At 41.7% G+C, this 121,367-nt stretch overlaps 1 protein-coding gene across 1 annotated transcript; it reads right to left on the bottom strand.

The window, feature by feature from the left end:
* Positions 1-58,867: 58,867 nt before the first annotated feature.
* Positions 58,868-121,149, bottom strand: kif26ab (kinesin family member 26Ab). The gene is made up of 16 exons (XM_063499607.1): positions 121,040-121,149; positions 120,575-120,793; positions 96,799-97,269; positions 91,939-92,138; positions 74,335-74,518; positions 71,521-71,733; positions 70,392-70,485; positions 69,490-69,752; positions 68,395-68,578; positions 67,504-67,663; positions 67,021-67,183; positions 62,942-66,194; positions 62,193-62,386; positions 61,314-61,337; positions 60,933-61,083; positions 58,868-60,846 (listed from the first exon to the last, which is right to left on the bottom strand). Exons 1-16 carry the CDS (start codon positions 121,100-121,102, stop codon positions 60,665-60,667), a joined length of 6,018 nt encoding a protein of 2,005 aa, XP_063355677.1. The 5' UTR covers positions 121,103-121,149; the 3' UTR covers positions 58,868-60,664.
* Positions 121,150-121,367: the final 218 nt, after the last annotated feature.

Raw genomic sequence — 121,367 nt, 5'->3', positions numbered from 1 at the left:
CGGTACAAAAATGCTCTGTGATCCCAATTCTGACAATTTGCAAAAAGGGAAATGGATAGTTATTCGAGCAAGCAAAAGTGGTGATTTTTAAAAAGATGAGAAGAAACGTCAAAAGCCTCACATGCTGCATAGTGAATTTTCACTCTGAGCTAAATGCTGCGCTCACAATTACAGCCAATTATATCCCTCCTTAGTGCTTGTTTGATTCAAGGAAGAGCATGTGCTGATCTTTAGGTAGCCACATGGAACATGACAAACTATTAAAGGAGCCGATGCTTAGTAGAACATTCCAAGGTCTTACTGAAATGAAGTACAGCAAGAGGTGTAAGTACTTTCTTGTCTCTTCTACTCTCTCAATTTTCCTGAGAAAGCCTAGAGGGCAGATCTTATCAGCCACTGGGGAACTCTTCCTTTATAGCTGATGTTTTATCACAGCAGAGCCCAGAGAGAGAGAGAGTAATCTCTACAGAGTACTATGGCACTCTCTTATTCAGCAGGGAAAGCAAAGTACAGCAGTGATCAGCATTCCCAGCTTAAGACAGCACTTTACTGTTGAGGGCAAGCAGCTCACTTCAAGGGCCAGCCTCAGTGTGGTTACTCAACAATGCCTTAACTAGGTGGTATCATCTTTGCACTTGTGTGCAAGATGTCTTGCAAGCATGGATAGAAAAGATGGTGGAAAGATGGAATGTCATTTTAAATCCAATTTTACAAAAAAGATTTCAAAAGCTACACAGTACACTAGTAAAGTACAACTGAGCTTATACATGACAAAAAATACACACTTTCATGTACAAATTTGATATGTTAAGCCATTAAAAGCCAATCGATATTTTGCCAAAGCGCAGCACAGAGTTAACGTCCATATATCTTGCCTGAGATAGTCAACCATAAGGGAAAAAAATGATTTGGCAATGAGTAAAATCATAAAGGTTACCAGACACTTGATTTGATCAGGGCAATTAGTTTACATTTGAGACATTTGAGATAGCTGACATACGTCAAAGAAACTGTCCCTTCTGGTGCGGTCGGTTGCTTTAAACCTGCGCGATGCCTTCTCCTGGGCCAAGTCATCACCTCCAGTAAAGGTCATGGGCGACCATGATGGATGGGCACTGCTGTGGATTTAATTTAAAATAAAGAGCAATAAACACAGGGCTCATGCTAAAGGCACAGGGCATGATGAAGGATCCATTAGTTAAGCAAAGGTCGCAGGCTCCTCCCCTGACAGTGGCTGTCACCAGGGCATCACAAGCAGTGGCAGGGGACGTGGGGCCAAAGAGGGTCACATGGCAACTCCACAGAGGCTCCTCTGTGTCAGAGCTCTCCCGTTTATCAGCCTCGTCAGAGAGATTTAAGCACAAGGCTATCAGCTGACAATGACCTCAAAGCATCTAAGGTTCCTTAGAATTGCACCCATTTTTGTTATGAATGAGTAACAGTGGGGTTCATTTTAAATGTCACTTCACACGCATGTGGTCATTGTATTGTTAACATTGTATTCAAAGTATACTTGAATCCTCTTGTCAGTTTCAAAATAACAAAAACACTTGCAGCAGGTGTCCCCTGTGATTTTAAGTATCTTGTGGTTACAGAAAGCAAAAAGCATTTTCAAGCTGCATAAATAAAATAATTCTCTGAATATTAATCAGAGATTTTTCTTTCATTTAAAAGTTCTGACCCTAAATTAGGACTTATTTCAACAGATCTACTACAGCGCACAAAATCACAGGAAGTACACAAAGTTTGAACATGCAAAACCGACATCAACTTTCGATACAAACTTAAAAAGGCAGCCTGTTTGACCAGGATGGACGCTGAAATGAGTTTTAGACTCACATGTTTTTGGCTGAAAACATTGCCAAACTGTAAACATCCATTATCCCACTCACTCAGTGAAGGTATGAAAAAAATCGAAAAGAATAACAAATTTCATCTGAACTGGAATGTTTTAAATTAGTTCTAGTGTAAAAAACCTGGATGACTCATACAACATACTGTGCTCATAGTTCACAATTTGTGTCAAAGAAAACATTTTGAAAATACTAATGCGGAAATCTGTGCAACTCATGCGTAATTTGCTGCCTTCAAATGCTCTTCACTAATGGCATTTAATAGGTTCTGTGGGCCAAAATTGTGACAGCATGATGTATTTGGCCAACGAGCCAAGCTAATGACTGCCATCAAATGTGATTTCAGTTTTCAGCCTTGGTTATCTCAGTGGAGCCCAATTTATTTAGTGCCACCTTTTAACTACAGCGTTTGGCATAGACACATGGCCAATGAAAACAGGAGTGAAGGCTATCTCCTAATAGTGGTGCTGACGGGGTACTGATGGAGACGTTTTAGGTGTGTTTCCAGTTTACAATATGAAGTCTAATTGTCCTTTTTAGCATCAGCGGAGGTGATAGATGGAGATGAGGGAGACTTGTCTGAATGTGACAAATTAAAAGGCGAGTTTTTTTGTGATTGAAAGTTGTTAAGATTAATGGGACCTGTAATGCTTTAGAATGTTTTCTGGAAAATTATCTATTTCACCATAATCATTTCACTGTAAAAAACAATTAAACAAACTGATAATTTATGAATAAAAAGTAAATGAGACATAAAAATAATCAACTTTTTAACCAAAAACAATTAGACCTCTGTATTCTCTCTTCATTGGACTGCATATGCCGTGGTTTATGAGCTATGACCAAAACGGCCACTTTTCTTCTCTTTAGTGAACGACATTTCAGAAAACGACTCTTTTATGGTGGCGGCACATTCATCCTGCTCTTTTCCATTTGACTTTCTCTTATCAGATGGCTTTTTAAAACTAGATCCTATTTTGAACACTCGCACGGCTTTATCAGCTTACCATTCATTTACATGTATAATTATTACAGCCGCTTCAGGAGCCGTTTGCTAAAAAGCTTTATGCAAATTGTAATTAACGGTAATTAAAACCCAGGCTGCCTTGAATGGGAGCCACGGTGCCCGTGCATCATTTACAAAACCAAATTGAATCTAATGACTTTACTGTGTGAAATCAGCAGGGGCTCGGAGATGGGGCTAAGAATGTCCTGTCTGACATTAAGACTAAAGTACAGAGCAGTGGAGTCATATTGTTACATATCTGAACACGAGCCAACTGTTGATGTTAATCTTTAAATACCATAATTATTCACTCAAACAATTAAAGAGCCATTTAAGCAATATGTAAAGATATGAAAGGTAATGCCTGGGAGCCAGTATTTAGAGACCTGCTGAGCGATCCATTTTTCATTTACTTGGGAAGTAAATTATATAAAGAGAGGTGTGTGTTTGTCTAGGATATGTGTGTAAGACTTCACAAGTACACAGATATATTATCCTACACAAATACCAAGGAAATGTGATTACAGATGACGAAAATTACCTTCCAAGTAATGAATATGTGAACAAAACTGCAATAAAGTGCAGCCACCTTTTCTCTAGGTGGATACAAAAAAGAAAGGCCTCATATACCAAACAGGTTGACTTCTATGGAGAAAATAATGGAAAATTTGATAAAATAAAGTAAATAAAGCCAGTGCATTTATAGTAGCCATGAGGGAAAGCTTGATAATATTCTAGTGCAATAAAGTTTACTGTTCTTTCATAAGCGATCAAAGGTTAAAGCGCTAATAAACTTCAAGAGGAATTTTAACACTGTGGATCCCCAGTTGTGCTTCTTGAAGACAACTCAGACAGGAAGCTGAACGCAAACCTCCAAGGCTTCATCAAATGGCACCGTTTCCATAATTCACAGGAATATGCACTCCTTATCTTGTGTTGTGCACATGCAGCATAACTGAGATTAGATGTTGGGCTAAAGCTGTCCATCAGCATATATTAGGGCAAAATGATATGCTGAGTGAGAATCTATGTAAATCCCTCTTAAACCAGATGTTTTGCCAGTTGCATAAAAATCACATCACATTTGGATCTCTGCTTTAATGGATAGTCGACACATGAGATTTAACAGAATCATTCAAGAACTGCAACACCATTTTTCTCCAGTTTCTCTCAGTTACACTGGCACAAGTAATACTGTTTTAAGAACTGAGTCCTGTTCTGACTATATGTTTGGAACCGCTGTGTCTCAAAACATAGACTGGGTTAAGGTTTGGACCCCAGCTGTCAAAGAGTCCTTAGGCAAGATACTGAACCTCAACATGTGTGATTGCATGTGATTATGGCAACACTGTATCTATTTTTCCCCACGTTTCAGTTCCAATGCTCTAAACCTATTCACTCTGAAGGCATCATGAGAAATGCACAATGATTAAGTTACTTTCACCTTATGACTGATCAAAACAGATCAAGATTGTAATGCATTTATCAGTCTTTGAGCAAGAATCATGTCAATGGGGATACAGAATGTGGGATAGTGTAGACTTCCTTCCTTAAGTGCTACATGGGCAGTTTGAATGTATAAAGGATTGTATTTCAGTAATTAGTAGTCAATACATGCATTGATCTGCAATAATTTAAACTACAGTGTATTTTATGTCGTTAAGTTATTGTATATATATTTTGGAAGTAACTTATTCAAGGAGAGAGAGCAATAGTGGCTATACTGGATGAAGAATGTTGAATATGGAGCTGCTAGGCAGGAAAATCACAGAGAAGATTCATGGATATAGGGAAGGAGGACATTCAGTGGCTGAGCAGTGTCATAGAGGAGGAGGCTAAGGATACAGTGAGATGGAGGCAGGTGATTCACTGTGGTGACCCATAAAGGGAGAACTCAAAAGAGAAGCAAGGTAATTATTTTCATTGTTGTGCTTTCAGTAAACCCATAACTCAGACTGTAAGCAATCTCATCACACTCATCTTAATGTCCTTTACTTTTTTCTGTTAAAGAATTTGTGCATAGTGGTGGATTAACTATTACAGAAATATCAAAAATGATTTTAGTAATTACCAGTACTGTTAATTTAATGCAGCTGTGGTATAAAACTTGCACTCAGACGGGAAGTTATAAATTTTTTAAGCACTGTACATAGTATAGTTATTCGGAGGCATCTACTCATGCATATTAGATAGCAGTATAGATGATTGGAAAGTACAAATGTCCTCAATATATCACTTTTTAACTCAGTGTCCTTATATCCCTGTCACAACAGTGGTGGCTGTTCTTTCACAAGCCACGAAGGATCTGCCATAGGAGTGTAGATTCAGAGCATTGCCTCATATTTGACAAGTTGTTGATGCTGATTTGCTATTAACCATTTCACTGACCACAGTTTAATTTTGCTTCCAAATTGAATTAATCATTCATTCTCGTGTTTCCACAAGATGACGTACATATGTTCAGCTGAACCACTTACAGAAGGTACAATATTTCAGTTTTCCTGCAGTCACATGTAATACATGGCATTTGGAGGGGAAATGGAGCAGTAGTTTTGGGAATTCATCTCGTTTGGTTTCTTAGAGTTAGAGTTGAAGTACCACAATACCGTGTTTGTATGGTAGATATACAGTTTAATCAGCAGTCAGCTAGCTTAGCTTAGCTTAGTGTAGCTAAGCTTAGCGTAAAGACTCCAGACATGGCAGAAAAGCTGCTTCTATCCAAAGGCATCAAAATCTTTGTATACCTTCTAAAGCTCTTTTTAACATTCAGCATATGGTATATGTTAGGCTATCTGCTGGTCTATAGGCTACCTTTGAAATTCTGCGTCTTTATGCTAAGTAGAAATCATCGTGTATTGTGTTACACATTTTAAATACAATAGAGTGGCATCACACTACTCTTCTAAAACTTAAAAAGAAACCAAATGTTCACATATTGTTGAACTAATCATTTAATAAGAGTGAAATTTCTGATAAACAGGTAGGGCACCCTTCATAAAACATCACAGTAAGCATGTCTGACACAGTGTGGGGGGAATTTCATTTTGTTCAGCTTTTCCGTGTTCTGCAGTGAATCCGGCCGCAAACTCACAGAAGAGACTGACACACTTCACACATTTCAGGCACATTATCCCCCATTCTTTTCACCTCTTTTCAATTGCTCATCTCTCGGTCAGCTGGGTATAGATTTCAGGCCTCTCTCTATAGACTCCATACTCACATGTCTTAGGGCCATTAAACTGTCATCCAGGATTTACTCAAGATGGGTGGAGAGAAAAGCCAAGAAATTATCTACTCTTGCACATGGAAGCGGACAAAGAGTGAAGAAAAGGAGCGAGGTGGGGACATGAGTGTGAAGAAAAATGGCGGTGAGTAAATAATGTGTATAGCAGCACGAAGCAAGTGCCTCTTCACAGCCAAGCTCACAGCAGGACATAATGATTACACAATGAAATTCAGCTACAAAGAGAACGAGCATTTTAAAAAGCAGAAAAGAAAGAGAGGATAGCTTATTATTGCGCATGCAAGCACATATATCTCAAAGCCATTTCTTTGCTTTAATTAAACCCAACAGTAAACAGACACTGAATATATTCTTGCACATTAACTTATTTTCATTAAAAAATACAAAATGTTAATTACACCTCTTATAAATAAGTTCAAGATTTAATTTATTGTTAAAAAAATATACTGGGCATCAATTTTATGAATCCTACTGGTGAAGAATGGATGTGTTTTAATGCAAGAAATTTAGGGCATTACAAGCATTTTTTAATTAGTTATAAATATTACAAGTATATGCTTTATATTAAAAATTAAGACCACAATACTGCAAGTCTGTTCTGATAAAGACAAGAAAGATATTATAGGATGGATATGTGGATTATGGATGATTCATAAACTTTCCTCTCCCATGTACACATACACGGTGGAAAAAGGTGAGATGGACTGAATGAGGCCAAGGATGTGGATATTGATGTCTCCATCAGGATACTCCTACTCATAAGGCATCATCTGCTCACTTATGTGTGTAATACTGACAGGCAGAATAATAATGCCTGTCACACATCAGTGAAGACACTGCTGGACCTTCACAGCCCATAATTTATTACTCTTATTTACCTTGCATACTTTCTTGCAAATGGTGGGTCAGCAAAATACGAGGGATACTCACACCTAAGCCTGCTCCAAGAAAGGTGCCTGTGATGTGATGGAAGCACAGGATTTCAGATTTGCACACATTAAACCTTCTGTTGAAATCAATCCTGACTTCCCCTGCTAGAAAAGAGAAAATAGTTAGCGTTATTGTCAACTAACATACCTAATGACATTAAGTTTTCATTAAAAAAGAAATGCCTTGTTACATATCTGCAATTTTATTCTAGAATTAAGAAAATGTTTGTTTTAAATTATAGCTTAAGATGACTGTCAAATGCAATGCCAGTGACTATCAAAAGAGATTTTTTTTTTTCACAAAGATTTTTTGTTATTGTTGTTGCTTAAAAGATGGGCAGCATTGTTGTCTAGCGATTAGCCGTGCCAAAACACTTGCAAATAAAAGATGGGCATAATGTCAACAGTAACAAGTGAGAGAAACACTGAGCTAAACATTTTTGCTATTTTGATCTTAGCATTATGAACCTGGATATGATGAGTGAGGGGTGGATTTGACTTAGGCACACCGGAAGCATATATGGTACATAGATAAAGGCTTTCAAATGTATAATCGGACTACTTTTGGTACCCACTAGATTCACTTCCTCATGATCATTAGAAAAAATTAAAGGTATAAAATACTTACATTGGCTTTATGTTTTAGACAGGTAAACTATGTTTAGTGCCTGAGTGAGTTTTTCTCACAGTCCAAACACATGCATGTTGGAATAACTGTATAATCTAGATTGGTCATCCGTAGGTGTGTAAGTATGAACTCCTGCCCATAGCTGTGCTAGCTCAACCTGTCCAGGATCCTTTCACCCAGCATCAGCTGGGATAAGCTCCACCCCCTGGTGAACCCAGTTAGATAAGCAGTTGTGAAATGATAGATGATTGGTAGGGGTGCAACGATACACAAACTTCACGGTTCGGTTCGGTTCGATACTTTGGTGTCACGGTTCGATATTTTTTCGATACAAAAAAAATGTTCATGCTTTTTTAATTTGTAATTTATTAAAATTATAAATATATATTTTAACTCAAAAGTACAGTTTTTAAATTTAATGTTGCTGAAACGACAAAGTAATAAAAAAATTAATATCTGATCGAGAAATCCCTCATCTTTGGAAAAGAGAGTTTATTACAGAGAAATGGCTCTTTCCAAAATAAAAGCTATACTATAGCTTCTTCTGGGGTATATTCTCAGCAGCATATTAAACATATCAGGTCCCCATAATGAGAATCATGTGCTAACGGCTGTCTAAATGGGTAAAGTTTGTAGCATGCGTGCTTGTTATTTTTCTCTGCTTCCACTTGTCTTTGCACTAGGATGATGTCGGAGTAAATGTGCAGTCATATTCATTGTCTTCCCACTAGTGCTGTCTACGTTAATCTGAAATGACGTTAACGCCACAACACGGCAAATCTCCGTTAACGAGCTACCGCGGATCGCCCCGTGAGTGGGGCTGGACGGCGTCAACACGTTAACGAGCTAACTGCGCTAACGCAGTAGTTCCCACCAATTGAGCATTGCGTGGCACATCCCACATACTGTTTTACTTTTGTCCATGACGCGCTTACCTTCAGGGTCATACTTCACATGAAGACCAAAATAATTCCAAAGGCCAGATCTGAATGAGGGTGGGGGAGGTTCAATTTGCCATGTTGCAACAAGTTTAGCTTCTGTCTTGCTAGCTTGCGCTGCGCTCAGTGGATCTGCGCTCGACAGTGCAGCCCAGGCGGAGTAGTCGAACGCAGATCCACTGAGCGCTCAACACAGACAGCATCGTCAGAAGAAAAGTTGATAAAATAAATTAAAAATTTTGTATTGTTCGATACACATGCGTACCGAACCGAAAGCACTGTATCGAACGGTTCAATATCGATACGAGTATCGTTGCACCCCTAATGATTGGATGTTATGATGGATGACTTTATGGCTGACAAAAACATATTATATTTAATATATAGAGAGAGACTAAAATTTATTTAGCAAAATGTATTTTCAAACTTCCATAAATGCTTTGAGTCAAAGTCAACAGCTACTACACTTGATATATATAATATGTAAATATTTGAGCATCATAAAATAATTCCCTAAAGTTTTATAGATGTTGATAATCCAGAAACCCTAGGCGGCAGTCTATATAGTAACTTTTGTTTAGATTAAGTAACGCATCTAGGGAGCAGTTAGGCAACAGACATTGCCTAAAACCATCACAGCATTATAGCATTTTGGATTTGCTTGATAATGTTGCTAACATGCCACTTTGCTCTAGCTAGTCTTTCCTCTTAATCCTCACACTCCAGTGCACAAAAACATACAGTTCTGACTTGCCTCTACGGAGCTTAAATAGGACAAACAGTCACACCTTTAGGCTCCTGATGTATTATGTGTTACAGTGAGTCGTCAGCTTGTTACTGGGGTAGGGTAGAACCAGGTAGCCAGATTTAAGAGGATAAAGCACTGATGCAGTACACTGTTGTAAGAAAGGAATTATGAAAATCTGCAATTATTATTCATTAAAAATACACTCTGACAAAGTAGGAATTTCCAATTCACAATAGGCTCTCCAAAAGATGGAGTGAAAGAACATGCACCGCTTTATTGACAGCCCTGGGGAACACGATTCCCTTCAATGAATATCATTTGGCATATCCCCTCCCACGCCTTCAATAATTTACAGTATTGATTTGAAACATAGTCATACACTGTGAAGTGGATAGCAGAGTACAGTGCTTTCATTTAATGCTTTAGTAATCTGGCTTCTGATTTGGTACACAACAACGAGCGACAATGAAACGTACATCTGAATTTGGCCTGTTGGGAACAGTGACAAAAGCATCTGTCAAGGTGAAATAGGGACTGAAAGAAGATGATATCCAGCGCTGATAGTTGACATGTGACATCCTGATACCTCCAACCAGCACAATAACATTCACTGAGTGCCAAATAAACACAAAACATATTTAAAGAAAACACTTGAACCACAATTCTGAAAAATCCTTCAAGATATTAATGATATTTCGCCTCTTCTTTGACACTTCCAATCAATTACGGATTATATCCAGGTGATTTAATTCGATTTTGTGTTGCAGTGGAGCGATTTTGGGATGCACAGCATTAATCAAAAAATTATGCAGAGTAAAACTCAGGGGAGGCAGCTTGTCACCGTTACAGCCAAATCAATCAGGCTCTGCTTCTGCTGAGCCCCCTTCAGAAAACAGCATTTTTATTTTGCTGATATCCTCGGTTGATAGCAGTATATGTCTGAGCTTCTGTTGCTTTTAGCACCACTTTCATTTTTCTTTTTTAAACAATATGTATATTAAGAAGAATTGATATGTATTCAAATTAAACTGGACAAAACATTTCTAGGTAAAATGTAAGCATATGTGGAGAGGACAGCTATCATGCCGTGTTTTCAAGCTGCCTACTCTCTCTGTCCTCTCCTTGCACTTCATAACACAAGGCTTAGAGCACTTTTTTCCTAATATATGGAATATCAACATGTCATATCCCTTTCCACCGGCCCACCAGTGAATTAAAGTCAGCTCTCTCATCTTGATGGCACCCATTCTTCCCTTTTCAGAGAGATTCATGATGCTTCTCGCCAGGTGAAAGTCATATCATACCACCCACTTTGTGTGTATAGATATGAATGTGTGTGCGTTTGTGTGTCTCTGTTTAAAAAGAAGCAGGGGTCTGTTTATCCAAAATATAAAGCAGTTATCGCCCAAGTCTGGCCTCCATGTGTTCAGCGATGTCTCAGTGTTCTGGTAGTTAAATCTGAGCATGCTAATAATTCACATTTCTGGAACTTTTCCAAGATGCTTATCTAAGCGCAGAGCAATTAGCACGGTGCTCCCACACTGTTTTCACTGCTAATCTAACCTAACAAATTTCAATAGAAGCAAAACAAAAGGTCACCAATGGGCAATTTCTTTCAGATACTGCATGTTATTATCCAATATAGAGGAACATAGGCATCCACTTGACTACCACACAGTAGGATTATTCGGTACACTTGACTCCAAGGATTTCTCTGTCCTGCCTGAATCTGCATCACAGTAAATCATGTGGAAATTCTTTTTTTTGTCCTGGTCTACCAGGAGATAACCACTTGCAAACCCCTGAGATCTGATTTCATTCACACCTCTGAATACACTCACTTCACCCACACATGGATGAGGAATATAAATGATTCAACCCGAGCACCGTCTATCGTCCCCTCTTCATGAAATGCTACATTTGCTTCACAAGGAAACCCAAGTGACAGCCAGAGGCATTGAACACCTTTGAATAAGTATCATATTGAGAGCGATAACATTCTGACAAACAGTTGGCTAATAACCCAAAGTGATCCCTTTTTTAATTTAACCAAATTGTATGGAGTCCCCTTATCAACAATGTCATATGTTCTGTGTGAAACCTCTTCCACAACAGGCTCCCAGCAGGAGAGCAGAGGATTAGAAAAGGATTCCTCTGACATCTCTAAAAAGCACGCTACGCAGCCAGCTGTCTTCAGTCAGTCGGCAAAGGCTGCAGCCCATTCACACCGAAAGGAGCCTCTGACTCAGGCAGTCCGTCAAGCTAGCTGCCCAGTAATTAGGCTATTAAAATAGAGATCCAGGTACAAGTACAGAAGCAATATAAAGATCAACCACCTTCATATCTTAAGACCCAAGTAATACAGAAACGGGCTTATCTTTTAACTTTCAGCATGAGACTGGAATCACATTATCTGGTCTTTGTTCAGATATAAATAAAACCACTTTGACACAGACTAAAGCAACAGAAGTTTAGGATACACTAAAGTTTTACTTTGTGAATTCAGTCTATAATCCCCAAATAAAGATATTAATATAAAAGCAAAACCTAGAACCAAAACACAGGCACTATTTAGTCTACAAGAAAGGGAACAGCAGAAATAAATGACTTAAATGATGGCTTGATTAATGACTTATTAGTGGAAGTATACTACTGAATCCATCCATTCATCCTCTTAACCTCTTCTCCAATTAAGAATTGCAGGAGCGGGGTCTGGGGCCCATCCCAGCTGTCTTGGGGCAGGGTTCACAGCACATTAAGAATCTCCAGGTAACCTAATATGCATATCTTTGGATTGTGGGAGAAAGCTGAAGTACCTGGAGAAAACCATGAAGGCAGAGGGAAAACATGCAAACTCCACCCAGAAAAAGCCCAAGGTGGCTTCTCGCTTTGACAAAACAGTGCTAACCATTGCAGCATTGTGCTGAAATCATTTATACTGAAGATTTAGAGGTTAATCAACAAATGCTTCACTACTAGTATTGTCATATACCTTCGCAAGTAGAAAAAGAAAGAAAGAAAATCCCCAGCCACCATCAGCATGACATCATTAACTCCAACATGAAAGACCATTCCTCTCCTTGAGAAATTGCTGCCCGTCTGCGCATCAGTTATAAAAGACACATCAGTCTCTGGTATAACAATGTTGAATCACTGACTGTTTCAACCGCCTGGAACGACAAAATTAAGCTCCTAAATTTCCCTAACAGTGTCTGATGAGTGATGAATCTCTCTGTCTTTTGGGCACTCTCATCCTTTACCAAAGACATACTGATTGTCTTTAGATGGTTCTCTGTCTGCCACACAGACTGATGGACAATACTGTATACATTACAGAGACAGCAAGAGAAAGTGCCAAACAGGAAAACTGAAGTATGCTATCTTTATGTGTGTTCCTTTGATTTAAAAAGGTTTTAAAGGCAGTCAGAGTGGTGTGTGATCGGAATTAATTGAATGACTTGTAATGCTGCTGCCGTTCCCCTTTCTGTGAATTAAAGCAGGTAGCTCCCTTTAATGAAGAGTGCATTAGACTGTGAATTGGAAAGTGAAAATGAAGAGAAAGGATACATTAAGTATTGATTTACACAGACATGCATACTAAAAAGAGCACTTGAAATGTATGTCTCCCTTACTGCACAAAGGAAGAAAGGCACAACTAAAAACAAATCAATTTTTTTTTCGAGTTTTCTAAAATGCAAATTGTGCTTTTCTAAAATGCAAAACCAAATGAAAGCACAAAGCCAGAATACAGATCATTTTAATGAGCATCACACAAATCTGCGGTAACAGTTGTGGAACTAAATGATTACAGAGAAGATTGTTCAGGTTAATTTTCTTCAGCCCTAATCTCCACATGCTTCAGTTGGCAGTTGAGTGAGGAGCTGAAACTAGAACACTAATGATGTACATTTAACACATGACCTGCACAGACATCCCCGCTATTCTGACTTGAGATCAGTGGATGAAAAATTTGCATTCTAGATCACCTCAATCAATACTCCCATTAAGTCCTAATCAATTGACCATTAACAAGCTGTTTCTCAGCAAATCACAAGCCAAAGAACTGCGCCTGGTTACGTAGAGCAAACCACACACACACACACACACACCATAAAACCATGAATTCAATTAGATGCAATCCAAAGCCAAGCTGAGCATACGTTTTCAAAACCAGACAGATTGAACACATATATTTTCAGTTCGATCATCAAAGATCACGGCATCATTTTCTCTCGGACAAACACGTCAGTCTTAAGATGAATAGTTAATGAACCACAATAGGACTTGAAGCAGGCTGACAATAAGGATGTCTTGTTATTGCAACTCGAACTTTCTAAGAGTGACATATTAAAGTAGCTTTACAAGGACAAGGGAAGCGCAAAACACCTACAATAAAAGATTAGCTATCTAACTTTGAATGAATGAGCAGTTTAACTGAAACTGGAATGAAAGACAGAAATTGGATTTTCACACCTTTGCTTCGCTCTGTCGCTAACCTAAAAACATTTTGTGGGTATAAAATGTGCAGAAACCAGTTTTCTCCTACTTATTTATATTTTTAATGCACATAAATATATCTTATTCTATATATAACTACTTTAAAGTTGCTGTTGTGCACACAAATGCACACATGTGGCCACAACAGATGTTCCATCAAGAAGCTAATAAACAAAGATTACCCATCACATCATCAGCCCCTCTTTTTTTTATAAAGCCTAACAGCACTGCAGAGCAGATCCTACTAAACTCTCCTAGTATAGTGTATAGGAATAAGAAGTCATGCTCTATACACACTGCACCTCTGATCTCCGTTTTGAAGTACACAAAATGAACAGAGAGATAGTTTTATCCACAGATGCACTCTTCCACTCTCGTGCTCTAGAGGTGTGGGTGCAGAGATAAACGAGGTGGAAGAGGGATTAAAATGTCCCAAACATTCAGGCTGTTTAATTGAAACCTCCCCTGGGACACTGCACAGGGGACAAGAGGGCAGGAAAGGTGTCTAGGGAGCTACCGCTGGAGACCCCTGTAGGTGAATTCATTCCCTCATCGACCCTCAATAGGAGATGATGAATAGTGTGACATCAGTATCTTGCAGGGGATGGGGGCGTGCCACTGTCTGCTTCAGAGCTGAACAGTGTGTGGGCTTTGTGCGAGAGCTGCAGCAGTGGGGGGTGGGATTCTAGTGTGATCAATAATTAATCAAAACATTAAAAAGCATTTTCTCTTTTTTCTTTCCATTTTTTGACAGATTTTTGAATCGTCCATCTTGCACACAGAGTAAGATTTCACTTCTCTCACTCTGACTCGGGTGGAAATTGCTGGCACACATCGTTGCTATTTATTGTAAGCCATTACTTTCTATAGCTGAACAATTTTCCACATGAATAGGTTATTTGTTTTTTGTTTTTTTTTTGTTTGTTGTTTTTATCATAAAACCCTATTCAGTAGCACTTCTATAGTCATACGTGGCTTTGTTTGCAAAACTAGCGCTGTTTGTCAGTATTAATGTATCATGTCAAATTATATTTAAAGATCTATTTCAAAATCTATGAAATATATTTTATGTATTATCTTTAAAGTACACTCATACAGCAAAAATTGTTTTATAACAACCTTTTCAAAAACTGTGATTTTTATCTTTATATTTGCATTCAAAATGCAAAATCTCTCCTGTTTCCAGTTCCTATTTCCTTTAAGCACTTCTTTTTGGTGAACTAGTGTCCTCTAACAATGCACTTACAATGCACACACAGTGGTGGCCAGTAGACCATGTTTGCAGACATTTGTTTATACACAGCTCTCTTGAGGTGTGGTCACAGCATTTCCAGTGGGTTGAGGTCTTTGCTTTGGCTGGGCCATTGGAATACATCGATTTTTTTTTTTTCAGTCATTATGTGGAAAATTTGCTGGTGTATTTGGGATCATTGCCATGTTGTTGTCCTGTGTTTGTTTTTTACAAAACATGGTGCTGTTCATTGTAGCCAAACACCTCCGCTTTGGTCTTGTCTGTCCAACGGACATTGCTCCAGAAATCTTGTGGGAGGGGTTTAAAGATGCAAACCTAAGCTGTAGGGATGGGAATTGATAAGAATTTAGTGATTTCCGATATACCATAATGATATAACTTATGAATTCAATTTTCTTATCGATTCTCATTGGATTCTCTTTGGCTCTGATTTGAGGATCACCACCGTTGCTAAGCAGCATGTCATATCAAACATTACATTAGTGCAAATTAATAACATGCTGTGTTGTCAAATGCTTGTGCATGTTGGAGGTATTTCCCCTCCTTTTTATGTGTATTACACATATTACACTAAATACCTTTTGTAATGCAGTACATTACTTAAAAGTAATTCATTACACTACTCATTACATAACTTCTGTGTTTCTCTGTGAAATGTAAAATGACTTTAAACACAGTCTCATAATTATCATTTAACACTACAAACCTGAGGCTACAGCCCCACACAGCAACACAAATCCGTATGCTAATGAGGACACACATATGATCTTTCTCTTAGTATTTAGGTATGAACACACAGCAAAGTCAGTATTTATTCAGTTTTATCATCACTCTGGGTTCTTGGGTAGCTTACCATTAACATGCTGTCTGTGCAGGTGCTTGCAAAGAGCCAAAGTTTTGTTAGCCGCATAATGCAGCTGTTTCTGTCCTGGATGCAGTTACCTTTGCCATCACGCTGGTCCTTTTGTGCAATAAAAGTAAAAGTAGTTTTCATATCCACAGTGCAGACTGCGTCACTATTTTCCTCTTCCAATGAAATGAAAAAAGCTGATTGAAGTGGAACCGATAAGCAGGATCGATAGGCAGGCAGACTAACAATTTCAAGGAATTGAGCTAGTGAGAACCGGTTCTCTACACGAACTGGTTCTCCATTCCCATTCCTACTAAGCTCCTCTCTTTTTAGAGAGAAGAGGCTGTTTCTTGGAAACTCTTCCAAAAACGTCATACTTATTCAGTCTTTTTCTAATTGTTCTGTCATTAACGTCAACATTTCACATGCTAACTGAGGTCTGCAGAGATGAAGCAACTGGGGTTTTTGGGTTTTCTCTGAACATTGTACTTCAACTCCTCAAAAGAAAGGAGTAGGTGCACACTTGTGAAGCATCCTGCTAGCATACACATAAATGAGCCATAGCAGGAGAAGGCGGAAACTTCTGCTGTTATAGAGATGCCTTTTCAGATGACTGTGTACATATTTTCAACTTGGCAAAACAGTTCTCAGGATGCATTAGCGGATTCAAAATTATTTATACAAAAAAACATACAAAGGTTGAGGCATGTAGTGAATATCAGACTATTTTACACTTTATCTCTGGCATACAAACAATAACAATAGCAACAAGATTGGCACAATAGTAGATATAATGTAACAAATATTCATGTATAATATATTTCCAAAGCAAAACAAAAACATGTATCTGACAACTGTAGAGTTATTTTCCTGTGTGCAGCATTTGTACCAACTTGTACATCGTTATCGGCAAATAATACTTTTGCATTTCGGACTGACAGAAATGGTTTTAAATTATAATGACAGAGACCACTGCAATATATGATATTTTGTGCTTACCCATCCTTTCTATAACACAACACTGGCCCATGTAACTGACACTGCTGAATGATGGCTTTTGTCAAATCAATGAGATGTGAACAAGTGCTGTGATAATGTTGTTAGCCAGCATCATTTTCTCTTGTTCTTGGTTGAGCTGGTGATTGATAGAGGCGGTGGTCATTCTGTCCAAGGTCAACAGACCTAAGCGTATTAGATGTAAACTTGCTTTCCCATACGTGTCCTTGAAAGTGCACCAGAATAATACGGAAAAAAATGGGATGACTATTACAGCAGTTAGGATCGCTGACACATCAGTTTGAGCAGGACCGCTGGATCTCATCATTTTACAAAGATATTATGGGCATGAGTGGGTAGATATACCTTTCGGTCAGAGTACAAGGTGGTGAAAATCAAAGATGCAGAGGCACAGTGAGATATTCCTGTGAGACTGACACGCAAGTACTTCTAAATGCATCTAACTATGACCTGTAAAAAGCCAGGAGACGAATAAAGAAAGCCGTTAATGGTTCCATGGACTGATGTGCGTTTAATTCAGAGAAAATGGCACTTAGCAATGATTCACCGTAGATACGAGGCCCATCAGGGCAGGAGTCACAAAGAATCCATTTGATGAACAGAAGCCTATCCTAACACTTTAGTTGGTATAATGTTCTTTCAGGGTGATATAATGTAGTCACAAAGATTTCAGATACTGATGGTAGAATCACACAGATTCAACGGCACAGCAGCTGAATGGCTTAAATGCATCTTTGTTATTTACTATGTTTTATGTGCGACTTTTGTTGAAATCTTTGCGAGATTATTCCTTTGCATTAAAGAAAACATTCTTGTAGCAAGCAAGCTTTAAGTAACTTGAGCTTAAACATATAGATCCCAGCAGTTGTTTGGGTGCTGTGGGTGGTGTGATTATGTGAGTGTTAAACTCCTGTCAGTCTTCGTTTACACTGAAATCACTTGTGTATACCCCTTGTTGGATTTTTAATTAGCCAAACTGTGAATATTAATTAGCTGAGAAAATACTATTTATTTACTTTTTAGGTTAAACAGATTAGAGATGCTTACTCGGTTCTCAATTAGCTGCTTAAATAAAGCTGTATGCGTTTGTTTGTGTGAAGCCCAGTTTGTTCCAAAGCTAATACACAGTATGCAAATTTTGCTGTAGCAGCAGCGTGGGCTAATTCAACAAGAGAGAGACAGAAAACAAATGAATCAGTCTGGGTTTAGTTCCTTTGATCAACAGAGAAGCAAAGCATGGCGGTCATTTTCAATGAGAAAGTTTGACAAGTCGTTACTGTAGCATCAGGAAATAAAGACATGTTTTCCACAGAGATATATTTATTAAGCTATTATAACAACAGATTTAAGGCAATTCTAGGGGGACTTGATGAGAGACATGCTGTTAACACACTACAACAAATCATGCTTTAAAAAGAAAATTAAACTTCCTAAAACCCATTTGTTTAATTCAGGAAAAATAACTGTCAGTGTGCATTTTCAATACAGCATTAAATAGCAGCAGCCAATTTAATTTGATTAATATGTACTACAGGTTTTTTTTCTTCCATTGCTGAGGTATATTATTTATTTAAAAAAAGGTCTAAAATGGCTTCACTTCTGCTCTTCACCATCTGGTGGCACTCTTCCAGCTTTTCAAGGCCCAAGAGTGAGCTGCATGCACAGTCCCATGGTGGGACCAAAGCTGCTGCGCCCACTGAACAAAGGCTTTTGTCAGCAAGATCACAATCACTTTATCCTTACTGTTACACACCTATGTACTGTTTCTCTTTAAACTGATACCACTTCTGTAAAAGTCTCCTGGGTTTTTATTTGGAGTTTCAAATCCAATTTAACCAAGTCCAAAAATGCATCATCTGCAACAACCACACACCAAGATGAATGAGAGGCATCATTCAATTATTATATCACTGATCAAGATCTATTCAGTAAATGGCCCATGATTAGTGTCATTTTAATGGTTTAAGATATTACAATCATTCTTATTTTCAATCAAAAACCATTAATTATTCATTTTTTCATTGCATTGTTTATGCTAATAATCTGGAAGCTCACAAGTTTTAAATACACATCAGTTGTGAGAAAACAATCAAGTTATATTAATGCACATTTAAGAGATTTAATGATGACGAAAGCACAGCAATGGATCACCGTACCTACAAAACAGCCCGACTAATAAGGCACTAGAGGTAATGCAGCCCTTATGGCAGCTGTCCTTTGTGTGATATGATGATTTAAGGGCAGCTAGTCGCACCATGAGCTAACGTCTTCTAGAGAATCAGAATGGCCCTTGATGTAAAAGGACTTTAGCCTAGGCCTCTTCTCCCTGAGTGGCAGCGACCCCCTCTCTCCACGCCCACTGTTTTGACTGTCAGCAGCCCCTCCTCTCCTCCCATCTCAGCCCTAATGAGCCATCTCCTGGGGCAGGGCCTTACCCCCACCAGGGGTAAAGAGGCCATCATGTTGCTCATCTAAAGACGACACATAGCCATGACTTCCCCCTAATTGTGTGCCTGTGTTGCCTCATTTGTTTTCATCGTTAAATATTCACCCTCATATTTTCCCCTCCCCACTGATAGACCGGCTGTAAGCAATTTGGGGGTGCGGATCGTTTCTAGCGGTATGGGAGGGCTCTGAGGCCCCTCTCTCTGTGATGTATGGAAACACCCACAGACATGCAAACAAAAAAGAGACTCTCTGAAGTAAAATAACAATACTGAACACAAACACTCTTCATTATGCTCACACCCAAGCAAACACATACACACACAAGTACAGGCACACACCCACACACACACACACCAGTAAACCCCTTAGGACTGTTTGCATCTGTGGCGAATTTCAAAGTAGTAAACATCAAACTGGGACCGAGTGCGACCTGTAGGAGAGGAGACCTTTAGCTGCGCCATTAAATATTGATGTGCTAAAGTTATGCATATTGTTTATTGACTGGTTTCACTGAAGAAAACGTAGAGGGGGGAAAAATGGCATCTGACCAGCTAAATCCACGTCTAGTGTGATTTCTGAATACTGTTAAAGCATACTTCATCTTCATAACAGTTCGGTTGTGATTCAGGAAATAAACAAAAGGTTGAGAAATATCTGAAAAATATGCTGCCTTGCTTAAGTGCTTCCCCAGAGCAATGCTTCAATTTTCACAGAACAAATCCTGAGTGTAGAGACAATTAGTCTGTAATACATCAATCTCCCACAATTACGGCTGATTCAATGTAAACAGCACGTCCGTCCCCTCTGTTAGTTGGCTCGGCTGTGACATTTGCCAGGTGGTGTTTGCTTTTTCCATGCTTAGGCCATTATTAGTCTAATGCTCTATAAGCATCCTGTTTATCTGGATAGAGGAAACACAAGTATACAGCATTTTTATAATCCTGCAGTTTGCACAGTTTGCTGAAATTTTAACTGGACGAATATGTGCATCCGAGATGGGCTGTTTATCTGATCAGCAGTCAAAAGCCAAATTATATTTAGATTACAGTCATAACAGACCGATAAAACCAGAACCTTAGTTCTCAGAATTAGATTTAAATAGTTTTCTTCAACACAGTAGAATTCCTCTATGTTGCTCTATTAGTCACATTTCAGACATTCAGTAGAAGACTGTTATATATTTTCTTTACATCTTATATCTCCTAAAGCATAAAATGACAAATTTTGAATTCAATATTAAGTCTCTAAAAAATCCATATGCTGTCTTTGAGGGCTGTTTACACAGTCTTAAGTATGATTTGATTATTTATGGATTATCATGTCCACTTTGAAAGGGTTTTTGATTACATCATTGACTTCATTTACTTATGGCATTACCTGATTTATGAAGAGCTTTCCTTTGTTTGTGTAATTGCCGGCACTTTATCTTGAATGAATGGGTAATTTTCAGCTTGTATATATTAGATTACCTAACATCCATAAAGCCCCAAGAAAACCACAAGGCAAAGCAAATAAAGGTTAGTTTTGTAAAAATGAGAACATGTTTGGGCTCCTTAAACCCTGATCACCTAATAAATGGATGAATTTATGCGCTGAGATCATTATTGGGGCAAACAGGGAGAAAAAGGCTGAATTACTCAGTGCTTTTCATTCTGTTTATGTGAAAGAATATGACTACCAGTTGATGCAGTAATAGTTAAAATGTGCAGACTGCATAATTCAGCATATTATTTTTGGTGTTCTCTATCATGTTCATAAACGGTTCGCTTAAATTACATTTGGAGTACTCTAGCAGGAGTCTACTGGAGTGATAATGCCGTCTTCCTGTGAAAGACTCATTCCTCCGCCGAACACCACTGAGATGTAAATTAATCTGAGTGTTTCATTAAGGGCACAGGGTTCTATTGTCTCACAGTCTATCTGCCCGCTTCATCGAGCAGGGATGTGGAGGAGGGAAGAGGGTTTAGTGAGGTAAAAGGGCAAGCAGAAACACAACACGTTGACTCATGCAGTGTAAAACGTATAACAGATGAAGACTTTCTGTCGCAGTTTTCTTCAGAAATATCCATGACTGTTTCTTTATCATCACAGTTTTTCCAGTTAATGCCACATTTCACAATACCATTTCCAATCATTGGAAAACCTCAGCTCTACTCTTACAGATCAAATTTGATCAGTCTGATACTGATCATACCCAAGTGATTCACCTGTATCAGAAACTGTTCGGACAGCGGTGCCTGATATGGTCTTCAGTTCCTGGCATTGCCTGGGTGCTATTGCTAGCCCAACATTATACAATGTTACGGCATGTCCTGACCTTCTGTTCGTCCAACCAGTCCAGCACAGGTGTATCACTGGGAACTAGTCCAAGCCAGACAGTGCCATGTGGTTAATCCCTTGATGAAACTGCACTGCCAAGCACAGCTACAAGGTTGGCAGTGTTGCGCGCGTCAGACATGTAGCCCTAGTACCGAATGCACTGTGATGTTGCCATTTTATTCCAGAGAGCTGCAACAATAGACAAATACAGTTAGATAAAGAGGAAGACAGTGATACACTGTTTTTGCCTTAGGTGAGACACTTGTTACAGTCTTGACATGACAGAGAAAATAAAGATCAGAGTAGATGCTCAGGAGAATCTGCTTGCGGTTTGTGTGTGCATAACTGAGCACATATTGCTGACACACATGCTCAAAACCCTTTTCTGAGGCTTCTGTTACTTCACATACGCACAACAACAGTCACGTAGATGTACACGAACGTGCTTGTGTGATCACACGCACCAGCACAGATGATCATAAGCTCGAGGAAAGGTCCTTTTCACGTCTCTGCTTGGGGAAATCGATAACTTTAAAAACAAAAGACAGAATATTTCTTGTTTTCCCTCCTTTGCCTTTCAGAGATTTCTATGGAAGTCAGCTACTGTAAATAAAAGAAAAACCAAATCCAGCCAGACACACTCATACACACCACACTTCCAAAGCGGGCAAATAAATGCTGGCAGCCATGCTGCAATGAGCAGACATTAAATAGCATCAGTGTCAGTTTATCTCCCATGTTTAGGTAAAATGATCCGTCTGACAAAACAGGCTGATATGTGCTGGGCTGAGTGCAAAGTACACACTGATAAAATCTAATTAGCTCCTATTTTCAAGCCTTGCGACAGCGTGAATGGCTGTTGTGATGGGCACATGTGTACACGTACCTACGGGAGGTAGGATGTGATAGAAACACCAGAGCAGAGACAGAAAGCGAGAGCATGCAAGTGTGTGACTGCATGTAGGTGGAGGGGATTAGCCTCAAAGCCTGATTGGCATGCAGGTGGAGTACAGCTTTCAGGAAATGCAGCAATATTTTTGCTGCAACCCTCTGACAAGCAGGTGCCGCTCAATCATGTGAGTAGCATTCAAGCCTTTTCTTCAAATGATGCAGGGCTGTAACATTAACTTAACTGGTAAAGGAGAGCTCTCATAAAGGCTAGCCTAAACAGCAAGCTGCTTCTGAATATTAGCTTTAAATAGAAAAAATCTATATGAAAATGATTTTCAATCCTCGCTAACATGACAGCTTACTCTGCAATACACTATGCAGTAGCAGCTGATTTCTCCTGCTCTTGGATTATGCCTCCGGGCGAGGCTTTTGCCAGGTAGTTTCCATTTCCACCCAGAGCTCACACTCAATACGGTGAAGGAGAAGGTGTCAAAGTCAGGTTGTGCTATCAAGCCCTAGATAATTGTGTGGCGTCACGGAGACCCAGCAAATGGGGTTTAAACTTGCCGTCAGCAACCCCTAGCATAATCAAAACCTAAGTGAGAGAAAATCTGAAAAAAAGTGAAGACACCAAATTTTGCTACAGCGAGGAAATGATATAACCTTCCTTATCAGATCACTTGGTGGTTACAGCAACTCTGCTATGACAATTGAGGCTTTATTTAGGTGACGAGGTCTGCAGTGCATTCACACAAAAGACAATTTAACCGTTCTCCAGAGCTGCACTTCATCTTCAGCTGAGAAGACGCAGATGCAGCGGAAGTATAGCAAATATTTTTTAAAAACAAACTGTGACCACCAGTCTAGTTTTCAATTTGACACCTCTCCAGCCACTCTGACAGAATTGGACACCTGAAGATGGCCTCGACCTAATTCCATTTCACCCTTATCACTCCTCGCTACTTCCGCTTCACTTGTTTCTTTATTGGTTCCTAGAGCGGCAACATCCGTCTCTGAAGTTAACAAAGCCTAATGACTTGGAAAAGTGGCAATACAGCTCATGTCAATAAAGCATAGCGAGGGTGAGGCAGTCAAAATTTTAAAACCTAAACAGGAATCGATACTAAGGGAAAACAATCAAACACAGGATTTGGAGCACGTATACAATGGGCAAGGGTTACTTATCAATAATTGTTGATAATCTTGCATTTTACTAAAGAACCAAGTATAACAGAAGAAGTATTCAACGTCAACACAGAATCAGATTTCTACTTAGCTCATAATAATAAAGCCTTTATAAAATTTGCATTCATTGTTTGTCACTGTAGCTGACATACCAGATATACCAGGTCTTAATGTTGCATAATAGTTAAAGTCGTCAGTATTGATTGACTACTAATGTGGTTAATCTTGACTGTGTGATAACAATGGTTAGCATTAAAATCTAGTCTGGTGTTTCAAAATCAGCAGCCGTCGCTTTTAAAAATATCAAATCGTCATGTAAAAGTGAACTGGTCAAAAATATAAATAAAACATGTTTGTGTTCCCAGCTCTACTTTATTCCCTGATATATATTTTTTATCAATATCTACTCCATTTTAAAAGAAAATCTTTCTTGATAGGAAAGGATTCAATGACTTGTCATGAAGTAACTGCCTTAGTTTATAGCCTTGCCAGTGTTTCAGTTCCTGAGGGGCTCGCAGTAACATGCTGACACCATTTTATCCATTTAGTTGAAAATGAGAGGAGAGTACCATGCAGTTTTATGATCTTATCCCACTTGGCGAGATTTCTGGCACTCCTGGTATGTCTTACGCCCAGGGCATGGAAAATAGAAAATATGCTCTTGTGCTCTCCCCGTCTCCTTGTATCTCTCTGTCTGTATGTGTGTAACAGTTACAAACACCTACACAAAAATATTTGTCTGCACACTAAAATATATTTGTGTGTGGGTGGGTGTTGTAGCCCCTAAGTGCTTGCTCTTTGCTTTTAAAAAAACAGCCAAACTGCTGTAGCTGTCATCTCCAAACCTATCAGCAACACTGTTTACTGTTCCTGGTCTCTCTCTCCTGGACTGAAAGGTCTGCTATGAGCACAGTGAGTCAGCAGACCAGAGGGGAAGGAAGGCTTCAGGTTCAGTTAGGCTCTATGATGAGTGGCCTGTAAAGGGGTGGTGACAAAGCCACATACCCGCCTACAACAGTGGGGTATAAACTGATACAGAACAAAAGTCTTTTCCCAAGTCACTCCAAACATTCGTGTTTTTGTGCTAGTCAAGGCACAACAAGAGTTGCATAGCAAGTAAAATGATCAAAGAAACAATACAAATATTTTTTTTAATAAAAGAAGAGCCATATTGGCCTATCACAGGTATATTGCAGTTAGCATATTCCTTCTGTGATATGCACAGCTGCAGTGAGAACATTTTATTTTGAGAATCAAGTCCCTACTTAAAGTAAAGAAACCCAGTGAAACACAGTATGCTTGGAGCTTAGATAGTGTTTAACTGACATGTAGATTCTGTGCAATTGTCCATGTTTTTCCATCCACCCCTCACACGTCATATGCAGCTTGAAAAAACACAGGATGGTAAAGGCAGAAATGACAGAGTCTAAAAATCAGTTGGTTACATGATATTGTTTATGTCCGTCTTTTATAGACAATGTACAATTCTTTAGAGGCAGGGGGCAAAAACATCTGGATCTGAATTTTTGGTGCAGATGTCCATGTGTTTTGGTTGTTGGTACTTCAGCATCTAGCTAGCACTGCAGAATGGGAGTGAGCATAAAGGAAGTAAAGCTTTTTATGTGGCAGGTATTTCAAATGCAACATTTATTGCTGCATTTTTCAGGGAGAGAAAAGAATGAGAGATACATTCACTCAGAGATGGAGAAAGATGTTGGAAAAACAGGAGAGGAATAAGAGAGGTTATATTTAAAGGTAGTTGCTGCTCAATGACGTTTGTTCAAGTAAAAGGTTAAAGATTGGATGTAAGTCCTCATTTTTAAAATCAGATATTGGATACATATATGTTGTGAAGTTGTGGTTTTTAGGTTGTGAGCTAACTGATGTATAATAAATTTGTGTTATTAAAAAGGTTGCATGAAAACACAAAGCCATACAACATAAACAGGTTCGCTTGCCATATGGTGATGAATTTACAGTTGAACACTGGGTTAGGCTGATGCACAGTGGTTGTGGTGCTCATGGTCAGGGTTAGGTTGCATAAAGCGTAGCAGAAATAAATTTGAATTTAAGCTGATGATGCTTAGATTTATTCACTGAATTCAACATTTATGCTAACTGCATACTGTCCACTACAAAGACAGTATAAACTGTATACTGTCAGTATAGGGGATTGAAATCAGCGAAGATAGCTTGTCTACTTTGGTGTAGAGCCAAAGCCAAAAAATAGTTTCTTTTCCCATGTATTAATATTATTTTAGTGGTATATTAAAATAGCACAAGGTTCATTTAGCTTTATATAGGTCTAGCTGGTTGAAAGAGCTAGTTTGAGTACATTTCAGAGCCTGTACTTTTTCACTTTTACTTGAGTAAACATAGTTATGTGACCTAAGAGCATCAGCTGATATATAGTTTTTTTCCTGCCAAAAATTGGGATTGGTCCAAAAATCAGTCAGGCTTCTTACACATGTTAAAGTTAAAAACAGTCAAGAGTCTATGGAAACCCCTCTTAAGACACCTCTGTGACACTTAATACTGCAAATGAATGGATTTTCTCCACGTTAAGTGCTGTAAAGTATTTGTAAAATATAAGTTGTCTTATACTTGTACTAGTGTGATTATAGAGACATTTAAACTATAGTCGCACTAGGCATAAGAGTAGTTTGCAATAATAACGGTTGCACACGGTTGCAATAGTAAAATTATTGCAACCATGTGCAATCAGCTTGCAATCCCTCTGTCTTCAAAATCTTAACGTCAAAGACGTGGACCAGGTCTGCAGTAAGTTGTCATCTTCAAAATGACTTTGGTGCGTCAGGACACTAGTAAAACAAGGATAAAGAAGTAATAAGATAAAGTCAGCCTGCTATCAGTTTGTGATTTAATGGTCAAGTTACATGCAATTTATTTGGGGTAATATGGCTATTAACTGTGATAAAACAGAAATCCGTTGCAGTTGGAGGTGTAGTGCTATACTGGAGCCAAGGGTGGACTGGCCACTCTGACCATGACATTTCCCAGTGGCCTAAGCGTCGTTTTGTCCTGGCATGAATACTCAAGTTGATGAGCAAACAGTTTACCAGCTACACAAATTCCATACAACTTCCTCAGCCTCCAACTGGGCCCAGTTTATTAAATTGGGTAAGTTCAAAATGTATATTTTCAACAATGAGTAGCTGAGGTAACAAGTAATGTACTAACAAAAGAAATACAGTGAGGCTAAAGACAGCCAGTATGGTTTTGAAAGGTTGAAATCTTCTGTTTAAACCTGACTGGGATTGTGTGTGGTCTGAGACTCGGGTGGATTGCAGGATTTATCCAAAGATCCGCTTACAAACTGCTCCACACTAAACCTGATGTCTGTTTGTAAATGCTGACATGTAAATTGTGTTAAAGAACACAAAACAGTATTTGCCATCAGATCCTGAGCTGTGCACATGTTAATGATAATGCTGTTACAGTGCCGGGTGACATAGATACACACATATCTCTGGGGTTTTATGCAGGGTCTGTGAATTTGCAGGTACTCCTTAAAATCAATGTTACCTACTGTAACATTCACATTTTAATCTAATGTTACAGCTGCATAGCCCTCTCGTTCCAAATAAATGAACACTTCTAGCAGCAACTATCACGCACATATCAGGCGCAAAATGAGACATGCTTTTCAGGGTTAAATTTATCAAACCTTGCAGCAAATTGCTTGCCACAAACTTTATTAACTCACATCAGTCTGATTCATTATATTGTATCCTCACTTAGACTGAGACTCTGACTGATTATGGCATGTTGGTAATCTGTCTGGGTTTATAAAATAAACAGCAATTTGACAATCTGTCTGAGAGCGATTGCAGTCAATCTGCACAGACTGCGGCTTGCTCAAATTCTTAGTGAGCAGTTGGTCACCACATCTACATGCAATTAGTTGCCAACAGCAAAAATATTCTACGTAGTCACCCGACAGCCACTAGTTTGTCCCGGTTGCAAGTCTTGTTATTTCTATTCTTATGGCCCAATTAATAAGGAGTTGTCTGAGCCATGCTATTTCCAATAAAGAAGACTTGTTACATACTGAACACCACTAACTAATCCAGACATTTAAATCCAGCTGTTAAGTTCCATTTATCAAATGAGTTCAGTATAAAAGAGTGGCTAGGCTTACTAGTTGTTCAAATCCTTCTAGCACATTCATATGCAAGTAATTACCATTTATATTGTTTCAGGAAATTGTAGCCATAGCACCAAACCAAACACCTCGAAGATCCTTGCATAAACTAGATATTGATGGAAAAGGCAAGAAAAAAAAGGGCTTTCTGTGCTTTAAAAATGCAGAAAGACCAAGAGAGTAGCAACACTAAAAGTCTGTGTGTGATTACATGTCATGACACTCTCAGCTGAAAACAGTGGGTGTCCTGCCAGACTGTAAATCACTGCCTGTGCTCCCTCGGGTTCTCTTGATAGGTGACAGCTCCAGCCCTCATCTCACCTACTCCACACGTCTTTCTCTATACACAGAAGTGGACGAAATATAAACACTCATGCATAATAAATGCAGAGGCAGGATGACAGTTACTGTAATGTCATGTCTGTCCAGGCAACCAATTAAAACTCCCTGCATGCAATCAAGTGAAGGAAGGGAAGGTGCTTAAGGTGAAACTATTAACTATTCGTAATTTGGATCTGTAGGGATACATTTAAAGTTAGACGATGAACTATATTGGTATACAGAGACAACACAACAACAAGGCTCTAAAAAAGAAACTCAAGAAAGTCTGTCTACCTGTACCAATTACTCCTAATAAACAGTTTAACAGATAATTATGAAGTTTTAGAAAGAAAATATTTAGCTAAATGGATTCTAAATTGGGAGCACCCCTGATTTGATCCAAATATGCAGAGCACTTAGCAAGGAGAAATCAACTGGCAGCGAACCAAATCAAAGGTTGTGGTGAAGATTTGCTATTTTTACAGAAGTAAAAAACAGATGCAACGAAACCCACGAGACAACTCAGAGTTTCTACTTCACCACAAATGTAATAATCATTTACTGCTGCAAGTGACAGGTCGGCTTTGTCACAGAAATGTATGTGTCTGTTTATTCTCCATCTGTGGTGGCATCTGTTTCATATTGTTCTCGCTGTCTGTTTGCCAGCGTTTGGCACCAGCGCGTTCAAATGTTATTTTTATCTGAATACACAGGAGCAAGCACATTGCTTGTATGAGGTTTACATGGTCATATTCAAGATGACATTTTGTTTATATGCTTTTCTTTTCTGTTTTTTTACATATATGTGAGGATCTTACTCTAATTGTTGCGCTTCTCCCTAAAGAAAAGGACGGTCTTCATCTGTCAGTGTCGGGAGCATGTGCATATATAAAACACTTTGGCTAAAAGCCAGAGCCATCACAACCCTCATCTCTTCCTTATTCCATCTTCCACGAGGTCAGGACTCTGTCAAGTTCAGTGACACTGGTCAAGAGTCAAGATTACGGTCACTGGACACAGTGTGTTTTGAAAGAATCTCCATCTGTGAGCTGGCTGTGAGGGTCATGGACAAGACACTTTGAAATGTATTTAATACAAGTAGTTGTATTACAACCACTTGCCTTGCATTGCAATGTGGTATTTCATGCAGTCATAAATTTCAGACCGAGATATAAAACCGTCCAACCAAGACCACACAGTTACAATGTAGGGGACCCCCCTTTTAAATGCACCATAATTATATTTTCAATGGAGATTTTGATGAAAGAAAAACTTGTTATTTTTTATGATTTACATGTTTTGTTTTGTTTTTGGCTAAACTTCTACAACACCTCATACGCTGGCACTCTGTACTCATAATGCTGGCAGCCACCACATAGATTTTGTCCTTTAGTATGGTCCAGACTGAAGAGTAATGGAGCCTATGAAATCTAAAGGGGTGCTAGCCACACTAAAAGAATCAGAAGTGGGATTCACCACACACCATTTCACACATGGCCTCAGAGCAGTCAGAATGAATGTCAAGGTATGTGCTGTTCAAGAAACCTATGCATTTATACGGGCTTAACCCTCACTCAATAAATAGCGGGATGGCGCACTGTGCCAACCATGAAATTAACTACCTCAGAGACATGTCAGCTCAACGAGTGCAGTTCAACACAACTGGAAGGCTACACATTCCAGCTGCGCTAAACCCCAATGAAAACATACAGTACTTGGCAATAAAAATCAATCAATAGATTTTATACCATAGCTGCAGCACACTCTAATTTAACTGTTTGTTTGTTTGTTTTTATCCATTTTTCACCCAGAAAAAAAGGTTTTCTACCAATACAGGAGGATTGTTTGAACATCTTTTTCTCCTTGAACAATTTAGGATGTGCAATATAATGTCTAGACTTATTTGAATTATAGAAGTTAAAAATGTCTACTGTAGGTTGGAAGAAAGAAGCCTTTTACTCATGTTTCCTTCCTTTAGTTTTCATAAACAGCCCTTGATGTCCCTCAAAGCATTTTAACTTATATAATAAGTCAAAGTGCTGAATTGTGTAATACAATTCAGGGAAAACAATTGTCTTTTGATTAAATCTATGCTCTGGGTCAAAGAAAGGCCACATTACTGCAAACTCAATAAAGAGTACAGAGTTAAAGAGCCACAGAACCAATTAGCTAGAAAGTTTTCCTGTAAAATAGAGGATGTGATGGGAAAGAGCCATGCTTAGTCATTCCAGCCAGGCAGGGCTGTTCACTCTCTCGTCTGTTCTCATGTAGGTGTGTGTTAGCATTGCAGCATTTAGTGTCATTATGCTGCAGAGTAAAGAGATGTGAAAGGGGCAGTTTTACTATGCAAAGCTGTAAACCCACTTTATGGTTACTTTCATAAGGCTCCTTCTATTATGTCACTTTATCCTCTTAACAGACCACAGCTTGACCACGACCTCTGATCTCACTCATTTGCTGTTTGCGAGCTCTGTCTTTGAAATCGAGTCCAGCTGGAGTCCATGAAGTTGAAAGCTCAGCCTTTGAAGCAGAGTGTGATTCACACATAATAACACATTTCTACATTTCTTTTAACTAAACCGACCCAGTTCTTCAACAGCTTAACAACTGTTGTATGGTCATATTCACACTGGCGGAGCTGATTCCATTTGACAGCTTTTTTTTTTTTTTTTAAAGCTACTCATTTATGTAGTCGTGTCCCTATGAATTTATAAAACCCTGCTGCAGTGGTGTTAGTACTTTAAAAAGGTGACTAATGAGCATGAGGTGAGAAGTGAAACTTCTCATTAGAGTGAAGAATATGAGGAACAAGCTGAGAGGGTCAAGCCATATGTGAAAGGAGCTGGGAGGGTGATTGAAACTGTGGGGTAAAACTTGAGCTGTGGGGTTGTGATTATACTGAAAGGACAGACATTATGACCTTCCTATCATTTAACACCTTGATTGCATGTCTGTCACGTCTCTGTCAGGCTGACTGCTTCATCAGAAGGCCTTTGTCTGGTATGGGTACTCCATTAAGTCTGTGCCCAGATCACAAAAAGACAGAAAATTGACAAAGTAATTGTCCAAAACGTACAATATTTTTATGAAACCATACAGATTTATTTAAAAAACACAGCTAAATTTACAAGAGTATATCGTTAATAGATACTTTGATTATTATTGATTACATCTCTGGCTCTTCCTGTTAAAAGGGAGTTCTTCCTTCTCACTGTCGCCAAATGCTTGCTCACAGGGGGGGTTGCAGGGTCTTTACTTTAAAATAAAAAGCACCTTGAGGGAACTATTGTTGTGATTTGGCACTATATAAATAAAACTGGAATGTATTGAACACAACTAGCATCTTAATCACTGCCTACACCCGATATTACGACAAAGCGTGTAACAGACACGCCTGTCCACTGTGTCCATTTCACGCTTTGCCTCTCCAAAACGTAAAATGCACACGCATGCAGAAGTTGCAGTAATCTGCACTAACAACAAGGGGAAGTATTTTATTTCCAGCCAACATGAAAATAATCATGGGAAAGCATTTAAACCGACATTATTAACACATTTACATGTATATACATATTAGCCACCTAGCTTAATCGATTCTGACAATTAAGGACCCTGGAATAGTCTGCGTGCCTTTAAATATATCATCGCCCCCTGCTGGTAATGTAGTTTCTGCATGCAGTAATACAACTTCTGCATGGGTATCCATTTCGTGTTTTAGAGAGGCAAAGTGTGAAATGGACACTGTAATAGACACCAGCATGTCTATTACATTTTTTGATACTGGGTTGACTTACAGTACTACCAGTCTGCTGCCATGTTTGCCTGTGTTTTGATTTTTGCTGACTATGAGGACTACGTAAATGGCAACATAATTGTGTGTGAGTATTTGCATTGTTTCTTAACAAGCAGAAAGTTAAATTTGTTGTGAAGGTCCAGAGCATCAATTGGTGCAAGAATTAGGAATATAGAGAAAATGTAGGTTTGTAGGTCTCTTGTTGTACACACCCATTTTTAAAATATTGTTTTGCTGTTATTAAATGGTTTCCTAGCAACCTTTTTAGATTTTTAACCACTCTAAGTTAATACCACCACAAGTATCAACTTATCTTCAACAAGCAGGTGCAACTGTGGTTTTCTACCAGCATTATGTGCTAAAAGAGTGCTGAAGTGAACATATAAAAAATGTTTTTGGTGAACTCTTCCTATAAAATACAGATTAAATGCCGTTTAGAAATTAGCTGGGGGTCAAACTATGTCCAAATTGCATCTCCTCTTGGTTCTTGTAGTAATTGTTGCAAATTGTTAAGGGGCTCTAGGGCCAGAATACTTAGGATAAGGGCTACTTCACTGGTATGAAAAAAGAATCTGATTAGCAGTCACAGGAGGAAATACTCAGTTGCTATATTTTACACTGCAGTCTCCCCAAATAACAGCTTGCTTGAGCACAAAAAAGACAATTTATTCTGCACACTTAGTCGGCATCTGTATTCTTGTTAAACTCAGTGTTGATAAAGCATAGACACCCTATTCTATTCCACACCCGGGAGGTCAGCACTCCCAGTGACCCCAGTGTACTCCATTGGACTAAACAATGATGCTCGGTCACCTCCTCATGGCCCAAGACAGATGGCTGGCTCCTCTCTGTGGTAGCCACCATGGCCAAGGTCACCTCCCCTGTGCATGGTGCAGCTGCACCCCAACACTCCCATTATCACCATCTTTATTCCCGCTGCACCTAGCACACAGCACGATGCAGACACATGTTAGCAGAGGGGAAAATAGCCATTTAGATTCTGCTGGTGTATGTCACACCACACAAAATAACAGTGCAAAAACAAAACTCCTGTAGATGATCAGCTTATAGATGTGTTTCTCCAGTCTTGGCTAAAAAGTTGCTCCAGTTTCAATAATGAAGTTATGATGCAAGCTAAGCAAAAGAAAAAAGAATGGAAATTGAATGAATAAACAGCAGAATAATGAGGGAAATTATAACAGATGCCTCCCCAGCAATACCCAGAATCAATTGGCACCTGTGTCATTCTAAGAAATGCTTCACACCAGACCACTGAAGAGGAGAAGAAGTATTGACGACGGCCTGTGATCCATGAGACAGGCTACCTGTCACAGTCACAGGGGTACCTCCCTCACCCATTCAATACAGCAAACCATCAGATCAATGTCCACAGACGCAGTCTCCCCCCCCCCCCCGCAAAACTAATTATCTGAGCATTTTATACTGCCAAGTCCTCCACGCTTTGTTTATGCAGGCTACAATTAGCGAAACAGTCAATAAAAAGGATGGGGGAGTTACCCTTGATGGAAGGGAATTGCCAGGAAGTGAGAGGTGGAGTCTTATGAAACTTGACTACATAAGAAGCTAAAACAAGCCGGAGGCACAATGGTGGGGCAGAATTTGTGACAGCCCAAGCAGCAAATTGGGAATTTTTCAAGGCACCACGATTTGAGACGTGTTGTTCCTGTGAGTTTCTCAAGTCAAGTTTGTGCGAGGTGCCAAAGTACTTTGTTCTATGGCATCAATTTCCCAGAAGTGCAACAGTGGTTGGTCTTTATATCACTTCTGCACGCACAATTAAGTTGCTGTGAATATTTATGACAGGTTTAAAAGACATCTTTCTCTGTCCCCCAGGTGTCACAAAGTGGCTGTAATCAGGATTCAGGAGAGTCTCCTGTTTTCTGTCGATAGCCGGCTTTTCACCTGAGAGCTGTAAAACCCAGAGCATCACTCTGCTTCTACTTAAGCAGCAGAAAGCTGCAGTTATAGCAGCAACTGAAGATTCCCTTCTGCTATTACCATCATTAATTCAGCATATACATGTAAGATGTGTCTTTCCGGCTATTAAACAGATGGCGAGGATATAAAAAATGTTGATACAAAGGTATCATTGGAATTTTGATATTTCAATCAGCAAGGCTCTAAATTATACCGCTAAATAACAGACATCAGTGGGTGTGAAACAATCAATACAAACACTAACATGGGTTTTTGCTTTGTGTGTGCGCTTTTGCGAATGTGTGTTTAATGCATTTCTGCCTGAGTGCAGCACAGCAGGAGGGAGAGTGCAAAAAGATTGAATTTAGACTTTTTTTCTCCACTGGGATATAACGATTGTTTCTGTTCAGTGCAGGTCTAAGGCCTACCATCTGTCAATGGAGCTATTTTGAGTCGGTATTCTAGAGGCAGATTTAACAAAGGGGATATAGTTCTGCATAAATCTCACTCCAAATCCTCTATGTGATCATTTAAAGACAGTTAGTCATTGAACACTGTAATGCTGGTGAATGGTGACGCTATAACTATGTGGCACAGTCCATAGCTCTCCATGTTAACAGTAGAGCAGTCAGTGTTTAATTTTCCTCTAGAGAGCTGCCAAGCCTGAGCCACCAGCTTGTAAAGTCCTAAAGACCTACACATTGCAATCTGTGTGCAGTCATAGCTTAATTAAATTAAAACCTTGATTTCCCTCAACTGAGAGTTGATTTCCTCCTGGTATAATTATGCTGGTCTAAAGTGTGCACTTGATGTGTTTGGTCACTGGACGACAATCTATCCTGAAAGCAGTGATCCTTGACCGTCATAGCCCAGAATAATCATTACCTTGGTTTAGATCAGCACGAGGCATCTAAGACCCTGTAATGCATAGTCACTGTGAGCTTAATATCCTAATGATGAGAAGGTAATCTATGTCTATTATTCATTTTAGAGAGTTTACAATTTACACTTTTAGGCGTTAGATTTAGTACTTGACACTAAACCGAACTAATGGCTGGTTCCTGCTGGTCTCTGTGTGAAAATATTTAACCTGGACTTGGACAGGATGACATTTAATTGATCATACTGCAAATGATCTGGATTAAATTACTTATTCTTTGAAGAAACTTGGACTTGGCATTCCTTATTTAAACCTGACATTGGTGAGTTCTGTAATAGTTCATTGTAATACGCAATTGCCCCAACTGAACCATGTTTTTCTCCTTTTAAAGTTGCTGGCAGTAATTGTTATTGTTACACTTTGGTTTGGTTTAATTCACTTTTTTTTTAAAATAAACATTTTAAATAATTTACCTGTAGATGAATTGTATTATAATAGGTCAAGGCAGCAAACAATATATAAGTAATTAAAAAACTGCATAATTTAAGAGATATGCACATTAAAAAATAAATAATTATGACCCAGTGAAAAGTATCATTATATTTAATGACTTACAAGTATTTAAATTATATCTTGATTATGTAACATGTGCACTGTTAAGTAGGATTAAAACTTTTACTTTTAAGAAAAAGCCTAAATATTTTTTTCCACTTTGCAAAGGAATTAACCAAAACAAGATTGTGATTAAATTCTTTTGCATTATCATTTTTCACATACAAATGATAATGCAAAAGAATTTAATTGCGAGTCTAAGTCCTGGTCCCCCTCTGTGCCGCCATTTAAATAATCCTGGAAGTGCCCCTGTTCAGAACCCCCCATTACAAATCCAGGCATGACTCTGATTGGCAAGGTGAACATAAATCTGGGAAGCTGAACTAATGCATACACCAAAATCATATAGACTTTAAAATAGACTTGAAATCCCCCCCCCCCCTCCAAACATTAACTAAGACCTTTATAAAAGCTTCCCACCACTTGTAGAGGGCACAGTAGGCTGCATGCCAATCTTTAATGCTGAGATCTATTTAACAGATTTTTGCCTATTTTAATTGTTTTCTTTCATGCATAGTAAACAGTGCATGGCAAGCTGAGTAAGTTCCACTGCCCTACAGGTATGCAAACAATTAGAAAAGGCACTCTGTTTGGTATTATTCCCTGCAGTCATTCTGCTGAAGGCAGGAGAGTGGTGGTGCCTTTTAATCAGCATCAATGTAGGAGGTTCCCATGTGTGACCAAAACCCCTCGAGACAATCAAATGAGTGAAGAAAAAAAATGTTACTCCCTTGCTTTTTCCCATACTCCTGTGCAATCACGTTGCTTTCCTTCGCCTGTTTTCCTCCCATTACTCTGTAGCATTTGGTTGGTGACTCTTCCCTTAGTGTTATCTACAGACAGCAGCCTTGGCAGTGACAGCCAAAGTGTGGAAAACACAAGATCCCGTCTCAAATGCAGCCGAAGAGTGGAGCCTTATCAAATGCCAGGTATGTCTCTGATGTCTCAAACAGGTTCAGAAACATCAACATCTTGCCATACAAGTGCTTTAGAGATCTGTGGGCAACTGCCTTTTCATCCATCTTTTTATCATCCATTTACAGCTTATTCCATTCAGTATCAGTGGGGCTAGAGCCTTGACTAGCATAAACTGGGAAACAGGAAGGTAGACAAGCCACACAGTTGACTAGTTTATTGGAGAGAGCAAACACTAGAAAAAAATAGCATTAATAGTCAGGGGGGTTTTGTGTGTGTGTATGTAATTTGTTTCAGAATCAAAACAAAGGGTTTCCTAACTCACACAGTTTCCTGACATCTTTGGCATAACAGAGGGAGGCATACTCCTCCCCTTATCTTAGAGGAAGGCTGCCTTTGTTCAGAACGCAGTGGTGAGAATCTTTGACAACATCAAAGAGTTGCAGAGCATCTCTCCAACTGCATTGCTAATGAGAGACGACATTTCTGTATAAGTGTGATTACAGCTGCTTCATTAAGGGGTGAACTGATATTGTACACCGAGCGCTGGAACTAACGCCTTTGGGAGCGTCTCTCCTACACACAACTCAAAACTCATTGAAGATCAGGTCCGTCAGTGATGAGTGACTGGGTTAAAACAGTTCTCTGAAATGCTTTTGATCTCCGAAAAACAGTAATGAGTAGTTTTTATTGTAAAATCTTTAGAAAATATGGCAAGCGTGTTGAAAGAGGGTGACATGTAAAATCAGTATCCCTCTGAGGCTGACACATTTTTTTTCTTTCCTCAGGGTGAAAGCATCCACTATTTTCAGCTTACTTCTATTGCCGTTATTGCCTCGAGCACTTGAAAGCGGCGACAGAAGGGAAAACAAAAAGGAAGAACTTCACATGACGTGTCACAAAAGAGGCTAGCAAAGCCAACAAATCAGCTGCAACCAAGTGAAAGCAAAAAAGAGATGATGAAATGAGAACTTGACCCTGAGAAACTGAATTTAAGCCCTTCACTAAGAGACACCAGTAAGAGATTATTTCCACCACAGTCTTCAGCAGCCATGCATCACAACATCTAGTCTCTGTATTTACAGCCTGGCTCCCTTGCAGTGGTATTAATATGGATTATTCTGTAAAACTGGTCTTTGTAATTTATTATGGTTTACGGTTAGATTAATTCCTTGACCTTTTTGGCCATGTGACAGGTTCTGTGTGTGTGTAGAAGATGAAAAACTCAGTGTACCAATTTTTCAAATTGCAGTTTCGTCACAAAAGACAATAAATTTTTTAATTAAATAAATTCGAGATAATCATCACATGGCTGATTGCTCACTAACTTATTTCACCTGCTAAGCATCTAAACATCATTTCAGCAGAATCAATTCGTCACAACAGACCTGACCCTAACATTTTATATATAAACCGTTATATAAACCATCTCCTCCCCTCTTCATCCTCTAAATCAGGGTGAATGATTCAAGATTCCCCCTGCTTCTCTCTCCTCTCTTCCTATAATTATTTGAGTTGCATTAGGTCTCTAATTAAAATTAGCAATGTTATATGGTAATTCTTTTTTTAGAAAAAAAAAACCCTGTTGCTGAGGGAGATAATTATCTCAATTATTCAGGATCTCATACCCAAGATGCAAAGGACACGGCCTCCAGTTTGCTCAGGGCCGTTCCTACCCACAAGTGGAAATAATTGAAATGTGGCGGCGAAATGTTTAATTACTGCCATTTTAAACACTGCAGAACGTAATGTAGAGTATATCATTCAAACATTAACAAACAAGATAATCACACATTTCATTCAGGCTAAGAGTAATTGTTTCCTTAACAATTTCCATGTTGAACTAGTGAAATGTTTCTCAAGATCGTGCTTCGTCGCACTGAGAGAACCCCTAAATTAATTCTTGCTTTGGGGTAAATGTAGTTCCTGCTCTCCCCTTCTTAAAGGCAAATTCAGGAGTGAGCAGCAACAAAAAGTATGGAAAACGTGTTAAAAAAATACACACCATCATACATGATGATGTATGTTATGTGCAATACCAAGGCAGCATGATGTATCAGTGGTCAGTTTCAAAAAGGACTTTCCAGAAGGACATCAAAGTAAACGTGCCGGCCTGATATGATCTGGAATTCTCTTAATAATGAGTGCAGGCACAAGGGCACTGGTCTCAAAGGACATCATCTATTATTCATCTGAAGATCTCATGAATTAGAAATAAGGTAATAGAAACATATATGTTTTACATTAAAACTGGGAAAAACACGATTATCACCATTATTGTCCTATTTCCTCACAAGAAGAGTATTCTGAATGGAAAAGGACACCCCATGCATAATATCTGACCAAAATGAAAATAAGTAGGGGGGTTAAGCCAAATCGTTTAAGACTCGTTAAGCCTTTCTTCTAAAATCAAAGTTATTTGTACGAGTTGTTAAAATTGAAAGATGGAAGCCTTCCAAATTCCTGTGAGGTGCAGCCATCACCATGTTTTAATCCGATACCATAAAACTCTATTCCTCTGAGGCAGATTAGGCTCAAGGTAACCAACAAGAATCACTTAACCCTGGAAAGCCTGAACCATCAAATAACTGCCAGAAAATTCACATTTTTGACCCTTATGACAATTTCAAGAATGACAAGAAAAGAAGATATCAAATTGCATTTTTGCAAAATCTGGAATTTTTGTGTAATTTATTGCTTAAAAGTTTATTGTGCATTTATATGAACTGGGCATATAATACTTTCATACTTTGGTCACAACTAAAACATTCTCATCTTCATATTCATTAGCATTAAAGGACCCCATGAAGGTGTCCATCTGTCTTTGTGCGTGTGAGGGCAGATGTCTCTCACCTTATGGTCCACCTCTTACTCCTTGAGCCTCCCTCCTCTGAAGCAGGTCATTTAATTAAAACATTGTACTTGTACTGTATCTTTGTGCGTAACGCTTCCCTTTCAATTAAAGAGGCAGGTTGAGCCCAGCATCAACCTGCAAGTATCCTAAGGGCCTGCCGCGAGAGAGATTTGATAAGAGTGGACATGATACAAGCAGTTCGCTGCAGGGAAAGTGAGGACATGGAGATAAGACTCGTGGTCCAGCTGTCTCAGCAAAAACAACTCGGCACAGAAAAACAAACAAGAAATTTGCAGGCAACAGAGCGATTAAAGATAAATCATGGGATTTATTTTGAAAATATAAGTCAGCTTTATTTTTTTAACAAAGTTTTGCAGACTTTAGATGTAATCACCTGCCATCCTGTGGGCAAATAAAGGAAACAACTAATCATGCTTTATGTACATTTGATACGGACTGATGACTACATGTGGAGTCACAGCATGCCCTGCGGCTCTCTGCTCCTCCTGTAGACTAGCAACATGCTTTGATCATGTATATGTGTGTTGTTATAAAGGTCATATATAGATATAAATACAATATGTCAGGGATGGTCAACATGCTGTCCCGGGGTTTCTGCCATCAGTATAACACAGTGGAGGCTCAGCCAGTGGTGTTAGGGATCTTATAACAACTGATGGAACTATCAGCGCAGAAAAGTACGGTCAGATTTTGATTCACCATGCAGTATCAACTGGACAGCGCCTCACAATCAAACGTGACAATGACCCCAAACACACTGCCAATGCAATAAAAGCATACCTGGATAGAAGAACACACAATGAAACTATCAGTCATGGATTGGCCTCCCCAGAGTTTGGAACTCAACGTTACTGAAGCAGTGTGGGATCATCTTGACAGGATGGAACAAAAGGCTGCCAACATCCAAAGAAGAGCTTTGAATGTCTTTAAAGAAGGAGAACTACTCCTGAAGACTACTTCAAGAAATTACAAGACAGCTTGCATTAGAAAATTCAAGCAGTCTATGTATAGAAACAACATGGGAACCTCCCTGAAATCAAACTGCTATTTCTGTGGTCGGTGGGAAAGTCTATTAGGGGAAGAAATCACGTTCAGTCAACACAACCTCCATAATATCTGAGCAAAGTATTTTAAAGATTTAATTTTGTTCCTTAGAATTAAACTAACCTTAAGAGGAGAGAAAGATTAACAGACATTTGCATGAATTTGCTCAAATGCAAACAACTTGCACATATTTGTAGGTGTTACACTGCAAATGCATATGGGACAAGATGTGCGTGCAGGTTTTTCTCTGGGAAATGCAATTACGCACCAATTTACACCCCCTCATGTTCCGATGCTGCATTTATCTTTAGCAAAGTGCACTTGGGTTGAAATGAGGCATGGTGATGGTCCCCGTTTATGAACACTATCAAAACACGGCTGAATTGTCTGCCATATGCTCCATCATGCTCAGGTTTCCCATCAAAATGGCTTCAAATTAGAGCGAATTCATCCCTTGTGTTCCTATTTGATTTGGGCTTTCACTCCAAGCCCACTTAGTCTCAACATATTACTGCTAATTGGTGTTTTTTTTCTTTCCAGGACAGTTGCCACAAAGCTTGAGCATCTATGAAGTTGTCTTGTTTGTCGTCTTGCAGGCGTTAACTGCACACACACTATGGTTAGCCTGAACAGTTCTAAAAGCCATAACCTGCACTTAAACACTGCAGTTTATACAATTGCTTTCTGCTAATGCTTCTTTGGAAGAATGACTAAAGAGCAAGGGTAAATCTCCTGAAGTGGTAATAAGTCTACAAACGACATTTAACAATTCCTGATGAATATTCAGAGCTCTCTTGCCCAGACAGGGAATCCCTATCAGCCATTTTACAAAGTATGGCACCTAATTATGCCACCTCTAAAATGGAGTTCCAACACCCAGTCATGTCTGATGCCCCCCAGCTTTTAATTAACAAAATTACTGCATACTTCTCCCTCCATTGATTACTGCTATGGGGATTGATTATTTACACACACACGGGCACGCTCCGCTGTTGGTGTAAAACTAGTTCTATGACAAATTTTTAAAATTGTAGGAAAGTAAAATCTTTACTATGACAAAATGAAAGCAAAATATAGACATTATGTTGTGTGTGAGTCTAATTAAAACGACTGACCTTATTTGACACACTCTCCTAGTGGGGGTATAAATGTGTGCGCTGAGACGTGTGTGCTATCACTACAGTTTTAGCCCCAGATCACAGCAGGTGAAAGCAAACTGCAGCACAACTACAGCGACAGAATATCTGTTTATAACTGCATTTACTCCACCTATGCAACTCTTTCGTGCCTCATATATGAGGAGACAAGTTGGAGTGGGTAAAACTGCACACCCAGCCCTGTATAAAGATGAGCTTTTCAAACTAGAAACTGCAAAGTTAAAGTGGAAATGCGCAGGCATGCTCTGCCTCTCGGTGCTGAGGTAATGCATTTTGTATGTTTGATTCAGCAACACTTCCCGAATGTGGAATTACTGAGAAAAAAAAGAAAACTTACTGGTTTCAGCCTCACCTTAAGGTTTTATGCAGTCTGAACCGGCAGTATTAAGAGCTGAATAGCATACGTTGGAATGACGCCCCACCCTAACGGAAAGGCGATTTTATTTAATAGCAGTTAATCAGATATTGAAACTCTGCTTCCTGTTTCAGACTCAAACATAGAGAAGAAACAAACAAATACCACCTCAAGGGAAACTGTTTTTTCAGGGCAGTGCATAGGTACAAAAAGTATCTGCTGTGGATTATTGTTGCAAGCAGGGATTTACTGTACTTCCATTTACTGCATGGTTTACAAGCACTCATATCCTTATACAATATGAGACTGTGCCTCAGGGTTCCTTTGAGCATGCTGCGGGGCTTGTGCTCTCTGAATTATTGTAAGCATATAAGCACAGGGAACGTGCGTGTTTAAGAGAATCGCAAATAAGTACAAACCTATAGGCTAATTTTAATACATACTGACGTGTAGGTACATAAACAGTTTTGCCCTGTAAAACTCACATGGACTGAGCTATTGGCTTTGCTTTCCTCTGACATCAGAGAAGTAAACACCTGGTGACAAGCATGTGTAGAAGCTTGCCGGCCATTATTTTTATCCAAGTGAGCAAATGTTGCAGCTGTATGCATATGGCACACTTCGTGACATTCAGAATAAAAAGGAGATTGCAGTCTCCTCAACCAAATTGACATTCAACAACATTGGTTTCACTGATGATAGAATCCCCCTCTCTTTCTCCCTCTGCCCCACTACTACAGGCTCTGGCTGCCACAACCTTGCTGCTAGACAGCCACAACAGCATCTCTGTCTCTCGCTCTCTCTCCCTCCCTCTCTCTTTCTCTACCCATGGGGTAGCGCTGACAACACATGATCCTCAGAGCCAGAGAGCCAGCTTGAGTGCTTCAAGAGAGCCTTCAGCTAGTGCTGACATATTCCAGAGCCCATTTCAACAGATGGAGTTTTACAGGTAGCGTTTGGGGTAAAATACTTCGCTTGAGGGTACAGCATCTGGTCCACCACAAATTGGATAGTGTATTCTACCTCCCTCCCCCTGCCTCAAATCTTCAACCCCTATCACCTCACTCTTTCTTGCCTTTCTCCTCCTCCATTATGTAGTAGATAGATGCTGTCCATCAGAAAACACACACAACATCCTTGTGAATTAAAAAGAAAAAACAGAGAAAAGCCCAGTGGTAGGAAATAGAGCGCTGGTGAAGCATCACTGTGTCGATTAATTTCAGATAAAGTTTCAGTCCATTTCAACAGTATAATGCACTAAACATCTCCAGCATTACACCAACAAATAAAATTCAGTTCTACTCTGATTTTTCCCCTCCTCTGCTTAGCTAAGGTCTATGAGATGACACAGTGTTAAATCTCATTTCCGCAGCAACTTGAGCCTTGTGAACCACTCCAAGCCTCCATCACTCACGCAGCGCCCAATAACCTTGGACTCATATTTCTCTGGCAGTGATTTAACGACTTGCAAAATTACACTGCGGTTGGTTGAGCCTGTGTTGATGTTGATATCTCTACTCTTTACTGTCCGGTCGCCTGTCAGCCATCTCACGTTATTTATCACGACTTACGCCATGACGCACGAGCAACACCCGATCGGCCATTCATCTCCCTGTTAAATAATACGTGCCAGTCTGGGTACAGATCACAGGAGCAAGGTGAGCTATGAGGATTTGAAAACTGCAGCAGATGAGTTACTGCCATCATAGAGTTCTGCTAAAGTTGTGCCAGTGTCTGCGTTTGGCTCTGGGCTGTCAAAAGAAAATTTACATTAAAAGGCATTCACTGTGATTAGATTAGAGAGCCACTAAATCCCTTTCTTCCATTTAATTTTTTTATGTTACAGAGATAGCTACAAAATTACAGTTTTATGTACACATTCGAATCCAGAACTCATGCATGGAAAGAAACTGGAGGAAAGCTAGACAGCAAACAGACTTACAGCCTGACTCCTTTGTTTCGCATGTCACAGGAAAGGCTAAATCACAGGTTCTCTGCATAAAAACACTATTGGAGTGAGAGAGAAAATCAATATTTGAAGAGACCCAGTCTGTGCATCTTAAGCAGTCTGCGAGAGAATAGGCATGCATATTCCGCTAAGTCTGAATTATTAACAATTCTATGGTTTGTCTCACTATTGGAGCATAAAGTCAGGACTATGAGAGGACAAAGGCAACACTGGCTGCTGGCAGTAATGTGAATTTAAATTCTCAACAAGAGGTATTTGGAGGTATTCGAATATATTTGGTTTGAAAATATAAATACATTTTAGAAACAACTTGTTTATGGACAACAATTTTATATCAGCTTATATGCTAAAAAAAAAAAAAAAACACCATAAAATATTCAGTATTCTTGCTGATCTCAGGCCAACACCCATTATACTGTAAATGTCAGCTACTGGAGGAGCATTCCTTCCAGCTGACACAATTGGTGACTATTTATTTACACACACTAATCACAATTCAGAACACACACACTCTTTCAGCATAGTAATTACTACATACTGCACACTGGTGGCAATTAATTCACTGAAAGTGTGGTGCAGCAGCTAGAACACATGAACATATCTCTTACATATATACTGAAGATGTAAAGTGATACAAATATATACATATATATACACTGCAGCATGCATACTGCCGAGCCCACCTTGCTGCAGAGCTGCAAGACCTCTTCAGCAGTGAGGCGAGTATAGTGTAAATCAGCACATTTGCCTATCATTATGATGAAGTCTTTACAAGGACATGCACCTGCGTCTTGATGCCACCATTGTTACAGAAGTCTAACTTTACAGTTAATGCATTTTGAATAAGATCCTGCAGAAAAATGAAAACCTAACTTGTCTCTAGTGAGCATTGCTTTTAATTATTAAATTATATGGTCTGAGTAACCCTCATCACCCAGGCCACTCACACAGACTCTACTCAGACCAACAAAGGGCTATTCTATTCTATAAATATGTTATTTTGAGGTTTGTGGGTGTCCTTTTTTTCTTATTTCTGCTAAACGAAAACTCAAATGTTTACAGAGTAGACAGATATTCAAGTTTCTCAAGTAATTTGTTCAAGTAATGAAGATACCGAGGAACTTAAATAGGTTTAACAGTAATATGTGGCATCCATATGACTAAGAAAAACCCAATGTGTTCATCTCTGCTTTGTCAAATCCCATGAAGCTACAATAGACCACACCTACTACAAGATTAACAATGATATGACAGAAAGACAATCATGGCAGACAAATGGCCACTAATTCAATCAGTGGTGCAGGACATGTCATGTCAGTCAGTCTATTGACTCTGACAGGCTGCACTGGATGCTGGGAGACTTCTATTGACCCGGCGCAGACAAAGTGCTGATGCATCATTGTGTAAATGAGGATGAGTCTGGTCTCCTTCACCTTTGACCAGCATCTTATGAGAAACGAGGCAAAACAAATTCAGAGGAACAGAGCATTCTGATTCTTAATTGCAGTATTATTATATCCAAAATGCCTCACCACTGACACCCAACAGCTTACATTTGTCACTGGTACAAGGAAAAAAATGGCATACATTAACAACAATTCAGCATTTTCTGAGCAACCACTGTTGGCTGTGGAATTTATCCAAAATACAACTAATATCACAGATAACAAAGCTGATATATCCTTGTTAGAGAGGAAGACATATTACTTAGAAATACTAAGGAGAGGGAGGAACTAAAAAAGACTATACCAGTTTAGCTTTCTTTCCCGTTTGAGCTCAGATGCATACACTGCCACACCAGGTCCAGATGCCATTCATTAAATAATTAATGTCTGGCTGAGATGAACTTTGATTTAATTGATATGGGCAAGCCTGGCGGAGAAAAATTGATGGACCATGATGCTTGCATTTGCTTTAAACTGAGAGAGAGTCACTGTATCTGAAGGATTTATTTGAGACATAACAACACAAAGCAGAATCAGGGATCTGCCTAAAGCCACTATAAACAGTACAACAATAGCTCGTGTTTAAGTAATTACTGTTTACACTGAGAAAGTATTATGTTCATCTGCCATGTGGACAAGACATGCAGATTTTTTTTACTGTATAAACGTCGTCTTGGTAACTAAAAGGTGTGTTGTCCACTTTTCATCTTTCTTGAGTTACTGATATGCACAGGCATCCAAAAGGGATGATCATTTGACACCAGAGTGAGGCTGAGCAAAATGGTGGGCAGGTGGGAGGGTGGAGCTCAATCATGGAGGACTCTTAATCTGTTTTCTTTGTTCAGAGGCACATTCAAAGACATAATGGAAACCTACGCTACATGTGTACCAGAGACAGACTGCACAATAACTGGGGGCACACGAGTGAAGGTGGCAATACCTTAGCTGGTATGAAGCAGGTGTTGCCAGCCCCAGGGCTTGGACCGTCTTTCATGACATTATTCCACCACTGCATGCATAGCAACAACTGTGCACACACAAACACTGTAAACAAGTGTATACACAAAGAAGGGGGGTGGGGAGAGGTGTATGGAGGTAGAGACACAGGCAAGGCTACTGAAAGACGGCGCAGCACAAGAAAAGCTGCTGCTAGTGTAAATTGGCTGATGCTGGCTCCTCTTTGTCAGATTAGCTCCACAGGGCAAGGAAAAGAAGGAGGGAGGAAAGGAGTGCAAGTGGGGGGCTGGGTTCTGTCCTTTCATCAAAGGGCCTTTCTTTCCCGCTTTTTTTCTCTCAGTGTGTGAGGGAGTGCCAACCCCAGAGTGGGCAATCCATTCTGCGACTGCATGTCAGGCAGCAAAAGCTAAATTATCTGCACAGGAAATAACACCTGATGCAAATAATGTCCTTTGCAAGAATTCTTGCTAAACATTAGGTATCAATCACACACTTGCACAATTTATCTTAAATTTTGTGCGCACAAACTCAAGCTCAGGAATTTGTATGCAAGTCAGTCCTTTGGATGAGCTTGAAGGCAGAGCACTGAGATAACAATGGGTTGTATGCACTGCACTCATGTCCCATTATTCAAATTTCAGGTCCTGCGCTGTGCGTTTGTGTGTGCCGTTTCCAGGCCCTAAGGCCAGGATATTTTAATCACTTGTGTGTGGCCTAAGGCCACAAGGCCGACCCTCACCCTGGAAGACAAGTCTGCTGACACTCCTTTGCTCTCTATTGTGAGGCTGTCACATCACTCTCCCAAATCCGCAGCCCACTTCTGTCTCCTCCTCTCCCCTGAGTAGGTGTAATTACATTAAGGAGTCAATCCGTGCTCAACCTTGCTCCATGTACATCTTCACCCCACTGCATATCTTGTTGTTAGCTTTTCTATAATCCTGACCTAAGGCAATAATAATGACCTGTGTCCAAGGAGCTAGCCCACCCCACCCCTACCCCTTAACACAGAAAACAAGCCTAGTCACCTCTTCTTGTAGGTAAGGTTATGATTTAGGGGAAGTAAATTGCAAACATTAAACAGTTCATTTGGTTTCCCTGCTATGCCTTTTCCCTATATTTGGCTCTTCTTAGCAATGAGTCAAATATTTTCCAAATCTGCTCCATGCAGCTGTGTTGGAACTATCTTAAAAATCAAAATAACTTATTAGATTAATTGCAACTTAAGAGGAAGGTGACATTTAAAGAAAAAAAAGTATCAGGCGTCCTATGAAAGACAAGCCAAAGACGAATGGAGGTGCAGCACTGCTCTTTATAGATAAATTATGTCTTATTCAGTCTGAAGGGGGTTGAAGTTCACCATCGTAATCGGATCTGGGAATATTCACTCAGCTTGAAATTGCGTTAGCACCCAACCTGTAGTTGTAATTACATCACTTGGTTAAAATCAGCATTTGCCTACTGTTAATCCAATTTGCTATGAAGTAGGTGGGCACTGCTGTAAAGTTGTCTTAATTCACTTACGGGGTATCATTTTCAGCAAATTTGTTGCGATTTCCACATCTCTAAAAGGATGATTCGCTTGTGTGGATCATCCCCGAGGAAATCACAGCTTAATCAGACGTAAAACATAAGTGACAAAAGAACCAATGCATCAAAATAAAACATTAATCACTGTTGTTTTACAGCTGCTTTACTGTACAACACATTGCATGAATAATGAGGAATGCATACTTTATTAAAGTGAAGAAAGTTTGAAGGATCAATTCTATTTTACACGACTATGTCGAGTAAGCCTGCGCAACACAAGGAAAATCCACAGTGTGTGATTTTTCATCATTGCAATAAAATAAGTCCTGGTTAATTATATGATAAAAAGTGATTTAAAGATTTCCTATTTCTATTTTAAAAAGATGACATAAACCCCCAAATGTGAAAATGTCTACACCCACAGAATAAATATGCTTCAGCACAAAGTTAGGCATCACTCCTTCTCTTCTTCTTATACATATGCTTCAAAAATATTTATCCACCGTTTGTCTTTGGAGGGTGAAAACAATGAATTTTGCATGGCTTCTCTCCAAAGACAAAAGTGCCAGGTTTCTGAAGAAGGCTGGCACTGGCACCTCCCTTCCCCCACCATCCAGTCCAGACCCCCCGCAAGGAACCTCCTCTGAAGTTTCACAGAGAAGAGAGAAGATGCCTGCCTGCCTCATCCAGGCCATGCTACTTCATATTCATGTGTGGATTTCAAATGGGGAAGGCTCAGTGAAAGAGAGCAAAAAGTTAAAGTCCAAGCACTCTTTTTTGGAAATGGGGGCTTATCAGATGTTTGCAGGGGGGTGGGTGGCACTGTCATGGAATAAAAGGAAAAGAAAAAAAATGTCAGCATATTGCTGTGTTCTCTTTTGTGGTGCAGAGAATCAGTCCATATAGCTGAAACTGAAATATAAACCAGAAAAGGTTTCATTCAAAAGCTGAAAGAAAAGCTCCACAGAAGGACTTTAAAATCCAACAGTTGTGAAATAAACATAAGACAGGTCAAGTGGATTTTTTCCCCCTCCACTTATAACCTAAACCCATAAATGGATGATATTACACTGCAGTGTGGCAAAAGTGTGTGGCAGCCACTTTTGATGGAAACACCTTCAGTTATTTATTTAGTTATTTTAAATCATCCCCTTGTCATTTTGAAAGTAAGCAGCTTTGTACAGAAAATGTCTGTAAAATACATATAAAACACACATAGACCAAAGTCAAAATGATCCCATTCAAGAACACTACAGATTCAGGTTAGTAGGTCTTAACAAGCGACTATATACACCTGTACTTGTTTTGCCATGAATAGCTATTAACCTCTCTCTCTTCTAGTGGTGGGCGTGGTCTTCTAGGAATCCCAGGCAGGCACACGCCGTCCACCTGCAATCAACACGGCATTTAAACTCGGTCTTCACCACTACTCCTCACCAGATTGTTAAGCGGCTCATATGATAGCTTTCCCAGACCTTTAGTTCCTGATCGGTTTGCTCGAGTTAAATCTCACCTGTGTTCTCCTCTGCTCGAAAGCCTGCCTGAGACTCACCTGCTTACTTAACCTGCCCTCTCTCGTTCCACTTGCTGGAAATATAACCTGCTTCATCTAGCCAAGTACTGCATTTCCACTCTCCCCCCCCCCCCCCCCCCCCCCCCATATTAGTATTATAGGACTCCCATAGAGTCCCATATTAATAATCACATATTACTGCAAAATCTGACCATCATATGAAAAAAAAAGTAGTACAGGATTGTCACAGAAGTGGTACCGAGAGCTGAAGATGTGCGCTCATTTTTCAAAGTGAAATGGAGACTTTTTTTCCTTCTAATGGTTCAAATCAGCTGCAGCAGTGCAGGAGTGCCCCTCAACATTTCAGCCATGATATACTGTCTGTGTGTTACTGCATTCATCCATGTCACATGATGTCTGAGGCCGTGCACACTACTTCACAACTGTAAAGTAATGTTGAGACAACACAAAACAAGGATGAGAAATAAAAGCAGACTGGGGGTTTTTTCTCTTCGAGAATTATTTGTCTTCTTGTTACCTTCTCTAACAGAGCATTTGGAGGTTTTATGGTGATGTGATTTATATGGGCTTGTGGCACATTAATGATGCCAGGGAGCCTTGCTTGCATCCATATTCATGAACAACTGTGTTTGAGGAGCTGCGGCGATGGAAGGAGGGACCACCATACGAGCGCCAAAAGTCTCCCAAGCAAAAAGACTGGATGGTGGAGCTTCAGAGGCTTCGAGTTCGTATGCCAGAAGGCATAGACACACCTGTCCAAGCAGGCAAGTCACATTCCCATAGAGAAGATCAATGATTACAAATGAGCAAAAAAAAAGCAAGATGTAGAAAACTGGAGACGTTCAGTGTCCAAATGATCTGAAATAGTAATACTTAGACAACCAACAATAAGGGTGGCTAGATAAAAGGCTGGAAAACAGTTCTTAAAAAACAGTAGAACACTGTAGTCCTATTTTAAGGCAGTCAAAAAGCCTAGAATAAACTTTTCAAATCCTCAGATGGACTCATATAAACAAAGACTAACATCTATAAATGGTGCTCTAACTTGTCTGTGGCAGGATGTTCAGCCAATGTCTGTTTAATATTTAATGTACTGTCTATCGGGCAGTCAGTGGCACGTGCCTCCAGCTCCCGCAGTAGCTCCACCTAATCAAAGCTGAATATGAAAACTCATGTTAACAGAGAAATGGCTCAGAGTGTTTGTTATGTCAGTTTAAATTAAGGATAAATAATTTATTTTGCAGCTTTTTATATCTATTTATAATTAATTCAGGCTAAAAAAAAAATCTGGCAGGTAGACTCACAGCTTTGGTTGATTTTATTAATCTGGATATGATGTGCATACAGCAGATAATCAGGGGTAATAATTCAGACATGGTGATGAAAAATGAGCTACCTATGTGGTCATATAACACATTTTGCTATTTCGTTGCTATTGCTTTATTTTATACGCTTATGTGTGGGGTCGTGTTGATTTAAAACCTCCATTCATTGTCTTTTATATCAATAGGGAAGATTTCACCTTCTATTAGCGATCATGATGTAATCAATGCACTGTGCCTTAAAACAGCTGACAGCTAATCATGAGGGCAGATTTTGCCATTCAAGTAACCAGAGGTAATTAAAGAGAAGGAAGAAATATCTGCTGAAGGTTGCTCATACCACAACAGAGGCAAAGCAGAGTGAACTGCATGGTTACTCCCACATGAGGCCTAATTTGCTCCCGAGAAAAATCAATAAAACCATTTCATCTCGGTTGCTATGGAACAACATATAGTAAAACACAATGAACACTACCTTGTGGAAATTGGCACCAAAAATAATCTCGCGACTGCTGTTTTGAACAATGTTCTTCGTCTGGAAGAGAAAGAGGCTGAGCACTTTCAAGGACATTATGTTTTGTTTTATCCTCAGCGGATTTTCATCTAGTTTATTTATTTTTTTCTTAGAGAACTAAAGTCAAATTACTTTCTTGTACCACATTTTGAAATAAACCTTGTTGTAAAAACAATTCGTACTATATTACAGCTAACCAAACAGAATTAGTATGTATGATACCAACCGCAAAAACAATCGTAAAAATGCTTTCTACTCTGATTTTAATTCCTCTGGGGATCTGCGTAACTGTACTATCTTCTATCTGGGGCTCTATATAGCAACACAATCATATAAAAAATAATTAGCAAGTCTTCCTGAAGAATAAAGGGCGTCAATAGATCTTCTGATTTCGAGAGCTCATTATAAGCTATTCATCACTTCATAACAATTTATTTCGCTATAACAGTCACCCACGTATATCCTTCTACAATTTCACAAATTTATGTTTTCTCCAGGGTTTCTCACAAACTATCACTGTCATTCAAAGCCTGCACCCTGTGTCTGAACACTTCTGTTTACTGCTGCAATAGTGACGGTGTACTGATAGTGTGACAAGAGTGGGCTGTATGTGTGAAACTGATAGGTCAAGGAGGTCATTTAAAAGGAAACTATATCAATATATGTATCAGTTCAGGCAGCAGTGACAGTGTTGCTGGCATGTATTTTCCATATTTGAAGCTTTGGATGAGAGTCGATGTCTGCATATACGGAGGGCTCAGCTTAAAGATGGTCTGTAGAAAGCAGAAGAAAACTAGGAAACAACTTATAGGGTCAAAACGTAGCACTGTGAACCTTTTATAAGCTATGTGCTTAGTATTTAATAGAGTTGTATTGCATTTAAATCAGCTGCTTCTGCCAACTCTAAAAGGTCTCAGTCACAAGCAAAGCACACCAAATTTTCTGTCACTTTTCTGAAGGGTCAGCCTAAGTATTCTTGCACGCAACACCCAATGAATTGCCTTTTTTTTATTGCCATACTACAATAGGAAATTACAGTTAGCACTGACCCCATGCTAACAGAGCCACATTCAAAATGTAATGTGGGGAGACAATCGGCAACTGTGGAAAGTTTCAGATAGATGTGAAACCAACAAGTACGAATAGTACACTGGAAAAATAAGCATCACACTGGAAGTTTTTGGAAATAATAATGTACTTGCACGAAAACAATGCATGTGCATGTGAACTGTTTTAGTAGACCTTTACATGAGTGTGTATATATATATATATATATATATATATATATATATATATATATATATATATATATATACATATATATATATACATATACACACACACACACTGAGGTGCTGTAACTGAAATCTGTCGACTCCTTTAATCTTTATTAAACATTGGACAAAATTATTTCTATTTTTACACAAACCAGACACTAGTAGGAATGATTCAGTGTGTCAGTAATTCAGAGAACACATTATTTGCCCGCCTTCTTTTGGCTGTGAATGAATATGAGCTAAAGAAAAGAGGGACCACACCGGTCTGCCAAACAACTCCAACAGGCAAACAGCAGGACATACGCACCCTGCCAGACAAGCCGCCATCAGAGCAACTGTTGCCGTGGCGCAGAGCTGCCAGTCTATGTTTGATTAGTGTGCGCCTGGGATGTGATTGGCTACAGTATGAACGGTGTGGCAAAGAAAGGTCTTGCATTTTGTTTAATTAACCCTTTACTTGCACGTATTCCACTTTAGACACTCCAATGACTGACAGCCTCCTGTCGTCAACCTGCACCATTCACACTTTAATGTGGGAGACAAAGAGGGAACACAAAGACATGTTTGGGTTGTCACCAGTATGGTGCCTCTGGAACCGTCTGACAAGACAATGCGCTCCATCTCCATGATTACAATGAATGGGCCCTCACTGCAATGGAAACACCTGAAGAAAAAAAAGCCTCAGAGATATAATCATCATCTACATGTGTAAATGAAAACAGCCCACGTTAAAGGAGTGAGTGACTGCCAGGTGAAAGCATGATAGATAGAACATGGCTATGAGTGATTGAAATGAACCTGAATATTGGACCGTGTCTTTTGATTACATTCTTTTAGTCAAGGCAGAATTGCAAAATGTGAATGTGATACAAAAACTATCACACAGAGGAACACTAAAGCAAATGCCAAAAAATGACAAAGGGAGTGGGAGTATATTATACCAACATTTCTTCCTCTGAAACAAACAAAGTCCTCAGTATTTTTGTTTTTAAACTATGTTTTACTCGACATCATAAGGGTGTCGATACTGGATCCATTGCTTGTAACCTCCAAATATCATGAAATTAGATTGTTTTTGATCTTACGGACACAACTGAGGTTGCATTTGTACCTTTTGACCTGCAAAAGTGTACTGTTTTTAAGGCTGGCACACAAAACTATAACTTGGTATTTGCACTTACAGCTAAGTGCACAAATCAAAGAGTATACACTGATAAGATTTTTAATTCACAATTGAAGGTTTGTAGCCAGAGAGCTTGAGTCAATGCAAGAAGAAGGCAGAAGGCATTCAGAGCTTAAAAAAAGAGGTCTTATTAAACAGCATATATAATAACTTTATCTTTTTAGTAAAAAGAACCTTGTTGTGCCAGGCAAGGGCAGGAAATCCAATTTATCTTATCAGTACACTTCACAAATGCCTGAAGCATGTTTGCTTTTGCATTTTGTGAGTTACAGTTAATCTAGAACTAGATGGAGCATTTAATGCACTTACAACTGAAATGTGCTGAGCTACGTAGCAAAAAGAAACAGTTGATCATACTGAACAAAATGTTTTTCGCAGAATGATGATGAGTATTACCTTCTGAATGTGTCTTGCTATTTCAGAAAGGTGTAACTGAAAAACAATTTAGATGATCTCTGAAGAATTATAAATGTAAGCCCATTTATCTATCTATTTCGTGCTAATCTTTGATTTATTAGCATGAAATAGATAAATAGATAAATAGATACTTAACACAGAACACTTGCAAAGATGACATTATGCCTGATCCATCTCTGCAGGACTACACATCTTGGTGCGTAGATTGATGGCTTGACCCCTGATCACCACACAGAGCAGCGAGGTACTGGATTAAACGGACTAAAGACCTTACAGGATGAGCCTTTGCTTGCGTCCTTGGGTGATGTGGTGGCTCAGTGGAGTGAGGATCCACCCTGTAGCCCCGGTTCTGCTGTACACCAGATGGTTGCTTCTGGGAGCCAGCTAAGAGCCTTCCTGGTGGCCACTCAGACTTAACACAGAGGGGGCTGTCTGTTATGAAGAAATGTCTTCAGACAGACTAATTAAAAAAGGTCTTTTTCGTCACGCCTTCCCATCTGTTAAGAGCACAACCTGATGGAATGGCTGTTTCTCTATGCAATTAACAACAATATCTCAGTGAGCTTTTTTTTTTTTAATCAAATACTTTCACCTCTTCTGTAGGAATAATGAAATGTTTTATGATCACTAATCTCCTGAGTGCAATTTGCAGGCTTATATGAGTCCTGAAACCTTAAAAAGAAAAACAGCAAACACTTTGATAGGCATGTAAGTGATTAACCTCGCTGTAGCGTGCTGCAACATGTCCAAAAAACATTGTAATCAATGACTTTTTACGTTTATTTTTTCTGCTTAACTGTGTAGAACCTATTTTCCCCAAATAATGAATATTCATTACACACTGACTCCTCACATCAGTATTCTGAAAGCATTTTAAAACAGTGTTTCCAAACAAAGCCTTTATGTAAATCACTGGTTATCTACAAGCAATCTGGACCATGGGACTACAAGACCACAGATAAAACAAGGTGAGTGCACGTGGTGGGGAGGAGTAGTTCTCCTTATCATGCTTTGACAAGGTCAGTGCATCATGTACTGCATGTACTGACCAACCATGATAAGGGATAGACTGCTGGATGAATAACAAGCATGTTAAAAAAGATATAATAAAAATATCTTATGCACTGTAGTCACATTTATTCACTCGCTGCACAAAGACAGAGAAAATTACCTGAGCAGGAACACATGTTTTTGCCAAAAAATATGAATTTTTCCACCCTGCTATCCCTATTTATTCCTCTCTACTTACTTTTTCAGACCACATAATGAATAGGAAAAAAGCTGCCAGCTCACAGTCAGACCGCATCAGGTTATGTAGGTGTGACTGTGTATGCATCATCGCCGAAACACTCATTACCATTTCAGCTCACAGCCCGTTTGAACTCCGGTTCCTCATTATTATCTAAACCAGCCAATTCGAATGCAGACTCAGGAAGTCCAGTGATAGTGACACAAGTACCTTATTCACATTTCAATTTGTACCAATATGTTAAATTATTAGCCACACACTACACAACTTATAATGATGATGGCCTTTCTAGCCAGCCTAGCCCCGATGTTTGGCAAAATCACAGAGCAAATGTGCTTAACTCTGACTATAAAGTGAGAATTCATTTTCACACAACTGATTGCTTTTGTTAGATTTTCTCCCTTTAGCATCAACTAAGCTCAGTGCCAAATTACTGGATTTGTATGGGCACCCATCCTGAAAAAATCTAGAGCATGGGGCGAAGCTTTCAGGATTCTTAAGGTTTCTGTCTCGGTGCAAAACTGCTCACACATGCAATCCATTTTAGGGATGGAGATGTCAATAGTTACGACTTCCCTGAAGCATGACCAGTGACTGTGTGTGAGGCTTACATCTTGCCTAGGCTCTGGTAATTTAAGGACTTTTCTCCACGCCAGCTTGTTTTAATTACTGTGAATAAGTGGCAGCATGTGGTCAGGTTTATGGGTCTTCTTCAAAGAGCAGGCTTGGTTTAGGCAGACCAATCTGTGGAACTGCAGGGCTGTAAATCCAAAACTGAGCAACTATCCACACTAACAATGCCCTGGGCACATTCAGACAGCCTAACAGGGGTGCAGGGGGAGTGAGGGTTCAATAAGCAAACGTGAGGCCACCTAAAATGAAAAATACAGTTAGATTGACAAAATACAATTAGAGTTTTTCCTTAATCTAAATGGAAGTGTCTTTTAAGGATTTAGGCTGACATTTGGGGGATTTAAACTTCTAAGTGTTGAAATAGCGAGAAAAAAAACCCAATTACAAAATAGTTTCTGAAACAGTTTGACAGCAGAAACCGCTCTGAGTACTGAAGTCAAGATAACAGAACAAAGAAGACAGAAAGGAATATAAAATGGACTCAAATTTGAGTAGACTGGAATTGTGCTTGATGAAAAAATATCAAATAAAAATGTCAGTATATATTCTTCACAGGGTCAGTGCCAGGTTGGGGTGAAGGAGAGGGGGACTCTTGACTTCTCAGTGAACTCATTTTTATTCTCACACAACACCCAGCTCCCCTACTTATGATCAGAGCCCCGAGGCAAGTAGGCTGGGATATACGGGGCTGACTGTGCTCAGGGGCCATCAGACGTCTGCAGCAGCCTTGGCCAAATGTTTCCACTCAGACACACGCTTCCCAAGAGCAACAAGGTACAGAGCTGACAGGCTTTTGAGTGATTTGTCAGAAGGCTTTTACTTTCTGCCAAATCACTGCTGGCTAAAGAATAACTTGAGATTTTTTTAAAGGATACAATTTCCTACATTTTATATGCCTCCATTGTGTGTGGCGCATTTGATGTGGTTCTTCCATACAGTGACCTTTACAAGATGTGGAAATGTGTCAAAACCTCACACATGGGTCATTCGCAGAATTTGATTATAAACACAGTGACCAGCTGCTCTTTGCCAGTCAGTTAAACCAACTCCTCGTGTGTTTGATCAAAACAGAATTAACAAGGGGGAGACAAGATGTTACTGCACAGCAGGGTCCGGTTTGGCTCTCCATCCACACAGCAACAGCATATTACTCAACAGGACTTCACACTGAGCCGAGGGTTCTCCCGATAGTAATTAATCGCTGTAGTCCTCCACATTCTCTTTTTACCCCGCTCCATAATATTCAACATTTTGACAGTTGTATCATGTAGCTGCTATTAATGTAGCTGCATTGAATCAGCAAGTCCATTTATGTCAATGTCTCTCATTTCACTCTTAGTTTTTTTTGCTCCAAACACATAAGCAAAGTGCAAACATGGAGATAAACGAGAGGAAAACTGAGCCAAATTACAAATTCATAATTTGTTTGGGAGGTAACAATAATGTCCTTCTAGGAAAAAAGAACACTGAGTTGGCTGCTGTGAGAACACACTTTGATCTGACATTAAGCATCTTGCTTCCTATTTAATTGAACCGGTTTTATGATCTGCTCAGGTATTCTCATCTCCAGGCTAATTAGACCTTTGCTGAAAATGATTTCAGTGCAGAGTCGGCTAAGTTACCTGTCAACCAAAAGGGGGGAAATAACAGCGGACTGTAATCTTCAGGGAACAGTACAATGGACTTTTGCTTAATTTATAAGGATTTCATGAGAAAGAAGATGTTGAATATTATCAGGGTTGCTACTAATAGATGTTTCTATAAAGTCAGTCTAGATTCACTGGAGCCACTTTATTGGTTACACCCCCTCCTGTCTTCAGATCTGCTTCAGTCCTTTGTGCTACAAATTCTGTGCTTTGGTGATGTTACAATAATATCAATGCTTTCATTAGACAAGGACAATACAGTCTGTTGTGTGATTTTTTTATTTTTTTATAATCACAGCCCCGTTTTTATTTTGTGGAAGAAAATCAACTTAATATGTAACTGTTATACCTGTATGTCTACTGCATACAGTACCATACAGCCTAAAGTTAAGAATGATTTTACAAAGCTCTTAAAAACAGAAAACAGACATTTGCAATGTGAACGTAAAAGTATATGGATCCATACTGGTAAATGGACTGGTTCTTATATAGTGCTTTTATACTCTGAATACATCTGAGTAATATGGAAGCCCATTTCCGCCACTAAAATTTAAAAAAAAATAAATAAATCCATAACTCAAAATTGAGCGAAGTTATCAACCCGAAATTTTGAGAAAAGTAACTCGAAATTTCGAGTTAGCGCTGCCAATCAGTAATCTATGTGAATGGTGTTGTTTTCTTGTTATCCGGAAGGATATGGCGCAGAGGAATGTGCAACAAATTAGCACTTTCGAGAGTACGTTTGCTGATAGTAACGCCGTGTGATTCAGCTAATAACACAAGCATTTCATCATTTGTGAAGCCAGGCTGAAAATACTCAGCAATTTGTGCATTCATGACTGGCTGTAATACCAGTAGTTTAGCTGTAGCATTTGTAGCTGAGGGCTTCAACTTTCGGGTAACAAGGAAATGACGTCATTCAGGTAGATTACTGTTCGAAATTCTGAGTTACTTTTCTCAAAATTTCGAGTTATGGATACTTTTTTTTTTTAGTGGCGGAAACGGGCTTCCATAGAGTAACAACTTGCTCATTCACACAAGCACTTTTTTCTACACGCATTCATTTTAAAAGAGAAGATGCTGAATAAACAAACATAAAACAAAAGGGCAAGTGTGCCATGTCTAGTTTTGTAATCCTGTGGCAAAGGTTTCTCCTAGTTGGTTGCTGTTTTAAGCTACCACTGTAGTAAAAGTATTTATTTGGAATTTTGTGAAAATAATTGTAGAATAAATAGTATTAAAAACATGAAAGGGTGAAAAAAGTCAACTCTGAATCATCGGTAAGAAGGAACATTTTATTCACAAGTACTGTAAAAGTAAAACACAAGCTGCCATATTGTACATTTATACACAGGGTCTGAAAATCCTATACAAAACAAAGGTATTAGAAAATATGGGTTTTGATATGAAATATGACCTTACATATAATAATTTCTTGGAAAAAAGGTCTTGGTTTGGTAATAGTTCTTTAATTCATGAGCATAACCCCACATTAGTGAACACACAGAAATTATTGTAAAAAATTTGAATGGTAAAAAAATGGAGTAGAAATCATTCTTAAAAGTGATTAAAAAATCTCATGCAGCATCTTCAGAGAGGGCCTGAGATAGTCCATCTTTGTAAAACAAAGAAAACAAAGTCGTATTTGTCATAGATATAGAAGTCAAACACAGCAAGATACGTCAAAGCCAGTCTGTTTTTCTGAACAATCATTTTCACCAATCATCTTTTTTGTCTCCGTGTCAGCTGTTTGATTCATAAGCACATTCTGGCAGCCATGAAGAGCTGATGCCATGATTGATTTTGCTAAATAATGCCGCAATCTTTTGCTTTTCACTGTATCGTTTCATGGACAAATTCTGGAGTCTTCGTTTGAGACATTAGATCAACGTCAATAATTAGTAGATTAGTAGAGTAGATTTGGGACAAAAGAGAACAAACTATGGGGTTGCCCTTACTCGGTAATGAGGTTCTTATTGTAGTTGCAGTAAATGTACTGGAATGCATAGAGCTGAGGCTTGGTAGCACTTACAAAAAAAGTAGTGTCTAACAGACTGGCTGACTTGTGCTCATCAGTGCTCCTTTTTATTTTACAGTATATAAAAAGCCCCCAGTCAAAGCCCATTTAGAGAAATAGTGGGCTCACTGATGGGCAACGGTAGAAGTGTAACCAGTCATCATATGATCATCGTAGGTGAGTGGAGGGAAGGTTACGTTGCATGACCACATACTGAGGCACCAGAAAGAATGGCTGAATCAAGAACAATCACTTATCGTCCATCACAGTGCCCCTCTGATTGATATGTTTTGGCTTAAACTTTTATTTTAGTGAGATAAACATGGGCAAGCACAGTTTGAATAAACTCTCCTTCCCACAACAAAACTGCTGCTCTACCTAAGTGCATCCACTGAGACCCATTTTGAACAAGGCAACTGGAGGAAAAAAAAAAACATTCACTCTGCCCTGCAAGCAGCTTTCACAGGCCAGCTGGCAGGAGATGAGTGATGACAGCAAATACAGTCCTTGATGAAATAACATAGTCCAGTTTGAAAATTTAGAAAACTACAGAACCAGAGAGTTAACATAAGGCGCAGGAGGCTGAATGATCATGGATAAAATGCTGACTGAGGTTTGAAACAAGAGAAAAGGCAGTCTGGGAGAGCAATAACATTAGCTTATTGCTTTTTTCTTTTTACTTTATTTTTCCCCATAAAAAGGACATTTGTACACATCACATATTCATTTAATACACTATACAATGGAATATAAAATATTTTTCTTAAAAGTTCAGGGAGTAGGTATGCTTAAGATACCTGCGCCATAGGAAAAATAACGACTCGAAACAAAACAATAAAAAAGGCACTTCCAGGTGTTGTTCATTGACTCTTGAGTAGGTGATGGCCACTGCTTTGCCATAGAGGCAACAGCGTTTGTGCTCACGTGTCATTCCTCTGCCGTGTCCTGGTAACGAGGCACTGTAGCTAGGTGGTCAAGATTTCCTCTGTTTACATGTTAAGATCCACTCTCATCTCACTTCTGTCTTTTGCTCTTCTTCACACTGACTGCTACATTTCATCTTTCTTTTTCTTCTCACTTCCTTTTCCTTTCCCGCTCCTACTTACTTTTGTCCTCAGACTTCGACTTCACGCAGCCCCTCCTGAGTGCCAGGTGTTGACATGCTGATGTCAAAGCACGTCACCATCATGACACGGGCCTTGCACAGGTTGACGCAGAACTCCAGCTCCTCTGTGGCCTGTGTCAAGGCCTCCAGGTACTCTGGAGATTCTTTATCCAAATTCTGGTCCACCTCAACTGTTGGAATGAGGAAAGCAGGATTTAGTTACATTGTCTGCTACCAAAGTTTATTTGTCATCTTACTCTCAAAGGAAGTGACTTACACTCTCCTATCCACTTGCTGGGGTCCATCATCAGTCGGGCCTTCGTGTCTTCCAGCTCCTCCAATAACACTTGATGCTTTGCCCTCACTTCCTTCACTTGCTGTTGCCTTCTCTCAAGCATCTTCAGCTTACTGTTAAAATACAGCAGGCCCTGAGGGGAAAAAGACAGATTATACTGATTTAAGTAACTATCAAAAATGCAGTTAAAAAGTTCAAAAAGTTGCATTACATAAAAAAGAGACACTATCTGTAAACTTCATCGATAAACGTGAAATAAAGTCAAACAGATAATATACTGCTTGTATGTCACATTTGGCTCGCTGGTAATACAGTCTGTGCTGCTTTTAATTAAACATCAGTTTCTCTGAAAAATGAGCTCACCTTGTCAACGTCTTGGAATGGTTGCTGAACACGGGATTGGAAAAAATAAAACAAATAAAACAAGTTAGTGTGTTGGACAAGACAGAGTGTTATATATTAAAACATATTCTGTTTGCAATGGATTTTAACTGGAATTTTGTAATAGGTGCAAAAAACAGTAAAAGAACTAAATTGACATTGATGATGAGGAGAAAAGTAAATCAGACTTCCACCTGCCGTTGATTTCATATGTATAAGTTTAAAAAAATCCCCCTCCAGCTGCACTTCATGGAAACAGTTAATGACCCAGGAGGAGTCAGCTATGCAGACTGCTCAGTGATGACTGCTGTCATTGAGCTGATTTGGGTCGGTGTCAGGTGTCCTCGCAATCATCGCACATTCTCTGACCAATCTTTTCACCGCAGTCTTCTTTTTCATTTTTACACCCCACCGTATCACCATCACATTCAGCAGTGAGGCGAGTCATCAGTCATACTCAGACCAATTAACCCTCATTGGTAATTGCCTCCTGAACTCTTGACATTCCCCAGGAGTGCTGCCAAAATACCAAGCACTGGGAATCTGGAGACGCAGACATTTTAACTCCAGGATTTGCCACCGAGCTGGCTGAAGGTCAGACGTCTGGGACATATTATTCCTGTCCTGTTCTTTAAAAAGAAGCCGGGGAGAAGGGAGCTAGGAAATTCCCACACTGCAAGTCAGTGTGATTGTATCTTAAAGGATGTATGGCATCGATGTTGCAGATGCAAAATGCTGCTAAGGCTTAGCAAGTGGGATTTACACGGCATCAACCCAGACTTCACATCACCCAAAACAGGGTTCAGAAAGATGAACCACTAAACCAGCAAAACAAGCCAGCTGTGACCTGTGTCTGCTCACCTCTGCGGTTTCCTCCTGACGCCGCCTTTGGAGCCGTTCCACATCGTCGATCTCATACACCTTGATCTCAAAGGGTTCCTTCAGTGGTCCAGACATAGGAGGCAAGTCCACCCACTGACCTGCTGTGCCCACCTTCTTCCCCAGAGATGCTGTGTCTGGCAGGGGTGCTGGGATTAGCCGTCTTCTTTGGAAGCCTAAAGCACCAGGCAGACAGGCACCAATTAGATTGCATACAACAGCAGCATTTGCTAGGATCTATAGAAAAATATATATAAATCCCACTCTGAGATATAAAGTGATGCAAGGCTTTACAGTGGTTGGCTGAGCTGTGGCGACTGCATACTTATAAGATTTTCATGAGATATGTGGATTCAAAAGGTTGGTTTATCCCACATGAATTGAAACAGTTATACACGAGACAATGGCCTACATAAAAATCCCCATGTTCAACTCTTATTTGATCAATACACAGATCAAAGATGCCTCGTCTGAAACATTCATTAACGTTTTTCACATTTACTCTACGTATGAATTATGCATGCTGCTGATTCAGAAGGAAACAAAATCCAATGAAATGCCCATTTGTGGTTGTAATAACAATGGATCCACAAATTTATGGTTGATTTCCTCTGAGACAGCACATATTTATTACTCGGGTGTGTGCCACGAAATGTATATCACAATATTTGTAAATATTACCCATTTCTAGATTACTTGTAAAACCCCCAAAACCCAAATTAGTTTCTCACCGTTTGCTCTCTTCTTGGGATACTTGGAGCTCTTTGCTCTCCCTGAAGATGAGAAGCCGCTCTCGCTCATAGAGTCGTGGGCAGAGGAAGCGCTGCCTGTGGCTTCACTGTCACGGATCATGCTTTCATATCCGCTGCTGCCACCGCTGTGGTAGAACAGAGCTGTGCGTCCCATCGCCGGAGGCAGCTCCCCACTCAACACGCTGCTGTTGTCACTGCCGTGGCCACTGCTGTAGCGCTGAGGCCGCCTGGGTGCTGTGATTTTACTGTATGGAGAAGGCAGCATGGCTACTGGGGATTTGTCATCACTCACATTCACCCCGCTGTCATTCCCACTGTCTGAGTCTGCTGAAGCTTTCACGTGTTTTCCTGATATGTTGCCCGTTGCCAGTTCACTCACACGGCTATTTGCAGCTCTAATGGCCTGCTTTGTGCCCATGATAGTGCCTCTTCCAGGCTTGCTGGTGACTGCAGCGGTGGTCCGAGGAGCCGATGTCCGTCCAGAAGGAGGGAGGTTGGCATTAGTGTTTCTGGTAGATGGGGCGGCCAAAGACTTTGTGGAGGAGCTTAAGCCCTTGGAGCTGTTGGCTGATAGTGAACGTGCCTTAGAACCATTAACAGCTCCCAATGACCTAGGATTTACAGAAGCTTTTACCTGTCCAGGTTTGCTGACATTTCCTCCACTTGGGGAGGATGGACAGGAAGCAATAGGAGCGCTGGATGAATTGGGAATACCGAATCGCGAAATGGACTTGCTTGATTTGCTACTACTGCTGCCAAGACTTGCCCCACTGTTCTCTCTACTAAGCGCAGCTCTGGAACCTGATAAGGACAGACTTTCACACCTTTCCAGTGATATCTGACTGCCATAGTGCTGCCCAGCCTCTCCTCTAGGCCCTTTGGCCTTCAAACTGGAGGTAACTTTGGCCGTGTTGAGGCTGGAGGTTTTGAAACTGTCTACTCTGTGGCATACCTCAAGCTCATCTTCTGATACAGCCGCCCTCGCTCCATAGGTCCTTACTGCCTCCCCATATGCTGTCTTTAAGGCACTTTGGGGCAGCAGTGTCTTCGTTTTATGGTCAAGACTGGATTTTCTCACTGGAGGGGGAGGAGGCATGGTGCAGTCGGGTTTAGTGGAATTGCTCGCTTTCTGTGAGTTGGCCTTGTTTTTCCCCAGAGAGGAAAATTTAAGGCTTGTGGCAGATGCAACAATATCTTGGCTTCCCTTGTAGTCCGTGGTGGAATGAATGACGGGCACTGTTCCCAGGGTGGTGGCACCTCGTCTCAGCTGAGGCATTTTGCTGGGTGGATTCCTGCTGGCTGATTTCTCACAGCCATCAACCACCCTTTGGGATGAGGTAGACCCCTGCACATTGGGAGAGCGAGGTACACTGTTGGTGTTGCTGGACGTTTTGCTGGAAGGGATGCCACTGGGGGGATTTCTGAGAAATTTGCTGGTGTTGCTGGAGTCAGAAAACTGAGGTTCAGAGTGGTTGTCAATGCACTTCCAAGGATCTTCCTGTTTAACCTCTTGCCTTAGTGGCTCTCTACTGCTGCTGCTGCTACTGCTGCTGCTATGAGAGATAGATGAGGTAGGTTTAATCTTCCTGGGAAGACTGGAGTGGACTATAGTTGGGCCCTGTGGGGAGGAGCTAAGCGAGTGAGCTTTAGTTATTTTAGATGTAAATTTTAGGGAGCCTTTTGCTGATTCCGGTGATGGGGGGCACTTTGTCAGTGACAGCTTGCTTGAGGCGGCGCTATCACTGTCTAGTTCAGAAAAACTAAATCCGCTGTCATTTAGGGAGTTCTTGGCATTTCTAGGTGAGGAGACACAATTAAACATATCCAGGGAGTCAAAGTAAACGGTGGCCTCTGGGCCCATGTGTTTGGCCTGTGGAAGGAAGACGTCTGTGGAATGAGCCCCTTCGCTTTCCAAGGTGCAGACACTAACCTCACTCAGCCAAGAACTGATAGATGAACCTCTGCTGTCTATACACGCCATTCCTCCCTCCTGAGGGGCTGTGACCACTGAAATGTTCACCTCTGACCCTCCAGCGGCTGATGTGTAGGCATCGAATTCATCATTGATGCTACTGATGATGCTGACAGGTCGAGAACCAGAGGCCAGGGCCTGAAGAGAGCAGTCACTGTTAAAGCTAATAATGCTCGATGGCCGGCCTTGATCTACTATACTGCCTATAGATAGCTCCTCCACCACAGTGAACACCAGCTCATCCTCTCCATTCAGCTCCACAGGCTGCTGCAGGGTGACGGTCGCTCTAAGGATGTCCCGGTCCAGACATCTTTCCCTCAACGTCGAGCGTACCTGGCACACCTCCACCGGAGCTCTAAGGAAAGGCGAAGTGCACGGATCCCTTCTTTTCGCAGCTTGGTGGCTCATTCCCACAGGTGGCATTCTGGTGCTTGATCTTTCCTCATTGTCAGTATTTTCTCTCTGCTGTGAAGGAGGCGGGGCTGGCTTTGGCAAGGATTTCTTGCTGGAGTAAATCTTCTCTCTCACCACAGGTTCAGTAGGTGGGGTAGCGGCAGGTGCCAGTTTGTTTGCACTAACCTTGTTTTCTGAAACCAAGGCCTTCTCACCATCAGCCCTGGTCCTGCAAACATTTTGAACACTCTCTGATGGTACCCTTTCCACAGGCATGCATTGCCTCTTGGTACTGTCAACTTTAGATTTGGCACTGGGACTGCAAGATGGCTGCGGGGGGACCGATTTAGGAGATTGTTTGGGTGAGATACCCTCTTGGTTGTAAGAAATATTTGCTACAGTCTTTGGTGAAACAGAGCTTTGGCTCTCTTTAGATTTGTCCATCTTGGGGCTAGCCTGGGATCGTTTTCCCTCTCCAACAAAAGCAGTAGGTTCTTCACTGCCGTCTATGCACTCAAGCCTCTCTTGCAGTTCAGCAAATGTGTTGCATTTAAAGAAATGGTCTCTGTCCAGAGGGCCCTCTTTTGCAGACTTCTTCTTGTTCAGAGAAGGGATAATTGGAACAAAGGCAGGTGGGCCTTCATTGTCACTAAGCTCCCTGTCTGAGATTGCAGTTCCCCCAGGGCCCACATAAATAACAGTATCACAAGACTGCTCACTACTAGAGGAGTATTCTGGGTCACTGAGCAAACAGGGCAGGTCTGGGTCCAGGGCTACTGTCCGAGGGTGAAAAGGCCTAAGGTGGGGGGGCCTCCGGATCCTCCCTTCCTCACACGAGCTTTCACCTCCAGATGAACTAGATGCGTACTGCAAAACCAAGTTAGAACAGAGTAGAGATCTGTAAATGATCTCACAAAATGATGGAAGGAAAATTAACATAACAGACTTTGCAATTTACAAAATCACTTTAATTCTTATAATTTAGAGCAGATTCATATCTTACTAGTTTGCAGCAAAATCCATTTCAGAGCATATTTTAATTCCTATAATATTACCGGTCAATATTTATCTAGAGGTTAAAAGTGCACATCAATAGCCCCACAGAAACTTATGTCAATAATGCAAATTGTTGTCTGCGGCCTGCATTATAACCATAATGGGGACTAAATAAATACATGCTGTCATTTCACCTAATTATCTGGAGCATATATTTCCCTAATCTAAGGGAATACATTACACACTTCCTTAGGCAGTGGTATTGATTACATGATTATGTGCTGAGGAGCTGAGAGAAACTAGCTCTGACTTACTGCACTAATAATATTTCATTTGTGGGAACATTAACACATTCATTTGCGTAATAGCTCCAAAATTACACGAGGAAGACAAATTTAAGGACTTAATAATAATAATGCTGTGATTTATGATGAAGGTAATTAAAGTTACGCATCCACATTAGGAATGTAATTGCTACAATAGCAACACTTAATGATGAAATAATGTTTAATAACGATTACTCTTCATTTATCATTTATAAACAATGAGCAACATTAAATGGAGCTTTATTAAGATTTATAAGGATTATAATAAGTTCCTAAATTATACAAATGCATCGTTAGTGGTGTCACTGGAATTTCATATTGCTTGTTCATCGGTTTATCAGTGTGTTACTGCACATGTTTACACGCGGTACCTTAGATTTCTTCTTTCTCATTCGGTGGATCCGGGATGCCAGCTGGATAGTGGTGAGCGAATCAGCATAGTTGGCTGGGGAATCTGAGATGTGGGCAATCATAGTTGTTCTGCAGTTGATGTTGCCAAGGGACTCCCTCAGCAGCATTGTCAGTTTGCTGTCTCTACAGGGAGCATTTACATTGTTATTAGCAAACAGCCCAGTAATATTTTACTGGGGCAGGCACGTTAAATCCTCCGAGCTGAAAAACACTCCCAAATGACAAGTCATTAATCTTTTCATACTTGAGTAACTACAATATAATCTTGTGCAACCCCAGTGAAAGCTGTTGTGCAGCTAACTAAACAAACTGAACAGTCGCACAGAAAAACCTACAAGGTTGACAACACATGCGGTGACTTGCCTGAAACAATTAACATATAGATACAGTTTCTTGGAAGCTAAAACGCAGCCGACTCTAAAACCTCATGTTGGTGTTCTCACCTGTAGGGTACATGCTTCGCTCCATTTGTTAAAGCCATTATGACGTTTCCCAGTGCATTCAGGGAAAGACACAAGCCTCCTCCTCCATCTCTGCTTTTACTTAGGACCTTTTCGCAGCTCCCCAAGTCGATAAGGTGCAGCCTGCTTCGTCCACCCGACACTGCCAACGGCAGAAGAAGAACCAGGTGAGCAAAACAGACACTCCCTATGTGGAGTAAGTTGCCTGTACAAAGTGCCCTGATGACAGGAGTGGCATAGCTGTGTTTGAGCAGTCTGGATTATTTATGAGTAGACTGCAGCCAGACTGCTAAACCTCCACCAGATGTGTAACTCATGGCAACAAGGAGTCTCCTTTGGTGAGACACGTAAAACGAGAGAATCTACTGACAATTAGAAACACAGTCCCCCATCGAATAATTTAAAAATGCAGACAGGGCGAATGCCAGCGTCTGTCCTTGTAAATCACAGAGCTACACATTTTCCTGTTAGTGATTGATGTTGTTCATACACCAGCAGGCTTTACTTACTCTTAACCACAATGTATTACAAGCATGCAAATACATTTCTGTTTTGCAGAGACCAGAATGAATTCATCAAACGCAAAAAAGAGCCTGTGATTTTCCATTAAAAGCTAAAGTGCGATCAAATCCACTTAGCCATCTAAAGAGCTTATGTTTTTAAAAAAAACCCAACAACAATTAGCAATAACTAAATGGAGGAACCTGTTAATCTAGATTAGCTTGTATTTTAGTACTTTTTAGCGCAAGTGTGGACTTCATTCACTAATCTGGCTGCTTGCGCCTGGTTCACTCTATAATTTTCTACTATAAATTTGTAGGGACAACTTTCTGGTCCTATGCTGCAGGGCAGTAGTAATGCAATAATACTAACTTCCCCCTTTTCCAGTCTTCTCCATGCGGTACTGGTAAATGTGCAGTGTGAACAGCATGTGGGAGTTCCGTCGCTCGTCCTCATCAACATTCGGTCTGCTGGTGCTCCGGGCAGCAATGGCTGCATCTAAGAAGAAGGCGGCTTTCTCAGCAGTTGGGGCACGAAGCTCACTCTGGTTTTGAAGCTGAAGGGCGGAAAGGAAAACCAGAGAATAAGGTCAGGGTATCCGAAAAAGGACTGATGTTTAAAAGAAAGAGTGAGAGATAGAAATGAGAAAGAGAAGGTAACCAGCTAATTGGACTCTGCCACACATTTCTTGCCCATTAGATTGGGTCTCAGGGGCTATTAAAACAGCAGATATGCACACAGTGGGAGGAGGATTAGGAGAGGTAATAGTGGAGCAGGAGGCAGGGGCTCTTCACCTCAACATGATGTGATGATGGCAGTGGTGGGATACAGAAGGAAAGGAAGGAGGAGGCAGAAGAGAGAAGGCGCACATAGCTGCTGAAGGAAGCGCAAGAGGGAGATTCATAGTACTGCACACCCTTTGAAGTTAGAGTCCATGCATATCACCCAAAAACAACATCTGACAGCAACACCTGTGAGAGCCTTCAAACATACAGTCACAACCCCCCTCTGCTATTCCCACTCCCACCACACACACACACACACACACACACACACACACACACACACACACACACACACACACACACACACACACACAGTAATACTTCTATGGCGTTATAGAGGGCTGACACTAATACATCAGTAATAGATGCTGACGGATGCTGACAGAAGAGTCAATACAAAGCTAAGAAGAAAGCCATCAATACCACAGAAGGGTTGGGTAGAAAATATAAAGCAAGGGTTTTAAGAGCAGGTAGGGTAGGAAGTCACGGGAGATAAAAACACACACACATATATATACACACATTGCACTCGAAGAACTTTAAACATCTTTGAGGGGAAAAAAAGAGCTAGAGCCTAGACAGTAAAAGATCAATACTCAGTCAGACTAATATTTTATAACCCACAGAGAGAATGAAAGGATCAGTGAACAAAGAAAAAGTGGAGAGATGGAACACTTCTCACCTGAGTGCCACAGATGGGATCCTCTCTCAGGTGGATTCCCGGGGATTGGCCTTCCTGCAGGCTGCCTGCCGACACCTCAGACAGCAAGTCCTTTAGCTCCTCATCTTTTCCAAAGATTTCCACCGCAGACACGCGGACTGAGAAGCGCGTGCCCGTCTTCTCCTTGCGCTCGTTGATGAGCTTGAAGAGCCAAGAAATGGCACAGGGCACAATGCCTAGGCTTTGAGTGGAGCTGTCTTTGCCAATCATGGTGTATGTCTTGCCTGAGGATGTAAGAAAGGAGGGGGGCGGGTGGAAATGAAAATATTGCCTTGTGTGTGGAAGCCAGCTGCACTCACTATATGTTCAAAATAAAATTGCTTCTTTTATCAACCTGTCTGAAATAGGCCTGAAGTTCACAAAGAAATAGGCGCTGGCATTGGATATTTTCTGAAGGGTTATTCTGCTAAACAAATGGTGCTGAAAAAAATTAATAATAGCAGATGTGGAGGATTTGAGGTAATAACCGGAAAGGCAAAAATAAAATAATAATAACTTTTTTTCCTTTAAATCAAATGCTAATCCAAGGACCTGTTCCAGACACAGCCATTCTGCACAGAATTACAGAAACTGGAAACAGCTGCATGAGGAAAGCAGGCCCTTCAGCCTAAGAACACTGGCCAGGCCAATTACTAAGATTTTAATTACAGACTGAGCCCTGAAGCCTGAATGCAGCACTTTACCCCTCACCCCCACGCCAGACTCACTATCCATTCCTTTTCCTTCAATCACCCATTCCTTGACTCACCCCAGTGCACCGCTAAGCCAATTGTGGACATCAAGTGTAGCTAACAAAGAGCAATGAGAGTTTTCTTTGGCTAACAAAGGCACTTCTCTAATCTGTTGCCAGTGGAGAAGCTTACCGAGCTTTACTTGGCCAAAGCAGAAGATGCAGCCGTCTGCACCATTCACCACAGATTGGATGACCTCAGCTACTGTCCCTGAGCACACCTCAGCCTGTGGAAAAACACAAAGAGACAGGCCCTTCACAGTCAGTTTGCAATTCGAGGAACACTGTAAAACAGGCACAGTGAGCATTTGGCATTGCTTACACCAATTCATGTTATTAGTTTCAGTATTTTTCATCACTCAAGTGCGTGTGTGTGTGTTTGTTTGTTAATGTCTGTTTCCATGTCTTGCATGTCGAGGCTTATTTTTGCAATCTGTTTCAGCAGAGGTCCTCTGGGGCAAGGCTTCAGCAGCAAAGGCCCCTTCCCATACATCACATGGCAAACAAGACCTCTAACAGCAGAACAGCTTGTTGCTACTGTTAGCCACCAGCAGTGCTGTCCCAGCAGCACAATCTAGCAGCTTGGCCTCAACTATGTAGCAGAAACATTTAGTCTTTAGCCATCAGCAGCTTACTTAATTTAAAAAAAAAATTGCTCAAAGTAGGCAGCGTGCCACAAAATCTGAGGTTTTTCTGGATATCCTACACAGGTGATGACATCCTACACTCTGCTGTCATAGTTATTTAGAGTTCGCTGCACCATGGCGACATGCAAACAATACTTCAGATTACCTTAGATTTTCTGTTAATTTTGTCTTTGAGCAAAAACAGATTGAGTCATTCTCTTAAAAGATTATGGTGTTTGTCTTAATATGAGAAGAGAGCATATCTGATCCGCTCCTAAGTCACATGTACTAAACATACTGTATATCTGACCTTTGACTTTGATCTCAGCGCTTATGCCTGCTGTGTCTTCCAAATGGCTGAGGTTAGATATAGCTGTCCTATGAAAGGAGTGGTTAGATATAAGTGGAGTGGATTCAAATCATTCCTTAGAGGGCTTAAAAGCCCAGCTGTTAGGCCCATGTTGCTAAGAATGCCCCTTGACCCAAGAAAGGCATTTTTTTCTCTAAGCCTCTGGTCACACCCTGCAAGTATAAAGACGTCCCTTTGCCCTTGAGAGGCTGAATTCCCTGATAACAAATAGAAAAATAGTTCTCTTGCTCTAATACACACACACATACACAAACACTAGCCCTTACTTGTGAAGCATCCTGGGTAAAAACAGCATCGAAGGCAAATATCTTTGGGACGGCCACAGTGGCGGATCTCCTGTGCCCTGAACTAGAGTGTGGGCTGGACGCGGGATCGTAGAGGGTCAGCTGCTTCTTCCTACTGTCTACTTTCAAGAAAGACTGAGACTCTGAGGAGTCTGCAGCCTCCAGAGACGGACAGATACGCATCATCACTTTCACCTGAAGCAACATCAAATAAGCAAAAAGAGAGAACAGCGGTGTATTAGAAATTGAGATGGCACAAAAACACGACAAAAAGATAGACATTTTGATTATAGTGCACTACGTGAAGCGACAGGAAAAACATATGGCAGGCATTCAGTATAAAAGTTGCAAACTGAAGGTCCTTCAGCGTTTATGCATTAAGATCACGTTCACTTTGTCAGAGCTGATGGACACTGAAAGTTACCATGGAAACTCTCCCTGGGTCAACACATTGGCTAATGGTGTTAGTAAAAGGCAGCAAGGTGAGTATTGAAAGTCACAGCTGAAAATGTTGGAAATTGGTGTGTGTGCAGCTCCCTGCTGGGGGATTATCCCACTAGAGATTGTTTTTTCTGGACCAGGAACAGCTCACCAGCGTGGGAGTGCAGGAGCATATGCCCTCCCTGCCTGTTGTTCCACCTCCTAACTATCCTTTTTCTTTCCTTTCCCTCTATTGCCTTCAAAACGACTGGCCGTCAAGTGACCCACCCTGCTATATTCTGAGACATATTATATTTATAAAATGAGCGTAGATTCTTAACACCTTCCACAGGTCAACATGTAGCTCTTGATGCCAACATGGGACGCTAAACATGATCGCATCTTGCATCTAAAGATGTTGATTCACTAACATGCCCATTCATGCCTTGTGGTAGGACCTCTTACAGACAGTCTATGTCTCTAATGCATAGATGCACAGTTTGTGGTTTGTGTGGGTGTGCTTATGTGTGTCTCCTCTTTAGAAATTCTGACATCTCTATATTCCTTTACAATCTGATGGTCAGATAGCACCACTTCTATTTCTCCAAAGGCTCTCTGGAAATATATCTGTGACTGACAGGGAACAGAAATGGCTCTTTGGATATGTTTAGCAGTCTTTAGAGTCCCTGTCAACTCCCAGAGTATTTAGTGCTGCGCCTAACATTACATCAGCTGAATCGCTTCTGTCCTATAGTATACATGACAGGGAACTCAATCCAGAGTCATTTTAAAGCTTGTTGAAAAAGTACCTATGGTGCCTCTCAGGCACTGAAATAAAACCCTTAAAATACAACCAACTCTCTTCCCTTTTTGACATAAGGCTGCTTTGCTCAGCTCAGGACTCTCCACCATCTTCACGCCTACACAAAAGGACCATTCTTCCCTGACTCGTATATTAATATTGCTACAGATCTAGACTCCAGCACTCACAAACAATGTGGCTGGAAAACCCTTTCTTTCAGTGAGTGAATTCATCTTGGATACCACAGGCCAAGTGCAAGCACTCTTTATACTCCACAGGGGGCTCTTGTTGTGACTGACAAGTGCATATGTTGAGTGAATTACATTTGCTATGTCATTTAAACAGGGCTTCCATATATGACAACCACATGTCTGTCCACCAGACAGAGGCTACCAAGTGAGCTAATGTCTCTGTTTTATTTACGTTGGCAGAGATCAGATAGTGGAGGCCACAGAGGATTGGCTGTAGTATTTTCACACCTCGGACTCCGTGCTAATGGCCCCTGGTTCCCTGTCCCTTGATCCCCCACAAAATCCATTAGTGAGGCTTGGCATGACTCCATCCACTCAGCTCCTTACACCTGAAAGAACTGTGTCTAGGTCAAAAGTGGAGAAGTGGAAGTGACCCACCTACACCTGATTGGAAACATTGATTGAATTCAAATCAAACAGATCCGGAGAAGCCGTGAAAGCGACTGAAAGTGTTATTTCACGTGCGATTCCACAGGTGAAAGAGAGGCAGACACAAAGGAACCAGGAAAGCACACGGATCTGTTTACTTTACTATAAGGAAACCTGAAAATCTGTGCAAGCAGACTTGGAACAATATCATAAAATATCATAAATTCTGATCTCCCGTTGAAAACCAGCTGCTTAAACAGCACAGATGGATCATATACATCAGGTGTGAGCTTGAGGAGGCTTGTTAATAGCACAGGTTTTTTATGAAGTCCGCGTGTCAATGGGAGATTTACAATATGTGGCAAAATTTCAACCGTCTGGATACCTGGCAACAGAAGCGAGCACTTCCTGTCCAGGTGGGATCTAATCTTGTTAGGGGACTTCTTCTGCTTTATAAATACAGGACGCCAGCTCAGACAAACAATACCCAATAAACCACAAAGGAAGAGAGATGTGTTTATACAGCTTTGTTTAATGACTGCTCTATCGCTGGCAACCTGACTTTCAACACTGCACACTGCACCTAAAATGGAATTAGGAGTCTTGATGCTAACGTGACCACAGATTGGTGAATTACAGTTTTTACTGTCTTTTCTGTGTTCACAGAGAGGAATGCTGGTCACACAAACTGAGTGAATTCATGACATTCCAGCAGGCTTATCTGGCTGCATCTGCATGGACTGGACCAGACAGCATGCTGCCTGCAGACCAGTCTGTCGCCACTCTGCATTCAACCCTCCAAATAGGGGTTTGTGTGTATCCATAAATGTTGGCGCACGCAGTTCTGCAGGGCAAGGGAGTAAGGGAACGGTGGCTTATGAGAGCACGTGTTGTATAGCTGTTGTGCATTAAAAGCATTCTGTCTTTGGCGCCTCTGTGTGTGTCTTTTCTCACCTTTCCCATCCCTGGATTTTCCTTCACTTTGGAAACAGCACGGAGCAGACATGGTGGGGCAGGGGGTGGCGAGACCTGCAGGATACCGCTGAAGTTGGTTGGGTAGATGGAGGGTTCTTGCGGGTGAAGCAGGGAAGGCAGGTTTTTCTTCCGCTTGGAGGAAAGATTCAGCTTCTGAGCTGCCCTGGAGGTGGGAAGAAAAAAAAACCTTGAAAGTAAAGCTATACTTAGAAAACTACCAAGCTGTAAAGTTAAGCAAATCCTTTTTCTTTCTCTCTCTCAGGTAATGTTTTCTTGAGGAGGTACCCTACCAAGAGGTTATTGATTTTAAATGTCTACCTTGACAAAAACCACACACTAACACTTTAACATAAAGGTCAACAATCTGCTCTTAGTCTGCCAAAGTAAACAAAGTCAGGAGGTGAGTTACACTATGCCACCACTCCCAACCCTTCTCCACTCTAAAAATGCTTTTCCCTCAACTCCCAACTCATACTCCCATACCAAGAAAGATAATGTTTCAGCTCTTGACTTTAACTAAAGGTGGAATTCTCTTTCACCTTTATGTTTTTATACAGAACAGCTCTCTAAGACAAATGGTCACCAGGTTCTCTGCTCAAAGGGACCAGACACAGACTGTAAAGACATAGCACAAAGCCACAGGAAATACATGCACTTATTTTGATCAAACAGAGCAAAAAAACTGTAGTGGATGCGACAGCTGAGGACTGTTGAAACACTTCCCTCTAGCACATACTCGTGTCCTTCTCTGCCAATCATTGCAGCTAAGCAATGATGACAGTATCATTTGGGTGGCTGTGACTCAGAAGGTAGAGCAAATGATCTACTAATAAGAAGTTGTGGTTCAATCGCTGGCTGTATCCCAAAGTATCCTTGGGCAAGATACTGAGCACTGAGTTTCTCCTGATGTGTAATTGTTAGCTAGAAAAGCATTAGAAAAGACCCAGTTGTTTTAGTATTTGAGACAAACCTGAAACATGTATGTATTTTGGGAGTTGTAAACTACCTCGATAATCAGATGTTAGTTTAGTGATATCTAGATAGTCACATGGCAGTTCTGCTGATACCAAACAGAGCCCAGTTCTGTAAGTGAATTGACCTTTTTCACAGCTTAAACTCCACTGTCATTCTGGTCTCTTTTCAAAGTCAAGAAGATCTCCATAGAACAATCAGAAGGAGTCATTCTTTTTTGTGCAAACTTCTTCAACTTTATAGGCAACACCAAAATCTCTGCCTGGCCTGCAGGGACCCCGGTCCAGGTGGTTCTAGTTTTTGCTTTGCCCTAGATCAGTTAACACACACCTCAGGCAGTAATTCAAGGTCAGCAAGGAAAGTAATACCCAAAGGTAATTCAAATGCACTCAAATGGGTTTCATTTAAGCAGTCAGATTTCAGAGAAGTACGGGGAAGACAAAGGGGCGGTTGTCAACATGAAGGGAAGTGTGGCGCGGAGAATTAAGGAAGACCTGAAGTTGAGAATAGAATGTGAAAAATCTGCAGAGCAAGGCTTTTGAGGAGACATGAAAAGGAGAAAGAGGAAATCTGGAATACAAAAAGGAACAGATCCATGTCCTGGTGAGTAGCATTTTTCTAAAAGGCCAGCCTGAGCTCATTAGCTGTGTTCTGGGCTCCTCTGGACAGGACTGGGTGGGCTGCTGCCAAAAACAGAACCCCCCTCTCGTCCCTATCTCCTTGTGTCCTGGAGTGACAACCCACCCCGCTTCCTCTTCTCCACCCCCTCCCCTCTCCACTGTACACCCCCTGCAGTGACAGCCCAAGAGCACAATCAGTGAACACACTGCTTGCTGATGGAATAATTATTGCATCCAAGAAGACTACAGGAGAAGCCGCTCCCCGGGGAGCTGCCTATGTGTGATAGCATGCGAGACGGATCGTGTGACACGGAGTGAGATGGAATAGATGAATGCGAGATGGAGAGAAAGAAAGGGGAAACTATAGCAGAGTACACGTGGCTGCGCGAGTCTGCGAGTGTGCACGCGCATTTATGAGAGGTATCCGCAGCACATTCATTCAAGATAAATCTACCCTGTCCCTCTGTCTCTCTCTCTGCCTCTCTCCCTCTCTCACCCCTCACCTCATTCTCTCTTCTCTTTGAGTTTAGACAGAAATCAAGCAGCACCCATGGAGTTGCATAGAAAAAAAGCCACTCCACTTCATTTATAATTGTTTTGACCAGCGAGTAGCATTCACAGCCCAAAGCTGTGATTGTAACCTTGAGCTTTAATTCATGCAACACAATGACAATCAGTGCACATGTTCATGAATGGAAGGTGAGGGATGATTATGCTAGGGCTTTGTTGTTGTTGTTTTTTTCAACACAGTCGCACGTACACAGGTAAATTAACTGCTTGTCTCTCCCCACCTCTCCCTCCCACGTTCTCTCCTACACTCTTTCTCTCTCCTCTCCTTACACAACTATATGATCAGTCATTGGAAAAAAAGAGAGAGAGGCAGTGAAGAGAGGCTCAGATTTCTTTGCCCACAACAGCTTGTCCACCTGTTCACTCAATCTCTATGCTAATGAAGCTGTTTTCTTTCACAACTTTCTCTAAAATGCTCAAAGGAGACTCTATATGTATGAGGAAGCGAAGCCCGAAAACACTTGAACATACACTCATGCTTTATGAATTCTGTTGAATGTTAGAAAAGTGAGCCAAAGCTTCACCCCCCGACATGCACACATTGTGAGATACTTACAGCTCTTTCCAATCCATTATCTAGTTTATGCTCATAGTCAAAAAACAGGCAACTGATAGAGTTCAACTTTGCTGTCCTTGTCCGTGTTGTCACTTTTCTCCATTATTTGCACATTTGCTACGCCGGCACACTCAGCAATTACACAGCGAGGTGGGGTTGCTCGCTACTCCAGGCACAGAGGTCCTTTTCGCTACGATCACAGTCATCAACGTTCCACTTAATTTCACAGAGGCTTGCGAGAAGCTCAGGGGGCAGAGGGAGAGCGACGAGTGGGAGGCGTGGGCGTCATAGTAACTGAATGGAACAAGCGGCAGGTGGGGCTGGGTGGAGGTGGGCAGGCAGGATAAGTGCCCTTCAGGAAAACCAGTAGGTGCGCAGTGAAGGTGTAATCCAGAGAGTTTCTTAAGAGAAGGTGAGGACGAGGTTAGGATGAGGATGTGCACCTCCTGTGTTCATGCACTACGAAAGCATCTCTAACTCCTTGCATGTCTCCTTCACCTGCAAAAGTTCAGAGGCAGTTCAGAAACCGCAGAAACTTGGCTTGTCCTCCGACTCAGTTTTACTTTTTCTTCGCATCCAATTCTTCAGTCATCCCATAGGCTGCTTTTTTTTCCTCATCCAGTTAATCCACCGTACTTGTCTGCTGTGAGTGGTTACAGATCCTTATGCCTCGGTCCTTCCCAGACGCTCTACTGCTTACAGGCAGAAGGCAGGGAAAATAATCAGCGCTCCTGGCTGGGCTGCAAGATTTCCTTGAGTAGCTGAGAATGAGAAGAATTCCTGCTCCTGTTCCACCTCTTAGTCCTTCTCCTGCAATCGGAGAAATTCTGGCAGCTGTCCTGCCGTGTCTCTCTCTATTTCTCTTTCCCTGGCTCTCTCTCTCACACACACACATCCACACACACACACTCCCTCCTCTCTCCCTGCCTCCCACCTCTCCCTCTCTCTCTCCCTTTCTTTCCTCAGCCCAGCCCCTTTTCCCTCCGACTGCCAGACGAGGTGTCAGCGCTCGATTGCTGGCTGCTTGCGGCGCAATTTGCGAGTACTCTCTTTCTCTCTCTCTCTTTCTCTACCCACACACACACACTCACTGTCTCATTCAGCCTTCTGCACAAACACACATGCATGCACCCCACCACACGTCACATGAATAGTTAATGCATGCAGGAGCCCTCTCTTCTTTTAGGGTCCCACACTTCAAACAGATTTGGTTAGTATGCCTACAGTGTATGCATCCATGAGCCAGAGTGTACATGTGTGTTCCTGTGTTTTTGGGGTAGCATGTGTACACTACATATTTGTATTATTTTTATTTATTTTTTTGTCATTGCTAACAGATTACCCGGAAGAATGAGAGCGGTATTAATCATAAGGAGCGAGACAGGATAAGGAAGGATGTACTTAAGAGGAGAAAAACGGATTTCTTCAATGAATGATGCTCTGACTAAACTGGAAAGCTGAGGGAGAATAAAAAAAACAAAAAACAAAAAAAGAGGACAGACAATGAACAAATGACATCTTAGAAAGGCAGATTTATGCTGGCCACTAAGAGAGAATGCAGTCAGTCAATGGTCAAGGGTAAAAAGGGGAATGAAAGCATGTGAGTGGGTGAGCGCTGGGGTGAGAGTACCCTGTATTCCCCGGGCTGCCAATTTACCAGTAAGCCCTCTCAGCCCCCCCAACCAGCCAGTCTTGTTTGAAAGGCTGCTACTTTGGCTGCAGAGTGCCTACTACAACATATCGGCAAACAGAGTGGGTGTGAGACTTGCCAGATGAAAGTAGATGCAGCACAAAGCTCTATCGGCTCCTCTCCTTCTGACACAGTGCCCCTTATATGAACTCTGCTGGATTAAATTTGAAGGCAAACAATAAAACCAACACCACCTACATTTTTCGTACAGTAATAAAGCTGTTTGATATATCACATAACCTTTTCCTTCTTCCCTTTCTGCCCTTCCATAGCATGGCTACCTTTGCTTTTCTGCAGTGTTTGCTTTTCTGAGGTGGGCTTATTTTAAAGTGCTAGGACTGTCTCCTAACAGAGTTCTACATGCTACACCACCATCGAATCCCTTTGAGCAATGATTGGCAACAGATGATGAGTAAAAGACAATACTAATGTCGGCATTGGTCACTCTGACAGTACAACCGGTAATTATTCTCATCCCTACTGCTGCTACCACCAGTGTGCTTTTCACTGTTATACATCAAACTGACATAAAAATAGGGGACAGCCACAGTTGGAACTATCCTGATAGTCTTTCAGCTCCATCACTGTCTTCTTATGAACAGACCTTAGAGACAGATAATCAGAGTAACATATATAAATGAGCTGAAGCAAGACAGATGTAAAATCAAGAACCCTTTAAATGAAAAGGTCTCCTGGTGCCTTTGTTCGAGAAAGGACATGTAGATTTCATCCTTTACCTAAGGAGGGAGTGAGAGCGAGGGAGGAGCGGAGGTGGTCAATGGTGGTACGACAGAGAAAGAATGGTTAGGCTGTATTTTCTGACTAGATTCAAAGCTTCACTGTAGCCTGTCAATAATGTTCCCAGCCTTTTTTCTTTGCTTTGTCAAATTAACAAGAGAAATTCCTCTGACCCAGAGAGACATTAGTTGGTGCGCCCATTAGCTTGTTTGTACAAATTTGTCTCTGTTCTCCACGCCAGCTATACAGCTCTTTAGGTACCTCTTTTCTGTGGTTAATTACCATGTTGGCCGCATTTACTATCCTTGACACTTCCTTTCTGTGAATCTCCTTTTTTTCCCCTCTGCAGACAAGATAAGGCTGCTCTGGCCATTCATGCGCGGATCAGATCACTCAGTCTGATATGAGAGTGCTTTACCCGCGCCACCCCACCCACAGCGAGTCTCCCACTGCTGCTGATTAGCAGGCTGGCATAGCTCTTCACGAATGGGAGATGGGAGTACTGGGGCTACAGCCAGCTTCAACACCATGCAGCGATAATGACTACGGCACAATGAGTTCACTCGCTCACTGGTTGCTAGAGACACTGAGAATTTACCCCATACCAGTGACGGCATTCGTGAGACTTTCTCTTTAGTTGAAGCCGGTATAGCCATGTTGCTGTTGTATATACTGAGTATTTTGCCCTCACCATAAATGCCAAATCAGCAGATGGTCATGATTGACTGGGCTGGATGTCTGTTGATCTATATCAGAGCAGGTACTGTGTTTTTGAGTCAAAAGATAATCATTAGGAAACCTCCCCAGAGCTAAAATCAGTACAGGCTGTCTTATTGATGGGCTGCCCTTGACATGATCAAACAGCTCTCTGCCCCAAAGGTGTGGGGGTATAACATAAATCTACTGTCTGTAGGAGAAATACAGACTTAGTTGTGTTAAAGCAAGAGCACCAGACCGAAGTTTTGTGTGCAGGCAGACATCGCTGTGTGGTTTTCTCTTTGCCAAATTTTAGGTAGGATTAAAGCAAATCTGCATCTCTGCACTGGCCTTATTGGTCATGGTCCCAGGTCACCCACAGCCTGACCCAGCCTTCGTTAAGCTTTGGCAATGATTAAGTGACCATGACATCAGCCTGTGAACACACACACATGCATACACACACATTCATACGGTGTGCAGACGAGAGGAGGTGATGTCATACTCTGCCAACCAGCGCTGGCAGTGAGAATGCCCACCCAGACAAGATTTACTAACAAGGTCAGGATGCCGATCATTAAATGAGACAAATGCTTCCATGCCATAAAAGCTTCCTGAGAGTTCATCCATTGTAGCTGTATTTCAGAGGATTAGAAAAGACCCTTTGACTGCCCTGTGAAGCTGTAAGTGTCACCATCTTTCAGATGTGGAGTATAAACATATGCATTAACCTAACACTAAAAGCTCCGGTGGTCACATAAGGTAGGTTCTTAAACTAACCAGAGAAATGGTCAATGGACTTTATTTATATACCCCTAGCCTTGCTGAATACTTAAAGAATTACAAGCATCATTCATACATATAGCACTTGTGCTTTACATAAATATGTTACTAAGGGACCATTTTGGGGAATCAGTATCTTGTGCAAAGACACACCAAAGGACGCGGGCGGAAAAGCCAATAAATGAGCACAAGCCTCTGATTAGTGGATAACCTGCTCCACTCCCTGAGTCACAGCTGCCCCACAGAGACATTTGGGTTACCTGAGACGCAGCACTGAACATATGGGGAGAACGCTTTAGAGCTGGCTGTTGAATAGATGACAGAGCCTCCTGTGTGGCACAGACGTTTAGTCTGATAATGAGCCCATTTTCTTTCTAAAGTCTCCCTGCAATTAAAAGACCTCTGGTATAAACATTCATTTAGTTTTTCTCACTTCCTCCCTCTTATCCTAAATCACTCAAAACAACTGCCTGAGGCTACACAGCATGGACACTGAAATTAATGCCGAATATGGTTTTAAAAAAATGTAACTGTAGCACAAAAATATGCAATTTTATTTTACAGACGCTGCTAAAAAAAGAAAAAAAGCTCCCACCTGGAGCTACGGAAACAGACATTCTCCTCTGTTCAGCATGGTTATCTTATCGTTCAGATTCAGATTCAGATGAGCATCATTCCAAACCAAGATCTTTCCAGTAGTTTTGAAAAATGTGTTTCCTCTCTCCTTTGGCAGCCCCAGATACATTAAAATGGAAGAGAGAACTATCAGGCTTATCGGGCTGTCAGTTAAATCTTATCAATCCAAAGCTCTGAAGCTTTCAACTGACTGCGAGGCTGCTTTCTCCTGCTTGGCTGTTTTAATAGTATACTGAAGGTAGAGCTCCTCTGTGCTGTATTGGCTTACACAGCAGCAGTTTGCTGGAAGTGGCCAAACACCTCCAGGCTAAGATTTATAGACTTTCTATAAATCCTCAGAAATAGATAAACGAATCCCAGCAAAACCAGACGGCAATGAATGCAATGTCCAGTTAGCTGAGCGATACCCTGCACGGCACACTCCAAACGCATCGGACCGAGGTTTTTCAGGAAAGCTCTTTGTTCCAACAAGGTGTTCAACAAGCCTTTTGTTCCTGCTTAGCGTCTGGCCTTGGACACAGAATATCAAATGGATCATTATTTGTGAGCTGACTGCTGACGGCCCAAGGCTGCGCATCTTCACTGCACCAATCCGCAGCCAATTAAGTAAGGCCAAATGCATTCATGTAACATCTGTGGATACAATGCGTCATCACAGAAAAGAAAGGATTCCGCACAAAAACTGATGTCGCCTTTTTGCAATTGACTTGTCGCATTTGTATCATAATGTGGATTCAGGGAGGTTTCCTGTCAGAAGAAGAAAAAGAAGTGCAGCTTTCCGTAAATAAAATCCCAAATTCTTCCCGGAGGTTGTAAACCTGTTTTGTTGCAATCTCCTTAGAACTCTTTTCAACCGGTCTGTGGACTGAGCTGGAAAACAAGGGATTAGGGTATCCTCTGGAGAATTGCTTGAATAACAGGGGATCATTTGGAACATGGGGGAAGAAAGGGATTCTGAGTGGTAAATGGAGGGAAAAGCACTGTAGAGGTGAGGAAGGCGTTACAAAATGAATTGGGGGGGATAGTAAGTAAGAGAAAGCTGCAGAGGAAGCGTAAGGAAGGAAGAAAGAAAGACGGAGAGCGAGGGAGGGAGCAGCAGGCTGCAGAGCCAAGTCCTCTCTTCGATCAGTGGGCCTGGCTCTGTGCCAGTGAAGCGCTGTCCATGAGGAGGTAAATCATTTTCTGCCTGAGAAAGAAACAGGGGAAAAAATGATTGGTGGGGGTATGCCACAGCCATCTTGGAATTACTTTATTCCCAAAGATGGGAATTCCCAGTCGGCCAAGAATAAATGGAACAGTTGGCCCAGAAAGTGAAAAAAACTCATCAATATTCAAGAAAACCTGGTTTGGTGATTCAGTACATGAGGGTAAACAACACAAATTTAAGAAGTGGCTTGTATCAGCGCAGATGTAAAAAGAACTTCATTTTACTCTGATTTTGTTGAGAAAAATCAAAGAAACTATGTAAGGCTGATTTGTCTCCTGTGCTTTTGGATGTCAGATCAAGAAGAACTGGCTCATGCCAGTAGACCCTCACTATCCCACTGCGGTACAGAGAAGGCGCTCTGTGCCATTGCCAATAAGGTTAAAGAGAGGTGGGAATATTTTTGGCAGACAAACACACAGGGTTTTTGTGTTTAACACGCTGAATATTAAGCATTGTGTCTCCAGACACCCTGCACAGTCACACACCCACTAATTCACCTCAACCCCGGAGTGAAAGGCTGCAAAACTCTGTTGCCAAGCTAGGGTCTTAAGGAAGGCTTAAGATGAGCAAAGGAAGGAAAATGGTAGGGTATTGTTGCATTTACTTTCACTTTATTGTTCCTTGTAACATTGAGGATCAAGTCTTGCAAATATGGCCTTAACTAGCTTGAACACTGGGCCATGACGAGGTGAAGAAAGCACGGGGCTTTAGCTCTGCAGGACATGTTTGTTAGTCATTTAGATAAATGGGCCAATTAAACTCCTTTGTGGAAATAACTGGAAATAACTGCACTGAGATTCAAAGGTTATCCAACAATAATCTCTAACAATTGACTCTAAATTGTTTACAAGAGGTTTCAAAAATGCAGCGTCAGTAAAATGCTCCGCTAATGTGTCAAAACTGGTTCATGCAGCAAAACTAAAAGTCTTTGGAAGAACATTCGCTTTTCAGCTGATGGGTGACAGATGATAATGAAGACATGTTCTTCCCTGCTCCGCAGACTGCAGTCTCCCCTCCTCTGGCACTGCTGACAAAGATTAACAGCTGCTTTCATCTCTTCCAGAGCATTTTCTCTCTGCTCCTCAGACACCGCTCCAGGTATTTTGCTATGCTCCTCTCCCAGGCTGCAGAGAATCTGGAATAACTCCACATTTTCACATGTTGAACTGCGATTCACCCGTCATCCCACCCACGTCTTGCCTTCAAAACATCAGGTAGGCTGTTGCACTCAGGGCACACAAACACAACTTTTGGAACACACATGAAGTTATCACTGACTGAGTGACGTTTCCTGTCTCGGAAATCGCTTCGGTGCTTTTTTAGAAGCAGGATATTTGATAGACAAGCAACCAATGAGGCCTGTTATCAGACAATTATGAGACAATTCCTCAATCAAATATTATGCCCCTGTAGCGTAACATGTAACGCTGTCAGAGGGGAAACTAACGTGAGAGCGTGATAACTTTGGGAGAGACGGGCAACGGGGGAAAAAGTCAGAATACTTCTGGATCACTTCTCCACTTCATTAATCATTTGCTGCCAGAGTAAGACACCTAGCTATTATTTATTTGCACTTTCCCACACAGAGGCTATCACAACAAGCAGGCCCACAGGCTGATGAGAACATTTGGGAGTGATTAATCAGTGGGCGGCCTGGTGAGACAGAAAGCAGGGGGAGGGGAGGTCTTACATGTGTTTCCTAATCTTCCATCTATATTCTGGTCAACTGGTAACCCAACTAAAACCAGAAAAGGTCCAAATCAGGTGAAATGGGCTGTACTGTCATGAAAGACCATGTAAATCAAATGAAAAGTGGAGACCAATCTGAAAATAAAAGCAGAGAAAGCAAAGAAACCGCGTGGCTGAGAAAAGTCATCAAGATGCCAGCGACTGTAGCCACATTATTCAAATTAAGCAGTTTATCCTGTATCACATACTGATAAACTGAGTCACCGAAACACACACAGCTACACTCGCTGGTTCTCATAGAGCGTATGGGGAAAAGGGGATTTTAGCACACCACAGCTGGCTCTCATGCGCTGGGTCGTGAACTGATTATAGGCTATAATCCTCTCCATTCAAGACGACGTGCATGTAGAAAACAGTGACAGAAACACAGGGGAGATCAACCGTCCTCGCAGCTTTTAATTTGATACGGTGGTTTTGCACGTCCAAGCCGCTCGCTTGTCTCATACATAAGTGGACATGAAAAGGTGGGGCACAATATCCTATACAATTACTCTTAATCTTCATAATTCTCCACTAAGAAGTAGACTGTGGAGCAAATAAGACATGGGCGATGTACTAGAAGGACCATTAGGCATCCATCCTGTTTTAATGTAGCTTATTTTGCATTAACTGCTGCAGACTATAGTGGAGCCAGAAGTTAATACTGAAAATGTTCTGATAATAAACTGTCAGCAATAGTTTTTATGTTTAATTTTTCTTACAAGCCCCGTGATTACTTGTTTTAAATTCCCCACAGCTACCATCAACCCGTGTGAACCCTTTCAACTTCCTGGAGCCAAGCTACATATAGATGGAGATTAAAATAAAAAAGACAGTGTTATCTGAATAAAATGATTCAGCTACTAGGGCTGTGGGTAATGAGGGAAACCTGTCCTAACAATGCCCTTATCCTCAGTGGTAATCCGAGCTACATCCATGGAAAGCTAGCGCCTCACAATTGACTTATCGAAGGACGGCGGGTGCAAGGTGGTGCTGTGCATATGTATATTTATGTGTTTCACAACAAAATAAAGCTCTAGCACATGGGGAAATCAACCTACAACCAGTGTTTAGGCAGATATTAGTTATTCATGTTGAATAGAAGTCTGTGGCGTGGCTGAGCATTGAGGAGCAGTGATGCCTGAGAAGCCCCACTAGGAGCCTTCCTTGTTTCCTTGGATTCTGAGGCAAAAAAAAGGCACTCGTGGGAGCTCATGAGGCCACGGGCGTCACTCTACAACTGCACACAATAGGTCATAAAATTCCTCAACACATATTCCCTGCCACCAGCTATTGCAGTTTACTCTTTCTTATTCCTCCATACTCTCACACAGTGTCTCACACCCACAATGTTAAAGAGAAAGTGGTTGTAATGACAGAGATAATAGACTCCATTTGCATGACACTTTTCACTGAGGTGCACTAAAGAGGTTTAGATGGCATCCCTCAGCCCCTACAGGCATGATGCATAATATCCATTCAACAGGCTGAGGGTGAGAGAATTTAGTCTAACGCGATAACTCTAAACGCTAATGCGCTGATCACGGAGCCCAGTGGGCAGTTATCAGAAACATGCCGTTAAATGGGGAATGCTGGACGTGGGCAGGCAAACAGAGACGGAAATGGATTGATGCTGGGAGCGTGACCTCACCCTGCCCATGTGAAGCAATCGCACACAATTAAACCTTATTTATTGTCTCTGTCACCATCCTGAGTGACAAAAGCAGCCCTGTGTTAAGTGAGAAGCCTGCAGGACAGAGGTCTATGCTCCACATTTATTCATGTATGTTATCAATCTGTCAGGCGAGGATGGCGGCGCTTTCCCCTCTCCCCCAGGGCTTAGGACACGTGGACCCAGAGTGAGCACACAGACTTGAGTCAGCACTTCAGCTCTTTGTTTGTCACCCCCCTCCCACTTTAACTGCCCCCCTGCAGGCTATGTGAGTGGGCCAGACAGACTTCCTGACTCAGGGATTTATTTGGCGTATCGGGGGGGGGGGGGGGGGGGGGGGGGGAGGCATCAGGCTATCACGAAGGCTGGGACAAACCCTTTGCTTTTCTTTTAGTGGAGCTGTTTGCCATTCATAATGACAGGCACAAGTGACTCTGTGTTGCCCATCACACCACACCACATCAGTCTGCTGCTGCAGGGGGCACAGCACTATCACACCATGTTATCATATCCCAGGGAAGACAGATGCTCAGAGAGTGAGGGGGAATCTGCAAATGCAAGAGCAGTTCTGCAAATGCAAATCAGTACTTCTATTTATTTCTAATATCCACCCAGGCTGAACACGGTCTTTTCTATGTCCGTCTTTATATCAAAAGACAAATTTTCTGTTACCTGAGAACGATGGAGGATTATGAGTCAGAGTGGAGCGGCATTCTGCTTTTTGCGGGTGGATGAGAAGGTGGATGTGGGTAGTGAGATGTATCTACCCGACACAGATGCCCGAGGCTCCGAGGCCAGGCAGGATCTCCATCAACACCTCAGCCTTGACGGTGCCCGACAGGCCTTGGTTCACAGGTTCACACCTGGGTTTATCTACTGAGCCCCAGCCCTTTTGTGGCCTCAGCTGCCACTGGGTCTGCCTCTGCACAGAGGCAGCCATTAGTCCCATCAGCCAGATTATGGCAGGAAAATACCAGCTGGTGTTTTATCCAACAGTAAACAAAGACAAATACCAGAGAGCAGCTCAACCATCCCAGCTACCACCCACTCAATACTTCTGATGAGCCATTCGCTGCCCTGGGCATGTGTTGCTCAGATTCAACAGATTGATATGAATCAATTCTCATTTGTCAGGCTCCGGAGACAGAGGTAGTATTAACATTTCAGCTCCATTGTGGCTACTTTCTCAAAATGGAGCCAAGGTTTCTACAGTATGTTACACATGCTATACATTCCACTCACACTCTTGCTCTCGTGGTGGAATCCATCTCGCTCTGGCTTGACAACAAAACCATTAGCCTCTCACCTCCAGGGATCAGACAGTCCTACTCCAACTGCACAAAACTGCACATTCCACAGAGCGGAAAAGAGCGTGTGCCACACAAAGAAAGATAAATTGAGAGGGAGAGCGAGAGAAAGAGAAAGAGAGAGAAAGGGGTGAGAGGGGAGGGGAAGAGAGAAAGAAAACAGGGCACCTCTCACACACAAACACACACGAATATCACATATCCAAGTGCGCTCAATGATGTCTGTGCACAAAATAGCTTACTTCACTCTCATGGTAGTGAATCCAATATTCTTCTCCACAGGTACAGGTCTCCTGCTCTTGGTGCTGTCAGAAAGGAGCATCAGCCCGAGCACACCGACTGAATGACAACACTTATAAGGACATTCTTCCTGAGCTGCTACTGCCCCACTCTTTATCCTAACTGCCATGTGGGCCAGATCAGCTGTGCTCGGTGCTCCCCTCTGGTTCACATAATCTATCCTGCCTATTTGTCATTCACTGAGATCCCTGCTGTCGATCACAGCACAGCCAACCAAAGCCAGCAGTGAGCTGCTTTGTCTGCTCTGAGCCTCTCTATGGATGCCATACGACTGCATCACTGTCTCCTTTACAAGCAAACCGAATAGGCCGGCTCAGTTTCTCGCACAAACTCCAGAATAAACAGAACTGGACACCAGTCATCTGTTATTCAGAGCAAGAACAGCTACTTGTCATCCTGCTGCGCTTCCACTTTGCAGCATGCAGGACTCATTACTGAAGAGATGCTCTTCCCTCCATCTGACTAAATTATAGTCCAGTGGAGTAGAGAGGGCTGTTTCAACTTCCTGATTTCCAATCTTCACTTTTGAAAGAAAAATCAGTTACATTTTATTCCCACAAGCTAATGACTTGTTTCTATGGTTACTCAGAGCAGCCAGGGGGATGAAGGGCAGAGTGAGCGTTCCTGACACAAAGGCACGGTCTTGTGTGTGTGTGCAGGAGAGCCAAGGCTAAATGGTCCTGCTGCCACAATTACAGGAGGATCCCTTCTGCACAATCACAGTCATTAGTGCACAAACACTCACCTGGGCAGCAGCTATAGGCACCGGTGGATGACCATGAAACCACTTCCTCCTTCACATTCCAGCAAACAGCTGTCCGCCCAACCCCTGCAAATCCCAACCCGTCAGTCTGCGTGCCACTTCTAAAGTCTGCATCCACCGACTGTTGTGTCTCTGAGGTCCTCTATACTGCTCTATTTATTATCTCCTTGCATCTTAAGAGTGACTTCATTGTCCATCTCTGGGGTATGATAAGAGACGGTAGATGGACAAACTTAAACAGGGGCCCAACAATGTAAGATAACACTATCTCATACTGCTATACACAAAATGTGCCCGCTGATCAAAGTTGGCTGCAAACTGAGCAACCAACTCCTCTCATCTCATGGGCCTGGTGTGTAATAAACACACTGCCACAATCAGCAGGTGTTAATGGAAGAGAAAGACGGGGAGAAGGTTGTGCGAGGCAGCAGTTAGCCGCACCGTCTAGCCCCTGCTGTGAGCGTCGCCTGGTTTCATTACACAGCGCTGTGTCAATACACTAATCATATGCTCTGTCACAAGGCAATCAGTGGTTAACGTGCTAGTCAGCTGAACACATGGCTCTAAATTCATTACCCCAAGTAACACACTGACGTAGTCAAACACACATAATGATATGCACACACACACACACACACACACCATCCAGTCAGAGTTTGACCCCTGACTCTTCCTGTCTCTCTGCAACTGTAAAGTCAGTCTAATTGCAAACTGGTCGTTACTGGCCCCGGGGTCATCTTTTGGTTTCAAGCTATTTCCTAAGATTACCAGAAACAGGAAGTGGAACAAAAGAACTGTTTTTGAGCTGGAATTTCACATAAGCCTGAAAGAAGCATTCATTAGATGATCAAAGACCTTTTACTATTTTCTGGAAGTGGAAGAAAAAGAAGCATCAAGATAATATAAATGGCTGATGGACTTGGAATGGTAAGATTCAGAGAATAAAAGCTACACTTGGATTTTTTTTAGTTGCATTTGTCTACACAGCCTGGAAGGCATCTCTGTAATGCTGTTAATCAAATAAATTCATGTGAACAAATGAGTCATTTGGTCTCTTAAATTAATGAGTAGCTTCTTTTCCATAATCATCTGGTCTATCAAATAAATGATCTGTCCATAAATTACATTAAATACTTAAATAAGTCTTAGGGATGTGGCGAGAAGAGACTGAATTTAACATTTAAAATCCCAAAATATACTAGAAATCTGAGGCAAAGCTGTTGCTCTTAGAACAATCTAACCATAAAAATATCAAAGTTTACTTGTTGTAAACTTGACACTATTAGAATAAATTAAAATAATAAAACACTGAAGGCACAATTAGTCAATTCACAGGCACAAATAATTCATCTGAGGAGATGCAAATGCTGTGTCGTTATCAAACCAGTGTTTTTACCAGACATATTTAAACTAAATGCTTCTTTAACTAGTTGAATGGTTGACTTATTTTTCCGCTGCAAAATTAAACATTGTTAATCGCTTTTCTTTTCCTCTCACCAACAGCCTAGCGAGAACACCTAGACTCCGGCTAATTGCATTCTAATTAAAATTTCATCTGTGAATGGAATAGTGTTAGTGAATGTCAGACAAGTGTCCAAGGAGCTGTTTCAACGCCACTGGGGTAAAAAAAACTGCTGTTTGGTTATTCTGGTCTTACACCCTGGGCTCGAAGGATTTGCACGTGCATCTCACTAATTGTATCTACGGAGAACAAAAAAAGAATACTAATCAGATCTGAGTTTTCAATCATGTCTAAAACATGAGGGATGCTAATTTCATCTGCTTTTTTTTTTTTTTTTTTTTTTGCAGCTACAGCACTATCAGAGCAAATGGACAATATTGTTGAATGAGTCAATTTGTTTTGACTCTTTTACGTTTCAGTCAGCAATGATGTTTTTAAAAAATGAGCAACAACGATTTCACGATGATGTTGATGATCCCTGTTGCAGGGATAACAGCTGCAGAGGGTCAGGAAGTGGGTGTGCTTCAAATGGAGAACAGTGCATCTCCTCCACCCTATTTTTTTCTATCTGCAGAACCCAATGCTGTTTGAGGCTGGCCTATCATTATCGTATTTCTGCGGGCCAAGTCAAACAAAACATTCTTGGCAGCAAATTATCTTTTGGATAAAATAAAAGGTGGTGGTGGAGCGCACTCTCTACACCCCGTGTGCTCCACCAGACCCTGTTGCAGGGAAAAGAACAAGTCCACCTTCCTCTTTTTTCCTGTCCACACTGAATGGCTAGATGCAGCTCTTTATGCTTCTCTTTTTCTTTTAGCTCAAGTCCAAAGAAAACATGAGCGTTAATAAATCAATGTCAGGAATTAAACCTGTCTAGCAGAAGGTCATGCCTCACTGTTGTTTAAACCTTGTGCTCCTGCGACAGGAAGCAAGATACACAGGAAGTTGCATATTAGGTGGAGGATTTGGAACATCCCCTTAGTCAAAGGAAAGACCTCATGGTCCCACTGATATACTTGGACCCTGTAAAAGCTGGCAACACAAACTCCATTTGGGGTGCTTGAAGAAAAGCTAAGCCACATACTGATCCCCCATGGGCTTCCTGTCACACTCCACAAACCCCTTCACCGGTTTTCTCTGTCTCCTGTGGTGCAGAGCGTCAATGGTCCTATGCATCATTCTTAGCCAGGTTCCCTTTCAGAAACGCTCATTACAACACAGCACTCTTTGGAGAGATGAGGCAGGGAATGTATGCACTGGCCTGCCAGGGAATCTGTCATTGACAATATATATTTCCCCAACCATGCACCCGCACAGAGAGGGTGAAGTCTTATCCAGGGCAACGACAATACCAAAGCCAAGCACTGGTTTAAAAACCAGCTTCTTCAGCCTTGGATACACAGGGACCAAAACGCTTTTACAAAAAATACATCCTGCGCTACACCTGTGGGAGCATCCAGTAAGTCTATGACTGGAAAATTGCAAGATCTGTTTTAAATTGGCGAGGCAAAACAAAGAAAAAAATAACTGAACATAAAATACCTCAGGACAATACCTAGCTTTAACCTAAACCCCTTTCGTGAGACACTCCTTCCTCATATCAAATTATGCAATTCTGTTTTCTATTCATGGGCACTGGTGCCTGCAACTAAAAGGTTCATTTAGTTCCATGATGTGTATCCCAAGGCATGCTATAATTCAAGCATGGCAAGAACAACATCTCCAGTGAATAAGTGCCCCACATGGAGGTTAAAACCATGAGACCACGCGAGTCTGTGCATATCTCCTCTTCAGCTCTCTGAAGACTGAATGCATGCAGGTGTGTATGCAAACACATTTCAATTAACCATGCAGTGACTTGACAGCATGGGGGAGGTGCTTACCTAATGAAGAAGGAGGCTGCTGCAGATGAGGAAGGAGACGGGGAGGTTGATGTACTGGTAACGGGCGCTGGGAGTCCCGCTTGACTGGAGCTCCTCAGTCTGCAGGGCGTCAGGGTGCAGCCGCTGGTGCTGGTCATGGTGGTGACGGGGGCTTCCAAGGCTGTGACATCCCTGTCTGCATTTCCCATCAACCCATGGGCCTGTGTACACACAGATACAGAGATAAGACCACAACCGCCACTTAATGGTTTTACCACTCCAGCTCACCTTCCTTCCACTTTATTTACTCCCCCTCTGCCACAGATGGATGGGCAGCTGCTGCAGCCAGTACCAGTTAGTGGGAGTCAGCAATATCCAAAGATAGCTCCCCACAGAACAGCAAGGATGCGGGACCATTCATTGATTCTGGCAACACTTACAAGGTTCCTCTGGCTGCAGCCTACTGTAATTAAGTGGTAACCCACATTTAATTAGTAATTAAATCACTAGCGATTTACCTCACTTTGCTCCTGATTATATCTATACCTGCAAGTTTAGCACTTCACTCCTCAGGAATGAGGAACGTTTCATCCTGCAGACTCAGTAAAGCTATCTGAGAGAGTTTCGCAGGGAGTAACAACAGGTGGTGTACAGGTGGCATTTGTTCCATAGCTTAAATGTTTATGAGGCATGTGAGCTGTGCTTAAATGACACACCTTACCCTGGAAACGAAAAGGACAAAACTCAGACAAGCCGCATCTCTATCAACCCTTCGGCTTTGACAACTCATGCCAAATCTATGATTGAACTGCTTTAAAGATAGAAAGCTAAACTTGATATAGCACCTGTGTGTCTTCATATTTTTTAAATTATTTTCTGCAGCAAGACATTCTGCAGTAGAACCAGTTCCACAAGTTTAAGTGTGTCTACAGCGTAATAAATTAACAATAGATTGAAGAAGTTTTGATGAGATTTTTGTGAAAACTGTTGCAACATAAAGCTGTGAAAAATAACATTAACATTAACATTAATGGCACTGGCATTGGCTTATTGTGTATGAAAAAGGTTTCACACAGAGTTTGAGATGCATCATGTAACAAAAATTAAATATATGCAGTATTACCTTTTAGCTCTCAGAATTCAGGTTTTAAGTTCATTTTTAAAGTTGAGGGGAATACTGCAGGATTTTTGGAAAGCTGGAGCACAGAAAGGGTGAGCAAGAGCTCCGGAGCCTTCAGTGATCCACTTATTTTGGTTACACCAAGCCATGGAGTGCAGAGAGCTAATTATGCAAGCCAAAAGCTGACTCTGAGACGACACTGGAGCTGGAGTCACCATGCAGACAAAAGGTTAATCCCCACTAAAGCCTCACGTTTATCCTACCTGACAAGAACCCATTCTATGAGGTTTTAGCATCAGAAATTAAAGAAAGGCTGAAGCTTTTCATAAAAACATTTATAAAACTGACACACGACACTTTGTAATCAGCACCGACCTTGAATTCAGCACAACACAGGGCAGCAGCCTCAGTGCCATTTGACAGGAAGTGTATTATAAACACAGTTCAGGCCCTCTGCATATTTACCACATCGGGGTTTGCCCTAGACTCATGTTTGGCAACAAAAATAACACCCCTTACAATCTTTTTTATAAAGTGTGTGGCCTTCCACCATTTGCCATTTGTCTACACACACTGACAGCTGCACTATTTATATGCCAAGCCTGACATGAGAATGCCATACATCAGGATGTGAGGACATAGTTACATTCATATATGACAGGCTTGGCTCTTGCTTGGACTCCTGCTACTGTTAGCTTTACATGCAGTACAATGTGCTGCTATATTAAAGCAGGGCTGCATTATCTTTTCCCGGAAACGCTCCACTGACCATTTGTCAAACAGTAGCCTTGTGGTGTTTGGTCTTCATGAATTCCCACTTTCCCTTTTCTTCCTTTTGAGCTTGTTATCAGATTTTAGAGCCATAGCCTTGCTTTAAAGGTCCACTTTTGCTCTCTTGGGGCTTCATCATAGAGGCTAAGTCAGATATCAAGCTGCGGCGTTCAAAAGTTTTGACTTTAAAAGCATGGAAAACCAGGCAGCACACTGAAAGCAAACCACAGCAGTAGGCCGCGCACTATGCTGGTGTTAGCTTGGTGCATACCAGCGAAGCAGACCTGCTGCACTTTGTCATGTATGACTAGAGCACTTCACGCACAGCCATACAGGAAGCAGATGTGTACAGCTTATCAAATCTGTCACTGACTGAGTAGGTGCAGTGCCGGTTTAAAAATCAAGTAGCAGACAGTTTCAGGAGCACACAAGACAGCTGGTCACAGGTGGGGTTTCAGCGTGTCCTTGAAATGGACATGTACATTCGTACACACACACTCAAGCTTAGCACAGTGCCTTTCAAATAGTATTCCCCTCGGTATTAAAACTGAGGACTTAAGCTCCACAGCCAAACTGCTCTCTGTAGCCTTGGACCTGCACTGGCCCTGATTCTGGCTGAAAAGTACAATCTATCCCCTGGTCAAGTAATTAGGCTGTGTCACTGGAGCCATGTGTGTTCAGCCGTTTGCACCCAAAGTCAGTAATGAGCTGGCCTTACACCCTTTAACCTCTAGCCCTCCCTGATCCTTTTGCCTTGGAAAGAAAAGGAAGAAAAAGGAGGGGGGGAAACGAGACAAAGCAAGTAACCATAATGGAAAAAAGTGAAGAATCACAAGAGTGAAAAGGGTTTGGGAGAATGCTTCCTATGAAATGTGAAGTGAGCAGAGTAGGACAGCTCTTTCTCCACCCTAGACTACTAGGACTCCTCTGTGACCTTTGATCCCAGCAGTCAACACGACGATTACTGCTGAGGCGAAATAGGCCTTGCGTTAATCTGGCTTTCGTGCCTGGCTGGCTTCTGTTACCACCAGAAACCAACTGAGGTAAAAGCTGAGTTCCTACCATGTGGGACTAACATACCACACCTTCTCATTTAGTGCCGGTATAATTAAAAGTTCTCTAGTGTCTTTCAGAAAATATAGTGTAACAGCACAGCATTCAAATTCTTTCCTAATCTGTGAAGAGTGGGGATTTCCTTCCCCTTCATTTCTGTATCATTTTCTTCTCTTGTCATTCTCTCATTCTGTGGCGCATTGCCATCAGAGCCCAGCTGCACCGAAGCAGCCGAAGCCAAGATCATCTGCTGGGCTTCAAATTGGTGGCAATGGAGCACACCATGGCAGCAGGCAACCACCGGGCCAACAACGGAAACCCTCATGAGTCAAGAACACTTGGTTTTTGCAGATTAGTGCACATGTGGTTGTGGATTTAACTGAGCAAAGGGAAGAAATGCAGATTTGGATCAATCAATTTTTGCTGTTAGCAGCAGCAGCATCACATTCCTAGTAATGTGATTTCACGGATTACCTTAACTACTTAAAGATCTTTATTCAAACTGCCAATAACAGCGGGGATTACACGAGCAACTGTGAAGCTGGAGCATGTCAACTTTGGTTTTTGCATCCGTCTCTTAGACTTACAACAGACTGTTTTAGAAAATGCACATGTTTCTCATTTGCCCAATTCGAGGCAGCTACATTCACAGGAACCACTGCCAGCCAATTATAAAGATGGAGCCACATAGTTTTCAATTCAATAGACAACCACAAACATAGCTTCAGATGTTAACCAGAGCCTTTTCCCAAATGGGAGTGTCAAGGTGCTCTATAATGGTCTGTGTGTGGGAGTGCCTCAGGCTTGACACTTTCTGAAGAATTTCTGTCTAACACACACAGTCCATCTCTGCTTCTTGCACGCTTTCCTCACAAAGAAACCAAGAAGGAATCATGAATTAAAGCTTGTGCCTTTCGGCACTGTGTAACCTCCAATCCTCGAGAGCGTGTGTGGGTTTTTGTCATTCTAAAGGATCTGGTTTTAATGAAAGAACCCAGCTTGAGAAAATAACACCATTTCTTCTGTGTTTGTAACTTAATGTCCTGAAGGGACATTTCTCTCTGTCCAGGGAAGGCTTCAGCCACAGCTACAGAAACCGAGCAACTCATCCTGGCTCCAAGGGCCGCTAATTGCTTTTAGACACATAGATGGAGAACACAAGCCCGCCTCTCCCTTCAGTGCCAGGCTGTTTGATTTGCCCTAGATTGCGTACATGCAGTTAAAAGCTTTTGATGGCCTCCCATAAACCATCTCTACAGGCACTTGTTGACATTAAGGGGAGGAGTGAAAATCTGTCTTTAATTTTTCAAGCAGGAAGAAGGAATAACACTGCCAAGACCTGCAATAGACTGCAGTTATCAGCGCAGCTAAAACAGAAATGGCACGATTTACAGCTTATGAAGCAGATGGAAAATATTAAAGTGCAAGGACTAGATGATGTTAGCACATGCTGTTTGCTTTGTACACTGAACCCGCCTGGTGTAGAATGTCACAGAGGTTTGTCGCTTAGGTCGTCATCACAGGAAGATGCCCTCGTATCACTTACCACAAAATACCTGGCAAAGTGCACATAGAAACCTCAGCATTTACCTTTTAAGGTAAAGCTCCTGAAACAGTTTTGTTTGCTGCATGTCTTCCATGCATAAACAAAACAGATTAAAACACTGATTAGCTAAAATGAGAGAGGAGTTATGGTGACGCTGTGTTGTGATAATTTAAAATGCCCTTGAGGAAGAGGTCAGGAGTTTAGTGTTCAGATGACCTCTGACATTAGATCGCTCAGGCTCTGTGACTTCTGAGGAATAAGAGGTCAGCGCTCCAGTTCTATGACACAAATTTCCCACAGGGCTTCATCTCTTCTAACGGTCTGTACTATTTCTAAAGTTGCTTTTAAATGCTAGTTGCATGAGGAAAAAAAGGTCAAAGTGAACACATACCAACTTGGGTTGAGGGAGAAAGTTGTTGACCCTGGATATGCTCCACATGCCCTCGAGGTACTGCTGGGCCTGGATGGTGACGGTGCTCAGAGATCCAGTGAGCTGCCCTCCTGCCACTGTCACCTGGACACTGGTCTTTGGCCCTGAAGTGCTAGCTGCGTTCTGGGACCAGCTTGGTACCCCATGGCGCTCCCCTACTGGCAGGACAGAGTGGGGAGAGGGCTGACTTTTCGAGAGTTGTTTTGTTTGGATGCTGGAGGACGACACAGTGAATCTAGAAGGCTGTGGTATAAAAGATGTTTTGGGCAAGGCAGCCATGTTGGAGCTGAAGGCCAGGACAGGAGCATGGAGTGTCTGCAAGGCCTCCTGCCTCAGTTGGTGGAGAGGTGTAGAGCAAACTTGGCAGCATCCAGGTTCATGATTCCCAGGAGTTTGGAGCTGCTCGAACAGGAAGGTTGCATACCCGGGGTCCTGCAGAGAAAAACAAGAAATGCACTTTAGCTCAAAGCACAACATTCGAAACAGAAACACTTTGAAGGAAACATGTTTTTTCCAAAGCATAACCACATTACAATTTTCTGTATATATGTATTTCCTGTTGTGTCAGTGGTCTGCTAGCAATGTGGTCCCTGACTGCCCTCTGAGACCCTCACTAAGCTTTTGCCGACTCCCTCTCTTGGATGATTGTTTGTTCTGAGTGGCCTCAGTGCAGAGGGCTAAGGTAGAGGTGTGTTTTCAGTACCATTTGTTTGTTTCTCTGTCAGCGAGATTAGGGCTACACAAATACTACCAGGCTGAATTTCCTGAGACTTGGTGAACAGGCACAGCATGGGGAAAGGAAGAACCCATTAAATTGTGCTGCTTATCCAAATCACCTTTAAAACTGGAGATAAGGCATCAACCTTTGGTGGAAGATTGCACCCTCTGCGAGTTCCCTTCTAGTTTAGATGCCCAGCCTGCATGCAACTTAAAACTGCCGATCCCCCCAAAATAAATCAGACATGAAGTAGAGTTTGCAGAAATTAGTGCTAAACTGAGAAATTAGTTGACATTTTCTACTTGTTAAAAACTTGTTAGACGGATGAAATAATGCATCAGCTCTATGCATTTTCGCATTCTTGATTCTCAACATGAATTCAAAGTCAAATATTTGAATTCTGAAGTTTGTACTTGTGCCAGAGAAAGTATTTGTTAACATGTTGGCCTTAAAAAATATACATTATCCCTGCAGCACTCTATAATGCTCAGAGGGATTAGCCGAGCATCCCACAGAGACATTCCTCGCATTAAAAAAACACAAGTGAAATGTGGCTGCTATTTACTTTTTGCAGTTTTAAAAGAGAACACCACACAGACTTCAGCCTATTACTGCTTTTAGAGATGGTGTCCAGTAGAGCTTTGTCCTCTCACTTCCTCTCTAAGGGTTTCCATTGCTGCTTGCGAGAACTAACAAAAGTATAAAACAGCCTTGGGGACTCTGCGCCTAAAGCTATAAAATTTACATATAATAAGTGTCCCATTGTGAAAACATATGACAAGCTACTCTCCAGGAAGCTGGAAGCATACAGACCTATCATAAGTAAAGGCATAAGAGGGGAAAGAATATAACTTTCTGTCTGTTTTAGTGAAACTAACCTTCACAGAAATATACACACACACACCTACACACACAGAACTAGAGAGAGTCTCTTAAGAGGCATAAAGAGGCACCATAGGATTCTGCCCAGAGGAGTCGTGGCCTAAGACAGAAGCTCACAGCCCCTACATAAATGTTTATGAGACCTTTGCTCCTTAGAACCTCCGAGGTGATCAGGAGGAGTGAAGCTGCGGGGAAACAACAATCCACTGCTCTAATGCAGTGCCACTTAATACAGCTAACCCAAGATGGGCCCAGAGACCAAAGAGGCAGGCAGAGGGACTCTAAATCTTCTCCCTATGAAAGCCACTCAATACACGGACTTTTAGATTACCTTCCCCTGCAAACAGCATTAATAGTATGATCACGCAATGTTCCAAGGCAACCTTCTGCAGCCTTACAAATAAAAACAGACTCTTTCCTGTCATATAGTTCCTCTCATCTCATAAAGACACAAGAAGCAATATAGTTTAAGTCATGCTCAATCTATTCTTTGCTTTATTCTTTACCTAAAGCACAATCATGCAAAGGGACAACAGTTGGACTGGCCAAATGTTAACCGAACCACTCTGGTTAATGACCTGCTATATTGGCTACTTACTTTACACATGGAAAAACGTGGGCAGGACACAAGCACAACTAAGAAATGCAATCAGAATGTAGAAAATCCCATAAATCTGACTCTAAATGAGAACTCTGGGGTGACAACTGTCTATGGTTGATCAGCTGTCTATCAAATGGCTGTTGATGCTGGTGTACATCCCAATGAGAAAAGGATTTAAATGTAAGAAGCTTAAGATATATGGAATATGATAGAGCTTTAAAAATGACATCTAATGCTCTTTGATCCTGACACGTGAACAATCCCGGCTCTTATGCTCAGACAGGATATTTATGCACAAGACAGGACAGTTCTGCTGAAATAAGATCAAACGGTCTACGACAAATTGGAGTGAAATATGAAACAGAGCGAGAGAAAGCACCGCTGGCTGCCGTCTAGTCTGGGTTCATGTATATGCTTCTTAGACAGGAAATTGAACCAAAGTCATAACAAACCGACTCCACCCCTTAACCCTTTTACCTTTCGACCACTCCTTACCCACCTCAGGGCGCTGGTACATCGAAGAAATCACCCCCCCCCCCCCCCAATCTCTCTCTCTCTCGGTGTGCATTGTTAGGTGTTGATTTAGGGGAGCTAATAAAATGACACACAAAGCTGAGCCCATCTGCTATTCAGTTAGGATTCTGGAGGTTAGAGAGCAGGCTTCTCCTGTAAAGCTGTCTGTAAGCTTTACGTATGCTCGTTGGAGTGAATAAAGGGTCAGGGCCAGAAGGCTTATGAGGTTGATGGCACAGATGATGATGATGGGTATATGGAAGAGAATGATGTGGGTATGTGGAAACACAAGGACAAATCCATATTTATGTGGTACATATTTCACACACAGATCAGAATTCAGGTTTGGATGTAAAAATATCTCAAGTCAGCTGAAAAGTGGCCATCGTTAGACATCGAAATATTTCACCTACGGGTTTGTACCTTCACACTTAAGCAAACTCCCTGTGAGAGCTTGTGGATAAGTATATCAGAGAAAACATGAAATGTATGATACATGAGCGCACCCACCCCCAAAGCCATATTGTTTCTTTTATTATCCATTTGATCTATTACTGACAGGTGCGAGTGGCAGCGAGGAGTAGCGCTGCTGCAGAGAAGTCTGCAACGCTCTGCATCAACACAACTCAAACGCTCAAATCATTCTGGTTGGAGAAGAGGCATGGAAGCTACTTTGGGGCTGTTACCTCTTGGCCATTGTTACTGTGGGAGACGGTTTTGGTTTTTCAACCCAAGGCCTGTCCACTGAAAAAATTAAGCAGCACAAACAAGGATAAAAAGACAGTGAGGAGTGGGAGGAGGTAGGCCAGGGTTGTGGCCCTTGCCCGGAGGCTTGTGGGTGGCTGTGTTGGTTTACTGCCTGACAGCATGGATCTTTATTAAACTCTGGGGACAGATGCTGCAGCCTTATTATGGAAAGGAGCTGTAGTGAGCACACTAGAGAGAAGTCCTGCTTGTGGATTCAACCTTTCACAGCCCTTAGAGACATAAGTTTGTCTTTGTCCCTCACACTAACTGTGATGAAAAGCAGGGTAGCAGCAGCAGGAGCGATGAGCCACCCGTCTGACTAGCTCTCTGGGTTGATGGAGAGTGTCATCACAGACATCCCATGCCCAGAGGCTGATGGAAACAAGCTCAGCCGTAACCACTTATGGATGAGGCGACAGGGAGAAAGATGTGCATGATTTCACTCCTGTGTGTCCTCAGGGTAGAAGCAGAACTGGTCAAAGTCACACATAGGTTTTTCCTCAAATCACACCTCATTTACCTTGCCTTGTCAGAGCGCCTTCACTCTAACCAGACAAAGGAAAACTGCCATCTAACAGTTTCCGCATTCAGTCTCTGATGTGCTTCTCATGTAGAGCGCTGAGGCCAGATATTGCAGGCTGACTTAAATCAAGGGAAGGTCACAGTGATTTGAAATGCATGAGGCCCCTCGCTAGCCGAGACACTTTTAGGCACGCTCCATTGAAAGTAAAATACTCTGGGAAACCATATTTTCTATTCCAGTTGAGCTCAACAGATATTTCCCAGACATAAAAGCGCCCCGTGACCCTCTGCAGCTCCGGCAGAATAAAAACAAAGCAAAATCGTACCAACATGTATCGATGACGGGAAAAATAAAGTGGAAAGTTCTGACATTCGACAGCCAGCTGCCGGTCAGCTCATATCTGAACAGTTTTAGAGCTGCCAGCACTCAGTGGCATTCTGCTGTCAGTGATTTGCTTTAATACTCGTAACATCTGTGAAGTCATTCACTACTCCTAAGTCCTTTGTGTGCTCACCTCAAGCATCCATTAAACTGAAAGACCTGCCAGGTTAACTCTTAAATTCAGTTTAATATTTCTACCTTGTTCTTTCAGGTTTTTATTTTATTATCCTGTGAACACTGGAAGCATTCCTAAATACGAGTCAGTACAATGTCGTGCTGCTTTATATCTGTCCTCTCACCGGCACCAGTCCTATTTACACATCACAATTCTTAAGTACTTCCTACTGACTTTCTTGTAAAATCAAGACCACACAGCAGCTGCCAAATCTAATGCCCTTTCAACTCCTGACTTTCCCTTCCTCTCCTTCTCTGTAAGGATGTGACAGAGCCACCTCTGTTTACCCAGCCTGAGATAGTGTTGACCTAAACCATACATGGCCTCCTGAAACAGATTGCCCCCCCAATAAACCGCAGGAGCCCGCTTCAGATCCCAGGTTGAGGACGAGAGCTTCCACCAAGCCCGCTTTCCCACAGGTAGCACGGCTCAATCTGACAGCCATGTCGGAGAAAAACGAGCACAGCTGCTGGCCTTGCCCCGAGTGAGCACTGGGCATTAAGGCAGATTACATTCCCAGGATAAAAGCAACCACAGTGGTGTAATCCCTTTCTCGCCCTCCCCTCCGCTCCTTCTCAACTATCCCCACCACCTCCACTTCTACGACTCTACTCACATCCCCTGAAGGAGCGGAGACCCGGAAGGCCTGCAACTCTGATTAGATATCAGGTAGAGCTTTTAGTGCCACAGCATATCTAGGATACAGACCATTAAATTTAACCACTGCCTGCTCGGAGGCAGAGAAGACAATGACTCAGGATGTCACACTAGCATGCTATTTAACTCTGTGGGAACGCCTTTGGTAGAACACAAAATGGGACGGTTCAACAAATCACATCAAACAGATGCTTGTCCCCGTCTGCTGACTCGACAAGATTAAACAAACCTGTAATAAGGCTTTTCCCCCAAACAAGGCAACAGTATCTCCAGCAACAAAACTACACTGTCATTACCTACCTGATAATACCACCTCAGACACACACACACACACACACACACACACACACACACACACACAAAAGCATACACCAATACAGTAATGAAGTCATTCATCCTCTGTGGCTGTGTGAAAAACTCTGAATGCTTCATTTTTCAGCCGCTCTTCTGGGATTTTATTGGAGCACAATAGGATTCCATGAAATGATGATGAAATATCTCTGGTGGATCTCCAGCATTTCTCATGCGAAATCTGGCTTTTGTCTAAGCGCGGCTACATTTAGGCACATATCTCATTATCTGAGTTTAAGCTTTTTGTGAGAGATGCGGTTACAAAATCGATTCTGCTCTTGCCGTTCCGAAGCCAGGGTCTCACTGCTCCTCTTTCTCTTTGCCTCCTACTCTCCTGGGATTATCCCATATTTTAAGCTGAATAACTTCTATAAATCACAAGAACGCCCTGTGGTTTTATTAATATAAAATGCCAAAGGAATGAATACCAATTAAGATATCTTGAAAGTCCGGTATTATTCATGTTCTAAATTACGATCTTTTAAATGTGATGTTGCAAAAAGTCGTTTCATTCTTGCATTCTACTGAGAAAAAAAAGATAGCTTTACATAATTCTCCAGCTATCATGATGAAAAACTGCTTATAACAATGCCAAAAACAAAATTACAATGAACAAATGTCTCCCTATAAATATAAAACAGATTACCTTGTTTTGAAAAGTGCATCGAATTTGTGATCTTCAGCACAGCCAAAATTTCCTGTATTGCACATCTGTTCAAGAAGAGCTTATGTGAGGAGGAGACTGATGTCAGTCTGCCTGCCCTGTGTGATTTAGTCCTTTCCTGCCTTGAACCGTCAGTGCACTGCTAACAGAAAATGCAAATAGGCTTTCCCCCTTAGTGACACTTTCAGCACCACCTGTCCACAATATCACAGAGATAGACTCTTTGATGAACGAACCCAAGATGGCAAATAATCTTCCACTGGAACGAGCACACAAGATAGCCTTTAAAATGCAGTTTTTTGAGATCGTGGAGGTCTGGGTGGATTTGTTCCTTTGCTTGGGGATTACTCGGAGCACGATACAGCTCATTGTACACTACATCGCATCCTACAGATTCTCTGTCATCCAGAAAACCAGATGTCGCTGTCAATCAGTAATAAAAAGGACCACACATTGACCCAGAGGTTAAAAACAGATAGAGTGGGATGTAATCATTCATGACTGTGTATTCCAAACCACCCTGTAACCATTAATGACGCCATATAATGATATGTCACTCCTCCATATGTTCGTCCCATTTATAGACGTGTAATATCATAAAAGGTTCACTAACCCCGTCTTTACATAAGAAGGAGAAATGGGTGAAAACTGTCCGTCGATGTGTGTGTGTGTATATATTTGCTGCCCCTTGTGTGTCTCTTTACACCACACCCATCCATCACTCCAGCCTTTCGCCACTTGGCCAGTTAATTACCTTTTCCTGTTCACTCACGCACATAAAGAAAACAAGCCCCTTTCAGACTGTTTGGACAGACTTCATTCTCCCTCGCCGCCCCCTTTCCAACATCTTTTTCTTCCTCTCTCCTCTGTGGACACAAGGCAGCCTTCACTGCCCAAGATCCGTCAAGCTTTCATCAGCTTTGGCCAGGGTCAGAGTGCCGGGAGGGTCAAACTGAATTCAGCAGCACTGCAGTGAGAGACTTTAACAGGTCTCCATAAGACATCCGGTAGTGAATGATCACTGCTTAAACTCAGCAGCAACTGATCTGAGTGCACAGAGAGAACAACATCGACCTCTGAAGGTTTCACATTCGTGAAAAAAGTATTTTTCAATTTAGAAGGATAAAAAATATTTCTCACTCCCCTGCCCAGTGCTACAGCAGAGGCTGTCTGGCAGCGGCGGCGGCGGCAGCAGGGCTGCTTGCTATGCTGTCCTCGCCAGAGACGCAGTGAATTGTGTTTACGTATACCTGCACAAGCGATTGTGCACTTCTAATTAAAATGGCTGATTTTTTTGGCTCAGAGACGCTCTCAAGGTAGTTCCTCTTTTCCCCCAACCAGACTTGCCAAAATGAGTGTGTAATGAAAAATTCAACAGGCAAGCTGTAAAGGCAGAAGCCAGGTGTTGCTGTAAACTGCAGGTGAAAGCAAGGACAGAAGGGAGGAAGGTGAGATTAGAGGGAGGGGAAGAGGGTTAAAATAGTCTGGCAGCTACACGGACTGCAGGGATAATGAAAAGTATATACTCTACCATATTCTCCATATGGGAAAAAAGAAAAATGCATAGGAAGGAATATCCTACTGCCTCCAATAGCAAATCTTTGTTTTATATACTGAATACACTTATACACTGTATAATCGATGCTTATCTGCTTTATATTTAATTCTTGTAACTAAGATGTTGAGAAAAATGTGAAAAGGGCCACATTATCCAGTAGATTACGGCATGAGGCATGTAACTCTTATACATTTAAAAAAGAGTGGAAATCTGAATTTATTCCATGCATTTGTAAAGTCCTCAACAGTGTGCAGGTCTGAACTTGTAATCAGTATTCCTAACGGTCCACTAAAGCTCGTTGTAAGATCTATTTTTGTCCAAGTACCTACTCTAAACTCTCACCACAGAGCACATGATCCTGATACAATAGTTCTCTCCAACAGTCCAAACCGCTACTTCACTTGTACTTCACTTCAAAATGCTTTTTTTCTAAACATTTTTTCAGTCTAAACGCAGCGATGACAGCCACCTGCTTCTCCTCTGTCTGAACTGTCACACCAAGAGAGCTGCAGTCGCTGCAGTTATGTTGTACGGGGGGAACATTTTCATTTTGACTGGAAAACGAGCACTCCCAGGTCCCCGCAGTTTATTTAGAGAGAAAAACAAACCGCTCCTAAAAGCTCACGGCAACTAATCTCCATCGGAGGGGTAAAGTGTGACAGCAGTGAACAGCCAGACGCGTGGAGTGCGCATATGAGTAGTTAATTATCAAAGAAAAAATGCAAAGGGAGTTGCTCATGCTCAAACAGAAGTAATTGCACACAGCATTTGATCAACATCCTCCAGATCGCATAATGGAAAAACTCTGGGCCTAAACATCAACAACATAATTAAAATTAATCATTTTCAGATCAACATTTAAGTAGTTTTTTTCATGCCAAGCAGCACATTTAGAATGCATGAGGTATAACATATGGATCTACAAGGTCTCTCTGCACCTCATCTTTCCTCTCTCCTCATTGCAATAGTTCGTCCCTCCCCTTCGGAGAAAATGCAAAGCTATACATACTCCTAGTGATGTAAAAAGAAAGTGACGGGGAGTGATGACAAGGTGAAATGTTGAGCATCCTCCAACAATAATTCTGCCCACTTTCCCCTTAGAACGGACTGTACAGTAATTAAGCTGGCAAGCTGCCATGTGGATAATTATTATTCATTTTTCCGTTCCTGAGTGTTTGTGAGTTTCGGTCTCCCTCCCCCTCTCTGTCTCCTCATAGACGGATTCTGTATCTTTGTATTGAGCCACAGTAACTGGTTACTGATGAGTGTGGCACTTTTGCGTTTGGCAGATATCTAAATTCTCAGCCAGTGCAGGATTATGTGAGCAACAGGCTAACCGATTAACATCACAAATGTGCAGGGAGTATAAAAAGAGCTAAAGGTGAGGCCGACATTTTTGCCTCACTGAAGAACAAATCCTGAGCCAAGGTGAGCAGTGCTGAGCATTCCTGTCCCATCCGCTCCCAGTCTGCAGAGCATTATCTCAGAGAGTGACACGCTTTGTGTTTTCACAAAACTGCTGTGTGTCGGCAGAACAATGGAGCAGCAGAGATGCGAGAGGCGGAATCAGTCTGGCGCAACAGCCTCGTGTAGGTACGGCACTGAGAGAGGGGGGGAATACTAATTTATCATGAAAGATGTCATTACCATGCCAATGACTTCTCAGAGAGCACAATCATCGCTAATAATAGAAATTTAAACATCAGCGCAGGGCTTTCAGACAGGAAGTGGTGTGTTAATGGAAAACTGTTGTGTGTTTATGAGAACTAGACACCAAACTAGACATTGGTGAGAGCACTGATAGAAGAAAACACAAAGATAAGCACTAACCAGTATCTGTTTTGTTTTGGGGGGGGGTTCTTGCTAATTGAGATGTCTAGACACATTCAGTTGCATCTCAGCAAGATAAGGAGGTAGGCGGAACTATCTCGGAGGAGCATAGCGCATACTAATCCACTTATTGAGTCTGAAGGATTTTCATTCACAAGCCTCGAAAATGCTTAGCTTATCAAAATTCTTTCACATGCACATTTTGCCACTTTGTTTTTCAGGAACAATAGCATCCTGCAAATGGCCTTATGGCCTACAACACTAAGCTACTCCGGCAGTTTCACTTAATATTCAAATGAGCCGGTGAGGACTAGTTGAAGTGAAAGGCAATTTTAAACTATTTTTCAACCTTTTTTTTTTTTCAATTTTATAGTATCCATTTGAGTCAAAACACAGATTTAACATTATGTTAAGATGAACTCTGTAATCCTTTGAGATGCAATGAAGTTAAATTGAAACAAGACTTGTAGATGCAGGAAATAGTGAAGCAATTTGAAAGTAATACACAAGCTATTTTCACACGTTCTGCAGCCTAATTTTCTAAACATTGCACAGAGGAACTGAATGTAAATGTCTCCCTAGGACACCGTAACACACGATTGTGCCCACGCATGAACAGTGCAGGTAAATTTCCCGAGAATTCACAGCAATAAGAGGGCATCGTGTGTCCTGCCTCCTGCATCATCTACACAGGTGTCGCCCCTTACCTAAACCAAATGCAGTAATTCCAGTTAGTAGGACCACATCAAACACAGAGAATCTTTTGCTGTGTGGTATGTTTGAAGTTCACATAATGCCAAAATGATTCTCCTGAAATTGTCTGGACTGAATGGCTTAGCTTGGTGCCAATCTAGCCTTTTGTCTGCATAACCAGGGACAAAACAAGTTACAAAACTGTCCCTATTATCATGTCTGGGATGTCAGCATGGGCGGACAAGGATATCGCTGCTGTCACTTCACATAATGAAATCAGTGGATAAACTTTTGAGTTGCTGGGAACTTTGTTGAATTCTCACTATGTCTCTAAAATTGTGCTCTTCACATCTTTAGGGGTGTTTTTGTATGAAATGTCACAACACTGCAAATCTCAGTAAAAGCTTCGGAATTCAGCTTGACTGAGACACTCACGATCCTTAAAGAAACAGTGGGAGAGTCGGCACAGTCTGTGTATTTTTGGCTCAAGGGCACAATGGCATAGATCTGAGTCCGTCTGTTTCCAAAGACACTAAGCGAGGCGGGAGGAGTTCTACAGTCTACGGCAGAATGAATGTATCTGACCCTTTTTCATTCGCTTCCATTGAAAAATGAAAATATTTATGAATGGAGGAGAATGCAAAAGAGTCAGTTACACTCAATTCATGGTGCAAAATTCATGCAAGTTTATTTTCATTTTGTGAAGTACACTGAAACAGGTAGTGGGACTTGGCAATTACATCATTTAAGACTGAATCAGATGTTACGTCAGTGTGTGCTTGAGCTACAAACACACAGAAACACACGCTCCCACATAAGTGGGTCTGGGGATGCAGAAGCATGCCCGGTCCATGCTCGGGGTTTGATTGCAGGGCTGAGGGGTCAAAGGGTAACTAATTGCGCGACTCATGGAGGTCAGCATTGGTGTGGCCTCCTGCCAAAGCACTGGAACACCACCTGAAGGTCTGTCAAGAAAGACAAATGAACTCCGACCCCCACTGCTGATGACATCGACCTCAGCCAGCGAGCACACGCCACATCTTAATCTGGGTCTCTGAGACAGGGGCAGACGGCTGCCGCTGATCCAGATGTGACGTGACAAGGGCGCTACTGCTGATGTTTTGTGTTTCTTTTTTTCAATAAGGAAGCACTCCTAGTGGGTCATTCCTTCATGTATAACTTAAAGAATTATTGTGGTTAGACTGGCCTGATCGTGCACACAAATTGCAGGAAAACAAAAGCAGAAAAACCCACTCAGTGTAACAATAGGATTCCTGTGCATGGAGCTGTTTCACTTTTAGCAACGCCATAAAGAGCTAAACTTAGCCCTGCCTTCAAACTCCTGGAATGCCACAAGGGCAACTCTCAGTTTTACACAGTGACTCATCAAAGTAGAGAGAGATGATTATCATTTTTCACCAGTCAGTAATTAGCTCGCTCCCTAATCAGGTGTTTGTGCAGTACGCCTGTCCATACCTTCTTATTAAGCAATATCGATGCATGCACTGGAGCTTTTACCTGCCGTGCAATCAGCAGTAAGCCGCAGCCTGAACCACAGTGAATCTGCTGGAATGCACCCATTGTTGCTGTGTGTGTGCACGCGTGTATGTGTCATCCTTTTGTAAAGAATTAACAAATAAGTGTGACGGATGGATAAATCACTTGACGAGCCCAGCCTGATGAAAAAGCCATTGTGATTGAGGTCTAGGGATCATCCAAAACAAAAAAAACAAAAAAAGAGCGTCTCGCTTTCATGATTAACAGAATGTCGAAAAGGATTTCCCTTCTTAAACAGACATTACAATCATGTGAGGCTAATAGCCAAAAGGACACAACCAGATAGGACGTCTCCCTCTCTCCTGTGCTGCACTGTTTGAGAGACAAAAATGACCCAGACCTGTGTCAACAGCTGGGAAAAGCATCCCTGCTTTGCGAAAGTGATATAAATAACACTGAAGTACCCCACTGTGGGTTACGCCCAGAACAGGTCTGTTTTTCCTGGCCGGGAGGGTCACTGTCAGACAGAGCTGGACCTCCAGCCAACACACATCAAGGCGGCACTTTCCAAGCCTCCATTTTCGCCCCTCTCTTTTCCTGTTTTGACAGGAAACAGGAGATGATAACATAGTCGCACAAACAAGCAGAGATTGCCTCCGACCTGCTGCCGTGCTGTCCTCGTGTGGCAGCGAACGTCTGTTTTCTTTAGAGGGCCTCGTGTCCGAACATAGGAAAACATGCACTCGCTGTCTGGCGCGCAAGCGTGAGCATGAGGCCGCCGTGACGCACGGGCTTTCGCGCAGGCACACCTGACACACACATCAAATTCACACCTGTCTTTACATCAAGCCTGAGTAACCTTTCTAAAGCCTGGCACGGTGTCTTTTGTGCGCTGAGCACTTCCTCACAGGATCCCAGCGGCGTGCCAGCACAGCGTCACACAAAGAGCTGCAATAAAACAGACCACCAAAGTCACGGACACAAGACTGAAAGAGGAAAGATGAAAGCTGCGATGGTCGCCACGGGGAACCAAACATACACGGAGGACGTGAGCAGAGGAGCAATGTCAATATCTGGCAGGGGGGGAAAGGGTAGGGAGGGGAGTGGCACTGGCGTCAGCAGGGTAGCTTTGAAGGCAAAGGGAGGTGAAGATGAGTAGCGTCTCCTGTCCGAGGCTCTTTTTGGAATGTGTGCCTTTTATGTTGTCAGGAAGCACACTGCGGTGAGACACAACAAGTGGAGTGATGGGGCCATTAGAGAAGGCTTTGTTGATGGTGTGAGAAGCTCAAAGGCGCGGGACACTTTGATTGCCCTTTCTGATTCCCCTGTAGCCTTTGTTTACGAGCTAATTAAGCATTGTTCAACTGCTGCAGGAACCTCGAGTCCCCCCCATCCCTATAGCACCATGATGACTTTGAATGGTTACTGTAGGGCTTTTACAGCACCCCTAATAAGATAACCACTAACGTATAAAACACTTTCTACTGCAATCTAGTGTGGGAACCAAACTCTATATGCATATGTTGTGTGCCTGAATGCCTGGCAATAGCTGAAAAAGAGAAAATGCATAAAAGAGAGGAAAACAGACACATCACGTGTAGTCCCACAGGTCAAATTCAGTTCAAATGTTACTGCTTCTTTGGGAGTTCAAGTGTACCCCAATTTCACCTCTCCCCTGGACATCACGACCCAAACAGATCCTCTCACACAAAAGGGATGAAGACATAAACGCCCAGCGTGGGACAGTGAGGTTAAGGGTTCAGTGGCTGGACAGAAAAAGCAGGAGGAGGGCACCGTCTCGCTACATAGATGTGGTAATGACCGTGTGGCAGCAATAGAGTTTGTGGAAGATTGCTCACAGTAAATAAAGAGTAGAAGAGTGGATTTTGTGTAGGAAGGAATGCATTCACGTGGCGGTGAACAGGTACAGAGAGGTCAGAAAAAGCACATGAAAAAGAAAAAATGGAGAGAGAAGTTCAAACTATCATTCATAGCTAAATTTAATTTGTAAAAAGAGATGCGTTTGAGGTCAGGTCAGCATAGCTTAAACAGGATTGCTTAAATGTGAAACTAAAGATGGCAAAAATTGTAAATAAACAATAAAATGTAGTGTTTAACACCATATAGCAGGGCCTCTGGCTGACTTTGAATGATATTAAAGCATGATCCTGCACTGTTAGCTCTGGCGTTTATGATCTCCTTGTTGCATCTCCTGAAAGACACAGGGGAGGGTTGAGCTGAACAGAGCAAAGGATCAGAGCGCGAAACACAACTACAGCATCCACTCCTGCTCCGAACAGTAAAACTTGGCAGGAATTTGCCAAGGCTACAAGTGCAGGTGTTCTCCCCAGGAGCTTCCCTCCTTTTCATCTGAGGAGGGACAGCATTTCCGCGTTGCACAGACATGTTCAAAGGTATTCCAGCAATGTTTTTTTTGTTTGATGCATAAATTTAGAGCAGCAAACAAAAAGCTGCCATCTATCATGTTGATTTAGAGGTGCCTGATAGAGGCACCGGGAGTGAACACTGCCAAAACAGCCACTGGCAAAGCGAATACAGCTGAGTACCTAAAAGACGGCACGTTAATGATGACAATTTCAGGAAACAAAACAACAGCATGTAGGAACAAAATATAAACTGAAAGCATCTCTGAATGAAAGTGATTTTTTTCTAATGAAGCCACAGAGCAGTAATCAGGGGTAGAAGCTGCTGTCAGCTGAGAATGTGGCAAAGACACAATGCTATCGGTAAATCTACACACATATACAAACACTCACTTGATGACAAATCCCTGCATAGGTTTTTGCCCATCATCAGCATGTTAGCTGGGCACTTACCTTTGAGTCTGCACTGTGAGGCCTCCCCGGCAAGTTCCCAGAAAAGCCAGGACGGCTCTGCTTTTATAGGTGGTACTGAACTGATACTGAGCAGCAAACGCAGAGGATGGAGAGGCAGTTTGGGACTCGTAAACAGAGAGGTTTAAGTTTAAGTGCCCGACACACACGAAGGAGATAAAACAGCCCAGAGCTCTTCAGCAAAGAGAGTGACATCATAAAATAGAGCGGCCGTAACAAGAGGGGAAGCATAAAGGACGGATCTATTAATGGGAGAGATGGTTCATAGGAGAGAGGCAGGGGAAGGTTTACTCCACGAGCATCTGCTGCTTGGGAGTAATGACAAGCTCGAGGTGGCACAGTTTATCAAGACAGTACATATCTGCTGATCTGAATATAAATCTAATTACCCTTCATTTTCTTTTCTTTTTTCCAACCAGTGACCTCTAAAGTGATTGTTATTGTGATACACTGTAGCTTATACATTAGCTCGTACTCTTTTCACTTTGCAGCCTGTTCAAAACACACTGCTACAGATTTCAAGCACTAAATTCTTTATCTTTTTTATGATTTTTTTGTGGCTCATCGGGAAGAATCATCAGAAGGGTCACAGAGATTTAAAAAAAAAAAAAGGTCTCAATCACACTTTTGTAAGTTTGTCTAGCAGCAAAACATCATTGTCTTATATTAATGTTGATTTTACAAAACAAAATCAATAAAACTTTTTTTTTTCACATTTTCCCAAAGTATAAAAGTCTAAGGAAAAGGACTTCAGCTGCCAATCACAGACAAACAACGCAGCTATTTTATGACTTTTTCAGTTGAAAATCCATTATGAAAATCCATACAGCTGAGATTGACCTTTTCGTTGTTCCGCCTGTTGAAAAATTCAGCGACAACAATTTTCCATTGGAATAAAAGCAACTTTGATGCAATTTGTCGAACGCAGGGCTATGCCATTTCCTTTCAAATGTCAGCAGACAAATTGCCAAGTCAGGTCATTTGATAATAAGAGAAAAGTCCAAATTGAAACACATTTCTTCTTTACTTTAGCTTCCTCTCACTACAGAAGGTTTACCTGCTTTGATGCTAAGCTGACATTATTGATATTCATATACATAATAATACTTAGATGCTTAATGGCATTTTAGACCCTGATATATAAGCTAGTGATAAAACACAAGGGGTAAAGAAAGCTCATCATAACTAACCCCAGCAAGTACTAGAGTAATGCTGTTGGATGGTCACCTTCTCCATTACCTTCTACATGACCACCACCAGGCCAGTGAAGATAAAACGCTGACAGTAATAAAGCAATCATAAATTGGTAGTAGTTAAGATCAGAAAGATGGATGCATTCAGCAGCAAACTGGATGGAGGATGGAGGGACTCTGAATGTGCTTCATCTCTATCTTTTTTTTATCTGGTACTTTCACGCACATTCACACATCATCAATACCCACGCTCATCCTCACACATGGAGCGGGACACTCAAGCATGAAATGAACATGAGCAGCGTGAACTTTGACTGGCATCTTTTTTTTTTTATACCACGCCAGGATTTATGGAGCACTATATACGTATCTGAATGAGCTCCTGACAATAAAGAATAGCCTAAAGCATAGCTGGGGAGTCCGGAGGAGATGAGTTAACACAAGCCATCTACCAATCACAACACAACTCATCGCTATCCATCTGCTATTACACAAACACAAATAGAATCAGAGAGAGATGCATGCACACTATCGCTCTGACACATATGGAGAAATATGACATGAAAGCAGACTGGTGCACTTACGGAGCAGCTGCAAACCGCAGCCACAGTTTACTACTCTTGGCCACTCAGGGGCTCCTCTGGGAATAAAAAGAAAGAAATATTACATTGCCCAAACAACAAACATGATTGCAGGCATGTTGCAGAGAGTAATTACTTTACTTGGAAGTGCAGAACAGTCTTTTAGGATTGCTTTATATTCTCTAAACAAGTCAATTGTGGATAAAAATTACCTGTTTTTTAAAAAAAAAATGTAATATGTAAAGTGACACGTCCTGATTAGTGACCTCTAAGCTTCTTATTCACTTGCTTCTGTAGCATCTGACTCTTCGAGTGGCTAAATATTCCCAAAGAGGCCACACACTGGCAACTCCCTGAACTGGAAGGTGAGAAGTAGATGCTCCATTAACATCTTGCAAAGAGGAAAACAAACAAGGCAATGTCAAGTCTAACTCAGGCACCATACTCAACTGATCCACTGTTTGCTGTCAGCAAGAGAGCCACGCCCAAAACAGCCCCGAGTTTGCTGTCTGCACATCCATCTTGGCAAGGATACACAGTGCTGGCATTCTCTTTCAGCACATTGCTATAAGCCAGGCGATTTGTCTGCTACCACAAGGCCTTCTGTCAATTGAGTGCGTTTTATGGAGCCAGCAGGAGATTACCTCCAACTCAGTGCTCCTCAGTGTCTGTGTACCATGTTGAAAATTTATCTCAACAACTATGTTTTTTCTGCCTCCCAATACTCTGAATCAGACTCAATAATGGAGTGCAGTCTGCCCGGATTGTGTACATCTCACTTCAACATGACATATGGATCCAAGCGCCAGGAGTACCAAGAGCGCGTGAAACAAACACACACGTGCAATTTTTTTTTCACGCTCATATTTACGCACGCGCACCTCACCCTAAATGAACAAGTCAAACTGATTAATTCCCACTGGTTAGACTTCTTGTTGCATTTGTGTTCGTTGTTCACTGACATTTCTGCCTTTGTTGTTCTGTTCTCATGCTCTGCAGACCTGTGCCGTGCCGTAACACATTGGCCTGTCAGCCTAGACTGCAAATCCATTGTTTCATTTCAGTCTGGCTCACTGTAACACATGATCCTTCACCAAATAGCAGCAAACCCATTCAGGCACATGTTATTATGTATGGCAATTATTTTTCAAACCCACTAAGAATAAGAAGCCGACACAGGATATAGGTGTTGTCAGAGTCGGAGCATTACAGGGTGCTTTGATTCAGCTTAATCCTGTAAAGATGACTGATCATAAAATAAATGGGATACTAGCGTAGTAAAGTAAACATGTATCTGTGAACAACCGTTGACAGACATTTTAAATATTACTGCACTTAATTAACATCCAATCAAAAACACAGAGAGGTACAAAGTATTTGGATTCCAGGGGACATATGTTTATTCACATTTTTTGGGATATAAAGACCATCTCTGTTTCCTTCTCATTAATTTCAATTAGTCATGCCACTACAGACAGGTTAGCTTGGCAAAGCGACTGGAGCAGGTGGAAACAGCTATTATTCTATCCAGTTTTTAAAAATTGTTACTCCTGTGAAACATTGCCTAGTCATTTTTGACACTTTTCCTTTCTTGCAGATAAAACAAATGAGATGTATGCTCATTTGTCACCTCCTATTTTCAGGTGATGTGTTATGCCAAGATTCAAACGGTTTGCAGCTTTATATCTAACATGTCAGTCATAAGAAGGGCACATTCACCTTTAACTCCTTGCAAGATAATAAATTAAGAAGTGTCAGGAAAAGTGAGATTTCCTGCTTTTTATTAAAAAAGAGAAGTTGTATTTAGTCAGCATATTAGCCCATGATTAAGGGCACAAGATTCATGTTAGGACAATAAAGTGACTATCTGGTGAGGCCAGGACCAAAGGTCAAAACTGATGGTGCTGCGATTCTTCGTTTCCAGGTAAGCCACAGCCACCCAAAGCTCTTTTTGAGTCATTTAAGGTGATCTTTTCTAAATAGTGACAAAACTATGACCAGCCAAAACCCTCAAACATGACAGATGAAATGCCCTTAATAGAGGCGTGCAATGATTTTTAAATTAACTCTCGTTACTGTTAATAACGCATATTCCCCTGCCGATAATGCAATGATTTTACAGCTGCAGAAGCCTGGTAGTTTCTTTTACTCATACAGAAGATGGGTTAGAAACAAAAAGATTCAGATAATGTATTAAACACTGACATAAAATTTTAGTTCCAAGATTTATTCTTGCCTGCTTAATTTGACCTAATACCGTGACAGCAATGACTTCAGTTTAGATACAGTGATCTGCTACTTGTGAGACAGAGCTGTTCTTGTCTACATTTCTATCTCTTTCTAAATGCAAAGCCCACTTATTGGGAGTGTATATTTACAGTGAAGATCTAAGATGGAAAGAGATAACTGGAAGCAGCAGGGTAAATCCCCACATCTAAACAGCTCTAAATAGCTTTGCTCACCTTGACAGGTAACTGTGGGAACATCTGCACGGCTCTCTGTAGACACTGCAATGGCATGCAGTAGCATCAGAAAGGGCCAGATGGCCGAAGGAGGACACATTCAAGCAAATATGTGCGTGTGCCTGCTTGTGTGCGTACATTATGCATGTATGTGTGTTAGTGGGCATCTGCTGGGGAGCCTCAGTCAGCTCCTGTTTCATCTTGCTCCTCTGAGCAAGGAGTGACATGCAGACTTGAGGAATGGAAGTTCCAGGTGGAGAATTCCGCAACCTCCTCCAACAGATTCCTGCGGTCTCCTCCTGATGAAAGGTGATGAGCATCAGCCTCACTGCAGCTCACTTTCCATCCAGACCCTTCAGACTTTGAATCTGTGCACCTTGAACCCATTTTCTGCTCTCTGCCTCATACCAATTTACCCTTGCAATTGTGATAAGTGGCAGACTGGCCAGCGACAATTGGGGTCAATTCACTTTCAGCTCACTAAATTAAAGATGTAAAATGAAACTGCAGCAGACACAGTGAAGATGTGGCCTTCATTCCAGAGTTGCCTGGAGGTTAAAAAATAAGGTTTGTGGCCAGTAAAAGTGCTCTGAAAGCAGGACCAGCTGTGAAAATCTGGAAGCAAGAAAGTGAATGAGAAATTCTTTACACTCCTTTAACTACTGACAGAGTTGTTCCACTGTTCAAATTTAAAGGGCTCTGGGAGCACTGGGCAGTTCAGAAGTATAGATGAAGATGAATAACAGGCTGAAAAATAATGGAGATGAAGGTTTTTGGAGGAGGTTTTTTCAAGGCAATTAAATTCCTGCAGTGCTCACAGTACTAACTTTGTGCTTTGTTCCACTGAGAAAGGAAAAAGGCGCCTGTCAATACTCTGTGTCTCAGACAAATTTCGGTCTATACTGAAAAAGTATTGCCATTCCCGCAACACCCAGCACTGGATAAATGAAGCTGTGTGGATTGGGTAAACTGGCAGTACACAACTGCATGCTGCTGAGGCTCCCATATATAGTACAGCATGGTACCAGCATGACTGATGTCTATGGTCTCTGCACCACTTGACACCAGATTATTGCCCTACAGTTTAATACAGCCACATGCCATAAAGCAGAAGTCACACCGCATGCAGGGATAAAGCAAGAGCACAGCTCAGCTCAGAGTCTCTTCTATTCTCCTGCCTCGTCTCTCATCTCCTCCCAGGCCCGTTGCAGTGCTCGCACTGCTGAGCAGCCGCACAGGCACACACATACACGTATCAGCGAGGGCCTCGGGGGCTCAGGCGCTTAGAGGTGAATAGAATAATATGGCCGTGCTCTGTTTTAAGTCTATGTCAGTTTGGGTTTTCACTCTGTCCTCTGTTGTCTGCCCTCCTACAGCGAAGCTGCAGCGTGCTCTTGTTCCCGCACAGGTCAGCTCCTTGAAACCTTAACCCACCATAAAAGCTGGGAGAAGTGACAGAAAGGTCAGAGGGCAATCAACAAAGGAGAGGTAACGGGAGCCAGACCTCCAGAGCTGCAGTCATTTACCCACTTCTCGCCTATATTTTTTGGACACTTTTAAACACACACTCATTTGTGCAAAATAGCAAAATATCATTCCTGACTCCTTAGCTGTGTATTCTGCCTCACCTATCTCTGGTCATCACAAATCAAAGACAAACATGCTCAGAACATGCTATGCCAGTGACTGTTTGGCCTGGAAACATTTGTTGGATGACATAAGGTTGATTAATTTCCTTTCTGCAGTGTTTCGGGAAATAAAACCTGATCTGAGACAGTTATATGGATTCACTAACGAGGCTGCACTTTAAATGGATCGAGGGTCAAATAAGGAGCAAAGCAGGAACAAATCAAACATGAATCCCAGTGAGTCATTTGTGAAAATTACTGTTCTTGTAATTTATGAATTCATCATGAAAAACCTGGCAAAAAGGCCTCGTGGTTCAAATTAATTTGTGCAGCCACATTCATAGTCACATTCACTCACTCTATCCATAATAGGCTGGAACACATTGTGCATATATCAGCAGTGCATTGTATTCTTGATTAGCTTGTGGTTTGCTCTCTATCAACAAGATTTAACTTGATTCACTTGCTCATTATACTTTGATCTGTATGGTGGCCGGAGCAGAGGTCAGTGTCTCAGTTCCCTCATGGCAGAGGTGAGGCCTGGCTGCAATAAAAACCACCAACAGTTCAGCTTAACCCAAATCTTCAAACCCTCACAGGCCTGCAGGACATTCTCTGTTAAGCAGTCAGCACACTCGTGCACTCCACAAGGTCCAAGGCTGGTTTTACATTCATAGGCATCTGTATTTACGATTGTCTGTCAGCACTGACCTGCAGTGAAACCTCAGTGCAATGGTTTGGAAAATGGAAATATTTAAAATACGTCCACAACTCAAAATTTATATTATCAGTAAAAGTACAAAAATCATAGACATCATTTCCAAATAACAGTTTTTATATTTGATCTTAAAAATAGTTTAATGGTTTTGCAGATGCACTTAGCTGCTTTCTTGCTGAAAGCTAGATGGAAATTGACACCTCACCTCTCCATATGGTGCTAAGCTTTAGCCGAAAGCTGGCTAATTTAGCTTACAGTAAGAAATTAACAGGTTTCTTTGAAACTGAGATTCAAGCAATCGTTTTACTTTGTGGCATACCTCACCTAACTGCTGTGTCCAGCCACAATAAGCATGCTAGAATTAGCGAATCCAGACTCTGCTGTTCTCTAGTCAAGGCATTCATTATTGTAGGTTTTAATTATGCAAATTAAGCAGGTGAAGTGCCTTGATTAAATAGAGTCTGGTGGTTGTCAGTGTCTCTTCTTTTTTTTACCTGTCCTTTCAGGAAGGGCACTTTTCCACGAGACTTTTCATTATCTTCTCTCTGAATAACATAAAATGTGTCAAGGCAGTTAAAATGTAGGGGTAGTAGCTCGAGGACCCAATTTCAGAAAAGTTAATTTAGGGTTGACCCCCTTAGCGTGATGTCATAAAATGGTTATAATCAGAAATTCATTGTAAATGTTATGCAAAAATCGCTGCTGCTGCTGCTGCTGCTGTTGCTGCTGCTGTTGAACATTCAAAGCAAGTGGACTGTGCACAAAAACATCACTGCATTGCTGCAATTGTCCACTTACACCACTGGGCTCCACAGAGCCACAATAAACAACAGCGTGGAGGGGAGAAGGGCTTTACTTCCCCGAGTTTCTTGTTCCTTTAGACCCAAACAGGAAAATGCAAAAGTTGTCTGGACTTCAATGTGTGTTAAAAGTCAGCTTTCCCTCCAGTCGCTTCATGTCTGAAAGCACATTCACTTGACCCAAACACTTTTCCTTGAATTTTTATCTACTCACTACTACTACTGTATTCAAACAATAAGTCTACGGCAGAGAAGGGGGGGGGAGGGATGCCTGGGGACCAAGCTGACTTCCTCCTCCCAAAAACGGGACGGCGGGCGGATGGGGAGGGAGGGGAAGTGTGACCTCAGTAAACAGTCTCCGCACTCATTTTTCCCATGACGGCCGCAGACACAACACTGGCTGAACTCTAGCAGGTATCCCAGCAGGCCACCTGAATAACCGTGTTGACCTCCTTCCCTCCATAGAGGAAGTAATTTGGAAGCGATCATCCATAACTGCATCCATCCTATGAGGCCCAACAGGTGAGCAGCTCAAACTCACAAAGACAATGGCTTTATTATCCTTCACCTAGGGGAAACCCATACCATAACGCTGGTACAATAACAGCACCCTGCCATCACTGTTTGCCACCCCGGAATTAAGGCGCAATTTAGCCATCAACAAGTGCAAACTACGGGGCAGAGGGGAAGTCTTCGTCTCTTTCTTCAGCCCAGAGCACCTGTTGAAGGCCACAAAGTACTGCTGGAGGGTCCCACACTAAAAAAGGGGAGGTCAGTTCCCAGGGCAGATAATAATAGTTAGGGTTTGGCTAATGTGTGGACTTAACCTGAAACCTGACTATAGATCTGATACACTCAAAACCACCTTTAAAGATTAGACCACACATACAGGTGATTCAAACTGGAGCACAGGTGCTGTCCAAATGTTTCCTTCTCCCTTATGTATTCTGTTCCTGTATGAACATCAGGTGCAGGCGTATTCAGGGTGAACCTTGAAGAGCAGTAATCCAATCTAACTTTGAGACTTTCCCTCTAAAATGGTACAACAAAGGAGAACCGACCCTGGGGCAAAAACCAGCGCGCCACAACAACAGTGGTCTCAGGGCCTATATTTAACAGCGGTGGGAATTGTGGGAGCAGCAGCACAGGAACACTTTCAATGCACAGCGAAGGTCGACTGGGACTTAACTTCCTCCTCAGTCTCCAACGTGAGCGGGGCCTGCTTGTTTCGGCCCCTTCGACCCCCCCCCCCCCCCCCCCCCCCACACCCAACAGCAAAATAAAAAGATAAGCATTGTTTAGCCAAACAATAGGCCACTTTCAAAGTCTCAAAAGCTTCCATTTTCACATCCAGAGCCAGCATTTTGAAGTCAAGTATAGCAATAAACAACTTTGCAAGTGGACTGTGAGAGCTTTCTTGGTGCAGTCAGAAACATTAGCTGGATCTAATTTCACTGTTCATGTTTCAATGTGAAGAGCAGGTGCAGGTGGACACAAGCATCACTACAGAGCTCTTATCACTATTCTGTGGTAATAGTTACTATAATTTGCTTGCTTGATGGCTTTTTATGAAAGTTTTTCCACGAATTACTGTAAAGCAGAAGTGCAACTTAGGTGATCACAGTACTTTTCAATGCAAACGAAAAAAGTTAAAATGTGAGCGACAGAATGGGCTAAAAGATTTCAAAGATTACAAATTATAACACCAACCTTCAGTGAATTCTGGTCAGCCAGAGCTAGCGCTTGTTTCTTCAGCTCTGAGACTTTCTTCTGGCATTGTTGGCAAAAGCCTCCCTTCTCCTCCGATTCGGAGATGGTAACCGACCCGGCGCCCTCAGGAGGAGGTCGGCTGCTGCATTGCGCTTCCTCCGAGGAGTGAAGTCTTTTCCTGGGGGTCGCGGGAGACTCTCCACCCGGACATCCCTCCACCTTCGGAACAAGCAAAGGTTTGGTTAACTTTTGAGGTTTCAAAAAAGAGCAGTTTGCACTTAAAAAGCGTCCAACTGTGACGGTGAAACTGTTTTGCCTGTACCTTGACAACCCGTTTGAATACAGAGCACCTGCTCAAGTGCGCACCTCACAAAAGCAGATGTAAATAAAAACAATGCAAACTGTATTTAAGAATAAGCAAATTAGTTTTTTTTTACACGTAATCCTGTGCAGGGAGACACTTACAGTGAACAAGCGGTTGTCATGGTCTCCACCATCAAAAGCTGAACTGCCCCAAGAGGAGCTCATTCTCCCAACTCAAGGTTGCACCTTCAGGAGAACGTCTTGAAACTCACGGATACTGTGGCTGAAAAATGCGAGACCGAGCCATAGGCTGCACCAAAGACCGGACTGAAGGTTATCAGTCATCTGTCACATCGCACCGGACCGGCGGCGGCTGAGCGAAGGCAACTTGTGAGTGCGCCCCATGAAGCTCCAAAGTTGTGGAGGAGTTTTGGTACAGGAGGGCACTCAGCCGTGCGCAGGAGGCGGTGTTACTCTCCGAATGGGAGGG

Source organism: Pelmatolapia mariae, linkage group LG16_19 (genome assembly GCF_036321145.2).
Source record: "Pelmatolapia mariae isolate MD_Pm_ZW linkage group LG16_19, Pm_UMD_F_2, whole genome shotgun sequence".
NCBI lineage: Eukaryota > Metazoa > Chordata > Actinopteri > Cichliformes > Cichlidae > Pelmatolapia > Pelmatolapia mariae.
The sequence above is the reverse complement of the archived record's forward strand: the minus strand, read 5'-3'. Positions and strand labels throughout refer to the sequence as shown.

Excerpts from the sequence above, each read along its gene's own strand:
- kif26ab (XM_063499607.1), bottom strand. The coding sequence starts at position 121,102 with ATGAGCTCCTCTTGGGGCAGTTCAGCTTTTGATGGTGGAGACCATGAC. Across the intron at positions 120,794-121,039 it reads ATGACAACCGCTTGTTCACT|GTGGAGGGATGTCCGGGTGG; the intron begins GTAAGTGTCTCC and ends CTTGTTCCGAAG. Across the intron at positions 97,270-120,574 it reads CTGACCAGAATTCACTGAAG|GACCCCGGGTATGCAACCTT; the intron begins GTTGGTGTTATA and ends TTTTCTCTGCAG.